At 42.8% G+C, this 119,645-nt stretch overlaps 2 protein-coding genes and 7 non-coding genes across 11 annotated transcripts; 5 read left to right on the forward strand and 4 right to left on the reverse strand.

Moving 5' to 3' along the window:
* Window positions 1-1,039: 1,039 nt before the first annotated feature.
* Window positions 1,040-55,229, forward strand: SNX6 (sorting nexin 6). Of its 2 annotated transcripts, XM_060143728.1 has the most exons (13): window positions 1,052-1,216; window positions 10,807-10,911; window positions 11,761-11,871; window positions 13,643-13,764; window positions 15,722-15,845; window positions 24,583-24,678; window positions 27,070-27,175; window positions 33,969-34,044; window positions 35,580-35,619; window positions 39,670-39,756; window positions 48,165-48,324; window positions 48,434-48,519; window positions 53,535-55,229. In XM_060143728.1, the coding sequence occupies exons 1-13, from the start codon at window positions 1,103-1,105 to the stop codon at window positions 53,586-53,588; spliced, it is 1,281 nt and encodes a 426-aa protein (XP_059999711.1). In that variant the 5' UTR covers window positions 1,052-1,102; the 3' UTR covers window positions 53,589-55,229. The 2 variants fall into 2 exon arrangements, with proteins under 2 accessions (XP_059999720.1, XP_059999711.1); XM_060143737.1 differs by lacking the exon at window positions 39,670-39,756 and having other exon boundaries at window positions 1,040-1,216.
* A 2,757-nt stretch (window positions 55,230-57,986) lies between these two features.
* Window positions 57,987-58,150, reverse strand: LOC132505956 (U1 spliceosomal RNA). Its single transcript, XR_009535644.1, has one exon. It is a non-coding gene; the product is annotated as a U1 spliceosomal RNA (small nuclear RNA).
* A 6,235-nt stretch (window positions 58,151-64,385) lies between these two features.
* On the forward strand, window positions 64,386-64,549 carry LOC132506409 (U1 spliceosomal RNA). Its single transcript, XR_009535825.1, has one exon. It is a non-coding gene; the product is annotated as a U1 spliceosomal RNA (small nuclear RNA).
* Window positions 64,550-69,407: 4,858 nt separating this feature from the next.
* Window positions 69,408-69,497, reverse strand: TRNAY-GUA (transfer RNA tyrosine (anticodon GUA)). Its single transcript is given in 2 exon segments — window positions 69,408-69,443; window positions 69,461-69,497. It is a non-coding gene; the product is annotated as a tRNA-Tyr (tRNA).
* Window positions 69,498-73,752: 4,255 nt separating this feature from the next.
* TRNAY-GUA (transfer RNA tyrosine (anticodon GUA)) lies at window positions 73,753-73,842 on the forward strand. Its single transcript is given in 2 exon segments — window positions 73,753-73,789; window positions 73,807-73,842. It is a non-coding gene; the product is annotated as a tRNA-Tyr (tRNA).
* A 4,858-nt stretch (window positions 73,843-78,700) lies between these two features.
* On the reverse strand, window positions 78,701-78,864 carry LOC132504474 (U1 spliceosomal RNA). Its single transcript, XR_009534903.1, has one exon. It is a non-coding gene; the product is annotated as a U1 spliceosomal RNA (small nuclear RNA).
* A 6,239-nt stretch (window positions 78,865-85,103) lies between these two features.
* Window positions 85,104-85,267, forward strand: LOC132504514 (U1 spliceosomal RNA). Its single transcript, XR_009534924.1, has one exon. It is a non-coding gene; the product is annotated as a U1 spliceosomal RNA (small nuclear RNA).
* Window positions 85,268-91,569: 6,302 nt separating this feature from the next.
* EAPP (E2F associated phosphoprotein) lies at window positions 91,570-110,346 on the forward strand. 2 transcript variants are annotated; one of them, XM_060143750.1, is made up of 6 exons: window positions 91,579-91,773; window positions 94,943-95,124; window positions 96,207-96,302; window positions 97,324-97,441; window positions 104,029-104,142; window positions 109,768-110,346. In XM_060143750.1, the coding sequence occupies exons 1-6, from the start codon at window positions 91,700-91,702 to the stop codon at window positions 110,042-110,044; spliced, it is 861 nt and encodes a 286-aa protein (XP_059999733.1). In that variant the 5' UTR covers window positions 91,579-91,699; the 3' UTR covers window positions 110,045-110,346. The 2 variants fall into 2 exon arrangements, with proteins under 2 accessions (XP_059999743.1, XP_059999733.1); XM_060143760.1 differs by lacking the exons at window positions 97,324-97,441; window positions 109,768-110,346 and having other exon boundaries at window positions 91,570-91,773; window positions 104,029-104,099.
* On the reverse strand, window positions 103,203-103,309 carry LOC132504464 (U6 spliceosomal RNA). Its single transcript, XR_009534895.1, has one exon. It is a non-coding gene; the product is annotated as a U6 spliceosomal RNA (small nuclear RNA).
* Window positions 110,347-119,645: the final 9,299 nt, after the last annotated feature.

Here is a 119,645-nt window from a genome sequence, read left to right on the forward strand (position 1 = left end):
CTGAAACTAATACAACTTTGTAAATTAACTCTACTTCAGTTTTTTTTAATGGTTTTTAAAAAACGGGCCAGACAAGAGATGCTGAGGGTAATTGCTGTGGAAGGGGGTTGGGAGGAGGAATGAGACCAGTTTAAGAGGTAATGGCACATGATAAATTACAGATGTAATAGGATTTGGTTACTAAATGGTGTAAGGAGTGAGGGAGAGGAAGGAAGGACTTGAATGGGACTTAGGTTTCTGGCCTGAACATCTGGAGATACTGATGCCATTAACTGAATGGGAGTACAGGATTGCTTGTTTGTGCGTGTGTGTAATAGAAAAAGTGGGGCGGGGGTAAGGAATGACTTTTGTCTTGTCTCAAGTGCCTGTGGACACCCGTGTGGTGCTCTACAACTGGACAGTTAGAGTATGCCTGGGGACATTTCTTGGTATAAAGAAAAGGAATACTCTTGTAATGTGAACAGCTCATTTACATAGTGCTCAACCATTAGCGCCCCAAACCCTGAGATAGTTATTGCCTCGCTAGCAGTAAAAGCTTGATTACAGCCCCTGACTGATGACGGTGTAAAGGGCCTGGGTTCCCACAACTTCTACGGGCAAAATATTAATTGTGATTAATTATCGTGTGGCACTATACAAAGACTAGATGATTTACTGTGGCTTCTGGAGGGCGCTTGCTTGGTTTTTCGCCGCAGCCCTCAGAGAACGGGAACTGGACAGCTCCCCGGGTGGCCTTCGGCCCTTCTGGGATCAGAGCCGCCCAGCCGCGAGCAGTCTCCAGACACCTGAGCCTGGGCCTTCGGGCCCACTCGGCCAAGGGTGGTTCGACCTTGGGCGGAGGGCACTTCCTTCCTTCTTCCGCGCTCTCGGACCCCGGCCCCGTCGGGGTGGGCGGGGCGGGGCTGCTCCGAGGCCCCGCCGCCGGCCCCGCCCCGCTTGCCGGCCGCCGCCGGCTCCCTCCGGCCCGCGGTGCGGTGCGCGCCTGCGCCAGCCCTCGCCTCGGAGCAGCCATGATGGTGGGTGTCCGCGGTGCCGAGCCCCGGGCGCGCGTTGGGGGCGGCGGGTGCGGGGCGGGTGCGGGGGCCGCGCCGGCCTGACACTAATGTCTCCCCTTGTGTCCCCCCACTCCATCCTTTCCCCGGCGCGGCGGGCCCCGCCGACCTCGCAGGAAGGCCTGGACGACGGCCCCGACTTCCTCTCGGAGGAGGACCGCGGAGTAAGTTCTGCCTCCTTCTGGCTAGCGGGACCCTCCCTCCCCCGCCTTGGTCCAGGGGTGTGGTACGGGAGAGGGTTTCTCCGGTCGCGCGGCACCCCCTCCCCGCCGGCCTCCTTTCGATTTCCTCGCCGCACCGCGCCCCGCCCTCCTGCAGCCCTTCCTCCCTTGGGGCCGTTCGGTTCTGATTTCCCGGGGACCCGCGGCCGCTCTCGGCCCCCGCCGCGGCTCCGACTCTTCTGTGGACCTCCTTCCCCGCCCGGTCCGGGTGCAGGTGGGGAAGTGGAGGTGGAGGCCGGAGCTGGACGCCCGCCGCCACCACGTTGGGGACTATGAAAACCCATTGTCAGACCTTCCTGCCGGCACCTTCAATTTCCCCTTGGGGGGCCCTCTCGAACCCGCCCTTGCCCACTCTTCTTTTCCTCTAAAACATTATAGTACGGGGTTGTTCTAAATTACCCTTTTGCACGGGATTTTACAGTCGCCGAATCTAAACTCTTCTCCAGTATCCTACCAGATTTTGTGAAGTGCTGGTAGTCCACAGTACCTTTACTTTTCCTAATGTCCAAAAAAATACATCTTTTGCAGAGATCCCTTGGTGGTGATTTGAGGCAGTGCATTTCAGTTCAGAAAGGGCCTTCAGGGCTATGATTCCTCCCTCCCACGCTCTACCCCCATTTACCTTGGCCGAAGGGTAGTAATCTGTATAGTGCCTTGTACAAGTGAGCACTTGAAAAACATTGATACATGATGATTGCAGCTCAGCAACGTTCCATGGTTCCTTCACATTTAACAGTTTGCACTTTAGTTTTCCGTTTTGCTTTTACTTATTTATCTTAGACAATGTGAGAGACACGTCTGTTAGTCGATTTTGGGCAGGTGATAAAATATTTTTATAGGATGTTATTCCTGGTTTTTTTAAATAAGAGATAAGGTAGTTAGTATTAACTGATGACCTTTATAAAGTTTTAAAATGGTAAGAAAGATGCAGAAGGTGCTGCATATTTTTATAAACAATGAATTAATTTCTCAGTTTACAGAAAAGCATCATTTAGAATTACTAGTTAGCATGAAAGCATCATGTAGGATTTCTGGTTATTTCTTAAAATTTTAGGTTCTAATGAATTTTAAGACAAAGTGCATGTGTATGAATGTGTATATGTATCTTCTGGGGTAGGGGAATCATAGTAATAGTCATATCTGGGCACTGTGTTAGCACTGTATAAGCATTGTTTCCTTATATCCTCTTATCCTTGTGAAGCTTTTAGTATCCCCCATTTACAGATGAGAAATCTGAACCTCAGAGAAACTAAGTAAGTAGTCTGAAGTCACACAGCCAGTGAGAGAGGTGGACTTTAAACCATGCTGCTGACATCAAAGCCAGCGCACATATTTCTCAAAGTCGTCTTGAAACACTTGCATCAGAATCACCTGGGGTGTTTGAAAAACTAAAGTCAAAAGTTTCTGGGCCCACCTTCTAGTAAATCAGTCTCTTGAGGTAGGGAGGACAGATAAGTACTTTGTTAACAAGCAAGATGATTCCATTGTACACCGAAGTCTGATTATGGCTGCACAAAGTTATCCTGCTATTTCCTCATTTCAGGAACAGAAATTTCAGGCCTGTTTAAATTTCCTTATATTGTGTTTGTCCTGATAGAAATAGAGTGCCATAAATAGATTAGAACTTTTAGGCATTGCACTTTTAGTTTAGATTGCTTGTTCAGCCTTTTAAGAAAGTCTTGATAGAGAAAAAGCATGCAGTACCTATTTGATACAAATTGTAGGGGGGACATCACAGATTTAAAAATAATAGTGCAAGCATTTCATTCAAAGCAGTAAGTAAGCAAAATTAAAGACAGCATTTTTAAATACATTTTTAAGCAGCCTTAAATTTTCATTATGATATTTGGAACAGAAGAGAGTCTTACAGCCTTAAGAATATACTGTTTTGTAAGAAACTTAAAAAACAGACTTTAAGAATATACAATATTGAAAATTATTGGCCACTTTTTGATCTCTTCGGTTACACCTCTGCATAGAAGGGTATTTTTTTCTTTCCCAAAGGAAGGACAGTAACATATTATTTAGTAAACAAATGAGCCCTTTGAACTGGACACATTTTGCTCTGATGTGCTTGTTAAATAGAGCAGTACATGCCAGCATGATGGCGTAATTCTCTTAGCATTTGATTTGAATTCTAAATAATATGTTTATTGTTGTCAGAATTACTTCAGGTGGAGGAAGTGCACCTCTCCTGGACTCCTAGCCTTGCTCCTCCCTCTTATTCCTTATCTTCATTAATGTCATCATTTGTAGTCCTTCATGCAAGAAGCTTCTGAATCATAACCTTCATCCCCATACCAGAACAGTCACTGAGGCCAGATAATTTCACCTCAGAAATGTTGTTAGCCCATCTTTCATTTATATGGCCGCAGTTAAGTTCCCTCTATCTCTTGCCTGGACTGTAGCAGTATCTGTCATTGGTCTGTCTCCAGGCTCTGTACTTTGCAGTCCAGACTGCACATGACTGGTAGTTACCTAACTGAAATGATTAGATCATATGGCACCAATAGTCACAAGGACTTACGGGGACCCAGTTCTTTTTGCAGTAAGGTCCAAACTCCTTATGCTAGCATTGAACACCATTCATAACGCTTTCTGGCTGACTTCATTTCTCAAGATGCCCCTGCCCCATACACACACACACACACACAATAGGCATATTCTAGTCTACTTGTCATTGCCCAACCACCTCTGCACTTTAATGTCTGCTTTATGCATGCTTCTCAGTGTTGTGGAGTGGTTTTTTTTTCCCTCACCTTTTTTTTCACATGAAATTTGACTTACCTTTTAAGACTTGGCCCAGATGTTTGCATTTTCTTTTGTACCTACTCAGCATTTAGCTTGAACATATTCCACATTTATTGATAGTTATTTCCAATAAAAACGTGACATAGATTTCGTTGGCAAAGGATAAGATGATAGTTGGCAGAGGAAGAAGAGAAAGTTCCTGCCCTGGGGCCAGTGTAGTGAGGAGCTTACCGGTGAAGTGCTGTGGGAGTACAAAGGAGAGTGAAGACATAATGGTAACTACACACTGATGAAGCGTTTGCTGCATACTAGGGACTTTCCACACATCAACTCAATTCTCAAATCCCTGTGAAGTAACTGCCACTATTATTCCTACTTTGGAAAGGAAAAGTGAGGTTCAGAGAGATTAAATAACTTGCCCTGGTTCATACAGCCGGTATGAGCTGTATTCAAACTCAGGGAGTCTAGCTATAGGTACTGGGCTGTTAACCACTGTGCTGTTGCCTACAGGAGCTAATCCTTAAATGTTGATTGTGTAGGCTTCCAGGGATGGGGAAGGCTTGCCAGCAGAGAGGATAACATGTAGGTAGGTCATTAGGTTCCACCTGGAGCACTTTTTCTTACTGGAAGCAGGAGTAGATATGGGTAATACAGATAAAGTGCATAATGTGGGAAGTCCTGAGGGATCACCAGCTAGGAAGGACATATGCCCAGATGAAAATAGCATTGTAGATGACTCCGATGTGGAAGGTGGATTGCTTCTTCCTTGCAGAAAGCAGAGAAACCTGTTACCAGGCTTTTGCGGCAGTCCAGATGAGAAATGTTAAAGGTAGAACTAAGGCAGTGGAAGAAGGGATGAAGGAGGGGACATAGCAGAGAGATATTTAGAAGATAGAATGCACAGGGCATAGTGGCTGAATAAATACATGTGCTAGACAGAGGAGAAGGAGATGAGGAATATACGAGAGAATAGCAGAGTTAGAAGGTAGATAATAAGTTTGGTTTTCAGATATGTTGGATTTGAAGTGCCTGTGAAGTGTCTAATCCCTTCCCTGCCAAACTAGAAAGTAAGATCTGAAAGGGTGAAGATTGTGTCCTTTCATTGCTCTATCGCAAGCACATCTGACAGTGGTTGGCACGTTGAAGGCACTCAGTTGTTTAATAAGTAAATACATCCAGGTGGATATGTCTAGTTAGTAACTTGAAATTATGATTGGGAACTTAGAATAAGAGGTGTGAGTTGAAGGTATAAATTTCAGAGTTATTAGTCAAGAATGGCCGAGTTTGCCAACGCTAGATAGTATCCAGCGGGAAACAGCATTCACAGGCCAAGGAGAAGAAATGGACTAACTGATGGGGCTGAGATGAGTGGGGAGAAAATGAAAAGAGTCCCCAGAAGTTGAGAGAGTTTTAAGGACATGGTCAGAATGATCATTGAGGCAAAATACCGAAGAGAGATCAAGAAGACTGCAAAGTATTGGATTTGGAAATTAGGTCCTCACTGTGTGGAGGTGTTGTGAGACCAGGGCTAACTTGACTAGAAGAGCAGTGTACAAGCAGGTTCTAGAGCAAACAGGCAGATTACCTGCTCAGGTAGCCGGAGAGCTCTGCTCTCCATGGGACACCACTCCTTCTGAGAATGCAGAGGAGATGGTGAGTACAGATCTATTTATAGAAAGGCTTATTGATGGGTCTGAGGGAAAACAGCTGCTAATGTTTATTTCTTGGGGATGTGGAAGACAGGGTCACTTGTTGAGCATAGGGTGGAAATGCAATCGAGGGTTGAGATAGTAAAGCTTTGGAGTGGTTGCTCAGGGAATCAGAAGGGGAGCTGAGCAGATCGGCCCTGGACTGTTGAATGGTTTTAAGGGTCTAGTGCAGTTGGGAGAGCAATAATTTGTAGTGGACAAGCACAGACAGTTGTGACTTTAGCCACACTCAGCTCAAAAAAGCAAAGAAAGTTGATGATTGAATTGATCCTACATGTGGGAATTTGCAAGCCAAGTACGGCAAAAGAGCAATGGGAGTTGACAAGACCAGCAAGAAAGGCATTGGAGTGACATCATGCGACTCTAGTAATGTTTTGTTATTCCTAGTATGATGGATGAAAGGGAATCTAGTTTCCGGAAAGTATATGTATAATCAACCGTTGATTTGACTGCTGAGTATATAGAGTATCATAATGGAAATAATTTATTACAGGACTTCCAAAATCATAACTGGTTGTAAATCAACTACTTCAATAAAAATTTTTTAAAAATCATAACTGGACTAGGAGTAAAATAGATTTAAATTTTGGCCTGAGTTAGTGAACTTAACAGAATTTCTGTCTGCCTCATGGGGTTTTTCACTGATTATACTGTAATTCCCTAGAAATAGTTTCTTAGCCCTGTTACGGTTCGCGCCTTTCTTTCAGGGCTGCAGTGAGCCAGAAGAATAGGGCCTGGGGGGCCACTGTAAGGATTAGGCTTTTCTCTAAGTGGGAACCCCTTAGGTTTTGAGCAGAGGAGTGATTTCTAGTTTAGTGGGATGGTTCCAGTGGCCCTATAAGGAGTATAGATTGAAGAGGGAAAGAGGCAGAAGCAAGAGACCAGTTGGGAAGCTGTTGCAATAATCAGTTATTTTCCTTCTTCCTTCCTCCTCCATCCATCCATCCATCTCTGTACATGTACTTTTCTGGCAAAAGATTAACAGTTAAGTTTTTAGGAGTGTCATAAGGTTGATACTTTAACATGTAAACACATCAGTGTAGTAAACTAATAGTGAATGTCCTCTTTACTAAGTAATTATATGTGAAGAATTAATCTATCAGCAGTAGGGCAGTGTCTTTAGATTATTTTTCTAAGGATAGTGTGTTTTGCTTAATCATTTTCTCTGCCTGGGCTTTCTCTTGACCATGACACAGGTGTTTAACCTAGTCAGTCTTTGACAAAAGGAAGTATTGGCCCAGATAAGGATTAAACTGGTGAATATAGTCCAGTTAGAATTTCCTCAAACTGACCTCACTACTTGCAGAGTTAATTAAATGTTGATGAATCACAAGTTGTTTGCTTTGACTCTTCCCCTTAACGAAAACTGTCTAAAATTACTGACTTTTCTGTAAACAAAGAAAAAAATCCACCTGGAAAATCTGTGTACATTTTATGTAATTAACACTAAATTTACAGGAATTCCCTGCTGTCCAGTGGTTAGGAACTCCGTGATTCCACTGCAGGGGACCTGGGTTCCACCCAGGTTGGGGAACTAAGATCCTGCAAGCCGTGCGTCATGACCAAAAGAACAAAAACAAAAAAAACCACACACTAAATTTACAATATGATACTTTATTAAATCTAAGGCACAACTGATTGGAAGACATATTTTCCAGTGCTTTAATATGCTTTAATAAGGCATACAAGAGAGAATTTATCAAAGAGTTAGAAAGTAAGAAGTAGAGGAATAAAAGCAAAGGAGGGAACTTCTGGGGCTGATGGAAATGTTCCATATCTTAATTATGGTGATGATTACAGGGGTGTAACCTACATATTTGTTTAAACCCTTCAAACTATATACTTAAAATCTGCAGTTCATTGTATGTAAACTATACCTAAAAAATAAAGTACAAGACCAAAAGTGGTAAATGTATAATACAGTAATATTATTTATTGATAAGTTACAATTTTAAAAACCCAGGTGTTTTACTATCAGACAAAACAAAGCAAAAAAAGGGAAACAGTGTATTTGGTATAAAAGGATAACGAAATGGAAGACAGAGAAATATTTTAATAATTTAAAATAATCTTTAATTGGAAGAAAAAGTAACAGCCCTTCATATGTGGAAATCCTGAAAGGTGTGTTTCCAAATTGATGGCGCAACGGTTAAAATAAAGAAAATAAACCTGAAAATTAAAATATACTTAGAGATATGAAATCTGGCAGAAATATTTTATATAATCATTGAAAAGAAAATATTAGCAGTTGAGATGAAGTTTTGACAGAATGTAAAGACAAGGACAACCTGGAAAATCTAGGCCAGTGTTCCCAAGTACGGTTTTTAAGGCTCATTCTGAAGATTCTGTTTTGATACGTCTGGGATAGGGCGTGGGATTCTGTATTTTTTAACAAGCATCCAGGTTGAGTCTTATGAGTTGTGTCTGAAAAATTCTAGACTAGGCAGTGAAAACAAGAAATGGAGAATTGCTTAGGTTATTATTCCAAAAACCATATGATAAATTTATGAGTTTCCTGTGGCTGCTATAACGAATTACTGCAAACCTGACGGGTTAACACAACAGAATTTATTCTCTCACAGTTCTGCAGGCCCGAAGTCTGAAATCACTATCACTGAGCTGAGATCAAGGTGTTGGCAGGGCCATGCTCCCTGAGGCTCTAGCGAAGAATTAGTTACTTATCTCTTCCAGCTTTCTCGTGGCTGCCTGCAATCCTTGGCTTGTGGCTTTACCACTCTAATCTCTGCCTCCGTAGTTAAGTTGCCTTCTCTTCTTTTGTCTGTGTCAAATTTCCCTCTGCCTCCTTCTTATAAAGATACATGTAATTGTATTTAGGACCCACCTGGATAATCCAGGATAATCTCCCCATCTTTTTTACCATATAAGGTAACATTCACAGGGATTTGGATATGGATGTCTTTTGGGGAGCTGTAATTCATCCCACCACAATAAACATCTTAAGAGTGGCCTGAATGTGAGTAAAGAGAAATAAGGAAACAGATTTCTTAAATTAGAATTAAGGTAAGGGGTTACAGAACAGGTAGGAAGGACAGTTTGAAGACATAAGACTAAATAAAAGCAAGAAAACCAAAGAACAAAGTACTCTGTAATGTTTCCAATACTTCAGAAGCAATGAAGATAGTTGGAAAATGAAAAAGAATACTCCTTTGTAATTCAAAACAACCTTTAAGTTCATTTCTTTTATCAGACAGTGGGCTACATGTAGCATTGAGTACAATAGCAATTTTTTAAACATTTTAAAATATTTTTATGTAAGTTTATAGTATTAACTTTTAAAAATATGATTACTGATTGAAATTTATTTTAATATAAACTTATTAAAGTTATCAATAAAGTTTTCATTAAAGGCCATGCAATTTAAATAGTGATTAATTTCTTCTGCGACTCTTAAGTTAGATTGTATGTAATGGTATTTATTTTTTAAAAACATGTCTAGTCAATATAGAACCAAAAGAGCAAAAATGAAATAGTATGTTATTGTCATTACTAATAAACAACCCTATTTAATGGAAAACTTCACAAAATTCATCTTTTAATAAATCGCAAGATTCCTTAAAGGCTTATTTTTTTCCTATTTATAAAAGTAATAACATGCATATTGTGGAAAGTTGGGAGAATAAAAGAATATACAAAGAAGCAAATCCACTGCAACTCACATTTTGTTGTATTTCCTATAAGCCTTTTATGTATGCATTTTTTTAACATCTTTATTAGAGTATAATTGCTTTACAATGGTGTGTTAGTTTCTGCTGTATCACAAAGTGAATCAGCTATACATATACATACATCCCCATATCCCCTCCCTCTCGCGTCTCCCTCCCACCCTCCCTATCCCACCCCTCTAGGTGGTCACAAAGCATGAGCTGATCTCCCTGTGCTATGCGGCTGCTTCCCACTAGCTATCTATTTTACATTTGGTAGTGCATATAAGTCCATGCCACTCTCTCACTTTGTCCCAGCTTACCCTTCCCCCTCCCCATGTCCTCAAGTCCAGTCTCTGTGTCTGCGTCTTTATTCCTGTCCTGCCCCTAGGTTCTTCAGAACCATTTTTGCATTTTTTTTAATATAATTGAGATCATAGAATAAACAATTTTGCTTCCAGCATTTTTTCCATTTACATTGTAATTGAAATTTGAAACACTAATGACTAGGTAAGATTCCAAAGTCAGTCCTGGCTTTTACAACTAGAGTATTTGAAGCAAGCTACTTAGTTACACTTTAAATATTTCATATCTTTGCAGCTGGCTGAGACTTTATCTTTTAGTGTGTTTGCTTCTTTTGTAAATCTCCAAATTACCCAAAGATGTTAGAATGTTTATTTGTTTAAAGGGGAAGAAAAATGGATGAAATTTAAGAATTATAAGTAGAATTATGATTAGAATTATATGTGGAGAACTTTTCTCATAAATGGGTAAATAGAAATGGGTGTATAGAGTAAAAATTAATTTAGAAGAATTAAAGAGTACTGTAGAGTAAAATTTAATTCATATCACAGGAGTTAATTATTGAGTATTATATGTTATCATATTTTTAGCATTTTACATATACATAATACATATATGTAATATATTTAATTATCATTAATAGTATTATTGTATATTCCTGAATTAAAATAAGCAATAGAGTTTAAATGATTGGCCAATATTCTTTTTATTATTTTTCTTGTTCTTAAAGGTAGATACCTTTTAGAACACTTGAACTTTTAAAGGACCATCTTCTTGGAAAATAGTTTACTTTTTGGGTGAAACTGTAATAATGTTTAGCACATTGACTCATACAAAGCAAAGTGTAGTTGCATGGTGTAGAATGAAAATTGGTTAAGATAATAACATACCCAAAGCATCTCCCCCCAAATAGATAGATAGATAGATAGATAGATAGATAGATAGATAGATAGGTACAGATATAGATATATAGAGTAAATGAACTTGAGTACTTTTTAGATTTCAGATTCTTTAGTTTCGTTTTTGCATTGTCTTATTGTCTGGGAGAAGAATTAAATTGTATAAAAGCCTACAGAATTTTCATTGAGTTATTATTTTCTTTTTCTAGCTTAAAGCAATAAATGTAGATCTTCAAAGTGATGCTGCTCTGCAGGTGGACATTTCTGATGCTCTTAGTGAGAGAGATAAAGTAAAATTCACTGTTCACACAAAGGTAAATGGGATTTTGTACTTCTGTTATTTCAGTTATTGTGCTAATGTTACATATGTAATAATATATTGACTAGAATTTTGGTTTTGAACATAACCAGTAATTCTATTTTAGTTTATAATTCACTGCTGTTATTTTAACAAAACATTTTAGGGAAGTGTACTTTTTAAAGATTAACATTTGAGAATTAATCATAGAACTTAGACATAGTACAAATTTAATTTTCTCTAGACTTTAATATCTTTTACCATTCTTGTTATTTTCAATTTTGGTACATTCCTTCAGTTAAATTACTGTTGTTGTTGTTTGTTTGTTTGTTTTTGTGGTGCACGGGCCTCTCACTGTTGTGGCCTCTCCCGTTGCGGAGCACAGGCTCCAGACGCGCAGGCTCAGTGGCCATGGTTCACGGGCCTAGCCGCTCCGCGGCATGTGGGATCTTCCCGGACCGGGGCATGAACCCGTGTCCCCTGCATCGGCAGGCGGACTCTCAACCACTGCGCCACCAGGGAAGCCCTAAATTACTGTTTTAACAAGACTATTTTCTTTTTAGATTTCAGTTCTCAGGCACATTTTCAGATTGTGATCTATTTTTCTTTGTTTGAATAGTTGAGTTTGTTATATTTATAGGATAACTTTGTAATGGTAGAAGTACAATATAATAAGAGGCTGTCAGCTTATTTTCTCAAAGATCCCAGGATAATTTTGTCTGGGTGTCTCAGGGTTTTCATAATAGAGTGTAAAAGCACTGAGAATCTTTCATAAAAGACTAATTTTAAAAAATAAGGTATAAAATGTTAAAAGTGTTTTTAGTGTAACTTCGATTTTTATTTGAGAGAATCTCTTTCTTTGCAGAGTTCATTGCCAAATTTTAAACAAAACGAGTTTTCAGTTGTTCGACAACATGAGGAATTTATCTGGCTTCACAATTCCTTCGTTGAAAATGAAGACTATGCAGGTTACATTGTAAGTGTTGAGGTTCCATTTTAATCCCATTTTCTAGGAGCTTTTTAGATACTTTATTATGTGTTGAAATCTTCTTTTGCACTTATAGTGAACTGAGGTAGTTTTTTTTAAATTGCCAGCTACAAAATGTAATTGACTACCACTTTTATCCTGAGTTGTCTTGTTTGGGAGTGTGGGGATATGGATACGTTATTCCCCCTCATTTAAATTCCTACTGTTTATTAGAATAGAAATGGGCTTGTCCTAGGGAGTAGCTAAGGGGGTATTACAAACCATACTGGTCTTGAACCCTTAGGTAGACAGATGCTTAGAGTTGGAGGGCTCCTTAAGAGATTATCGAATATAAATATGCACTGGGTGTTGTGCCTCAGCTGTTGACCACAGTCAGATTTCTGAAGTTTAGTTTCATTTGATTTCCTTGAAATCATCCTGACCTCGCCTGATTCCACCTTTATCCTGGTGGCCCCTCCTTCTCAATCATTTGCTTTTTTTTTCTTTCTACAAATTGAGTTTGGTGGACAACTGGCAGTACTTTTTCTTTTTCTTTTTTTCTTTTTGGTTAATTAACAGTTTATATAAAGGATACAATTCAGGAACAGCCAAATGGAAGAAGAGATGCATAGGATGAGGTATTGGAGTGGGGGGTTGACAGATAACTTTCATGACCTTTCCAGGATGTTGTACCACCTTCCATTTTCCCAGCATGTCGATGTGTTTAGCAGCCTGGAACCTCCTCCTATTTCCGCCTTTTTTCCCCTCATCTTCTTGTGTGATGACATTTTCTTACTACTTTTTTCTCCCATAGACTAAACACTCATCAAAGGTCAAGACTATGTCTTATCTATCTTTATATGCCAGTTGTTCAGTATCATGCTTGGCACATAGTAGATGCTGTGTGCGGGCATCAATGAATGTGTGCTGATCTGTATTTGATGCTTCCTTCCCTATTGCTTTTCTTGGTGTAATCCTTTTCTTCAAGTCATTGTTATTTTAACTTTCCGCTACTTAACCTTTTCTTCCTCTTACTTGCTCTGTTTGCTTTCCATCATTTCCCCTTAATAGTTCTTACTTGTAGGCTCTTCCTCCTACGATAAGGTTTTTCTTATATCCTTCCCTTGAATAATATGTCTCTTCTAGATCTTATATTTTTATTTAAGGTAGTGCTTACTTACCCACTTACTGTGGATGAATAAGATGAGGGTAGTCATTAGTCTGTATCTTGTTCTCTTGTTTTTAAGTCAGTGCTTTCTGCCTCTGGTACACTCTAATCATACCATTTACATACTTTTGAAAAATAGTGTACATATTTGCTACACATTTATTTAGTGTGTACTCAAAGCTTAATGCACATAGACATTTGAGGACTCTAGGTTGCCACATCTAGAATCTGCAGACTAAAGTTCTGGTACTGTTCTAACACCAGAAAATAGTACTCTGCTCTTGTTTCTTCCTTGGTGTAAAGGATCTCAAGGATCTTAATTTCTAGACTTAATCAAATTCTCTAACCTTAATCGGGATATTCCTGGTATCCAGTTCATTCAGGATGACTTTAGCTCTCTCAGACAATAGTCTTTTATGGTGTCAGTAGTACAATTGCTGCAAGAAATTAAAGTCTTTAAAACTAGTGATTTGGGGGACTTCCCTGGCAGCCCAGTGGTTAAGACTCCGTGCTTCCACTGCAGGGGGCATGGGTTTGATCCCTGGTCAGGGAACTAAGATCCCGCATGCTGTGCAGTGCGGTCAAAAAACTAGTGATTTGGTTCCATTACAGATCCCTCCAGCACCACCAAGACCTGATTTTGATGCCTCAAGGGAAAAACTACAGAAACTTGGAGAAGGAGAAGGGTCTATGACAAAGGAAGAATTCACAAAGATGAAACAGGAGCTGGAAGCGTATGTGATTTTTCTTGTTAATTGTGCTTATTTTAGTGCCTTTTTTGTTTTGTTTTTGTTTTTGTTTTTTTTGCTTTCTGATATCCCATCCTTTCAATCATTTCACCACATTGACCCTTTCTGGAAGATACAGGTTTAAGCCATACAACCAGTGTTAATGGTCATGATCAGAGCCTACAGGAAAATTATAGAATAATTGTCTGCACTGTAAAATTCTTTAAATTACATTTTTAAATAAACTCTGAAAATTGAAAACGGGGATCCAAAAGTTTATAAAAAATAGTAGAAAGGGAAATAATGACTTTTTTAAAGCACAGTGTAAATCTTTTCATTTGTTATTTACAAGGCCTTAGTCACTACTCACCTGGTTCTCTTTTTTTGACAAGCGCATACTACCAAGACTTCTGTTTCTCATAGCAGTGTGCACTGAGCAACTCTGAATATATTCTGCTTTCTTTTTCAAAAAGTGTGTGTGTGTGTGTGTGTGTGTGTGTGTGTGTGTGTGTGTGTAATTTTCCCCCTCCTCTTTTCTCTGCCTGTGGCTTCTGGCTGAAGGGAAAAGAATAGGAGCAGAGAGAGAATAGAGAATAGTTTTTAATGTTTTTTATTAAGTGATTACTAGTTTCATATATACTAGACATATTAAATCCTTGAAAAAAATTGAGATAATTTCATTTTTAGCATATTTGCTGAAAATACAGTTTTTCCTCTTTTATTAAACATTCAAAATAATTTTGGATTTGCTGTATATTGTTTTTCTGTATTATGAGAGTTATACAAGGAAATAACTTTCCTTGCATTATCATCATGTTCATCACTCTTTTTCTGGTCATTTCTCCCCTTTGTGCATTTCCTTTTCTCTTCTTGCACTGAATTTCAGTTTTTAAGCATATTTTCACAGTGCTACTAGACTCCTTCAGATGCTAAACTCTTGAAAAGATAAATTAACAAAGTAGGTCTTCTTTGTTAAAGTGTAAGTGACAGATATTTTAAGAATTCTGTCCATACTGAGTGCAAGCAGTAGTCTGATAGCAGACAGATATATAATTCTATAGTTTATAAGGCTGAAAGCTGGAAATTAGCAGAGCACATTAATATTGAAAGAATCAGTGGTTTTCCAGTGGCCCTGATCATGATTCTTTTGTGGTCTGGTTAGGGGTTGGATAACAGAGAACCTTGGGTTTATTCTCCTGCTACCTCCATCCTCTGCATCCTTCTTTTTTGTCTTCACTGAATGACTACCCTCACAGAGATCAAACTTCTCCCAACATTGGTCCTGCTGGTTTGCTGGTATGTAAAACTTATCCTCCTTGCACGTAGTTGAAGCAAGAATATTGGGCCTTTTCCTTGAGTGTTTTTTCGAAACTGACGTGTATTACTATATGATCACTGTGATTCACTGATGATAGTAAAATATTTTAAACACAATTCTTCAATTGTAATGGCAAAAATTAGTCTCTCCATGGTGTGTTTCTTTCTTGTGTGCTTGGGTCATTAGATGAAAATAGTTATTAATGTTGAAAATATGATTACTGATACTGAGGTTTGGTTTCTGATTTTTTTTTTGTATGAAGGTTGTTCAAAAGCAGTAATTATCTAGAAATTGAATTATTAAAGTTGTACAGTATAATTTGTAGTATACTTTCTCTGAAGCTAAAAACAAAAACCCCTATAGTTACCTTTAACATCAACCTGCATAGGAAGAAACGTTCATAAAACCTAAAAATATTAACATTTAAATGTAATAAATACTATTAACTAGCATGAAGTCTTTTCAGAGCTGGGTTTTATATATTGAATATTTCATTAACAGTTCAACTAAAAGCTTTGTTTACATGGATTATATCTTTGTATCTCTGATTTTGCATTTAGAATAATTCAAAGAGTATTTGCTGAAAAAATCGTTGCAGATGTTTTTCTGCAGTATTTTATCTTTAATTTTGTGTATTGTTTCTAGTGAGTATTTGGCAATATTCAAGAAGACCGTTGCAATGCATGAAGTGTTCCTGTGTCGTGTGGCAGCACATCCTATTTTGAGGAAAGATTTAAATTTCCATGTCTTCCTGGAATATAATCAAGATGTGAGTATTGATCAAAGTAGTGATCAAGGTTTATTTTTAAAGCATCATTGGAAAGAGTAGGGAGTTGTTAGAAAAGGCTTAAGGCCTTATAAAAACATTTTATAAAATGTTCTTATTTTTCAAACAGTTTAAAATGACTCTTTTTCATGGGACCTCCCTCATCAATATATTCTCCAATGACATTCATGATTCTGCCCAAGGTCTCAGGGCCAACAGGAATTTTGACTGGTGCACCAGAATCCAGGACTTCTGGCCTCTAACCAAGCCTTCTGTACCATCTATGGCAGTGGTCCTTGCTGTGCTCTCACCCAAATGCTGGGCCACCTCCAAAAACAGCCTGGTCTCCCTGCCTTGCACTTCCAGGGCATTTAGGATGGGTGGCAGTCCCTCATCAAATTGGACATCCACCACTACACCAATGACCAATGACCAATGTGCCCGGTGGTGGCGCCTGCCTTTGGCGAGGGAGATGTTTAAGCGGCATTGTCTCTGGCAGGCTGGAGCGGCTCCCAGTATGAGCCAGGCTTGGGGTAGCGGCGCTGAAGGGCTGAGTCCCTGAAAGACCCCAGAGGCCGGGGTAATGGCCACAGGACCCACAAGACCCAACATGGCAGAGCCCGGGGCGGGGCTGGAATTAAGAGCATTTGACTTTGACACCTCACCTCCCAGTCAAGTGAGAAAAATCCCTGCTGGGTTCCTCATCTCAGAAAAGAGTCTTTTAGATTCAACACAAAATGTGATGCTATTATCGTCTGGAGCAGAATGCCATCCCTAAGTCCCTCACATCTCTAGGTGGAGCTGAGATGCTGGGCAAATTCACGACTCTCACTGATGTGTTAAGGGCTTAGATCTTGATCAGTCATCTTAAGTTATTAGTTGTAGAACAGTGTTTTTATGCTGTTGCATTATATAAATCTGATTTCTTTATTCTGGTGTGTAAATATTATTTGTTGGTATAAATAATTGGTTATATCAGTATGCTGATTTTACTCATCTGTAAATCCTGAGTCTCTAGAAAAATATATATATACATAAAACTTATTTGATGCAAAAAAAATGATTCTTTTTCAGTGATAATGCACTGTTTCAGTAGAACTTGAGTGGATTAATTTTTTAGATGATGGTATATTATGTTATTACTGGAATATTGATTTTCATCCTGAATTGTGAACTTCTTAAGAAATAGGGTTATTGGGCTACCCTGGTTGCACAGTGATTAAGAATCTGCCTGCCAACGCAGGGGACATGGGTTCGAGCCCTGGTCTGGGAAGATCCCACATGCCGCGGAGCAACTAAGCCCGTGAGCCACAACTACTGAGCCTGTGCTCCAAAGCCCACAAGCTACAACTCCTGAAGTCTGCATGCCACAACTACTGAAGCCCACATGCCACAACGACTGAAGCCCATGTGCCTAGAGCCCGTGCTCCTCAACAAGACAAGCCACCGTAATGAGAAGCCCGCACACTGAAACAAAGAGTAGCCCCCGCTCACTGCAACTAGAGGAAGCCCGCACGGAGCCAAAAATAAATAAATAAATATTAAGAAAAAAAAAAGAAAAAGAAAAGAAATAGGGCTTCCCTGGTGGCTCAGTGGTTGAGAATCCTTCTGCCAATGCAGGGGACACGGGTTTGAGCCCTGGTCCGGGAAGATCACACATGCTGTGGAGTAACTAAGCCCATGTGCCACAACTACTGAGCCTGTGCTCTAGAGCCCACAAGCTACAACTACTGAGCCCGCACACCACAACTACTGAAGCCCGCGCACCTACAGCCCATGCTCCACAAGAGAGGCCACCAGCATGAGAAGCCCTCACACCACAATGAAGAGTAGCCCCCACTCGCTACAACTAGAGAAAGCCTGCGCACAGCAATGAAGACCCAACACAGTCAAAAATACATAAATGGGGCTTCCCTGGTGGCGCAGTGTTTGAGAGTCCACCTGCCAATGCAGGGGACCACGGGTTCGTGCCCTGGTCCAGGAAGATCCCATATGCCACAGAGTGGCTGGGCCCGTGAGCCGTGGCCGCTGAGCCTGCGCGTCTGGAGCCTGTGCTCCGCAACGGGAGAGGCCACAACAGTGAGAGGCCCGCGTACCACAGAAAAAAGAAAAAAAGAAATAAATGAAAATTTTTTTTTAATTATTTTTAAAAAACGAAATAGAGGTTACTAAATTTATTAATGTTCTTAAATTTGAGTTTGGAGGCTTCTGAAGCCTTATGGAGAATTCCAGAGAAGTACTTGAGGTAAAGAATTCAATACTACTTTTGGGTTAATCATTGACTCTTGATCTGTTTAACCTGCCTTCTTCAGTGCTGATTGCTCCTACTTTTCCTCCCTCCCTCCCGGCCTGAAAACTCTGTTATAATGCAAAAAGAGATTTGAGGTGGTTGAACTTTGAAAGTTTCTTCATTTGTGGTGCTGGAAAAACTTTTCAGTGGACGGGTGATATAGATCTTGGGATCTATATTTGGATGACAAGATTAACTCATAATTTTAGTAGAAAACAAATGTAAACATAGTGGTTTGTTTGCTTACAAGTCAAGATCAAAGAATTTTGTGTATACAAATTTTCCCTCTTGGTTTGGTTTTAGTATCTGTGACAATAAAACGTCCTAAGTCTAGCAGTAGAGAAAACTTTTAAAAGGGTATGGAAGTGTAACTCAAAATGTAGCACTTTAGCATGGGTGCTCTCACAAGCATAAGTGTAGTATGTGGTACTGGCCCGTGGTCACTTAATAACTAGGAATTGTAAAGAATGCTGGCTATATTGTGAATTATAAGGGTCTAAAAATGATTCATGAATAGGGTTGCTAACAAACACATGATAGAATGCTGTCATCACTTTTTTACCTTTATGAATTTGTTTATGCTGGCCTTTATTATGGCCTGGGCTAAAACCTTAACAATAATTTGGTAGAGCAACATAGGTGTAAAGTGAGGCATGGTGGTACCAGCACAAGGCCACCTTAGTACTCAAGCTCCAAGTACTCTATCCTGTTGCCACAGCCCTTGGTACTATCTGAAATTATATATCTGTATTTATTTACTTATTTAATTTTTTTTTTTTTTTTGGCTGCGTTGGGTCTTCATTGCAGTGTGCATGCTTTTCTCTAGTTGTGGAGAGCAGGAGCTACTCTCCATTGCGGCGCATCGGCCTCTCATTGCAGTGGCTTCTCTTGTTGCGGAGCACGGGCTCTAGGCATGTGGGCTTCAGTAGTTGTGGCTCACAGACTCTAGAGCGCAGGCTCAGTAGTTGTGGCTTGCGGGCTCTAGAGCGCAGGCTCAGTAGTTGAGGTGCACTGGCTTAGTTGCTCCGTGGCATGTGGGATCTTCCTAGACCAGGGCTCAAACCCATGTCACCTGCATCGGCAGGCGACTCTTAACCACTGCACCACCAGGGAAGTCCCTATATCTGTATTTAAAAAATTTGTTTATATATCCATTATCTATCTCCCCCCTACTAAGCTCTCTGGGAGTAAGACTTGAATTTTTCACCATTGTATCCTCACTATTTTAGAATTGTGCCTGACCATTAAGATGTAAAATTAATATTTGTTAAAATAATAAGTGAAAGATTATTAAGTGTTTAGTTCACCTTTATAAATAGCTTTCATAAATCCTAGGATTTCATAATTTTTTTCCCACCAAGGTAGATTTATTTTTTTCCTTACAGTTTTTTTAATATATTTGTTGTTGTTTTTGTTTATTTGTTTGTTTATGGTTGCTCCAGGTCTTAGTTGTGGCACATGGGATCTTTTTAGTTGTGGCATGTGGACTCTTAGTTGCGGCATGCGAACTCTCTAGTTGTGGCATGCATGCGGGATCTAGTTCCTTGACTGGGGTCGAACCCGGGCCCCCTGCATTGGGAGCACGGAGTCTTAACCTCTAGACCACCAGGGAAGTCCCTCTTCCTTACAAATTAGTATGTGCTTAATAGAGATGATGATGATGATGCATTTTAGTAACGCTTTTAATATCAGCAAATGGTTGTTTTGGAGAAAGCCTAGAAAGATGGACTGGAAAGTGTTTTGCAAATATTTTTTAATTAATTAATAACAAGTATGTTAACAGGTTGTAGAAGATCATAGGCCCACAATTAAAAGGTTTTTCTCAACCTTGTCTCTAATGCTGTTTCTCAGATCTTTACTCTGTTCAGTGGTGCTGGAAAAGAAATCTGTCTGTGCTGTTCTACTATCTGAGCTTCAGAGGGTCATGGGACTGATGAGCTGTTGAAATAGAGTGAAAGTGTCTTGGAGTCTGAAAAGGCTGTGGGACATTTGGAAGGCCTAGAAAATCTTGTTCCAGCATTTAGTCTTATGAGAAATGGTCACTGCTATAAGGAATGATTGCCTGTAGTATTGCTTTCCTTATGTAGCTCTGCCCCTTCTGTTTCCAGTACCTATAGCTTTAGTCTGCTTAGCAGTAGATTGAATATCTTACCTATTCAACACCCTAATCTTCATTCGTTTCTTCCTGCCACATCAGTGACCACACCCAGGACCTTGTCTCACCTCTGAGTTCTTTTTTCTTTTCTTTTTTTTTAAATAAATTTATTTGTTTATTTTGGGCTGAATTGGGTCTTCCTTGCTGCGCGCAAGCTTTCTCTAGTTGCCGCGAGCTGGGGCTACTCTTCGTTGCAGTGCGTGGGCTTCTCATTGTGGTGGCTTCTCTTGTTGTGGAGCACGGGCTCTAGGCACATGGGCTTAGCAGTTGTGGCTCGCAGCCTCTAGAGCACAGGCTCAGTAGTTGTGGCACTCGGGCTTATTTGCTCCGCGGCATGTGGGATCTTCCCAGATCAGGGCTCGAACCCATGTCCCCTGCATTGGCAGGTGGATTCTTAACCTCTGCGCCACCAGGGAAGCCCCACCTCTGAGTTCTTAAACCCTAATATTATAGACTCCAAACATAGCCTTCTGTACTCACAGCTCCCTTTTTCCCCGTTCCCCTTATAGTAGTTCTTTGACTCACTGCTGCATCTAGACCCTTGACCTCTCCTGCACTTTGACCCTGTCATTAGCCCTTTTGTCTTTCTCATCTCACCTAGAGTGCCTGCTCTGTTCCTTATAACAAGGTTATGACTTTAGACAGGTCTCTCCCATTTTCCATTAAAGCTGATTTCAGTAATTCTTCTTGATCAGATAGTGGCCTTGCTCACAGAGTGGGGGACACCAGTCAGAAATCAAATCCCTGAGCCACCTGCATCCCCGCAGCCTTCAACCACCTTGGTGGCCACACTCATTGAATAGCTTCTTTTCTTTTTTACTTTCTCCTTTCCAATCTCGATTCCTTTTTTTCCTTTGCTTGCCTGACTGCCCTGACTAGAACCTCCAGTACAGTATTAAATGGAAGTGACAAGAGCAGACATCCTTGATTTGTCCCTGATCTTAGGGAGAAAGCATTCACTGTTTCACTGTCAGGTATGATGTTAACGGTGGGTTTTTTCATAGATGCCATTCGTCAGCTTAAAGAAGTTCTTTTCTATTCCTACTTTTTTGAGTGGTTTTATAATGAAAAAGTACATCTGTTGAGGTGATCATGCAGTTTTTGTCCTTTATTCTATTAATGTGGTAAAATACATCATGATTTTCCATGTTGACTAAGATATCTTTCTAGCTATGCTGGCTCCCATGTACTTGTGGATCTATGGGAATGTCTCTTGATGTGTTTTCATCTTAACTCTAAAGCTACTTCCCAGTCTCTTTCATGGGCTTTATCCTCCATATATCCATTCATTTAAATCTGATTCTTCCATGGTTCCTCACTGAGTTCTCTAGAAGTCTAAAAGTTCCTCTAGACTTCTAATTCTGTAAATTCTAAGTCATATCATCTACTCTGTGGCTCCATCTACTCTAATATGCTCTTAAGTTAGAAATCGATGGGAACTCCCTGGAGGTCCAGTGGTTAGGACTCTACGCTTCCACTGCAGGGGGCACGGATTCAATCCCTGGTTGGGGAACTAAGATCCCGCAAGCTGTGTGGCACAGCGAAAGGGAGGGAGGGAGGAAGGAATCTGTATCACCCCTGAGTCCCCTTGGCATTTTACCCTCAGCTGCACTCTTCTTTACATTCATGCCTCCTTTTGTATTCTCTGTATATCTCAAAGAAGGTGTCACTACCTCCCAAGTCCCTTACACTGTGAAAATTACTCAGGATTCCTACTGCCTATTGAGGAGTCACCAAGTTCTCTCTGTTTTATTTTACTATATTAGGAATGTGTCTGCATCCTTCCATCGCTAGACCTAAAGATTAGTCATGACTTGCATAATCTTTGCCTGGGTTTTCGAAGCAGTCCCTGACTGGTCATTCAACCTCCAGTCTTATCTTTCTCAACCCCTCAGTCTGTATTAAGTTCCTTGGGTGCTCCCCTAGTGCCCCATGGATATCTTTAACACTATACTCCTCACACTATATGTAATTATATGTTTACTTCTCTTCTGTCCTCCTCTGCACCATAAGTTACTTTAAGAATAGGGACCACCTCACCTCTTAATCGTCTTAATATTCCTAACACCCAGCAACAGTGCATGGTTATAGTATACATGCATTATGGTTTGTTAAATGAGTGAATTAGTGAAATAATTAATATCAAAAATTCAGTTAAAAAAAAAAAGAAAAAAAACCTAGAGTGCTTTGGGAGGCCTAAGATAGAGCAGTGAATTCTAACTGGGAATTTGAAAGGGTTACATGAAGAGATGCCTTTTAATTTGAATGTTAAAGTCTGAATAGAATTTTTGGTGGGGGAATTCCCTGGTGGTCCAGTGATTAGGACTCCGAGCTTCCAATGCCAGGGGCCCAGGTTCGATCCTGGTCAGGGAACTAAGACCCCGCAAGCTGTTCAGCATGGCCAAAAATTTTTTTGAAAAAAGAATTTTTGGTGAAAGAGGTATCATTTCAGATGCAGAGGAACCTAAAAGCTCAGAGCTTCTTTTGAGAACAGTTTGGAACATAAAGCTCTCTAGGGGTAGAGTGGTAGGTGGAAAGGTAAGTTGAACCAGATTTTTCAAAGTATTGAGTACCGTGCTAAGGAGATTGGCCTTCATTCTCTGAACATTATGAAACTTTGTAAACTTACTAAGTTTCCAAAGTGTGATGTTGGAAAGTTATCACAAGCAGCAGAATGGATTGGGTGGAAGAGATGAGGGATAACTAGTAGTCCAATGTAGTAGTCTAGGCAAGAGATAATGAGGACTTCTACAGGACAGTGGGAGTGGAAAGGGACACATTTCAGAAATTTGCTGGTAGAATTTGAGCTGTGAGAGAAAGAAAGAAATTGTAGATTACTTCAAGATTTTTTTTTTTTAATTTTTATTTATTTATTTTTATTTTTGGCTGTGTTGGGTCTTCGTTTCTGTGCGAGGGCTTTCTCTAGTTGCGGCGAGCGGGGGCCACTCTTCATTGCGGTGCGCGGGCCTTTCACTGTCGCGGCCTCTCTTGTTGCGGGGCACAGGCTCCAGACACACAGGCTCAGTAGTTGTGGCTCACGGGCCTAGTTGCTCTGCGGCATGTGGGATCTTCCCAGACCAGGGTTCGAACCCGTGTCCCCTGCATTGGCAGGTAGATTCTCAACCACTGCGCCACCAGGGAAGCCCTACTTCAAGATTTTTAATGAAAGGTACGGGGCTTTAGGGAACATACGAGAATCTGAGAGACTGGTTGGATGGGGCGGGGGGCGGTGCATGAATAGGGAACCAGGAAGAGGGAAAACTTGGAGATTAGACTATAATGAGTACTCTTTTAAGATTTTTCTAGGGCTTCCCTGGTGGCTCAGTGGTTGAGAATCCACCTGCCGGTGCAGGGGACACAGGTTCGTGCCCCGGTCTGGGAAGATCCCACATGCTGCGGAGCGGCTAGGCCCATGAGCCATGGCCGCTGAGCCTGCGTGTCCGGAGCCTGTGCTCCGCAATGGGAGAGGCCACAACAGTGAGAGGCCTGCGTACCGCAGAAAAAAAAAAGATTTTTCTAATGTGGGGTTAGCAGAATCTCTGTGTAAGGATATGATGTAGGCAGTTGGAATTAGGATCTAAGGTTCAGGAAAGAGCTTAGGGGTAGTGAGAGAGATTTGTGAGTCACTTACGTAAAGGTGGGCATTGAAGCCATGGCAGTAGATTAAGGAAATTAGATGGGATGTTCCTTCATGGGGTCCCTGGTGCAGCAAGTAGTAAAGTCAAAGAGCTAGCTGCTTCTCACCTTTGCCTTTAGATATACCATTCATGCCAGGCAGAGTCATCTTTTGTGTCCTTTGTATCATGAGTTGCTGACCCCAAAACAGGTGAGGAGATGATATTTGGATGGGTTTGGAGTGAAGAATTTTCAAAACGTATTTTCAGAGCTTTTACAGAATCATATGATGGTATATTGTACTCCAGTAAATTGTGCATGTTCAAAGGAACTCCTTCCTGAGTTAATATTTAGTTGACTTTGTATGATATAGTAGTGTTTGACAAAGTATGATGAGAGGGTTACTTACAACAAAATTATCAAATATACTTATAAAATTTGGGAAAGCTAGGCCTTATTGTAGATCAGCTGAACCTGAATCTTTGGGAGTGAGGCCAGATTCCTCTCTAATGTCCCCAAATTTGAAAATCACTGATATACGTGATGAAATTGCCACTTTATTAAGTTTAAAAACGGGGTCCTTTTGAGATTGCCATTTTGATATCAGAGAATAAAGGAGGCATTAACTTCTCATTTGTAATCTTAAAAGAAATGCTAACTTAAATTAACCTTTCTTTCAGTTGAGTGTGCGAGGGAAAAATAAAAAAGAGAAACTTGAAGATTTCTTTAAAAACATGGTTAAATCAGCAGATGGAGTAATTGTTTCTGGAGTAAAGGTAAGACTATTTAATTAACAGAGGTGTTGGTTTGAGAATTTACTTCTTCTAAGAGGGAGATAGATTGAGATTTCAGATATGCGGACGATTATATTAGAGTAAAAGAGAAGTTTGGATAGTAGACTTCTTAGGCCTGGGAAACTGGGCCCCTCGCCCTGGGTTCCTCAAGAGCTCCCTTCTCTAAGGGGTAGTAGGTCTGCAGGTCCAAGTGGATTTGCCCACCCAGAGCCCATGCCCCTTTCCTCCAAACCAGACCATTCTCCAGGTATCTAGAATTCCGTATTTCCTTGCCCAAATCCCAAGCCTTCTTTCAGGTCCTGCACGGGCTTTTTCCTTGAGTTCATCTGCCAGTGGGTAGACTGGGCTGCTGGTGGCTGTCCTCCACAGGTGGTCAAGGAGTAGAGGGAAGGCACAGGGCAGAAGGTCAGTGTGCAGGGTGGAATGAACGTCCAGCCACGTGCACGTGAGGTCCCTCTGGGTGCCTTACAGAGTCACAGGGTGGGGCACAGAAGGTCTGCCTCCATTTGTACACTTATCCAGTTGGCCTTACAAATGTTAGGGGCAGACCTGGGTTCAGATTTGGAGTTAGAAGAGCTCAGTTGAGGTTTTGGTTTCGTCTCATAGTAGCTACAGGACCTTGGAAAAAGTCACTTTCTTTCTCTGAACCTCAGTTTTCCCGTTTTCAAAATTTGGTCAGTAATGCCACCTAGCTCACAGGATTGTTAGAAAGATTGAATGAGATGATATGTGTGAATATACTTACAAAGTTAATTATTTACCAAGGTAACACCTAAATTTTTCTTAATGATTTCTGAAAATGGTACAAAAATGGATTTTTCTGAAAACTCTAACCATTAAAATATAAGAGAAAAATGTTTATATTACATTATTAAGTAAATACTAATAAGAGATAAATAATGCTTTGTCATCATTGCCTGTTTTTATAAATACATCTATAGTAAAACTTGGGTGTAAAGTACTATTTGATTTATACTTTAATTTTGCAGAGACAGATCATTTGATATTAATTAAATTATTTGATATTATAATTAATGTTGAACTTTTTTTTTTTCTTATTTATTTATTTAGGCTGTGCTGGGTCTTAGTTGCAGCACACAGGATCTTCACTGTGGCATGTGGGATCTTTAGTTGCAGCATGCAGACTTCTTAGTTGCAGCATGCATGTGGGATCTAGATCCCTGACCAGGGATCAAACCCCGGCCCCAAGTCTTACCCACTGTACCACCGGGGAAGTCCCTGAATTGTTGTTTTTTTTTTTTTTTTTTCCCCTCGGTACGCGGGCCTCTCACTGTTGTGGCCTCTCCCGTTGCAGAGCACAGGCTCCAGACGCGCAGGCTCAGCGGCCATGGCTCACGGGCCCAGCCGCTCCGCGGCATGTGGGATCTTCCCGGACCGGGGCACGAACCCATGTCCCCTGCATTGGCAGGCGGACTCTCAACCACTGCGCCACCAGGGAAGCCCACTGAATTGTTTTTTAACATTAAGTATAAACCACTATATTGATTATGATTTTGATAATTTTATTGAAATAATAGCTGACATTTTTTGAACATTTACAGTGTGGTGTTTGGTATCCCACATTTCATTAATCTTTACTACAGCTCTGCAAGTTAGTTTAGCTCCATTTTTACATTTAAGAAAACTGGTACACATGAATTAGCAGATTTTAAATGACATTTTATCAGTACTAACTTCTGCTTCTGTGTACTGTTGATGTCGGTCTCAAATTACATCATTTCAGCTGGTGCTTTTTCAATAAACAATTGCTGTTTTAGAAGGGAGGAAAGTACTGTTAATAGTTTTTACTTTTAAAGTATTTCTAGTTTTGTTCCAGAAAAGATTGAAAACAGTGTTTAATATGAAAATTGCTCCCAGATAGCTAGTTTGGCCAGGTTCCCTAAAGCAGTCAAAGAGGGCCCTAATGACTAAGGGATTCAGGAACAGCATTCAGGAACGGCCCATAGAATGCATAACAGACCAAGAGAAACAGATTTTCACTTGTCTGCCAGGCTTTTTTCCCTTTTTTCTCAAAAGCAAATGATCACTCCCACTGGCAGAAGTATATCTGTTGGAAAACAGGATTGTAGAGGCGGAGCACAAGTAGGAACACATTTGAGTATAACACGTGAGTCTCAACAATAATGGGGAGCTCTAAGCCTTCAGCTGCAAAACTGTAGATTTCTTAGTTGATAGATAGAAACATGTTTTTAAAGTCTGAACTTGTTGATGAAATCAATATAATGTCTGATTATTAGAGGATAGCTCTGCTGTTTTACTGATGATCTTTTATGATTATAAGGATAAAGTGATTTATGTGTTAGACTAAAGCAAGTAAGTGAAAAAAACTCATATTTTCTTTTGATCCCATAGGATGTAGATGATTTCTTTGAGCATGAACGAACATTCCTTTTAGAATATCATAACCGAGTTAAGGATGCATCTGCTAAATCTGATAGAATGACAAGATCCCACAAAAGTAAGGTTTTTCTCTGTGGCTAAAGTTTACATTGTTTAATGGAATATTTATAAAGTTATGTTATTTACAGTTTGTAAAAGTCTTGATATAGGGCAGTGGTTCTCAAACTGTGGTCTCTGAAGCTTTGATCCTAAGGCCCTTTTAAGCAAGTCTGTGAGGTCAAAACTACTTTCATAATAAAACTATGATGCTTTTTGTCTTTTTCACCATGTTGACATTTACACCGATGTTGCAAACGCTGTGGTGGATAAACTGCTGGTGCTTTAGCACAAATCACGGCAGTGGCACCAAACTAATAGTCTTTGTATTCTTTGCCACAGCGCATTTGCAATTTAAAATTTCGTTTAAGAATGTCCTTGATGGTATAGCACAGGGGAACTATTATATTCAGTATTCTATAATAACCTACAGGGGAAAAGAATCTGAAAAAGAATGGATACATGTATATGTGTAACTAATCACTTTGCTGTATACTTGCAACTAACACTATTGTAAATCAACTATACTCCAGTATAAAATAAAAATTAAATTTAAATTAAAAAAAAAGAATGTCCTTGATGAAGCAGTGAAACTTATTACTTGTGGAAAGTCTCCCTTGAGTATACTTTTTTTAATATTCTGAGTGATGAAATGGGAGGTATGCATAAAGCACTTTGCATATGGATGTATGATGGTTCTCTCTAGAAAAGCATTTTAGTGAATGAATTGCAACTGAACTAGCTGCTTTTTTTCATAAAATACCATTTTTACTTGAAAGAACAATTGACAGACTGTGATTATTGAAACTTGAGTATTTGGTAGACATTTTATTAAAAATTAATTAAATGGGCCTGACACTTCATGGAAAACAGCTGACAGTGTTTGTTGACAATGATAAAGGTCAGGCTTTCCAGCAATAATTAGAATTTTGGAAAACTTGTATCAGTCACCATGAGCTTGCTTTTCAATAATTAAAGACTTAATCTGAGGAGATTGATGATAATATTAGTGTGATATTTTTGATATTATATACTGAAGTGTGTCAACATTTGGAAGATCTGTGTGATTCATTGAACTAGTATTTTCTTAATGATCAAAATTATGTATGTAAAAGATCTATTTAAAGTACAAGATAGATTAAAATGGGTTTTTTTAACAGCTTTATATTGAGATATAATTGATATCAATAAGCTGCAATGTTCAAAGTGTACAGTTGGATAAGTTTTGACATATGTATGATATCATCACCACAGTCAACATAATGAACCTATCCATCACCACCAAAAGTTTCCTTGTGGCCCTTTGTAATCGCTCCCTCCTGCGCCTGTCCCCAGGCCACCGCTGATCTGCTTTCTGTCTGTAGATTAGCTTGCATTTTCTAGAGTTGTATATAAATGGAATCATACAGTATGTACTCTTTATGGTCTGGCTTTGAAATTCAACAAAATTATTTTGAGATTCATCCATGTTGTATGTATCAATAGGTCATTCTTTTTATTGCTGAGTAGTATTCCATTGTATGGCTATACCACAGTTGTTTATCCATTCAGCTGTTGGTGGATATTTGGGTTGTTGCTGGCTTTTGGCCATTTGAAATAAAGCTGACATAAACCATCTGTATGTAAGTCTTTGTATGGACATATGCTTTCATTTCTCTTGGGTAATACCTAGAAGTAGAATGGCTGGGTCAAGTGTAAGTGTATAATTAATTTTTTTTTCAAACTGCCAAACTTTTTTCCAAAATGATTGTATCACTTTACATTCCTACCAGCTGTGAACGAGAGTTCAGTTGCTTCACACCCTTGCCAATAAAGATAATCAGTCTTTTAAATTTTATCCATTCTGCTAGGCCAGTGTGGTTTTAATTTGCATTTCCCAATGATTGATGATATTGAACATCTTTTCTTGTATAAGTCCTCCAACTTTATTCTTCTTTATCAAAGTCATTTTGGCCCCTCTGGTTTCTTTACATTTTCATATGGATTTTAGAATCAGTTTGTCACTTTCTACAAAACTGCCTGCTGGGATTTTGATTGGGATTGTATAGAATCTGTAGATTAATTTGGGGAGGATTGACATCTTAACACTATTGGTTCTTCTGATACATGAACATGGTATATATCTCCATTTAATTAGGTCTTCTCTCAGCAATGTTTTATAGTTTCCTTTGTACAGATCTTATACATCTTTAGTTAGATCCCTAATTATTTTTTGATGCTATTGTAAATGTTGTGTTTTTTACATTTCAGTCTCCAGTTGTTTTTTGCCAATATATAGAGATACATTGTATTTTCAGTGTTGAGCTAATAGCTTGCAACCTTACTAGATCAACTCAATTTTTAGCTTTATTAACTATTTTGTAGATTCCTTAGGATTTTCTACATAGACAATCATCTGCTAATAAAAACAGTTACACTTCTTCCCTTCCAATTTGAATGCTGTTTATTTCTTTTCCTTGCCCCATTATGCTACAGCTATACCCTCCAGTACAGTGTTGATGGAAGCGGTGAAGGCAAGCAACTTGGCCTTGTTTCTTATGGGGAAAGCATCAGTCTTAAGCCGTTAATTATGATAATAGGTGTAGATTTTTCCTAGATGCCTTTTAAGTCAGGAATGAATGTTGGATTTTGTCAAATGCTCTTTTTGCAACAATTGAGTTAACCATACGGTTTTTCTTTTTTAGTCTATTAATATGGTTAATGATGTTGATTGATTTTCAGATATTAAACCAACCTTATATTCTTGGGATAAATATCACTTATATCATTAGATTTAATGTAATAGAGTACACAAAGTTCATTGATAGGATTTTAGATTCCCCACAGGAACTAACCCTTAAACTTAAACTGCTTGTTGAGTAGAGTATCCACAATTTTCTGAAAATATTAGTAAAATGCCTCCTCCTTTTCCAACGACACATCTGTTTGAGGCTACATTTTCTCCCGATACTTGAACAAAAACAACGTATCACAGTAGAGTGAATGCAGAGCAGATAAGAGAATGGAGCTATTCTATTATTATTATTCTATTAATCCAGATGCAAAAGAGATTTGCGAAACTCTAACAGTGTCACTGTGCTCACTAATTTTAAAATATATAAATAGTTATTTTCATTTAAACTGTTATGTTAACTTATAATGGTTTATGGGACTTCCCTAGCAGTCCAGTGGTTAGGACTCCGTGCTTCCAATGCAGGGGGCACGGTTTCTATCCCTGGTCGGCGAACTAAGATCCCACATGCCCCACGGCCAAAAAAGAAAACCAAAACGTATTAATGGTTTTAATACTGTTATTTTAAAATAGTAAATATTTAAAATTTTTGTTTTACTTTTTTAAAAATACAGTACATATTGATAGATGTAACCCGCATAAACAAAAGCTCTTTAGGGTCCTCAGTAATTTCTAAGAGTGTAAAGGAGTCCTAAAACCAAAAAGTTTCAGAGCCTCTGATATACAGACAGGTCAGTAGGTACCTAGAAGTACGAACCTCCGTTTTGGGGTATTGTTACATACTCTAATAGAAAGGAGGAAGTAAAGAAATCTCAGGCCTGGTAACTTCTATTCTTGTGTCATTCTTTTGAGAGAGTTAAGAGTTCTTTTTGTATTTTATTTTCCTATATCTTTGTGATTTGCAGATTCATTCTAATGAAGTAGTAGTTCCTAGTTGCCTCTTCAGTAGTTAAGAACTATATAGTCAAAGTGTGGGAAACTTGAATTCCTTCCTAAATTCATTACTGATTTGCTTTAGAGCCTTGGGCAATTCACATAATTAGTCTTGTGTTGGTTTCCTTGTTTATAAAATGGCATTAAGGATAAAATATCTCATACTTTCACTCCTCTGTTAAGAAAGGAGTGGGTCCTTTGTCCCAACCCATCCTCTCCTGGCCCCTCCATCAGGACCCACACCACTCCCTACTCCCCCCACACACCCAGAGTCACACAGTGTACCGTGAGGGCTCCAGTGGCACCCTGTGTGCCTTCCTAGGAAACCCCACACTCCACCCACCCCCACTAGGCCCTGGCCCCAGCCTGTAGGCACACCCCCTTCCCCCAAAAAAGAAAAACTTTGTAAATACGAAATGGTACATACTAGTGTTGATTGTAATAATTAGGAATACCTTTAAGTTTAGATTTGATGATTTAAAAATGGAAGCCTACTATATATACTTTTTAAATTTCTTAGAAAGTTATTTAATTCATAAACATTGGCATATCTATTATGTGCCAACCATCATGTTAGACATTGATGATTTCAAGATGAAGAAAATAACAGTCTTTGCCATTAAGGAATTAATAATTTTGCAGGTGAGATAAACACTAAAAGCAAAAAATTACAATATTGTAATTAATCCTGTCATAGAGGTGTCTATTAGTGCCATGGAAGTATAAAGAACTATAGGAATTATCTGTTAAGAAAACAGAATATTAGTGATTCTTACTGATTCTGTTTATTTGACCAAGTGGAATGGTGTTTTAGGGGAGATGATAGTGATCCTGTTTTACAAAAATACGACTGTTGGGCTTCCCTGGTGGCGCAGTGGTTGAGAGTCCGCCTGCCAATGCAGGGGACACGGGTTCGTGCCCCGGTCTGGGAAGATCCCACATGCTGTGGAGTGACTGGGCCCGTGAGCCATGGCCGCTGAGCCTGCGCGTCCAGAGCCTGTGCTCTGCAACAGGAGAGGCCACAACAGTGAGAGGCCCGCGTACCGCAAAAAAAAAAAAAAAAAAAAAAATACGACTGTTACATATAATTAATTACCTTACATATATAGTGGACCCTTGAACAACACAGGTTTGAGCTATGTGAGTCCATTTATATGCGGATTTTTCTTCAGTAAATATGTAGTATTGTAAAAGTACTACACAGTCCGAGGTTGGTTGAATCTGCAGGTGCAGAACCATGGATACAGGGGCAACTATAAAGTTAAACAGGGATTTTTCACTGCGGGGAGGGTTGGCACCCGTAACCCCTGCATTGTTCAAGGGTCAACTGTAATAAAATTTTACAAAATTATAAAATAAAAACTATTTTTTCATAATTAATGAACTTAGCCTGGATTATGAAAAATTAAGCTTTTCAACTTAATAATTTTATAAGTCACTGTGATTTATAAAATCAGGACAGTTTGTATATTTTTCGTGATCACATAATGCTGTAATAACTAAAGAGGGTAGTGTTCTCAAAGCCTAATGTTAGTTAGAATACAGGAATTTCTTGCTCCAAAAAATAATTTCAGGGTCAGCCTAAGCATAAACTATTAATGTATTCAATATTAAACACAGAAACCATTTTTGATTCCTACCTGTCAATAAACCAACCTTTAAGTGATTTTTGAGTAGTATTATTATTTTTTTAACTTAACCTGTTAGGGTGTAGTGAAGAGTCTTATATATAAGTTACTGTTCATAGTCTGAAGTTTGTACTTGAAGTTTCTTTATAAAAGATATCAGGATAGAAGATTTGAGTAACAATAAGTAAGTAGTCACCAAATTTCAGCCATATCAGTTGAATGTAATTTTGTGCAAAATAAGAAAGTATAATGTAAGCATTACTGTTTTGTTAGGGGATAAACACATAAAAGCCTGGTAAAAATACTACTAGTATAAGTGGGAATACAAAGTAGGCATGTCTAGGATTTCATTAATGATAGCAAACATTTGTATAGTACTGTATACACTATGTGCCAAGTTTATAGTAATGTTTACTAACTCATTTAGTTCTCCAAATAATTATGTGAATTGGGTACCATTATTATCCCTATTTCCAGATGAGGAAACTGAGGCACAGGCAGGTTAAGTGATATGCCCAAGGTCATACAGCTGGTAAATTGGGAAGCTGGGATTGGACAGTTTGGTTACAGGTCCATGCTCTTAACCATTGCACTATGCTATTCCTTTTCTGAAATTATAATCTTTTCTCAACAAGGGCATTGTCCTGTGGGGCAAGCCCTAGGAGGAGTACTGTGCTGACGTTGAGTACTTTGCTTCCTAGCACCCAAGAGTAGTGGTACACCATTCATCTAGCTTCCCAAGCTCCTGCCTCGGGTCTACTGTTTGTAAATCTTACCTGTTACATTTCCTAAATATCTTCCAGTTTTGTTAGTTCCTCTCTGCTCTTAATGTTTCCACTACCTTGATCCTGACCCTCAGCATCTGACACAGCAGTTTCCTGGTTGGTCACTGTGCCTTCTGTGTCTCTCCACTATTAGTGTTTATTCAAGGCAGCAGAATTTTTTAATCTAAAATCCTTATCAGGTTGATTGCACCACTACTAGGATTTTAAAATGTTTAATAACACCCATTCCCACAGTATCAGGTCCAAACTTCATCATGGCTTACAAAACCTTTCTTTCCCCCAAGATGCTTGGAAGAAAAATAAATTGATTTTTCCATCTTCAGCCCTCTCCACTCCCCTCTGTACCCTGCAGTGCCGTAGTCCCAGAAGGCTCTCTGAATATACTTTGCTCTTTTATGTCTCCCTGACCTTTTTCCATGCTCTTCCCTTTATCCAGAATGCACTCTCCTCCTCTTTGCCTAGTAAAGATTTGCTCATCCTGTGAGCTCCAACTCCTATAGTGTCTGTAAATCCTTCCCTGACCTCCTCAGGTGAAATCATCTGTTTCCCCTGCTCGCGATGTAGTTTATACCTACTTCTAATATAAAATTCATCATTTTGTATTATTGTTTTTGTCATTTCTTTCACTAGACTTTGGGCATCTCATATTACATACACATTTTTTTGACAGGTAGGTATTCAGTAACTATTTTTGAATCAATGAATAAATATATTAAATTCTTAAAACTTTTTCCATAGGTGCTGCAGATGATTACAATAGAATTGGTTCTTCATTATATGCTTTAGGAACTCAGGATTCTACAGATATATGCAAGTAAGCATTCTGATTTAAAACATTAAATATAAGTAAAAGAAAATTTTTGTTGGCAGCTCAGGCACACACAATACTTCTGACCCAGCAGGCATTTTGGAATATTTTTGTCAAAACACGTTGATAATATGGAGCTTCTATATAAACTTAGGTCAGTGTCATTTTTCTCTTCCCTTTCCCTCCTTTTTTTTTAAATCTGAGAAATAAAAATCGACCTTAGTATATATAATTTTAACATTTACAGTGTTTCATTTGATGAAAATTTGCCAATTTGTATGTGTGAAAGAGACAGAATTTGTTTAAATGTTCTTAGATTTTTATAATGTTTATTATAAATAAGAAATGCTGTTTTAGAATTAGAATATATATATACACAGATATATATACACACACACGTATATATATATATACACACACATACACACATACATATATATATATTTCGTTGGAGGCCAGATTTCAATGTACCATAAATAATCTTAGTTGCTCCTATAATGTTTAAACCCAGCTCTCTATTGAAAAATAATTCAAACACATTTTAAAAATTTTAAGTGGAAAAACTATTTTCATAGTCCATGCCTTTCTCCAAACCACATCCTTGAACTTTTCTATAGTATATCCTGTCTCAGTAGACATGTCAGATCCAGTTTTTCAGCAAATCCAGTTTTTCAGCAAATCCAGTTTTTCAGCAAAACGCTAATTAACATGCTACCTTCCCAAAGAGTTAGTTCTTAAGTATTTGATAAGAAGGAAAAACGTCAACTTTGCCATGTGTTATCTTTCATAAATCTCTCAAAGCAAGTTCTTTTTAGTAATGTGAAGTTCATAAAATTCATTTTAGCTTTCAATAGTATTTGCCCTAATCCAAATATAATGTCATCGATAATTACATATTTTACAGGATACCATTTAATAGTTTGGCATGGGGATATTTTTTTAGTTGGTGTCAGCGTTTGAGAGATGGGCTTTTTAATTAATAGTGAAAGTGGGGGCTTCACTGGTGGCCTAGTGGTAAGGACCCTGGGCTCTCACTGCAGTGGCCGGGCTCAATCCCTGGTTGCAGAAGATCCTGCAAGCTGCCTGGTGCGGCCAAAAAACAAAGTGAAAGTGAGCTATGAAGTAGAGATTGGCTGTTCATTTGTGTTGTTTTCCAAAACAAAGCAGCTCCATTTGAAAGTATTTAAGACATAACTCTTTGGATGTCATTGCCCTGTACTTCTGTAATAATTTAAAAGTATGGTTTTATTTAATATTATGTGGCATATTACCAAAGGATATCGAGACAGATTTTTTTAAGTTTTTAACATATGGCTTAGACCGCCACCTTGAAATGGGAAGATTTTCTGTAATCGTATGTCAAAAGGAATCTGTTACATGGGTGGACGTACAGAGATTTTTGTTGAACTAAATGAAGTCTTCAGTGAACAAGACAAATATTGTAATGAGGTAAGAATGTTCATTATTAATCTGGTTTGGGGTATATTCTCTGAACATTTGAAATAGAAAATTATTTATGATGAAATATTTTTCCCTTCCAGGTTTTTTCTTAAAGTTTCAGAACTTTTTGATAAAACAAGAGTAAGTACTAATAATTAACCTTTGGGAGTCTAAATCTCTGCAAACGGTAGTGTTTAACTTGTTGGGCTGTGTTTAACTTTATTGAGGAAGATGAGTTATACTTCAAAAGGTTGAAGAGGCAGAGTTAAATTTGGAAATAATGAGAGTTTTTCAGGAAATTTAGTTTTTGTTATGGTCTTTTGGTATATGTGTAAAAGTTCATACTCTTGATCAGAAAACGTGTTCATTAGGAGGCTGGGTTTATTTTTATGAAACATCATTTTTTTCCTGGGGCTTTGTAAGCTAGAAGAAAATCTTAGATTCACTATAACTTTACCAAGATTATTGCTTTTGATCCCCCATGACACCCTGCTTTAAAAAAGAGTTGTATCAACATAAGACAAAAATATAACTGCAGAAAGTTTTCATTCATAGTAGTAATAATTTAATACTGATATAGTCTTGGTTTTCAGGGGTCATGTTAATTTATGATCATTCTATCTATCAGTTCATAGTGAAAATGTTTACTAGATTTGTAATGGTACTTAGCTGAGAGTCGTGGTGGCTAGTCCATTGTAGAAATCAGATTTCATCATGACCTTGGCAGTTGAGTAGTGGAGACAAGTTGAAGAAAAGGAGATACTCTATCACAAAGGAAAAAGTTCTTAAATATGTAAGTAAATGTTATACTGGGGTCCATATAGCTCATTATTCTGCTTTGATATTTGTACCAGTGAGCATTTTCTGGGAAGATATAGTTGTTTTTGTGTGCGTGTTCACACAAATAGGAATGTGATAGAATAGGAATCTATCACAAACAGCCTTATGTGTCAATTCTTTTGGAAGCAGATGTCAAGGTGGGATTAAATGTACAAGAGATTTATTGTGAAAAACAAAGAGGAACGAGCAGGAGTAGACAGGAGGGGAGCGTTCCGATAATAGTGCAGGTCTACACCTGCAAAAGGAGAGGGAGAGGAAGGAGGACTGTGTAGGAGGAGTTTCAGACTATAGCGCAGTCCTAAGAAAGCTTTATCCACGTCTGAGGGGAGTGCCTGAGCCAGAGCTGCCCATTGGAGGAGTTCTACATCAGGCAAGAATGGGCTGGGTGGGAAGGATGGAACATAACTTTCGTATGAACATGGTTCCAGATCCAGAGATACTGCAGTTGGGGCTATCAGTCAACTGTGCTCCTTGCAGCAGACATTTCTCTTGGAGATCTGGGTGGCACATTTCCATAGCCCCAAAATTCTTTATTTCCTTTAGCATTTGCACATTGTTCTGGTTATTATTGCTGTGTAACAAACCATCCTAAAATCAGTAGCTTTAAACAGCAACCATTTTAGTATGCCAGTGAACTCTTTGGTTCAGGAATTCAGAAAGGGCACAGCAGGGATGGCTTGCCTCTGCTCCATGATGTCTGGGGCCTCAACAGGGAAGATATGAAGGCCAGGGCCTGGAATCATCTGAAGGCTCTTTCACTCATATGTCTGGGGGTTGATACTGGCTATCAGCAGGAACTTCTGATAGGGCTGTTGGCTGTGACACCTACATGTGGCTTTCCCATGGACCTGCTTAGGCTTCTTCACAGCATGGTAAAGAGGTTCCAAAAGCGAGTATCCCAAATTATGGGAAGTAGAAGCTGCTAGTTTCGTTAGGCCTGGGCTTGGAAACTGGCGCAGCATCATTCCTGTATTGGGCAAGCAGTCTGAGAGCCCAGATTGAAGGGGAGAAGACACATACCCTACTTCTTAATGGAAGGAGAGAAGCCCTATTTAAAAGCACTGAACATCATCTAGCATGTCAAGAAGTTCTGTAAGTTTGTTTCTCCATAAAGAAGCTTAAAGATTTTTTCAAAACTTTTTATTAAAGTGTATTATACATGTAGAAAAAAACACATAACAGAAGTGTACAGCTCAGTGAAATGTCACAGTTTAACACACTCATGTAATGAACACCCAGATCAAGAAATGGAACATTACCAGCAACTCAGATGCCCCGTTCCCCTTCAGCTGCCTTCTGAGTCACCACCTCGGCTGCAAGGCTAACCACTGTCCTAGCTTCTAACAGCAAAAATTAATTTTATTTTCATATTTTATGTAAATGGATTATGCAGTATATATCCTTATGTCTGGTTTCTTTTACTCAATATTACATACATAAGATTCATTGGTGTTGCATGTCGGTATAGCTCCTTCATTCTTATTGCTGTATAGTTTTCCATTGCAAAAACATACCTAATTTTATTATCTTTTCTACTGGTAGGCATTTGGATAGTTGCTAGTTTGGGGCTCTTTACAAAGAGTACTGCTAAGACCATTCTTATTTATCTTCAGCTGAACATAAGTATTCATTTCTGTTGAAAGTATGTAACTAGGAGAGGAAGTGATGGTTCATAGGATATCCATGTGAAAAGCTTTTGTAGGTACTGCCAAACTGTTTCCCAAAGTGATTGTAACAACTTATATTCCCACCAGAATGAATGTGAGCATCTCACTGCTGTACAAGGTTGTAATATTTGGTATTTTAGCTGTTCTGGTGGATGTGTAGGGTTTTTTTTATTTTAACAACAATTTCAGAGTCGCAGAAAAGTTGCAAGAATAGTACAAAGAATTCCTCTACATGTGTCACCCAGATTTTCTTAATGTTAACATTTTCTACATTACTTAAAGTTCTTTTATTCCCAGAAGTCCATGTTTATTGGTTTTTGCCCTTTGTGCACATTTCTCTCTCTCTTTTTTAAAGATAAGAATCAATTTTAACGTACCAGGACTTCCCTGGTGGTCCAATGGGTAAGACTCCACGCTCCCAATTCAAGGGGCTGGGGTTCAATCCCTGGTCTGGGAACTAGATCCCACATGCCTTAACTAAGAGTTTGCATGCCTCAAGTAAAAATCCTGCACTTGGCAAAAAAGATCCTGCATAATGCAACTAAGACCTGGCACAGCCAAATAAATAAATATTTTTTAAAAAATTTTTAATGTACCAATACGATTATCAGTGATTCTCCATACTGTCATCAATATCTAGTATAGAAATGTTCCCAGTTGTCTCATAAATGGCTTTTTACGGTGGACTTTGTTTGAATCGGGATCCAAACAAGGTTCCCACATTGTATTTGGTTGACATAATACATTCTTCTTTATTGTCTGTCTCTCCAGACTGAATGAAGAGTTCTCATCTTTTTCTTTTTTATTTTTCTTTTTTTTTTAAATCATCCTTGTTTTTATTTATTTACTTTATTTATTTTTGGCTGCGTTGGGTCTTGATTGCGGCACACAGGATCTTTTGTTGCGGTATGTGGGCTCTTCGTAGCGCAGGCCGGCTTCTCTCTAGTTGTAGCGCATGGGCTTCTTGCTCGTTGTGGTGCTGCGGGCTCCAGGGCATGTGGGCTCTTCGTCGCGGTGCACAGGCTTCTCTCTAGTTGTGGCATGTGGGCTTCTTTCTAGTTGTGATGCAGACTTCTCTCTAGTTGTGGCGCATGGGCTCCAGAGCGTGTGGGCTCTATAGTTGTGGCACGTGGGCTTAGTTGCCCCGTGGCATGTGGGATCTTAGTTCCCCGCCCAGGGATTGAACCCTTGTCCCCTGCATTGGAAGGCAGATTCTTAACCACTGGACCACCAAGGAAGTCCCGAGTTCTCATCTTTTTAGTCAGACTTAATGTTTTAAAATTGTTTTCTGGTTGTCCACAGCAGAAGGATTGGTTTGAATTACCTAGTCTACTGCTGTTGCCAGCCTCTATTACTTTATAATCATGTGTACATATCAATTGCCATTGAAATGCATAGAGAGAAAAATACAGGTGAACCTGAAATATGATATTGAAACTCATTACAGCCAAGAACTTGAGTCAAATATAGAATCCTTCCGTAAATTCACTAATCTGTTCATTTTTTTGTCAGTTACAAAAAAAAAACTAACAGACTAACAAAAGAGAAGGAAAGGAAACTTAGTTTAAATAGGAATTGATACTGTAGTTATTTATAACTAATATTTTTACAATAATTAAGAAAGAAAACACTGAGTATAGAATGTAAGTACTGATTAAATACCCAATTTTTTCCCCTTTTTCAGAAAATAGAAGCCCGAGTGTCAGCTGATGAGGACCTCAAACTTTCTGACCTTTTAAAATATTACTTAAGAGAATCTCAAGCTGCTAAGGTAACTATTCTTTTTTTTTTAAATGGACTGCTTTACAAAAGCCATCATCTCCTTAGAGATTGTTAGACTTAAGATTGTTAAAGATGACTTATCTCTTGATTTTAAATTATATTTTTAAGTATAATTTTTTTTTCTCCTTTTATAAATTGTAGGTCAGGGAACCCCACATAAATGTTTCCTCTATAAACTCCTGATAGAATTTGTCTAGAAATTTTTTTAAATTGAATTTGGTATATTTAGTCAGGTGAAATACCTGCAAAGACAAAAGTAAAACCCCCAAATAACAGTTGTACAGCTAAAGGATTCCTAATTTTGTCTATCTAAGTCCTCTATTGAGGGTGAGAGAGCCATAAAACAGAGAAGTATGTTTTATTTTAAGGCATCTCAAGTTTCCTTTTGGAAATCTATGTGCAAAACTAAAACTCTTACTAATCAAAAAAAAGTTTAATAAAAACATCTAAAAAGCACTGAAAAGTTAGTGGCTCAGATACTCCAAATTCCACGTTAATTTATGAATTGAGATGTTGTACAGAAAATTCCCATCTAATCATGGGATTGCTGGGTCATATGGTAGTTCTATTTTTAGTTTTTTAAGGAACCTACATACTGCTCTCCATAGTGGCTGTATCAATTACATTCCCACCAACAGTGCAAAGAGGGTTCCCTTTTCTCCACACCCTCTCCAGCATTTATTGTTTGTAGATTTTTTGATGATAGCCATTCTGACCAGTATGAGGCGATACCTCATTGTGGTTTTGATTTGCTTTTCTCTAATGATTAGTGATGTTGAGCATCCTTTCATGTGTTTGTTGGCAATCTGTATATCTTCTTTGGAGAAGTGTCTGTTTAGGACTTCTGTCCATTTTTGGATTGGGTTTTTTGGGGTTTTTTTGATATTGAGCTGCATGAGCTGCTTGTATATTTTGGAGATTAATCCTTTGTCACTTGCTTCGTTTGCAAATATTTTCTCGCATTCCAGGTGTTGCCTTTTCATCTTGTTGATGGTTTCCTTTGCTGTGCAAAAACTTTTAAGTTTCATTAGATCCCATTTTTGGTTTTATTTCCATTTCTCTAAGAGGTGGGTCAAAAAGGATCTTGCCATGATATATGTCATAGAGTGTTCTGCCTATGTTTTCCTCTAAGAGTTTTATAGTGTCTGGCCTTACATTTAGGTCTTTAATCCATTTTGAGTTTATTTTTGTGTATGGTGTTAGGAAGTGTTCTAATTTCATTGTTTTACCTGTAGCTGTCCAGTTTTCCCAGCACCATTTATTGAAGAGGCTGTCTTTTCACCATTGTAAATGTTCTTGCCTCCTTTGTCAAAGATAAAGTGACCATATGTGAGTGGGTTTATCTCTGGGCTTTCTATCCTGTTCCGTTGATCTATATTTCTGTTTTTGTGCCAGTACCATACTGTCTTGATTACTGTAGCTTTGTGGTATAGTCTGAAGTCAGGGAGCCTGATTCCTCCAGCTCTGTTTTTCTTTCTCAGGATTGCCTTGGCTATTCAGGGTCTTCTGTGTTTCCATACAAATTGTGACATTTTTTGTTCTACTTCTGTGAAAAATGCCATTGGTAGTTTGATAGGGATTGCATTGAATCTGTAAATTGCTTTGGGTAATATAGTCATTTTCATGATGTTGATTCTTCCACTCCAAGAACGTGGTATATCTCTCCATCTGTTTGTATCGTCCTTGATTTCTTTCATCAGTGTCTTATAGTTTTCTGAGTACAAGTCTTTCGCCTCCTTCAGTAGGTTTATTCCTAGGTATTTTATTCTTTTTGTTGCAGTGGTAAATGGGAGTGTTTCCTTAATTTCTCTTTCAGATTTTTCATCATTAGTGTATAGGAATGCAAGAGATTTCTGTGCATTAATTTTGTATCCTGCTACTTTACCAAATTCATTGATTAGTTCTAGTGGTTTTCTGGTAGCATCTTTAGGATTCTCTGTGTATAGTATCATGTCATCTGCAAACAGTAACAGTTTTGCTTCTTCTTTTCCGATTTGGATTCCTTTTATTTCTTTTTCTTCTCTGATTGCCGTGCCTAAAACTTCCAAAACTATGTTGAATAATAGAGGTGAGAGTGGGCTCCCTTGTCTTCTTTTTTTTAAGTGAAATGTGATTTATTTCAGTGTTTTTTGTTATTTTTTTATTTTTGACTGTGTTGGGTCTTCGTTTCTGTGCAAGGGCTTTCTCTAGTTGCGGCAAGCGGGGGGCCACTCTTCATCGCAGTGTGCGGGCCTCTCACTATCGTGGCCTCTCTTGTTGTGGAGCACAGGCTCCAGACGCGCAGGCTCAGTAGTTGTGGCTCACGGGCCTAGTTGCTCCGCGGCATGTGGGATCTTCCCAAACCAGGGCTTGAACCCATGTCCCCTGCATTGGCAGGCAGATTCTGAACCACTGCGTCACCAGGGAAGCCCCAGCTCCCTTGTCTTGTTACTGATCTTAAAGGAAATGGTTTCAGTTTTTCACCATTGAGAATGATGTTGGCTGTGGGTTTGTCACATACGGCCTTTATTATGTTGAGGTAGGTTCCCTCTATGCCCACTTTCTGGAGAGTTTTTATCATAAATGAGTGTTGAATTTTGTCGAAAGCTTTTTCTGCATTTGTTAAGATTATCATATGGTTTTTATCCTTTAATTTGTTAACTATGGTGTATCACATTGATTTGCATATATTGAAGAATCCTTGCATTGCTGGGATAAACCCCACTTGATCATGGTGTATGAACCTTTTAATGTGCTGTTGGATTCTGTTTGCTAGTATTTTGTTGAGGATTTTTGCATCTATGTTCATCACTAACATTGGCCCGTAGGTTTTTTTGTGACATCTTTGGTTTTGGTATCAGGGTGTTTGTGACCTCGTAGAGTGAGTTTGGGAGTGTTCCTTTTTCTGCTGTATTTTGGAAGAGTTTGAGAAGGATAGATGTTAGCTCTTCTCTAAATATTCGATAGAATTCACCTGTGAAGCCATCTGGTCCTGGGCTTTTGTTTGGTGGAAGTTTTTGTGTGTTTTTTTTTTTTTTGGTGGAAGATTTTTAATCAGTTTCAGTTTCAGTGCTTGTGATTGTTCTGTTCATATTTTCTATTTCTTCCTGGTTCAGTCTTGGAAGCTTGTACTTTTCTAAGAATTTGTCCATTTCTTCCAGGTTGTCTATTTTATTGGCATACAGTTGCTTGTAGTAGTCTCTCATGATCCTTTGTATTTCTGCAGTGTCAGTTGTTACTTCTCCTTTTTCATTTCTAACTCTGTTGATTTGAATCTTCCTTTTTTTCTTGATGAATCTGGCTAATGGTTTATCAATTTTGTTTATCTTCTCAAAGAACCAGCTTTTAGTTTTATTGATCTTTGCTATTGTTTCCTTCATTTCTTTTTCATTTATTTCTTATCTAATCTTTATGAATTCTTTCCTTCTGCTAACTTTGAGGTTTTTTTGTTCTTTTCTCTAATAGCTTTAAGTGTAAGTTTAGGTTGTTTATTTGAGATTTTTCTTGTTTCTTGAGGTAGGATTATATTGCTATAAATTTCCCTCTTAGAACTGCTTTTGCTGTATCCCATAGGTTTGGGGTCATCATGTTTTCATTGTCATTTGTTTCTAGGTATTTTTTGATTTCTTCAGTGATTTCTTGGTTATTTAGTAGCGTATTGTTTAGCCTCCATGTGTTTGTATTTTTTACAGTTTTTTTCCTGTAATTGAAATCTAGTCTCATAGTGTTGTGGTCAGAAAAGATACTTGATACAATTTCAATTTTCTTTCATTTGTTTTTCTTTTTCAATTTTCTTAAATTTACTGAGGCTTACCGAGGCTTGATTTTACAGAATAATTTTACTGCCCCAGAAATCCTGTGTTCCATCTATTCACTCACCTTCCTCCTAACCTCTGTTGATTTTTTAATTGCTTTCATAGTTTTGCCTTTTCCAAAATGTCATATAGTTGGGTCTTTTCATATTGGCTTCTTCACTTAGTAATGTGCATTTAAGTTTCCTCTATGTCTTTTCATGGCTTGATAGCTCATTTCTTTTTAGCACTTAATAACATTCTGTTGCCTTGATATATCAAGTTTATTTATCCACTGACCTACTGAAGGACATCTTGGTTGCTTCTAAGTTTTGGCAATTATCAGTACAGCTGCTGTAAACATCAGTGTGCAGGTTTTTGTGTGAACATAAGTTTTCAACTCCTTTGAGTAATAAATAGCAAGGAGCACAATCACTAGATCGTATGATAAGAGTATGTTTAGTTCTAGCTGTCTACCAAAGTGCCTATATCATTGCATTCTCACCAGCAATGAATGAGAGTTCCTGTTGCTTAACATCCTCACCAGCATTTGGTATTGTCAGAATTGTAGATTTTGGCCATTCTAACAAGGTATGTAGAGGTATGTCGTTTTAATTTGCATTTCCGTGATGACATTTGATGTGAAGCATCTTTTCACAAGCTTATTATATGCCACCTCTGTGTCTTCTTTGGTGAGGTGTCTGTCTTGAAAAAAAAGGTCTATGGCCGATTCTTTACTTTGGTGGTTAAGTTTTAAGAGTTCTTTGTGTATTTTGGACAGCAGTCCTTTTTATCAAATATCTTGTAAAAAAATTTTCTTGGTCTGGTGGCTTGTCTTCTTGACACTGTCTTTTGCTGAGCATTTTTCATTTTATTTTATTTTCTTCTTTTATTTATTTACTTATTTTTGGCTGTGTTGGGTCTTTGTTGCTGCACGTAGGCTTTCTCTAGTTGTGGCAAGTGGGGGCTACTCTTTTTTTTTTTTTTTTTTTTTTGCGGTACGCAGGCCCCTCACTGCCGTGGCCTCTCCCGTTGCAGAGCACAGACCCTAGATGCGCAGGCCCAGTGGCCATGGCTCACGGGCCCAGCTGCTCCATAGCATGTGGGATCCTCCCAGACCGGGGCACGAACCCACGTCCCCTGCATCGGCAGGCAGACTCTCAACCACTGCGCCACCAGGGAAGCCCCAGGAGGCTACTCTTTGTTGCAGTGCGCAGGCTTCTCATTGCGGTGGCTTCACTTGTTGCAGAACGTGAGCTCTAAGTGCGCGGGCTTCAGTAGTTGCAGCACGCAGACTCAGTAGTTGCAGCACATGGGCCCTAGAGCGCGCAGGCTTCAGTAGTTGTGGCACATGGGCTCAGTAGTTGTGACACACAGGCTCTAGGGCACGTGGGCTTTCCGTAGTTATGGCACGCAGGCTCAGTAGTTGTGGCTCACGGGCTGTAGAGCGCAGGCTCAGTAGTTGTGGCGCACAGGCTTAGTTGCTCTGTGGCATGTGGGATCTTCCCAGACCAGGGCTCGAACCCATGTTGCCTGCCTTGGCAGGCGGATTCTTAACCACTGTGCCACCAGGGAAGTCCCAGCAATTTTTAATTTTAAAGAAGTCCAACTTACCAATTATTTCTTTCTTGGATCATCCCTTTGGTGTTGTATCTAAAAAGTCATCACCACGTGCAAGGTCATGTGGATTTTCTCCTGTGTTTTGCATTTTACATTTAGGTCTATGATCCATTGAGTTAACTTTCATGAAGGGTGTAAGGGCTGTGTATAAATTCGTTTCTTTGCATGTGGATATCCAGGTTTCCCAGCACCATTTGTTGAAAAGATTATCTTTTCTCCATTGTATTGCTTTTGCTCCTCTGTCAAAAGATCAGTTGTCTGTATTTGTGTGAGTCTAGTGCTGGGCTCTCTATTCTGTTGTATTGATCTATTTGTCTGTTCTTTGACCAGTACCACACTGTCTAGATTACTGTAGCTTTATAGAAAGGTTTAAAGTAGGTAGTGTCAGTCCTCTGACTTTGTTCTTCTCCTTCACTGTTGTGTTACTCTGTGTCTTTTGCATTTCCACACAAACTTTAGAATCAGTTGGTTGATGTCTACAAAATAACTTGCCAGGATTTTGATTGGGATTATGTTGAATCCATAGATCAATTTGGAAAGAACTGATTTTGACAATATTGAGTCTCCCTATCCATGAACATGGAATATCTCTCCATTTATTTAGTTCTTTGATTTCTTTTATACGAGTTTTGTAGTTTTCCTCAGAAGTTGTACATGCTTTGTTAGATTAATATCTAAGTATTTCATTCTCTGGAGTGCTAATTAATGTAAATGGTATTGTATTTTTAATTTCAAATTTCACTTGTTCATTGCTGGTATACAAGAAAGCAATCTACTTTTGTATACTGATGTTCTCTTGTAAAACTTTATTATACTCATTTATTAATTCCAGGAGTTTTTCTATATAAACAGTCTTGTTATCTGGCATCTGTAAACAAAAGACAGTTTTGTTTCTTCCTTTCCAATCTGTATACTTTTTATTTCTTTTTCTTATTGCATTAGCTAGGACCTACAGTACAATATTGAGAAAGAGTGGTGAGATGGGACATCCGTGTGTTGTTCCTGATATTAGTGGGAAAGCTTCTAGTTTTTCACTATTAAGTATGATGTTAGCTGTATGTTTTTTGTAGATGTTCTTTATCAAGTTGAGAGTGTTACTTCTGTTCCTATTTTGCTGACGAAACAGTCAGTTGATTTTTGACAGAGTGCTGGGACAATATAGTGAGGAAAATAATAGACTTTCAATGAAAGGTACTGGGACAACTGAATGGTCACATGAAAAAGAATAAAGTTGGACCTTCCTCACACCATGGATAGAAAATTTACTCAAAATGGATCAAAGGTCTAAATGTAAGAGCTAAAACTATAACATTTTTAGAAGAAAACATAAACATAAATCTTCTTGATTGCCTTAATTAGGCATTGATTTCTTAGCCATAACCAGAAGCATACCAACCAAATAAAAATAATAAATTGGACTTTATTAAAATTTTAAAAACTTTTGTTTAAAGTTTTTTGTATCAAAAACACTATCGAGGGCTTCCCTGGTGACACAGTGGTTGAGAGTCCGCCTGCCAATGCGGGGGACACGGGTTCATGCCCCAGTCTGGGACAATCCCACATGCCGCAGAGCGTCTAGGCCTGTGAGCCATGGCTGCTGAGCCTGCGCGTCCAGAGCCTGTGCTCCACAATGGGAGAGGCCACAACAGTGAGAGGCCTGTGTACCGCAAAAAAAAAAAACACTATTGAGAAAAATATAAAAACCCACAGATCAGGAGAAAATATCGGGTTGACCAGAAAGTTCATTCTGGCTTTTGCATAAGATGTTACAAACAAACTTTCTGACCAACCCAATATTTGGAAATCATGTAAGTCCCTAATAAGCGACTGGTATTCAGAATATATAAAGGACTCTTAGTAAAAAGACAAAGAGTCCAATTAAAAAGTGGGCAAAAAACAAAAAAGATATACAAATGGCCAATAAATATGTAAAAAGATGCTCAACATCTTTAGCCCTCAGGGAAATGCACATTAAAACCACAGTGCTATATCACTTCACACCTACTAGGTGGCTGTAATCAAAAAGACATAACAGTATTGACAAGGATGTGGAGAAATTGGACCCCTCATATAGTTTTGGTGGGAAAATGTAAAATGGTGTGGTCACTTTGGAAATAATCTGGCAATTTCTCAAAAGATTCAACATAGAGTTACAAGGTGACCCAGTAATTCCACTCCTAAGTAATGAGGTATGAAAGAGAAATGAAATGTGAAAACATGTCCGCACAAAAACTTGTACACATATGTTCATAACAGCATTATTATGAAATAGCCAAAAAGTGGAAACAAACCAAATGTCTGTCAGCTAACAAACCAAATGTCTGTCAGCTAACGAATGGCAGGCGGACTCTCAACCACTGCACCACCAGGGAAGCCCCCTGATTCCTTTTTTAATGAAATGTCCAAAATAGGCAAATCTATAGAGACAGAAAGCAGATTAATGGTTGTCCATGGCTGGAGGTGGGGGTTGTGGAAGGAAATGGAGAGTGACTGCTAAAGGACCTGGTTTCTTTTTGGGTGACGAAAATGTTCTAAAATTGAGGCTAGTGATGGTTACACAACTCTCTGAGCATACTACAAACCATTGAATCGTGCACTTATATGAGTGAGTTAGGGACTCCCCTGGTGGCACAGTGATTAAGACTCTGAGCTCCCATTGCAGGGGGCCCAGGTTTGATCCCTGGTCAGGGAACTAGATCCCATATGCATGCCGCAACTAAGAGTTCACATGCCACAACTAAGGAGCTGGTGAGCCGCAACTAAGGAGCCCGCCTGCTGCAACTAAGATCTGGCACAACCAAATAAATATATAAATTTTTAAAATAAATAAATGAGTGAGTTATGTGGTGATTTGAATTATATCTCAATAAAGCTGTTACTAAAAAAATTTAGAAGAATGACATGTGGCATTCACTGTGTGTTAGCTCTGGTGATCGGGGTGGCGGTGGCTGAGGGCAGCTACTAGAAACATGCAGCATATATTATCGTGAAGCATTCTGTTTTATAGGATCTCCTGTATCGAAGATCTAGGTCACTAGTGGATTATGAAAATGCTAATAAAGCACTGGATAAAGCAAGAGCAAAAAATAAAGATGTTCTGCAGGCTGAAACGTCCCAACAGTTATGTTGTCAGAAATTTGAAAAAATATCTGAATCTGCAAAACAAGGTACTCTTTTTTTTTTTTTTTAACAAGGTACTCTTATATTAACCTTTAATCATAAGGTATGGTTTGGACTATTATATAAATAATTAATCCTAATTTGTTTTGTTCACAGAGCTTATAGATTTTAAGACAAGAAGAGTTGCTGCATTCAGAAAAAATTTAGTGGAACTGGCAGAGTTAGAACTGAAGCATGCAAAGGTAGTATCATATTAAAGATTTAATAATTTAAGTGACATAATTTACAAATGAGTCAGTTATGAAACTTTATACTAATTTTAAAAATAGAGAATCTTAGAATTGAGAGGGATTTTAAAGGTTATCTAATTTAAACAAGAAAAATATCTATAATGTCTCTAATGGTCAGCTTTGCAAAACTCTAGTACCTAATATGGAAAAACAGTATCATTTTTTTGACTAGTTGTTAAAAAAAAATCTTAATAAAAACATCACTTAAAATTTTATTTAACATTTGCCATCTTCAAAGGGACTGAAAATTTTAAATGTATTCAAAATTCCCCAAACTATAAATATTAAAGGAATTTTTTAAAACTTTTATGTTATTTCGTGATAAATTTATACCATTTATAAGTATAAAGTTATTAAAGCTTAAAACTACACTGAGATTTTTGGTATACTCTATAATGAGCACGAATTTACTTCTGTGTAACTTTGACATAAGTTTAATTCCTCTTTCACAGTTTACCCTTCAGATATTTACATCCTTCATATTCTCTATGTATCTTCTCTTCTCCATGCCAGACATCCTTTGACTAAATATTTTTCATCCCATACACCTCAACAAGATTTTTATTGTATTATTGCCCTGCTGTCATTACTCTTTTAAAATATTATACCTGAAAATGAAAATACATTTACATACATAGAATTATTGTTCACATTTCTTCTTACAGCATGTTTTATTCTATTTTTTTTAACTAATTTATTTTTTATTAAGTATAGTTGATTTACAATGTGTTGGTTTCGGGTGTACAGCAAAGTGATTCAGTTATACATATATATGTATATATTCTTTTTCAGATTCTTTTCCCATAGAGGTTATTACAGAATATTGAGTATAGTTCCCTGTGCTATATAGTAGGTCCTTGTTGTTTATCTGTTTTATATATAGTAGTGTGTATGTTACTCCCAAATTCCTAATTTATCCCTCCCCTCCAAGCATGTTTTATATGCATAAGGTACAGGTTTTTTTAACTGCCATATTTCACCAGCTTGATTTGGCTATAATCACACTTTTTCTCTCTTTCTAAGTCACTTCTTGAACCTCCGCCCTGTGGTTGTGTGTTTAATTTTTTTAGTAATTATTTTCATTTTTGTGGTAAAAAACATAACATAAAATTTACCATCTTAACGATTTTTAAGTGTACAGTTAAGTAGTATTAAGTATATTCATGTTGTTGTACAATGGCTCTCTAAACTTTTTCATTTATTGAGCACTTATTTTAAAAATGTAATTGCAGGCCACGTTTATGTCTGTTAGATTTAAGCTTGCTCGTCTTAGCCCAGCGCATTGAGATCTTTTGGAAACTTGGGTTTGATCATATAGTATTTGACTATTATACTAGTTTATCCTGTCAAGTGATGGACATTTGTAATTTGTATGAACTCCCTTTTATGTCTTCATCTAAGTTTTGATTTAAAAGGTTGATCAGGATTAAAGGAATCACTATTTGTTAACCTACCTTTTGAAAGTAAGTGGCACCAAAAAAAATCCAGTTCCTTTCTTTCTATACTAATTGATATTAACTTATTAATTAATATTCTTTGGTTATAGTTATTTGGATAGTTAGGAATTCATTTATACTATTATCAACCATTATTTTTCCCATTTTATCTGTAAAGGACATAAGGAGTATCAAGTTACTTATTAAAATCAAGATATATGTTGTCTGATTTGCTGGGCTAATAACCCTGTCAGAAGAAAATGTATGGACCTCCCTGGTGGTCCAGTGGTTAAGACTCTGCATTTCCCCTGCAGGAGGCGTGGGTTCGCTCCCTGGTCGGGGAACTAAGATCCCGCGTGCCATGCATTGTGGCCCAAAAAAAAGAAACTGTTTTTATAAGCCTGGCATGATTTATTCTTATTGAGCCTGTGTTGTTTTCCAGTGTTCACTGTTTTTGTTCTTTTTAAAGAGTTCTTTTGTTCTCTTTTTAAAGAGTTCTTTTGTTCTTTTTAAAGAGTTTATAAACTATCAAGGATTTTGTTATAGATTAAAGAGTTTATAAACTATCAAGGATTTTGTTATAGATTAAGGAGGGGTTGACAAACTACAACCTATTCTGTACAGCCTGTGAGCCAGGAATGGCATTCATATTTTTAAATGATTATAAAAAGATCAAAAGAATAATATATTCAAAAGAATAATATATACGTGATATACGTGATAATTGTATGAAACTCAAATTTAACCTATTAAGGTTTATTGGAATACAGCCAAGCATATTCGCTTAAGCTTATTCACTTACGCTTTGTCTATGATTGCTTTCATGCTACTACAGCAAAGTTGAGTAGTTGAAACAGAGACCAAATGTCTCTCAAAGTCTAAAATGTTTACTGTTTAATAACCCTTTACAAAAAAAGTTTGCTGACCCTGCTTTAGATTGATGTCAGCCTCTGGTTTCCAGATTCTGTACTTTTTCAAATTCTTCCTGAAATGTGTTCTCTGTGTTCAAATTTCTGATAGCTCTTCTAGTCCAGTGGTTCTTAACTGGTGGTGATTTTGCCCCCCAGCAGACATTTGGCAATTTCTGGAGACATTTGTGGTTGTCGCATCTGGGGGTGGGGGGGTCACTGCTGGTGTGTAGTGGGTAGAGGCCAGGAGTGCTGCTCAGCATCCTGCGATACACGGACAGCCCCCACGAGGAGGGATCACACAGCCCAAATGTCGGGAGTGCTGAGGTTGGGCAACTCTACTCTGTTGTCTGAGATTTCTTAATGACTTTGTAAATCTGAACAAAGTCTCATTTTGGTCCCAGGATCCACATAAATTATTCCAAAAAGAGTAGATAATAGTTAAATGTACAACAAGATGGTTTGAAACTACTTTGGATTTTATTTATTGTAACTGGTATATATGTCTTTGCCACATAATTGAAATCTAGTTAACTAGGTAGTTAGGTCACTTTTGTGTCCTTGAAAATAGGCTCAGATTCTTTATTAAGGAAGTAAAAAATGTGTGATATGGGCAGTTAAAAAAAAAAAAGTGATGAGCCAACTGTGAGGGTGTGATGTGAGTCCCTGTGTACCCCACTGTAGTTGCAGAGTTAGGTCCACCTTTGGCAGGGGCAGTTTGGCAGGTGTCAGCCTGCAGAATGTGCATCCTGTGACTCAGCGGTCCCACTTGAGGAATATACCTGTAAGAAGTATATCTAAGGAGGTAATTTCATAACTATAGACAGGCTCAAAGTCATTTGTCACAGTTCTTATACTGGCCAAAAATTGACAGTAACTTGAACACCTAAAAATGTTTAATGTTTATTTTTCACTTAATTTTAGATTTTCAGGAACATTGCAAGGAAAGTACAAAGAATTCCTGGATGCTCTTCACCCAGATTCCCCAAATGTGCATATTATCGCATCTGCTTTGTCCTTTTCCCTCCCTTCCTCCCCGTTTCTCTTTACACACACACACTCACACTCTCGCACACACCCCTGTACACACCTGTTTTTGTCTTAAACCATATGAGTAAACTGCAGATATGATGCTTCTTCTCTCTTTTATACATTTAAGTGTGAATTTCCTAAAATCAAGTAATTAAATACTCAGTACAGTTATAAAATTGAGGAAATTAATATCAACATAATTCTGTTATCTAATCCAGAGGCCTTTATTCACATTTCCCCAGTTGTCCCAATAATGTCCTTAATGGCAAAAGGAAATTCAAGAGAACGTGTTGCATTCAGTGCACGTGTCTTCTTAGACTTCTGTAATTTGGAAAAGCTGCTGAATCTTTGTATTTCATAACATTGGACACTGTTAAAGCACAGGCCTATAGAATGCCCCTCACTTTGGGTTTGTCTAATTAGTGGGTTTAGGTTGTGCACTTCGGACAGGAATTCCACCCAGAAGTGATGTCAGATCTTCTTGGTGCATCACGCAGGAGGAGGCACATGCTGTTGATCAGTTGCCTTACTGGCAATGTACAACTTTGATCATTTGCTTAAAGTGATGTCTTCAGGCTTCACAGTGGCAAAGTTGATATTTTATACTTTGGATTAAGAAGTATTCTGCGGGGAGGTACCCGAGACTGTTAAATGCCCCATCAATTAACCAGCACCGACCAATAAAACTTTGCGCCATGGTGGGAATATTCTGTAATCAGCACAGCTTTGTGCCATGGTGGGAATATTCTGTAATCTGTAATCAGGAAGTCTGGGTTCTGTCCAGTGTGGTTGGCACTAGTCATGTGTGGCTATTGAAGACTTGAAATGTGGGTAATGCAACTGAGGAACTGAGATTTTATTTAATTTTAATTAACAGATTTTCATTATGCAGCTGCACATAGCTGATGGCTACAGTATTGGCATTTTAGTCCCATACTGCTTTTGGCATCCATTCATGATTTTTGCTTGAGTCAGTTTATGATGATGATGATCGCCAAATGGTCATTTTCAAATTCCATCATTCTTTATACATTTTAGTTGACTTTCTACTCTAAGGAGGAGGTTTTCCTTCATTCCTGTTTATATATTAATGTAATCTAAATATACTTAAATTTGCCTTTATATGTCTCTAAATGTGGGTACCAGTTCACATGTTTTACAAATGGACATTTAGGTATGAATTTTATAGAATACTTCTGTATGTAATCTTACTGTTTTTATAAAAAGTGCTATAAATCTAATGCTATATTTTAATGGCTAAAGGAATGTGATAAGAACCTGTCTTACAATCAGAACATACTCAGTGGTTTAATCTGCATACAAAGGGCATATTTTATAACCCTTACTAGAGCATGCCAAATATTAATATTGGTCTAGACGGAAATTTACTGAACAATCTGGTATGTGGAAAATACTGTGCATGGAACAAATTCTGTAATTTTACGTCTTTAAACCTTTATTTGTATATAATAAATGACTTTTCAAAATTCTGGCATCTTAAATGTAAAGTTACTTGATTTCTAATACTGTATATTTTCAGTAAGAGTCTTTCACACTGTTTGAACTTCATTTATTTTCCCTCCCTTTTTAGGGTAACCTACAGTTGCTGCAGAACTGCCTGGCAGTGTTAAATGGAGACACATAAGCCACACTCTGCCTTCCAGTTAAAAAGGGCTGCCTTCCGTCAGATTTTATTTTTTTTCTTAATGATGCTAGACATTTACTGCTCACTGGAAACAAAAGAAACAGCTGAAAAAGTGCATCTACTCTCCCTTTTTCTGAGAAACAATGGCGCGGTGCCGCCCTCGGGTGCTGTGGGCTGCATGATGGGACCTGCGCGCCTGCGCCTGCGCCGCGGACAGTTGATCATCGCGCCCTCCTCCTCTTCAGAAGCCCAAAGTACTGCCTTTTTTAAAGTAGCCTCTAGAACTGTGCTTATTTTATGAATAGTATTCCTTATGGCTGCTAATCTTATTTACTTTTAAGTAATTTCTGAAGTTTAACCCTTTCAAAATACATTGTGTAAACAAGATAAGGATTGCCGTTACCTTTTTTTGAATTTTGTTTTAAAACAACATTGTACACCACCTTAGTTCTTGTATCCTGGTAAAGCATCTTAATGAGACTTATTTTTAATTAATGAACGTTTCTTAGAAGTTTTGGGACAGACTTTACGTAATCTTTATAAGTATGATTTCTGAAGAAAAGCAAATGCATTAGTATGTTTGCCTTAAACTTGTAGACTAAACGAACTATTGTCAAATAAACAGTGATAACAGTAATAGTTTTTAACTCTGGTCACTCTAAAATTTGGAGTAGCTATAGTCTACTCCTATATTATGCTTTTACAATGCAGGTCGTCTTAGTTTTTCTTTTTTCTTATTTCTTTTAAAATGGCATATCGAACCAAGTTCACCACTTCACAAAAGAATGAACTGCTTCTCTTTGTGCTTTTAGCACTTCATATAATATGGAATTGGGCAGAGACAGGTTAGAGACAGCTGTTTGTAAAACAAGAACAGAGTATGGTCTGTTGTGCTTTCCAGGATTCCACCCCTAGTTCAGCTAATTAACCGTGCAACATACACCAGTGTATAGACTGGTATGTAGAGAGAAAGAGGAGTGCTATAGGGAGCAGCACTTGTCAGTGGGGGAAAAGTTGGAATATTTGGAATAAAAGTTGCAGTACAAAATGGATACTGTCATTAGCTACATTACAGATATTTGGCCTTTCTAATGTGAACGAACATTGTTATTTCTAGTTTAAAATTAGATTGCGTGGTTGGATTTTTCCACACTCTCTGTTTCCCATGTGGAAACCACAGGCATCTGAGTTGGTCACCCTTCCACCGCGTTCCTAGTTTGTTTTCCCAAACCGTTTTTAAGAACACCTACCTGGTTCTCAGGACTAGTCGCTATGATTCCAGCCTTTTCTGCTGCATGGCTCTTGCCTCACTGGTGTGCTGGGTCAGTGTTTCTCTCTTAATGACGTTCCTCAGTGCGTTTGAACTGTTGATGTTTGTGTTGCCTGAGAGATTGTTTTGTCCTCCATGTCCCCTTCACTGGTGAGAATATGCCCCTGCGATGCCCACCAGTGGGTGAACGTGGGGTGGAGGGCCGTAGCTTCTGGATTCGGGAACAGTCCCTTCAGTGGCTGCCCTTGTGGCCTCAGACCACAAGGTTCACTCGACCTGTCTGCCTATTTCTCTACCATAAAAGACAATTATTGACCTACCTCACAGGGGTGTTGTGAGGATTAATAAATGTTGGTACAGTGCTTTGGAAATGTGAAGATGCTGTGTAAATGCTAAAAAAATAGCAAAAAGCTACACAAGTTTTCACACATCCGTCAGCTAATGTGTTTCTACCGAGGTGGCCTTTTTCTGGGAAAGAAGTACAGTGGAAAGTACATCCCTTGGCCCTTTGGTTTACTGACGGGGTGGGCGTAGACAGGAAGCAGCAATTGTGGGCTGCACATGAGTGTGGGGAGGTGAGGGGTGCTTACTAAACACATGTATTAATGAGTTGATGACTGTCCGAGGGTCTTCTCACTAACAAAACGTACAGAGAAGGGAAAGAATGTATGTTACTCCGTCGAGGTCATACGGGAGAGATTTACTTTGTAGGTCCAGAACAATTGAAAGGTTTATTCCATAGCTCACTGCTAGTCCCTGATAAAAGTAGCCAGCGCTGGTGAGTTGTGGCATTCATAAAACTTCTTAACCGTCTCCTGCCTGAGGGCCGCAAAGGTGCGACGGGAAGACGCCTAGTGGCAGAGACAAGGCAGCAAGGGGCAGTCTGGGGTTTCCCTCGGATGGTGCTTTATGCTCTGCAACCCCGGCTGTGGGAATGGCCTGGGGAGACAACGTTGGTTGCAACGCTGGTTGCGGTGGGAAGCAAGGGACTGAGGGATTCGGAGTTTATGCGGTGAGAGTGGAGGATGGCAGGAGAGGAAATTTGTGAGAAAAAAGGAAGTGTGTCAAGCCTACCTGTATGTCAGTGAGGCACCAACCGGGTGACAGAAGTGTATACAATATTATTGATGTTCCGTAGTAAAACTATGTTAAGTTGAGGTCAAAATGATGTTTCTCTTCCGCTGGGGAGGCGGGGCGGAGGGGGGGTTCAAAAGGAAAACTGCTGAGAAGCGCATAGCTATTCAATACTGTAAAAATAAGAAGTGAGGGTCTTCCCTGCTGGCGCAGCGGTTAGGCATCCGCCAGCCAATGCAGGGGACACGGGTTCGAGGCCTGGACCGGGAAGCTCGCACCTGCTGCGGAGCAACTAAGCCCGAGCGCCACGACTACGGAGCCCGCGCGCCTAGAGCCGGTGCTGCCCAACAAGAGAAGCCACCGCAGAGAGAAGCCCCCGCTCGCCGCAACTAGAGAAAGCCCGGGTGCAGCAACGAAGACCCGACGCAGCCAAAAATAAATGAATTTATAAAATATAAAATAATAAGTGAAATTCTGTGTTTCGCTGCTGCTGGATAGAAGAGTATCAGTGTCAGTTTCAGCTCACCAGCCCTCGGCTAGCACATATCCGGTGACATTATAGAAAGAGCGGAGCCTGGGTTCGAGCCCTGGTCGGGGAAGATCCCACGTGCCACGGAGCAACTAAGCCCGTGCGCCGTAACGACTGATCCTGCGCTCTGGAGCCCACGGGCCTAGAGCCCATGCTCCGCAACACGAGAAACCACTGCAATGAGGAGCCCCCGCTCCTCACAACTAGAGAAGGCTTGCGCGCAACAACGAAGACCCAACGCAGCGAAAGAAGAATGACAAATATCTATAAACTCAGTTTTACAGATTAGATACGTACAGGAAATTGGTGGTTGCCAAGGGTGGAGACGGTGGGAGGTTGCTAAAATTTGGGGTAGGGCATGTGAAAAGGTACAAATCTCACTCATAAGTCATGAGGACATACTACACAGCATGATAACTAAGATTAAAAAATAAATTAAAAAAAAATAAACCACCAAAACACAGAGGGGAGCACAAACGCAATCCCGCACTGCCATAAATCATGCAGTTCCGTTTCTCACACTTGGGGAAATCACAACGGTCAACATCCGCAGAACGATGAATAAGCTTCGCTCTGGGTGTGACCACTCGTACCTCGAGTCAAAGCGAAAACTTGCTGAGAAAGTCTGGGTTCTGTTCTTAAGCCTGAGATCAGTAACCTTTACACGTATGTGTGTATGCGTATATATATTTGTATGTGTGGGTCTTTGACCATGCCCGTCGGCTAGCGCAACCCTAGTTTCCCGACCGGAAGCTGAAAACAGGCCTACGGCAGTGGTAACCACTGGGTCCTCGGGGAACACCGTGTTTCTTTTATTTTATCCCTTAACACTAGGTGATCCTCAGCATTGTCTCAGTTTCCGATGTACAGCTTCAGATCGCTCTCCATTGGACGTTACTTCAAGATACCGAATTAAATGCTCTACACAGTAAATCCTCCTTACTCAGCTACTTTACATACAGTGTTTCGTATCTGTTAGTAGGCCCGTACTCCCCAGAAACTTTTCCAAACTCTGTTCCCGATGACGGCGAGTGTTTCTATCTTACAGAAAGCAGAATTATTACTGTACTTTCTGGATTTCAGAAGGTGGATAACGACGTGACTTCTTTAGTATAATAACCTGTTTTCGCTCGTATTACTGCAAACAGTAGTACGTACTACCCTACCCTTCCGCGTTCCTTCGCGGCTCGCTTCTTCACTACCATACGCAGGCTCAGATTGCTTCTGAGAAACCACCATAAACGTGAAGGGTATGAACGACAGAAAAGCGTTAGGTGGTTGTAGTTAACAGCCAAGAAACAGATTGTCAAGCTCTACTTTACTACGCGGCTCAGCACACTACAGCCTCTCTGCAACCTTACGGCGAATAATTGCAGTGTAGCGAAAGAAACATCTCACAAAACTCACAGCCGCACGCGAGCACCGCACTACACCCCCGAATGAGAAGTATACGAGTGCACCCAAAGAACCACACTCAGTCGTCCGCAGAACTGAAGCAATTCTACTATTCAACAAACACAAACATCAGGGGAAAGCGCGAACGCAGTCCCCCACTACCACAAATTATGCAGTCGAGTTTCCCACATTTGGGGAAATCGCAGGGGTCAGCACATCCGGAGTGCAATGGATAAGCCTCGCCCTGGGAAAACCACCTTCGTGATCATGGTATCTCCCCTGCCAGGTAAGTATGAGTTGCAAAGCTCGCCTCGTCCCACACCCTCGCGATCGCCCACCTCTTCACGCACGCTCACTTCCCTCACGCCCTCTCCGCGCCCTCCGCCCCTGCATGCCCCTCGCTCCGGGCTCGCCCACCCCGGGAACAACCTCGCGAGTCCTCGGCTGTCCACACGCAGGACGCGGAAGCCCAGCCGGAGTGGGACCAGCAGCCTCTGCGCGCCTCGCTATCTGCATACGCCACGCCCCTCTCCGGAAGTCCCGCGCCTCTCAGCTTTCCCCAAGCCCGCTGAGGACAGCGGGGAGAACGCAGGAGGGATCTGCTCAGAGCCTTCGACTTAAAATGAACATTAGGTTCTTGTTTCAAGTTACATTGAGGGGTTTCACCTTTCGCACCGTCTATGTCTAACCTTTTCCCCATTGGGAAATCGCTATGTTTGGGGGCACTTAGCCCTCAGGCGGCTTTCTAGTCTGTTACTTTCTCTTTGGCTTGTGTGGCCTCGAGGAGCTTCGGGCAGGTTTCCTTGACCTCCAGGTTTCTCTAGATAGGACCCAGGCGGAGTGGGACCAGCAGCCTCTGTGCGCCTCCTCATCTACACACGCCACGCCCCTGCCGGGACCTTTTCGGCGTCCCGTTCTTTCCCGCGGGAGATACGGACCTACTAATTCCCGGCCGAGATGCGCCGGTGTCTCCGGAGGGAGGGCGTGGGCGAGCGGCGACGAGTCGGGACCTGGAGGCGGGACCCGGGAAGACAGGAGGAGCTCGCGGCGCCTGGCGCCCTGCAGTTCAGGAGCAGGTCGGAGCTCGGGTGTGGTCTCACCTTCCTTTCAGTGAAAATGACACGGAACACAATGTCAATCAAATGTTAAATAGTAAGATCAGAGTTTCGTCATCAGTTTAACATGAAATTGTTTGAGTCCTCATCCATGATCTTTCGTTCAGATCATGCAGTAATCGAATCCTGCAACAGCAAAGAAAAACGAACAGAGACTATCAGGGCAAAGCGTTCCTGCAAGGGGTAGATGTGTGGGCCGGGAACGGGTGTTGAATGGTTTCCGAAAATCGAATGCACGGACGGAATTGTCCCGTTTTCGTCCTGAGGGACTAGGCTGCCTCTTTCAGCCGCCCGGATTTGTCTTTTCCTCTTCCATACGTGAAGATTCTTTCTCGAGATCAAGTGGATCCTCCCCAGACGTGAACAAAACGATTCAAGTATTGTGTGTCGACTTCCAGTGGACCTTGTGCTGCATTATACTGCTGTGGTCGGTGCTACGGAGCAAAGCGAGGCTAGACACAGGACTGGAGACTATAGGGTCAGGGAAGGTTTCCTGAGGTCCTAACTGCGAAAAGATCAGAGCAAACGTATTGTAGCACCCTTTTTTCTTTTTCTTTTTTTCTTTTTTGGCTGCGCCGTGGGGCATGAGGGATCTTAAGTTCCCCAACCAGGGATGGAACCCACGCCCAGCTGCAGTGGAAGCGCGGAGGCTTAACCACACCACTGGACCGCCAGGGAAGTCCCAAGCACCCATTTTTGATTACTGGTTGTCTCAGGAAGTTTCCTTTCTTAGTGTGTGTTTCCTAAAAATAGAGCATTTTCTTATCTAAACCCAGGATAATTATAAAAATCAAGAAATTAGCATGGATGCAATATTATTATTTACCCTATCAACATGATTCCATTTCTATCAATTGTCTCAGGAATGTCCTTTATAGCAAAGGAAAATTCAAAATCACATGTTGCATTCTGTATCCTGTCTCTTTAACCAACTTTAATCTGAAATAATCCCCAGGCCCATCGTTTTATTTCATTATGCAGGCATTTTTGAAAATTACAGGCCAGTTATTTTGTAGAGTAGCCTTGGTTTTTAGGTTGTCCTGTATTTCCTCATAATTACATTCAAGTGTGCTTTTTTTTTTTTTTTTTTTTTTTTTTTTTTGCGGTACGCGGGCCTCTCACTGTTGTGGCCTCTCCCGCTGCGGAGCACAGGCTCCGGACGCGCAGGCTCCGGACGCGCAGGCCCAGCAGCCATGGCTCACGGACCCAGCCGCTCCGGGGCATGTGGAATCCTCCCGGACCGGGGCATGAACCCGTGTCCCCTGCATCGGCAGGCGGACTCTCAACCACTGCGCCACCAGGGAAGCCCCTCGAGTGTGCATTTTTGACACGTAGACGACATAAATGGTACTGTATCTGTTTACATGTTGACTTATGTCCCTCCCCCCCCCCCAAAAAAATGCTGAAATCCTAACCCCTGGTACCTATGAATGCGACCTTATTTGGAAATAGAATCTTTGCACATACAATCAAGTTAAGGTGAGGTCAGTAGAGTGGGCCCTAATCCAATATGAATATTGTCCTTATAAGAGGAAAATGCCATGTAAGGACAGAGACACGTAGGGATAACGCCATGTGATGACAAAGCACAGATTGGACTGATGTAGCTGCAAGTTAAGGATCGACTGTCACCACTAGAAGCGAGGAAGAAGCAAGGAAGGATTCTACCCAGACTCTCAGAGGGAGCATGGCCCTGCTGACTCCTTGAGTTTGGACTTGTAGCTTCCAGAACTGTGAGAGAATAAATTTCTGTTGTTTTAAACCACCCAGATTGTGGTACTTTATTATGACAGCCCTATCAAATTAATCCAGTGTCCTCCTCTGGGCATCACACTGCAGGCACGTGAAGTCAGTGTGTTCAGTTATTGGTGGTGTCAACATTGATTACTTGGTTAAGGTGGTGTATCAGTTATCCAGTGCCGTGTAACAAACTACCCTAAGACTTAGTGATTTAAAATAGTGACCACGTGATTTGCTCACCATTCTTCGTGTCAGCAACCGCAGCTGGGCTGAGCCGGGCAGTTCTGCGGCTCTGATGTAGGACCCCTCGTGCAGCTGCAGTCAGCTTGTGGGACACTGGGGCGGGTCAGTCTGAGGGCCCTCAGTTGACATGATTCATCTTCACTCCCCGTAATTTCATCCTCCAGTAGGCTAAGTCAGGCTTCTTCTCATGGTGGTGTCAGGACAGCAAGTGAGAGCGACTCCCAACGAGCAACTGTTTTTCAGTCTTCTGCTTCCATCGCATTTACTAATGTTCCATTAGCCAAAGCAAGTCACGTAGCCAAGCCCAGAGTCAACATGGGAGGGTGCTGCAGAAGAACATGGTACCGGGGCCAGTATTGTAACCCTCTGCCACTGGGGGTGCTCACCAGGTCTGCCCCTTGTAATTATTAAGTAATTTGTGTGGAGATAATTGAGGATATGTAAATATCCGTTACAAAACCTTAACGCAATAGTTTTTAGTATCCACTGTTGACTTGCATTATGGTTGCCAAATGTTGATTTTCTAATTCTGTCATTCATTCTACATTTCTTAGTTGGCATTCTGTTGTAAGGAAGAATTTTCCTTCCTTCCCTATGTAATCAACATGAACTCGTGGTTGTGTTTAGTTGTTCATAATCCATGACTGTTTCCGTTTATTTTGATGTTCGGTTGTTCTCATACTGGGCCTATGAAAGACCCTTCAGGTTGGCTACTGTGTCCTTCTGACACGTCCATATAATTCTTGGAGCATTTTCTGGCACAAGATAGTCCAGGCTCATCTTGTACCTTCCCTGACTCCTGAAAATCATCTGTTTCTCCAAAGAGCCCTGGTTCTTTTTAGTGGAGAATGACATTTAGAAAGCAAGATCAGGACAGTGGGTTTCCCTACACATGTCTATATCTATTAAAAATAATGGGCCCGGGAATAAAGACGCATACATAGACACTGGACTCGAGGACGCGGGGAGGGGGAGGGTAAGCTGGGACGAAGTGAGAGAGTGGCATGGACATATATACACAACCAAATGTAAAATAAATAGCTAGTGGGAAGCAGCCGCATAGCACAGGGAGATCAGCTCGGTGCTTTGTGTCCACCTAGAGGGGTGGGATAGGGAGGGTGGGAGGGAGACGCAAGAGGGAGGAGATATGGGGATATATGTATATGTATAGCTGATTCACTTCGTTATACAGCAGAAACTAACACACCACTGTAAAGCAACTATACTCCAATAAAGATGTTTAAAAAAAAGGGGGGGGGTTTGCCCAGGTACTTCCCTCGTGGCACAGTGGTCAAGAATCCGCCTGCCAATGCAGGGGACACGGGCTCGAGTCCTGGTCCGGGAAGATCCCACATGCCTCGCAGCGACTAAGCTCTTGCGCCACACCTACTGAGCCTGCGCTCTAGAGCCCGCGAGCCACAACTAACTGAGCCCGCGAGCCGCAACTACTGGGCCCGCGTGCCACAACTACTAAAGCCTGCGTGCCACAACTACTGAAGCCCGCGCGCTTAGAGCCAGTGCTCCACAACAAGAGAAGGCACCGCGATGAGAAGCCCGCTCACCTCAATGAAGAGTAGCCCCCGCTCTCGCCACAGCTAGAGAAAGCCGGCGCGCAGCAACGAAGACCCAATGCAGCCAAAACTAAATTGATTAATTTAAAAAAAATAATAATGGGCCTATACTGATATCTTCAATTCCAATTTTCAACTTAACACCACATGGTTCCTCCTCGCCCTCCGCCATTCTGTATTTGTATCTCCTTTCTTCAACAGTGAGAACCTTGACTCCCAGCCTCCATTTACTCATTAGCTCAATCCTACAATACAACAGCATTGGTACAAAACTGTTACAACCACATAGCTATGAAATACCAACCTACTAGTATTTGCAGTTCTTGTCTTTAGAGTTGAAAACGGTTATGGTCAATGTACTGTGTTCAAAAGTCATTTCGGTTGGTTATTTCTACTCCAGTGTGGTTACACTAGTCATCTGAGATACAGTTAGGTTAATTTGTACTTACCTCCAATTTTAGGGTCTTTTCCCCCTGTATTTTTAAAAAAATGTCATTTATCTTTGGCTGCGCTGGGTCTTTGTCCCTGCGCGTGGGCTTTCTCCCGTTGCGGCAAGCGGGGCTACTGTTCGTTGTGATGCGCGGGCTTCTCATTGCGGTGGCTTCTCTTGTTGCGGAGCCCTGGCTCTGAGCGGGCGGGCTTCAGTAGTTGTGGCTCGCGGCCTCTAGAGCGCAGGCTCAGAAGTTGCGGCGCACGGGCGTAGTTGCTCCGCGCGGCCTGTGGGATCTTCCCGGACCTAGGGCTCGAACCCGTGTCCCCTGCATTGGCAGGAGGATTCTTAACCATCGCGCCACCAGGGAAGTCCTCCCTCTGTATTTTTTTTTTAAGCAGCAGTTTTTCTTTCTTTCCTTCTTCCTTCCTTCCTTGATTTTGGCTATGCCGGATCTTAGTTGCGGCACGTGGGATCTTTAGTTGTGGCCTGTGGGATCTTTAGTTGCGGCATGTGAACCCTTAGTTGCGGCACGCATGCAGGGTCTAGTTCCGTGACCAGGAACCGAACCCCGGCCCCCTGCATTGGAAGTGCGGAGTCTTTCCCATTGGACCACGAGGGAAGTCCCTCCCCCTGTGTTTTAAAAACATATCCAAAATGTTAACAGAGATCCCCAAATAATTACATAGAAAGGTACGCTCAGAAAACTGTCACTCTCTCCTTGCACTCACCCATATAGGCAATTTCATCAGTTCCGGTTTAACACTCCTGGGTTTCTTTTTGACAGACGGTGTATAATTTTCTTTTTTTTCACATTTTTCATAGACAAAGGGTAGCATACTACATATATGCGTGCACTTTATTTTTTTCACTTAACATCGTCAATGCGTCCTACCTATCTAGAGAAACCTGGAGGTCTAGGAAACCTGCCCTAAAGCTCCTCGAGGCCACACAAGCCAAAGAGAAAGTAACAGACTAGAAAGCCGCCTGAGGGCTAAGTGCCCCCAAACATAGCGATTTCCCAATGGGGAAAAGGTTAGACATAGACGGTGCGAAAGGTGAAACCCCTCAATGTAACTTGAAACAAGAACCTAATGTTCATTTTAAGTCGAAGGCTCTGAGCAGATCCCTCCTGCGTTCTCCCCGCTGTCCTCAGCGGGCTTGGGGAAAGCTGAGAGGCGCGGGACTTCCGGAGAGGGGCGTGGCGTATGCAGATAGCGAGGCGCGCAGAGGCTGCTGGTCCCACTCCGGCTGGGCTTCCGCGTCCTGCGTGTGGACAGCCGAGGACTCGCGAGGTTGTTCCCGGGGTGGGCGAGCCCGGAGCGAGGGGCATGCAGGGGCGGAGGGCGCGGAGAGGGCGTGAGGGAAGTGAGCGTGCGTGAAGAGGTGGGCGATCGCGAGGGTGTGGGACGAGGCGAGCTTCGCAACTCATACTTACCTGGCAGGGGAGATACCATGATCACGAAGGTGGTTTTCCCAGGGCGAGGCTTATCCATTGCACTCCGGATGTGCTGACCCCTGCGATTTCCCCAAATGTGGGAAACTCGACTGCATAATTTGTGGTAGTGGGGGACTGCGTTCGCGCTTTCCCCTGGTGTTTGACTTGGTGAACAAATAGACGACAGTTTCGGTAGTACTCCTATGGAGCCGTTTTCGGTTGTCGAGTGGCGCTACGTGCTGCCTGTGCTGTGGCATTTTTTTCTATGGCGTTGCTGTGCGCAGCCCGGTGCTCTTCAGATGCTGACTGCTGTGCTGTGGAGTTCCCGGTAGTTCGCCGTGGGCAGTGAACGCACAACGTGTCTTGCTGCGCTAGTCTGAACCGGTTTTTTTCCGTAGATTAAATCACCTGTCCGTTTTTTGTTCCGTGTGGCGCTTACCAGCAACGTCCGCGTTGCCAGATAGCGGAATACAGGAAGCAACGTCTGTGAAGAAAGCGGTGCCTGCAAAAACAGCCGTTTGCCCCAGTATGAGTGAAACCGGAGGCTATCATAGTAGCAAAAATCAGCTGACAACACACACTATGTGTAGGCCGGTATCGTATAGAGTCCCGAACATAATGTAACTTGACTTATGAAATAACAGTAGAACCACAGGCACAGGAAACAAAGCGCTGGAGAAAGCCAAGTCAGGAGTACGGGGTTGATTGAATAGGGAATGCTATATATAAAATAATGGAAGTTACCTGTGAAGAACGTTCAACTTCTATACGGCATCCTGAAATAACGTATAATGAAAAACAACCCTGAAGTTCTGTGAAGTTCTACTACACCTCGAACTGGCACAGTATCGTGAACACTTAGTTTAATAAGTAAAAGTTTTTAAAAAGAAGTATGGAGGCAACTCCCTGCCTGTCCGTGGTTAGGACCCCGTGTTTCCACTACCACGGCCCTCGGTTCAATCCCTGGTCAGGAAACTGAGATTCCCGAAGCTTACGGGTTTAGCGGAAAAAACCCTAGATATGTATTTGCATGTTATATATACAACACCTGCATAAACACACACGCGTACACATATATGTAACTTATTGATCTCAGGCTTCAGAACAAAAAACAGAGTGGAAACTGTTCTCCAGCAGGTTCTGAGTGCAGGTAAGATGAGAAATACGGTGTCCTTCGTACAGAAAAATCAGGGAACACTCCCTGTTCAGCTTCATCAGCAACGTCTCTGAACCCCATTTGCGTGAGTCCTAGGGTGAGAGCTACTAAGGACAGAACCAAAAACCCAAACGGAGCCCCTGAGCCCTGGGAGAGGGCGCACCAGTCCACGCCCTCAGCCTCCAACCTAGCCTCTTTCAGTACCTTATCACTTTAGGAGAATGGGATCATTTTTACAGATAGTAGAAAAAATGCAAGTCAAGTGTGTAAGCACCTTATTTTTCTCACATACCTGCCCCTTCTCTTCATGTACGGCTCCTGCTGATTGAAGCTGTAGGGGAGGCAAAACTTTACTTTTTACCCTTTGAGGCTCTCTGGCAGGGCCTGAGTATTAATGGATGTAAAACAGGAGGGGGGCACTTCCCTGAGGGTGCAGGGATTAAGAATCCGCCTGCCAATGCAGGGGACACGGATTCGAGCCCTGGCCGGGGCAGATCCCCACATGCCGCGGAGCAACTACGCCCGTGCGTCGCAACTACTGAGCCTGCGCTCTAGAGCCCACGAGCCACAACAACTGAGCCCGCGCGCCTAGAGCCCGTGCTCTGCAACAAGAGAAGCCACCGCAATGAGAAGCCCGCACACCGCAACGAAGACTAGCCCCGGGTCGCCGCAACTCGAGAAAGCTCGTGCACAGCGATTAATTTAAAAAAACAAAAAAAATTTTTTTAAACAGGAGGAAAACATGCAGATTTTTACATGTATGTAGATGAAAACCCAAATTAAGTGGGTCTCCGAGGAACCCTGGTTCCTTTTTTTTTTTAAATAAATTTTACTTTTGTCTGCGTTGGGTTTTCGTTGCGGCGCGCGGGCTTCGCATTGCAGTGGCTTCTCTTATTGCGGAGCACGGCGCGCAGGCTTCAGTAGTTGTGGCGCTACGGGCTTAGTTGCTCCGCGGCATATGGGATCTGCCCGGGCCAGGGCTCGAACCCATGTCCCCTGCATTAGCAGGCGGATTCTTAACCACTGCGCCACCAGGGAAGCCCACCCTGGCTCCTTTTATTGGCCCTGGTTCCTTTTGTTGGAGAATGATACTGAGAGACCAAAATCTGGTGTGTCATTGCTGTTAGGCCCCGTACCTATTTTACTCAGTGGATTATATTCCGTTCTTATCATTACCTTGATTTGGCAGTGGGAACCCTTTCCAACTGGCTCTTGTGTGCTTGACATGCCACCGAATCAGTCACTGTACATTCCTTTACTTTTGGGCACAGTTGCATGTTCCAGGCTTGTATTTTCCCCACCTAAGAGCCTCGCCTCCCCTGGGGGCTGATATGCCCCTCCGCCCTCCTGCCCACAATGACTTTGTGTCGCAGTGAGGCTTACTGCGGAGCGATGGAGAAGGACCATCAGGTTTCTCAGGAGAGAGCACATCCGGGGCTCCACAAGGCCCATGGATATCCAGCCTCGGCTCCCCTCCTTCGCCCACCTACCCCGATTCCTTTGGCAGAGGCGGCTGCTTCCTGAAAGAGGTCAAGGTTCTGTGGACTTCCTGGAGAGGCACTGGAGTCCAGAGGGAGGGGCAGAGGGCACAGGTGTCCAGGTTGGACTCCTTACAAACTTTTCTGATCCCACCTGGTGTGTGCCCACCGCCCAAGACCGCTAACCCACCCAGCAGAAGTCCCACAGAGGCACGGCAAGCCACACCAAAGTGGCCTTCCCTCAGCTGGGTGTGTCGCCGCTCTCTGACCGGGCAGCAGGCACCTCTGCCCCTCGGAGGGTGAGGGGCAGTGCCTCAGAGGTCCCCTGCTACTATTCTCTGTGACACCCAGACAAGAAGAGTTGGCCGTGCTGAGACTCACACTCCCCTGTGCCGGTCACCCAAACCCACGCACCCCGCCCACTCCCCCAAAGCCAGGTTCCCAAGGGTTCCACACCTCCACATCCCGTCGGGGGTATATCCAACGAAGGCCTGAGGTTCTCTCTTTGGTCCTCATCCGCTGGTCTCTGCAGATGGTGACATTTGAGGCTGAGGTCTTTCTGTAGCTCCAGAGCAATAGACTCTTCCTGAAGGTCACCTGTCAGACTGCAGTGGCACGGCCTCCCAGGCCCACGGAGACTCCACAGACTCCAGGTCAGCCCCTCTTAGTTAGCAGTGGGACCGTGAGGAGGGCTGAGGCCGCAGCGGGGGCGCAACCGTAGGAGCTTGCCAGGAGAGGAAGACGGGGGGGGGGGGAATGCAGTCTCCGGTTTGAGAGACAGAACCAGAACCGAAAAAGGGCTTGTGGGCTCAGGGGTCAGGGGAGGGCAGGGCTGGGCCCCTGAGGTTTCAGAGAGCCTCGCTCCCATCGGGGTTCTGCTGTGACTCCTCTCGGTGAGTCTACGGCGTTTCCTTTCCACAGGAAGGGAGGGGCAAGGACCACCCGCGGCGTTCTTCTCGGCACCCACACATCCCACCCCAACCAGGCTCTGTCCGCAAGGTGAAGCTGCTCCTTCTTGCTGAAAGCCCGGCCCATTTCCTCCTGGGTGCTCTCTGCTTGGGCCTCAGCGGCTTCCTCTTGGCCCCGCCAATTCAGCCTTAAGGACCCAATAAAGGTAGCCAGCTGGTCAGAAGCCACAGGCCAGTGGTTTGTGCAAGGAGGTGAGGTTGAGAGCCCCTCCATGATGGCAGCTCCCCACCTGCCCACCACCCCACCCTCCACCCTTCTGCTCCCTGCCATCAGCCCCCATTGCCCCTGGCTCTCAGGGCTCTCTGAGCTCTGCCTGTGCTTTTGCTGTCAATCTTCCTTTCTCTCTCTTTCTCCCGCCCCACCCCCTTTCTATCTATCTATCTATCTATCTATCTATCTATCTATCCATCTATCTATCTATCTACCTATCATCTATCATCTATCTATATCCATCAGATGTAGCAGAAGAATGGGTGCGGGCGTTTTCCCACCCTTGTACGGAGTGTGAGCGATCTTTGCTCTTTCGGCGGGAACTCAACCCCTCCAGCGGCTACCAGGAATAGGTGCGAAGGCATATGAAAGCTGAGGTTTCCAGGGGGCCACACCACCCTCCTCCCCCTCAGACTGACAGGACACCTGAAAGGTTCTCATAGGCACTGTCAAGGCCCACTGAGAGCCCTGCTGCGTTTTGCTCCTGCCGGTGTCGGCTTCCGCGCAGGTACACAACTGTCAGTGTCTTGGAGGGTGGCAGAATGTGGCTTGGAAGATCTCGGGGTGGCAGTTCTGCCCCACAAATAGATTAAGACGGTTGGGAAGGTTCTCTGTCTCCCTGGGTCTGTACCTGTAGAGACCATGGGAAAGACAGGGAAGGAGAGAGAGAGAGGTTGGGAGATTGAAAGACTGTGACTGGGAGAGACAGAGACAGTGACCTTCCTTTGGGGGGCAGAGCTGGGGACTGAGCCCGGGAGTGAGAGGGGGTTTCCAGGAAGGGTGCCGTAGTTGTCCCTGACCGTGTGATGGCCTATGTGCTTGTCGGCCTCCAGGGCTTTGGGTGGGCAGCTCCTGCGTGCCCACCTGTTTGGCAGGGATGTGCGCGTGTCGAGCAGAGCGGGGGCGGTGGGTGAATAAAAGTGGAGAGGGCGCGGGCCGCGGTGGGGCCGGCGGGGCTGCGCGCTGAGGCGGGAGCAACCGGGCTGCGGGCGGGCGTGTGGCCTGCGGGCGGGAGGAAGGCGCAGGCGTGTTCCCCGGCCACGGCCCCCACGTGGCTGTGCGGGCGGCCCCCAAAGGCTTTCCCGCCTCTGGCCGGGGAGAGAGGATGCCGCGCGGCCTCAGGGCCGTGGGCGGGGCTTGGTCCCGGGTGGGTGGGTGGGGGGGCGGTGCCCTTCACGAGGGCGCAAAAGCGACGGGCACCTCCTTCGAGCCGGAATCGAACCAGCGACCTAAGGATGTCCACACGTGTCGGCTCTACAGTCCTCCGCTCTACCAGCTGAGCTATCGAAGGGTGCGCGCCGCCAGGCCCGGGCCCTTAACTCTTTCTGGAAATGCCGGAGCACGGCACTGGGACGCCCGAGGTGAGACAGACCCAGGGCTGTTTGGAGATGAGTTCGAACAGGCGAGGGCAAAAATGGGCTGAAACTTTCTTTTGCTGAAAGCAAGGCGAGACCGGACCCGAGCCCCGACCCACCCCTTCAACTGCGGGGCGCCGCGCGCCGCGAGCTCCCGCCTTCCCGGGTTCCCCCTCCAGGTCTCGATTAGTCGCCGCGCGCCCACGCTCCCCCGCCACGAGACACTCGTTCCGGTGTCCCCCACGGGGAAGAACAGGGCGCTGGGAGGGTCGCGCTGGGGGCGTGGCGTATGTAGATGAGGAGGGGCGCAGAGGCTGCTGGTCCCACTCCGCCTGGGCCTCCGCGTCCTGCGTGTGGACACGCAGAGGCTGCCTGTTGTTCCCCGGGTGGGCGAAGCCGGGGCGAGGGGCGTGCAGCGGCGCAGGGCGCGGAGGCGGCGTGAGCGAAGTGACCGTGCGTGCAGAGTGGGGTGAGCTCGTGGTTGTGGGACGAGGAAAAAAAACCTTCAGTTTTGTCTGAAAGAAGATACCGATATTACTCCGAGGTTTTTGCTTTTCATGTAAAGCTGTTGTTGAATTGACAGTGATTCCTGTTTTGTGGTATATCGAAAATTTCAAAGCATAATTTATAGTTGTAATACTTTTTTCTGTGTTTTTTGCGCGCTTTTTATTTCAGCCGGATTACGTTAAACTCGGCGGTTGTGCAGTAAGTCTGTTTTTGTTTTTTGAAAAGTGTTTCACCAAAGAGATAGTTCGGTGGCTTTACGTTGTATGATAAAGACAGGGCTGTAGGTGAGCGTAAGTAGTGTGGTAGAAGAAGCGAGAATGTCGTCTGTGCGGAGCAAGAATCGGCGACGCTGATAAGAGGTCACAGGTGTCCTGGTTGTGAAGCTTCGAAAGATCTGTTGGGTGGGACTCTTAGGAGTGGTCGGTTTTGTCGGATCTATCTGCCAGCTGCTTGACCTGGGTGTTTGAGGGTAGCGAGAGTGTCTAATATACCAACAGCAGGCAGTCTAGGCTTTTTGCGCTGTAACAGGATCACCCTACTTGATGTAGATGGAAGCATAGGGTGACGGGACGGTGCACGCGTATTTATGACTCCCTTCCAGAAATAGGGACTTATGCATTTTTTTGATACGTTTGGGAAACTAGGCAACACTCTGGCTGTTTGGTAAGACCGTTCTTGAATGCTGTATGGAGAAAGTCCCCAGATTGCTTAACATGTGCCCAGGAAGAAACAGGAGACTGTGGTTGTATTTTATGAGGTGGACCTTTCCTCGAGTGATAATGTTGCCGTTTCACCATCCGAAGTCCCTTATGTTCAGACCTCCCCTGACCTCACCGGCACTGGAACAAGTGTGATGTGAGAGTGAATACGAAATGGGAAGGAAAAAAAGAATTTCCCCTTGGTACCAAAAGGGAAAGATATTTCTCCCTCATTCTTAGAAAATTTGCTAATACTGGTTCTCTCCGTTTGAGATATATATGTAAATGTTATTAACAGTTAAATGTATCCTTTGCCAGTTTTACAACCTGAGAATGTCTGGAGGGCCTTGAAACCATCTTTTTGAAATGTGAACATTAAGGAAGGTAGTGCTACATCTCCCTCTACCTCTGGGAGTTTAGCTTAGGTGGCTGGCTCCAGGTCGTAACCACTTGCTTGTCATGGAGATACGAGTTTTACTTCTCTTTGGATAAAGGCACACAGATGGCCACTACAATTACCAGTTGAATTTAGGATGAACTATGTGTAGCAAATGGTGTTGTCAAGTCCTCCTATTGAGGACAAGTTCTTGAGAACATCTATGTAATAAGTTGTATCTGCCTGCTTATATAACAGGGAACATACTTATGGGATGAATTGTGTCCCCCCACCCCAAGTTCATATGTTGAGGCCCTAGCCCCCATCTGAGTGTATTTGGAGACAGGGCCTTTAAGGAGTTAATTAAGTTTAAATGAGGTCATAAAGGTGGGGCTGTAATTCAATATGACTGGTGTCCTTCATTAGAGACGTCAGGGATGGCTGCAAGACAAGGGGAAGACTCCGGAGAAAGCAAAGCTGCCAATATCTTGGTCTTGGATTTACAGCTCCTGGAACTGAGAAACATTTCCATTATTTAAGCCTCACCCCAGTCTGTGGTATTTTGTTATGGCAGCCCAAGCTGAATTATATACTGTCTTTGCAATCTCTTTGGTGGGTTTCTTGTGATGCACATTACAGTCTGGTTTAGTGGCTTTTCAATAAAAATGTTGACTTCTTTTCTTTCTACCTTTGTGAAGAGGATTCGCTGGGTTGGCAGGAGATGTTATTCTCCTCAAGAGTCTGGCAATAAGGACAGGATTGGTCTGGCAGTTGCTGATTGGACTGAATCAGCTAAAAGTCTTGTGGCCACACAACAGTCACTTAAGAGACCCTGAGTTATTTTTAAAAGTCTCCCTTATAGCTCTCTGCTCTTTTCCAATACTAGCTGGAGGAACCACCCTCTTCAATATCAACGTATTGAGTAAGCATGGGTAATATAGGTCCTAAATCCTGTCAGGATCACTATTAGCATTGAGGGTAAAAAAATATAGGAAACCAGATCTGTTGCAGACATGTCTTGCTCTTAAATGGTTAATTTCTCCACCCCTCTCCCCCCCACCCCCGGCCCCTCACCAATGGGTATGCATATGAGAATCTAGTCTTGGGCTTCCCTGGTGGCGCAGTGGTTGAGAGTCCGCCTGCCGATGCAGGGGACGCGGATTCGTGCCCTGGTCCGGGAAGATCCCACATGCCGCGGAGCGGCTGGGCCCGTGAGCCATGGCCGCTGAGCCTGCGCGTCCGGAGCCTGTTGCTCCGCAACGGGAGAGGCCACAACAGTGAGAGGCCCGCGTACCGCAAAAAAAAAAAAAAAAGGCCTCCCAGAACACGTCAGTGAAGAAAAAATCAGGAGGAGGGCCCCAGACTGTAATTTATACAAGAACTTGACACTTAAGTTTTCTAGAATAACCGACATTGGACATGAGCTCAACTGAAAAGATAGTGATTCTTACAGTTACATTATTCCAGTCAATTCCACTATGTACTCTCAGTATACAGACATGGTTTGTAAGTCGAACAATATTGGTGATTATTAGCAGACCTCCATTACTTTAATACCAAAGTAAAGATGTTATGGAACAACCTGAATAAACTTCTTGGCAGCCCAAGAACATAGTTCACCAAATTCTCCCGCAGTGTAGGTCCGGCCCAGGGCTCGGAAGAGCAGATCAGCTTTAGGCTGACAGTCGGCATGGCGAGTCCGGCCTACAATTTTAAACTGTAAAAACGATAAACAAATTAGTATAGTTAAAAAGCTTCTCCCCCTCCAGCCACGAATGACTCAGCATTGATAAAACACAGTAGTACAAGGCCCCAATACATAAAAACATGTACTTGTTTTAAAGACACAGCATAAACCAGAAAAAAGCTTTAACGTTTGTCCTGGCTAACAGGAACGACGCACTCAATTTTCTCACATTTGGAAAAACTGCAGCTGTCAAAACAGCCCGAGAACAACGTAAGAATTTTCATCCCAAAATATTACACACTGCTAACTAAAGAACTCCGGGCCCTGTGTAAACACCTCCGCTACCGGCATTACCCCCGATCCCTCCTCGGCCTGTACCTAAGAGCCTGCTCCACTCTGCACGCACGGTCACTTCGCTCACGCCGCCTCCGCGCCCTGCGCCGCTGCACGCCCCTCGCCCCGGCTTCGCCCACCCGGGGAACAACAGGCAGCCTCTGCGTGTCCACACGCAGGACGCGGAGGCCCAGGCGGAGTGGGACCAGCAGCCTCTGCGCCCCTCCTCATCTACATACGCCACGCCCCCAGCGCGACCCTCCCAGCGCCCTGTTCTTCCCCGTGGGGGACACCGGAACGAGTGTCTCGTGGCGGGGGAGCGTGGGCGCGCGGCGACTAATCGAGACCTGGAGGGGGAACCCGGGAAGGCGGGAGCTCGCGGCGCGCGGCGCCCCGCAGTTGAAGGGGTGGGTCGGGGCTCGGGTCCGGTCTCGCCTTGCTTTCAGCAAAAGAAAGTTTCAGCCCATTTTTGCCCTCGCCTGTTCGAACTCATCTCCAAACAGCCCTGGGTCTGTCTCACCTCGGGCGTCCCAGTGCCGTGCTCCGGCATTTCCAGAAAGAGTTAAGGGCCCGGGCCTGGCGGCGCGCACCCTTCGATAGCTCAGCTGGTAGAGCGGAGGACTGTAGAGCCGACACGTGTGGACATCCTTAGGTCGCTGGTTCGATTCCGGCTCGAAGGAGGTGCCCGTCGCTTTTGCGCCCTCGTGAAGGGCACCGCCCCCCCACCCACCCACCCGGGACCAAGCCCCGCCCACGGCCCTGAGGCCGCGCGGCATCCTCTCTCCCCGGCCAGAGGCGGGAAAGCCTTTGGGGGCCGCCCGCACAGCCACGTGGGGGCCGTGGCCGGGGAACACGCCTGCGCCTTCCTCCCGCCCGCAGGCCACACGCCCGCCCGCAGCCCGGTTGCTCCCGCCTCAGCGCGCAGCCCCGCCGGCCCCACCGCGGCCCGCGCCCTCTCCACTTTTATTCACCCACCGCCCCCGCTCTGCTCGACACGCGCACATCCCTGCCAAACAGGTGGGCACGCAGGAGCTGCCCACCCAAAGCCCTGGAGGCCGACAAGCACATAGGCCATCACACGGTCAGGGACAACTACGGCACCCTTCCTGGAAACCCCCTCTCACTCCCGGGCTCAGTCCCCAGCTCTGCCCCCCAAAGGAAGGTCACTGTCTCTGTCTCTCCCAGTCACAGTCTTTCAATCTCCCAACCTCTCTCTCTCTCCTTCCCTGTCTTTCCCATGGTCTCTACAGGTACAGACCCAGGGAGACAGAGAACCTTCCCAACCGTCTTAATCTATTTGTGGGGCAGAACTGCCACCCCGAGATCTTCCAAGCCACATTCTGCCACCCTCCAAGACACTGACAGTTGTGTACCTGCGCGGAAGCCGACACCGGCAGGAGCAAAACGCAGCAGGGCTCTCAGTGGGCCTTGACAGTGCCTATGAGAACCTTTCAGGTGTCCTGTCAGTCTGAGGGGGAGGAGGGTGGTGTGGCCCCCTGGAAACCTCAGCTTTCATATGCCTTCGCACCTATTCCTGGTAGCCGCTGGAGGGGTTGAGTTCCCGCCGAAAGAGCAAAGATCGCTCACACTCCGTACAAGGGTGGGAAAACGCCCGCACCCATTCTTCTGCTACATCTGATGGATATAGATAGATGATAGATGATAGGTAGATAGATAGATAGATGGATAGATAGATAGATAGATAGATAGATAGATAGATAGAAAGGGGGTGGGGCGGGAGAAAGAGAGAGAAAGGAAGATTGACAGCAAAAGCACAGGCAGAGCTCAGAGAGCCCTGAGAGCCAGGGGCAATGGGGGCTGATGGCAGGGAGCAGAAGGGTGGAGGGTGGGGTGGTGGGCAGGTGGGGAGCTGCCATCATGGAGGGGCTCTCAACCTCACCTCCTTGCACAAACCACTGGCCTGTGGCTTCTGACCAGCTGGCTACCTTTATTGGGTCCTTAAGGCTGAATTGGCGGGGCCAAGAGGAAGCCGCTGAGGCCCAAGCAGAGAGCACCCAGGAGGAAATGGGCCGGGCTTTCAGCAAGAAGGAGCAGCTTCACCTTGCGGACAGAGCCTGGTTGGGGTGGGATGTGTGGGTGCCGAGAAGAACGCCGCGGGTGGTCCTTGCCCCTCCCTTCCTGTGGAAAGGAAACGCCGTAGACTCACCGAGAGGAGTCACAGCAGAACCCCGATGGGAGCGAGGCTCTCTGAAACCTCAGGGGCCCAGCCCTGCCCTCCCCTGACCCCTGAGCCCACAAGCCCTTTTTCGGTTCTGGTTCTGTCTCTCAAACCGGAGACTGCATTCCCCCCCCCCCCGTCTTCCTCTCCTGGCAAGCTCCTACGGTTGCGCCCCCGCTGCGGCCTCAGCCCTCCTCACGGTCCCACTGCTAACTAAGAGGGGCTGACCTGGAGTCTGTGGAGTCTCCGTGGGCCTGGGAGGCCGTGCCACTGCAGTCTGACAGGTGACCTTCAGGAAGAGTCTATTGCTCTGGAGCTACAGAAAGACCTCAGCCTCAAATGTCACCATCTGCAGAGACCAGCGGATGAGGACCAAAGAGAGAACCTCAGGCCTTCGTTGGATATACCCCCGACGGGATGTGGAGGTGTGGAACCCTTGGGAACCTGGCTTTGGGGGAGTGGGCGGGGTGCGTGGGTTTGGGTGACCGGCACAGGGGAGTGTGAGTCTCAGCACGGCCAACTCTTCTTGTCTGGGTGTCACAGAGAATAGTAGCAGGGGACCTCTGAGGCACTGCCCCTCACCGTCCGAGGGGCAGAGGTGCCTGCTGCCCGGTCAGAGAGCGGCGACACACCCAGCTGAGGGAAGGCCACTTTGGTGTGGCTTGCCGTGCCTCTGTGGGACTTCTGCTGGGTGGGTTAGCGGTCTTGGGCGGTGGGCACACACCAGGTGGGATCAGAAAAGTTTGTAAGGAGTCCAACCTGGACACCTGTGCCCTCTGCCCCTCCCTCTGGACTCCAGTGCCTCTCCAGGAAGTCCACAGAACCTTGACCTCTTTCAGGAAGCAGCCGCCTCTGCCAAAGGAATCGGGGTAGGTGGGCGAAGGAGGGGAGCCGAGGCTGGATATCCATGGGCCTTGTGGAGCCCCGGATGTGCTCTCTCCTGAGAAACCTGATGGTCCTTCTCCATCGCTCCGCAGTAAGCCTCACTGCGACACAAAGTCATTGTGGGCAGGAGGGCGGAGGGGCATATCAGCCCCCAGGGGAGGCGAGGCTCTTAGGTGGGGAAAATACAAGCCTGGAACATGCAACTGTGCCCAAAAGTAAAGGAATGTACAGTGACTGATTCGGTGGCATGTCAAGCACACAAGAGCCAGTTGGAAAGGGTTCCCACTGCCAAATCAAGGTAATGATAAGAACGGAATATAATCCACTGAGTAAAATAGGTACGGGGCCTAACAGCAATGACACACCAGATTTTGGTCTCTCAGTATCATTCTCCAACAAAAGGAACCAGGGCCAATAAAAGGAGCCAGGGTGGGCTTCCCTGGTGGCGCAGTGGTTAAGAATCCGCCTGCTAATGCAGGGGACATGGGTTCGAGCCCTGGCCCGGGCAGATCCCATATGCCGCGGAGCAACTAAGCCCGTAGCGCCACAACTACTGAAGCCTGCGCGCCGTGCTCCGCAATAAGAGAAGCCACTGCAATGCGAAGCCCGCGCGCCGCAACGAAAACCCAACGCAGACAAAAGTAAAATTTATTTAAAAAAAAAAAGGAACCAGGGTTCCTCGGAGACCCACTTAATTTGGGTTTTCATCTACATACATGTAAAAATCTGCATGTTTTCCTCCTGTTTAAAAAAATTTTTTTTGTTTTTTTAAATTAATCGCTGTGCACGAGCTTTCTCGAGTTGCGGCGACCCGGGGCTAGTCTTCGTTGCGGTGTGCGGGCCTCTCATTGCGGTGGCTTCTCTTGTTGCAGAGCACGGGCTCTAGGCGCGCGGGCTCAGTTGTTGTGGCTCGTGGGCTCTAGAGCGCAGGCTCAGTAGTTGCGACGCACGGGCGTAGTTGCTCCGCGGCATGTGGGGATCTGCCCCGGCCAGGGCTCGAATCCGTGTCCCCTGCATTGGCAGGCGGATTCTTAATCCCTGCACCCTCAGGGAAGTGCCCCCCTCCTGTTTTACATCCATTAATACTCAGGCCCTGCCAGAGAGCCTCAAAGGGTAAAAAGTAAAGTTTTGCCTCCCCTACAGCTTCAATCAGCAGGAGCCGTACATGAAGAGAAGGGGCAGGTATGTGAGAAAAATAAGGTGCTTACACACTTGACTTGCATTTTTTCTACTATCTGTAAAAATGATCCCATTCTCCTAAAGTGATAAGGTACTGAAAGAGGCTAGGTTGGAGGCTGAGGGCGTGGACTGGTGCGCCCTCTCCCAGGGCTCAGGGGCTCCGTTTGGGTTTTTGGTTCTGTCCTTAGTAGCTCTCACCCTAGGACTCACGCAAATGGGGTTCAGAGACGTTGCTGATGAAGCTGAACAGGGAGTGTTCCCTGATTTTTCTGTACGAAGGACACCGTATTTCTCATCTTACCTGCACTCAGAACCTGCTGGAGAACAGTTTCCACTCTGTTTTTTGTTCTGAAGCCTGAGATCAATAAGTTACATATATGTGTACGCGTGTGTGTTTATGCAGGTGTTGTATATATAACATGCAAATACATATCTAGGGTTTTTTCCGCTAAACCCGTAAGCTTCGGGAATCTCAGTTTCCTGACCAGGGATTGAACCGAGGGCCGTGGTAGTGGAAACACGGGGTCCTAACCACGGACAGGCAGGGAGTTGCCTCCATACTTCTTTTTAAAAACTTTTACTTATTAAACTAAGTGTTCACGATACTGTGCCAGTTCGAGGTGTAGTAGAACTTCACAGAACTTCAGGGTTGTTTTTCATTATACGTTATTTCAGGATGCCGTATAGAAGTTGAACGTTCTTCACAGGTAACTTCCATTATTTTATATATAGCATTCCCTATTCAATCAACCCCGTACTCCTGACTTGGCTTTCTCCAGCGCTTTGTTTCCTGTGCCTGTGGTTCTACTGTTATTTCATAAGTCAAGTTACATTATGTTCGGGACTCTATACGATACCGGCCTACACATAGTGTGTGTTGTCAGCTGATTTTTGCTACTATGATAGCCTCCGGTTTCACTCATACTGGGGCAAACGGCTGTTTTTGCAGGCACCGCTTTCTTCACAGACGTTGCTTCCTGTATTCCGCTATCTGGCAACGCGGACGTTGCTGGTAAGCGCCACACGGAACAAAAAACGGACAGGTGATTTAATCTACGGAAAAAAACCGGTTCAGACTAGCGCAGCAAGACACGTTGTGCGTTCACTGCCCACGGCGAACTACCGGGAACTCCACAGCACAGCAGTCAGCATCTGAAGAGCACCGGGCTGCGCACAGCAACGCCATAGAAAAAAATGCCACAGCACAGGCAGCACGTAGCGCCACTCGACAACCGAAAACGGCTCCATAGGAGTACTACCGAAACTGTCGTCTATTTGTTCACCAAGTCAAACACCAGGGGAAAGCGCGAACGCAGTCCCCCACTACCACAAATTATGCAGTCGAGTTTCCCACATTTGGGGAAATCGCAGGGGTCAGCACATCCGGAGTGCAATGGATAAGCCTCGCCCTGGGAAAACCACCTTCGTGATCATGGTATCTCCCCTGCCAGGTAAGTATGAGTTGCGAAGCTCGCCTCGTCCCACACCCTCGCGATCGCCCACCTCTTCACGCACGCTCACTTCCCTCACGCCCTCTCCGCGCCCTCCGCCCCTGCATGCCCCTCGCTCCGGGCTCGCCCACCCCGGGAACAACCTCGCGAGTCCTCGGCTGTCCACACGCAGGACGCGGAAGCCCAGCCGGAGTGGGACCAGCAGCCTCTGCGCGCCTCGCTATCTGCATACGCCACGCCCCTCTCCGGAAGTCCCGCGCCTCTCAGCTTTCCCCAAGCCCGCTAAGGACAGCGGGGAGAACGCAGGAGGGATCTGCTCAGAGCCTTCGACTTAAAATGAACATTAGGTTCTTGTTTCAAGTTACATTGAGGGGTTTCACTTTTCGCACCGTCTATGTCTAACCTTTTCCCCATTGGGAAATCGCTATGTTTGGGGGCACTTAGCCCTCAGGCGGCTTTCTAGTCTGTTACTTTCTCTTTGGCTTGTGTGGCCTCGAGGAGCTTTAGGGCAGGTTTCCTAGACCTCCAGGTTTCTCTAGATAGGTAGGACGCATTGACGATGTTAAGTGAAAAAAATAAAGTGCACGCATATATGTAGTATGCTACCCTTTGTCTATGAAAAATGTGAAAAAAAAGAAAATTATACACCGTCTGTCAAAAAGAAACCCAGGAGTGTTAAACCGGAACTGATGAAATTGCCTATATGGGTGAGTGCAAGGAGAGAGTGACAGTTTTCTGAGCGTACCTTTCTATGTAATTATTTGGGGATCTCTGTTAACATTTTGGATATGTTTTTAAAACACAGGGGGAGGGACTTCCCTCGTGGTCCAATGGGAAAGACTCCGCACTTCCAATGCAGGGGGCCGGGGTTCGGTTCCTGGTCACGGAACTAGACCCTGCATGCGTGCCGCAACTAAGGGTTCACATGCCGCAACTAAAGATCCCACAGGCCACAACTAAAGATCCCACGTGCCGCAACTAAGATCCGGCATAGCCAAAATCAAGGAAGGAAGGAAGAAGGAAAGAAAGAAAAACTGCTGCTTAAAAAAAAAATACAGAGGGAGGACTTCCCTGGTGGCGCGATGGTTAAGAATCCTCCTGCCAATGCAGGGGACACGGGTTCGAGCCCTAGGTCCGGGAAGATCCCACAGGCCGCGCGGAGCAACTACGCCCGTGCGCCGCAACTTCTGAGCCTGCGCTCTAGAGGCCGCGAGCCACAACTACTGAAGCCCGCCCGCTCAGAGCCAGGGCTCCGCAACAAGAGAAGCCACCGCAATGAGAAGCCCGCGCATCACAACGAACAGTAGCCCCGCTTGCCGCAACGGGAGAAAGCCCACGCGCAGGGACAAAGACCCAGCGCAGCCAAAGATAAATGACATTTTTTTAAAAATACAGGGGGAAAAGACCCTAAAATTGGAGGTAAGTACAAATTAACCTAACTGTATCTCAGATGACTAGTGTAACCACACTGGAGTAGAAATAACCAACCGAAATGACTTTTGAACACAGTACATTGATCATAACCGTTTTCAACTCTAAAGACAAGAACTGCAAATACTAGTAGGTTGGTATTTCATAGCTATGTGGTTGTAACAGTTTTGTACCAATGCTGTTGTATTGTAGGATTGAGCTAATGAGTAAATGGAGGCTGGGAGTCAAGGTTCTCACTGTTGAAGAAAGGAGATACAAATACAGAATGGCGGAGGGCGAGGAGGAACCATGTGGTGTTAAGTTGAAAATTGGAATTGAAGATATCAGTATAGGCCCATTATTATTTTTTTTAAATTAATCAATTTAGTTTTGGCTGCATTGGGTCTTCGTTGCTGCGCGCCGGCTTTCTCTAGCTGTGGCGAGAGCGGGGGCTACTCTTCATTGAGGTGAGCGGGCTTCTCATCGCGGTGCCTTCTCTTGTGGTGGAGCACTGGCTCTAAGCGCGCGGGCTTCAGTAGTTGTGGCACACAGGCTTTAGTAGTTGTGGCACGCGGGCCCAGTAGTTGCGGCTCGCGGGCTCAGTTAGTTGTGGCTCGCGGGCTCTAGAGCGCAGGCTCAGTAGGTGTGGCGCAAGAGCTTAGTCGCTGCGAGGCATGTGGGATCTTCCCGGACCAGGACTCGAGCCCGTGTCCCCTGCATTGGCAGGCGGATTCTTGACCACTGTGCCACGAGGGAAGTACCTGGGCAAACCCCCCCCCTTTTTTTTAAACATCTTTATTGGAGTATAGTTGCTTTACAGTGGTGTGTTAGTTTCTGCTGTATAACGAAGTGAATCAGCTATACATATACATATATCCCCATATCTCCTCCCTCTTGCGTCTCCCTCCCACCCTCCCTATCCCACCCCTCTAGGTGGACACAAAGCACCGAGCTGATCTCCCTGTGCTATGCGGCTGCTTCCCACTAGCTATTTATTTTACATTTGGTTGTGTATATATGTCCATGCCACTCTCTCACTTCGTCCCAGCTTACCCTCCCCCTCCCCGCGTCCTCGAGTCCAGTGTCTATGTATGCGTCTTTATTCCCGGGCCCATTATTTTTAATAGATATAGACATGTGTAGGGAAACCCACTGTCCTGATCTTGCTTTCTAAATGTCATTCTCCACTAAAAAGAACCAGGGCTCTTTGGAGAAACAGATGATTTTCAGGAGTCAGGGAAGGTACAAGATGAGCCTGGACTATCTTGTGCCAGAAAATGCTCCAAGAATTATATGGACGTGTCAGAAGGACACAGTAGCCAACCTGAAGGGTCTTTCATAGGCCCAGTATGAGAACAACCGAACATCAAAATAAACGGAAACAGTCATGGATTATGAACAACTAAACACAACCACGAGTTCATGTTGATTACATAGGGAAGGAAGGAAAATTCTTCCTTACAACAGAATGCCAACTAAGAAATGTAGAATGAATGACAGAATTAGAAAATCAACATTTGGCAACCATAATGCAAGTCAACAGTGGATACTAAAAACTATTGCGTTAAGGTTTTGTAACGGATATTTACATATCCTCAATTATCTCCACACAAATTACTTAATAATTACAAGGGGCAGACCTGGTGAGCACCCCCAGTGGCAGAGGGTTACAATACTGGCCCCGGTACCATGTTCTTCTGCAGCACCCTCCCATGTTGACTCTGGGCTTGGCTACGTGACTTGCTTTGGCTAATGGAACATTAGTAAATGCGATGGAAGCAGAAGACTGAAAAACAGTTGCTCGTTGGGAGTCGCTCTCACTTGCTGTCCTGACACCACCATGAGAAGAAGCCTGACTTAGCCTACTGGAGGATGAAATTACGGGGAGTGAAGATGAATCATGTCAACTGAGGGCCCTCAGACTGACCCGCCCCAGTGTCCCACAAGCTGACTGCAGCTGCACGAGTGGTCCTACATCAGAGCCGCAGAACTGCCCGGCTCAGCCCAGCTGCGGTTGCTGACACGAAGAATGGTGAGCAAATCACGTGGTCACTATTTTAAATCACTAAGTCTTAGGGTAGTTTGTTACACGGCACTGGATAACTGATACACCACCTTAACCAAGTAATCAATGTTGACACCACCAATAACTGAACACACTGACTTCACGTGCCTGCAGTGTGATGCCCAGAGGAGGACACTGGATTAATTTGATAGGGCTGTCATAATAAAGTACCACAATCTGGGTGGTTTAAAACAACAGAAATTTATTCTCTCACAGTTCTGGAAGCTACAAGTCCAAACTCAAGGAGTCAGCAGGGCCATGCTCCCTCTGAGAGTCTGGGTAGAATCCTTCCTTGCTTCTTCCTCGCTTCTAGTGGTGACAGTCGATCCTTAACTTGCAGCTACATCAGTCCAATCTGTGCTTTGTCATCACATGGCGTTATCCCTACGTGTCTCTGTCCTTACATGGCATTTTCCTCTTATAAGGACAATATTCATATTGGATTAGGGCCCACTCTACTGACCTCACCTTAACTTGATTGTATGTGCAAAGATTCTATTTCCAAATAAGGTCGCATTCATAGGTACCAGGGGTTAGGATTTCAGCATTTTTTTGGGGGGGGGAGGGACATAAGTCAACATGTAAACAGATACAGTACCATTTATGTCGTCTACGTGTCAAAAATGCACACTCGAGGGGCTTCCCTGGTGGCGCAGTGGTTGAGAGTCCGCCTGCCGATGCAGGGGACACGGGTTCATGCCCCGGTCCGGGAGGATTCCACATGCCCCGGAGCGGCTGGGTCCGTGAGCCATGGCTGCTGGGCCTGCGCGTCCGGAGCCTGCGCGTCCGGAGCCTGTGCTCCGCAGCGGGAGAGGCCACAACAGTGAGAGGCCCGCGTACCGCAAAAAAAAAAAAAAAAAAAAAAAAAAAAAAAAAAAAGCACACTTGAATGTAATTATGAGGAAATACAGGACAACCTAAAAACCAAGGCTACTCTACAAAATAACTGGCCTGTAATTTTCAAAAATGCCTGCATAATGAAATAAAACGATGGGCCTGGGGATTATTTCAGATTAAAGTTGGTTAAAGAGACAGGATACAGAATGCAACATGTGATTTTGAATTTTCCTTTGCTATAAAGGACATTCCTGAGACAATTGATAGAAATGGAATCATGTTGATAGGGTAAATAATAATATTGCATCCATGCTAATTTCTTGATTTTTATAATTATCCTGGGTTTAGATAAGAAAATGCTCTATTTTTAGGAAACACACACTAAGAAAGGAAACTTCCTGAGACAACCAGTAATCAAAAATGGGTGCTTGGGACTTCCCTGGCGGTCCAGTGGTGTGGTTAAGCCTCCGCGCTTCCACTGCAGCTGGGCGTGGGTTCCATCCCTGGTTGGGGAACTTAAGATCCCTCATGCCCCACGGCGCAGCCAGAAAAGAAAAAAAGAAAAAGAAAAAAGGGTGCTACAATACGTTTGCTCTGATCTTTTCGCAGTTAGGACCTCAGGAAACCTCCCCTGACCCTATAGTCTCCAGTCCTGTGTCTAGCCTCGCTTTGCTCCGTAGCACCGACCACAGCAGTATAATGCAGCACAAGGTCCACTGGAAGTCGACACACAATACTTGAATCGTTTTGTTCACGTCTGGGGAGGATCCACTTGATCTCGAGAAAGAATCTTCACGTATGGAAGAGGAAAAGACAAATCCGGGCGGCTGAAAGAGGCAGCCTAGTCCCTCAGGACGAAAACGGGACAATTCCGTCCGTGCATTCGATTTTCGGAAACCATTCAACACCCGTTCCCGGCCCACACATCTACCCCTTGCAGGAACGCTTTGCCCTGATAGTCTCTGTTCGTTTTTCTTTGCTGTTGCAGGATTCGATTACTGCATGATCTGAACGAAAGATCATGGATGAGGACTCAAACAATTTCATGTTAAACTGATGACGAAACTCTGATCTTACTATTTAACATTTGATTGACATTGTGTTCCGTGTCATTTTCACTGAAAGGAAGGTGAGACCACACCCGAGCTCCGACCTGCTCCTGAACTGCAGGGCGCCAGGCGCCGCGAGCTCCTCCTGCCTTCCCGGGTCCCGCCTCCAGGTCCCGACTCGTCGCCGCTCGCCCACGCCCTCCCTCCGGAGACACCGGCGCATCTCGGCCGGGAATTAGTAGGTCCGTATCTCCCGCGGGAAAGAACGGGACGCCGAAAAGGTCCCGGCAGGGGCGTGGCGTGTGTAGATGAGGAGGCGCACAGAGGCTGCTGGTCCCACTCCGCCTGGGTCCTATCTAGAGAAACCTGGAGGTCAAGGAAACCTGCCCGAAGCTCCTCGAGGCCACACAAGCCAAAGAGAAAGTAACAGACTAGAAAGCCGCCTGAGGGCTAAGTGCCCCCAAACATAGCGATTTCCCAATGGGGAAAAGGTTAGACATAGACGGTGCGAAAGGTGAAACCCCTCAATGTAACTTGAAACAAGAACCTAATGTTCATTTTAAGTCGAAGGCTCTGAGCAGATCCCTCCTGCGTTCTCCCCGCTGTCCTCAGCGGGCTTGGGGAAAGCTGAGAGGCGCGGGACTTCCGGAGAGGGGCGTGGCGTATGCAGATAGCGAGGCGCGCAGAGGCTGCTGGTCCCACTCCGGCTGGGCTTCCGCGTCCTGCGTGTGGACAGCCGAGGACTCGCGAGGTTGTTCCCGGGGTGGGCGAGCCCGGAGCGAGGGGCATGCAGGGGCGGAGGGCGCGGAGAGGGCGTGAGGGAAGTGAGCGTGCGTGAAGAGGTGGGCGATCGCGAGGGTGTGGGACGAGGCGAGCTTCGCAACTCATACTTACCTGGCAGGGGAGATACCATGATCACGAAGGTGGTTTTCCCAGGGCGAGGCTTATCCATTGCACTCCGGATGTGCTGACCCCTGCGATTTCCCCAAATGTGGGAAACTCGACTGCATAATTTGTGGTAGTGGGGGACTGCGTTCGCGCTTTCCCCTGATGTTTGTGTTTGTTGAATAGTAGAATTGCTTCAGTTCTGTGGACGACTGCGTGTGGTTCTTTGGGTGCACTCGCATACTTCTCATTCGGGGGTGTAGTGCGGTGCTCGCGTGCGGCTGTGAGTTTTGTGAGCTGTTTCTTTCGCTACACTGCAATTATTCGCCGTAAGGTTGCAGAGAGGCTGTAGTGTGCTGAGCCGCGTAGTAAAGTAGAGCTTGACAGTCTGTTTCTTGGCTGTTAACTACAACCACCTAACGCTTTTCTGTCGTTCATAACCTTCACGTTTATGGTGGTTTCTCAGAAGCAATCTGAGCCTGCGTATGGTAGTGAAGAAGCGAGCCGCGAAGGAATGCGGAAGGGTAGGGTAGTACGTACTACTGTTTGCAGTAATACGAGCGAAAACAGGTTATTATACTAAAGAAGTCACGTCGTTATCCACCTTCTGAAATCCAGAAAGTACAGTAATAATTCTGCTTTCTGTAAGATAGAAACACTCGCCGTCATCGGGAACAGAGTTTGGAAAAGTTTCTGGGGAGTACGGGCCTACTAACAGATACGAAACACTGTATGTAAAGTAGCTGAGTAAGGAGGATTTACTGTGTAGCGCATTTAATTCGGTATCTTGAAGTAACGTCCAATGGAGAGCGATCTGAAGCTGTACATCGGAAACTGAGACAATGCTGAGGATCACCTAGTGTTAAGGGATAAAATAAAAGAAACACGGTGTTCCCCGAGGACCCAGTGGTTACCACTGCCGTAGGCCTGTTTTCAGCTTCCGGTCGGGAAACTAGGGTTGCGCTAGCCGACGGGCATGGTCAAAGACCCACACATACAAATATATATACGCATACACACATACGTGTAAAGGTTACTGATCTCAGGCTTAAGAACAGAACCCAGACTTTCTCAGCAAGTTTTCGCTTTGACTCGAGGTACGAGTGGTCACACCCAGAGCGAAGCTTATTCATCGTTCTGCGGATGTTGACCGTTGTGATTTCCCCAAGTGTGAGAAACGGAACTGCATGATTTATGGCAGTGCGGGATTGCGTTTGTGCTCCCCTCTGTGTTTTGGTGGTTTATTTTTTTTAATTTATTTTTTAATCTTAGTTATCATGCTGTGTAGTATGTCCTCATGACTTATGAGTGAGATTTGTACCTTTTCACATGCCCTACCCCAAATTTTAGCAACCTCCCACCGTCTCCACCCTTGGCAACCACCAATTTCCTGTACGTATCTAATCTGTAAAACTGAGTTTATAGATATTTGTCATTCTTCTTTCGCTGCGTTGGGTCTTCGTTGTTGCGCGCAAGCCTTCTCTAGTTGTGAGGAGCGGGGGCTCCTCATTGCAGTGGTTTCTCGTGTTGCGGAGCATGGGCTCTAGGCCCGTGGGCTCCAGAGCGCAGGATCAGTCGTTACGGCGCACGGGCTTAGTTGCTCCGTGGCACGTGGGATCTTCCCCGACCAGGGCTCGAACCCAGGCTCCGCTCTTTCTATAATGTCACCGGATATGTGCTAGCCGAGGGCTGGTGAGCTGAAACTGACACTGATACTCTTCTATCCAGCAGCAGCGAAACACAGAATTTCACTTATTATTTTATATTTTATAAATTCATTTATTTTTGGCTGCGTCGGGTCTTCGTTGCTGCACCCGGGCTTTCTCTAGTTGCGGCGAGCGGGGGCTTCTCTCTGCGGTGGCTTCTCTTGTTGGGCAGCACCGGCTCTAGGCGCGCGGGCTCCGTAGTCGTGGCGCTCGGGCTTAGTTGCTCCGCAGCAGGTGCGAGCTTCCCGGTCCAGGCCTCGAACCCGTGTCCCCTGCATTGGCTGGCGGATGCCTAACCGCTGCGCCAGCAGGGAAGACCCTCACTTCTTATTTTTACAGTATTGAATAGCTATGCGCTTCTCAGCAGTTTTCCTTTTGAACCCCCCCTCCCCCCCGCCTCCCCAGCGGAAGAGAAACATCATTTTGACTTCAACTTAACATAGTTTTACTACGGAACATTAATAATATTGTATACACTTCTGTCACCCGGTTGGTGCCTCACTGACATACAGGTAGGCTTGACACACTTCCTTTTTTCTCACAAATTTCCTCTCCTGCCATCCTCCACTCTCACCGCATAAACTCCGAATCCCTCAGTCCCTTGCTTCCCACCGCAACCAGCGTTGCAACCAACGTTGTCTCCCCAGGCCATTCCCACAGCCGGGGGTTGCAGAGCATAAAGCACCATCCGAGGGAAACCCCAGACTGCCCCTTGCTGCCTTGTCTCTGCCACTAGGCGTCTTCCCGTCGCACCTTTGCGGCCCTCAGGCAGGAGACGGTTAAGAAGTTTTATGAATGCCCCAACTCACCAGCGCTGGCTACTTTTATCAGGGACTAGCAGTGAGCTATGGAATAAACCTTTCAATTGTTCTGGACCTACAAAGTAAATCTCTCCCGTATGACCTCGACGGAGTAACATACATTCTTTCCCTTCTCTGTACGTTTTGTTAGTGAGAAGACCCTCGGACAGTCATCAACTCATTAATACATGTGTTTAGTAAGCACCCCTCACCTCCCCACACTCATGTGCAGCCCACAATTGCTGCTTCCTGTCTACGCCCACCCCGTCAGTAAACCAAAGGGCCAAGGGATGTACTTTCCACTGTACTTCTTTCCCAGAAAAAGGCCACCTCGGTAGAAACACATTAGCTGACGGATGTGTGAAAACTTGTGTAGCTTTTTGCTATTTTTTTAGCATTTACACAGCATCTTCACATTTCCAAAGCACTGTACCAACATTTATTAATCCTCACAACACCCCTGTGAGGTAGGTCAATAATTGTCTTTTATGGTAGAGAAATAGGCAGACAGGTCGAGTGAACCTTGTCATTTCCATTGAGAAATTACTATGTTTGGGGGTAGTTAGCCCTCAGGCGGCTTTCTAGTCTGTTACTTTCTCTTCGGCTTGTGTGGCCTCGAAGAGCCAAGGACAGGTTTCCTTGACCTCCAGGTTTCTCTAGATGTACGCCATGTCCTCTGTGGTGGATGTGGGACCTTCTAATTCCCAGCGGAGACACGTCGCCGTTGGTGGTCCAGGTGGCGTGGGTGCACGGCGAAGAATCGGGACCCGGAGGGGTGATGGGGGCGGCTGGAGTTCGGGGCGCCTGGTGCCAGGCATTTGAGGGTGTGAGTCGGGGCTCGGGTCTGGTCTCACCTTCTTGGTTTTGGTTTCGCAGCCGACCGAACTCATCCCCACTAGGCATGGTTATTATGAGGACCTTTCCCTCCTCCCCACCCCCATTAAGCATTTACGTAGTAAGATTTCCCCAATCAACTTAAAAGCGATCGTTTTGTTCGTGGCGTCCTCTTGAGTTAGCGTCTCATCAACTACTTCAACACATGAACTGCTTCAAAACACTCAACAACTAAACCTGGTGAAAACTAAAGGAAAAAAAAGTCAAGATTTTAACACTGAATTAAACAGGGCAAAATATTGCTACAAACTTCTTCCACTTTGTAAATTGTGCAGTGCTGGAGTTAAGTATATAATACCGGCAAACACAAAAGTTTTTTGTTTTATTTTGGCCGTGCCGCGTGGCTTATGGTATCTCAGTTCCCCGACCAGGGACTGAACCCTGGGTCAGGCAGTGAAAGCCTGACTCCACTAGGCCACCAGGGAACTCCCCCACAAAGTATTTTAAAACACTTCAAACATTTAAAACACTTAAAATTTGTTAAAAACAGTTGATTATGTTTAATAGTCAATTCACGAGTTCTGAAATAGTCCATTTAATCCATTGAACTCTCATTTTGTTTTTAGACGGTGAGACAAACACACTTTTTTAAATTTTTTTGTGCTGTGCCAGGCATCTTGCAGGATCTTAGCTCCCCGACCAGAGATTGAACCTGGGCCCCCTGCAGTGGAAGCGCGGAGTCCTGACAACCCTACCACCAGGGAATTCCAAACACAATTTTTAAGACTGTAAACTGAGACCTTTTATATCCCAGCTATTCTGCCCATTGAGAGGTGTATCTACCCCTCTCCTGGAATCTGGACTTAGTGACTAGGCTGACCAACAGCATGAGGCCAAAGTAATGTTCGGGGGATTCTGAGGTTAGGTCAGCAGAAGGCTTGCAGCTTCCTTCTGGGCCTCTGAGAACCCTGTGTGGGAGACTTGAGCTGTGAGTGAGAAAGTTGACAACTCTGGGGCTGCCATGTTGTGAGGAAGCTGCTGGTTTACAAACTGACTCCCCTCCCTCACTAAGGAGAGAGTAAAGAAAGAGGCAGGCAGGTTTAAGAGGCAAGGGAGCTTACTAGGATTGTTTTGGGCGCTGAAAGAGTAGAAGATCTCTATCCCTGCCAGCCAATTCTTTTTTTTTTTTTAAAGGTCTCTTTTTAAAAAAAAATTTATTTTGGTTGTGCTGGGTCTTAGTTGCAGTAGGTGGGCTCCTTAGTTGCGGCTCGCTGGCTCCTTAGTTGCGGCATGCATGTGGGATCTAGTTCCCTGACCACGGATCGAACCTGGGCCCCCTGCATTGGGAGCACAGAGTCTTATGCACTGTGCCACCAGGGAAGTCCCCCAGCCAATTCTTAAAGGTTTATACAGAAGACTTAACTGGGTTGTCAGGTATACTGTCCAGATGGTCTCAACAACACCCTACTCACTCAAGGCTTCATCATTCGGACAGCTCCCACTGTCTGAACAGGGGAGGAACAGGAGGGGAACAGGAGGCAAAGTGTACATTGCAAGGATAGGGGAGCAGGTGAGGAAACTTGATTGCCTGAGTCCAGCTCAAAGATCAACCAGTGGTCACAGCCCACCAATCATCTCCTTCAACAGAAGCCCAAGGCTTTGTGGAGAACGATGCATGGAAAAGAGACATGCTCAGGTTTTAGTCCCAAACTGAGTCCCTAGACATTGGGGATCAGGGTAATGCCTTTCAAAACTGCAGATTTGGATAAAAATAGATGAGTGTTTTTGTTCTAAAGCTCTTAAGTTTTGGGGTGATGTTTTTGTGCAGCGATAGAGAAATGGAAGAGGGAGACAGAAGTAAGCAAACAAATAAGTAACATGAAGTTGAAGGGGGAAAAGTGGATTTAGGGTTAGAGAAGATGGGATGGAGAGAAGAGGGTGGGGTTGAGGGCTTACAGTTTTTGACAAGGGGCTCAGGGAAAGCCTCTCTGTTTCAGTTTGCTACATACTCCTGCTTTTCTTTGCTTGCTCGTCATTAGCATATGTAACCCCCAAGCAGCCACCAAAAATGGCAGGCTCAGCCCCTGAGTTTACTTGTTCTGTTACCAGTTGTAGGATTACAGCCAACTCCTTAGAATCTCTATTTTTTTTAAAAAAATAAATTCATTTATTTATTTGTTTATATTTTTGGCTGCATTGGGTCTTTGTTGCTGCGCGGGTTTTCTCTAGTTGCGGCGAGCGGGGGCTACTCTTCACTGCAGGGCTCGGGCTTCTCATTGCGGTGGCTTATCCTTTTGCTGAGCACGGGCTCTAGGCGCGGGCTTCAGTAGTTGTGACATGTAGGCTCAATCAGTAGTTGTGGGCCACAGGCTTAGTTCTCCGCGGCATGTGGGATCCTCTCGGACCAGGGCTCGAACCCGTGTCCCCTGCATTGGCAGGCGGATTCTTAACCTCTGCACCACTAGGGAGGGAAGTCCCAGAATCTCTAATTCCTAATTTTAAGTTTATGGGAGTAAATAAGTAATGACTCAATTTTTGTGGATCAGAATGAATATGGATATAAGGGCACATCCTTGAGGAGGGCCACAATTCTCAGAAAAGGAAAAATGGGTTCCCCAACAGGTGTCTCCTTCACATCACTGTGACTCATGGGAGAGTATTGTACCTCGAAAAAGAGTTGGGTGGAACAATAGTTGAAAACTAGGGAAGGGAGCTCCCTGGCGGTGCAGTGGTTAGGACTCCGCGCTTTCACTGCTATGGGCCTGGGTTCAATCCCTGGTCAGGGAACTAAGAGTCCACTAGCCAAAGGGCATGGCCAAAACTATATATATATATATATATATATATATGCATACATATATATACACGCATACATATATATATAAAACTTACTGATCTCCCCGCCACCTCCCCCTCCTCCCCGCCGCTCCCCCTCCTCCCCGCCCCTCCCCGCCCGCCCCTCCCCCTCCCCTCCCCTCCCCTCCCCGCCCGCCCCTCCCCCTCCCCTCCCCTCCCCACCTGCCCCTCCCCCTCCCCTCCCCACCTGCCCCTCCCCCTCCCCTCCCCTCCCCTCCCCTTCTCGCGGCCCCGCCCCCGCTTCCTCCTCCAGCCCCTCGCTTGGAAGATCTGCGCAGGCGCGCAGTGAGGGCGCGGACGTGCGGGCGGAAGTGGTGCTGGAGCGCTTTAGGAAAGGGACTTGCGGAGAAAGCAGGTAGTCTGCTGACGCCTGTGGACGGTATCGGAGGGGGCAGGCCGCCATGAACCGCCTCCAAGATGACTATGACCCCTACGCAGTTGAAGAGCCTAGTGACGAGGAACCGGCTTTGAGCAGGTAGGCGCCTACCCCGCCCCGGTCCCCGAGGCTTCGGGCCGAGGCTAGGCCGAGGCCTCCCCCTCTCGCTGCGCTTGCCGGACCCGTGCGGATTCTCTGTCCAGCGGTTCGGGCCCCTGTCGCGCCTCGCTGTCGCCTGTGGGAGGCCGAGGGGGGTCTGGTGAGGTCGCGTAGCCACGGGGGAGGCGGGACCGACACTGGCGCGGGTAAGGGGCACATTCTGGAATTAGGCGTAAGATTCAAAAGCCGTGAAATCGAATCCTGCTTCTGCAGCTACTAGCACTGTGACCGAAGGCAAGTCCTTTATCGTCGGTTTCTCATCTATAAAATGGAGGTATAATAAGTATATCACGAGTATGTTGGGAGGCACATGGGAGTTACTGTGAAGTGACCATCATGAGACTAAACTGCAATAAACAGAAATAAGGGGGTGTTTAACTTCTTGTTTTTGAGCACCTATTGTATGCTTGCTGTGGGCTACAAAGGTCAGTCATAAGATTTTTGTCTTTGACAGGTTTAACGGTAAAGTAGGGGACATAAGATAAATATATCTCGGAAGATATATGTCTCGGAAGTAAACGTGTATCTCAGAAGACCACTGTAGAAGAAGATGACCTGGGATAGTCACAGATGAAGTTCTGTGGGAATTTCCAGAAGGGAGGGATTAATCCTATCTGGAGGAAAATTGCAGTTATGTTGACAAGAGATTTCCAGGAAAATTTAGCCATTTTTTAAGCTGTCAGCAGATCCTGTTCATAAACTTTGAAACATTCTGTACAACTAAGCTTTCAGTGGAACTGTCCTTCTTTCAGTCACAATGTTTCCTTATATTATCCTGAGGAGGGATTATAGGCATGGGAGATCACACTGCTCTGAAGATTTCTGTTGTGGGGAGTGAGGATGGATTCCAAGATTCCCTTATGAAGAATTTCAATTAATGGGTCCAGTTTGTGAAACTCAATTAGTAATTCAGTTTGATTGGATTCAGTGTTTCCTGAACTTGAGCTATTCTGCCATTACCATCCCCATATTCACCCCTCTTATTATTTATTTAATCATTTTCTTTAAGTTAATTTACATTTTTGTAGTTAAATGCCTTTTTTTTGGCCTCACGGTTTGCAGGATCTTAGTTCCCCGTCCAGGGATTGAACCTGGGCCCCCAGCAGTGGAAGCACGGAGTCCTAACTACTGGACCACCAGGGAATTCCCATGTAGTTAAATGTCTTTAAAGAGGCTTTATATTCCTGTGACAGTTGCCACTGGTAAGGTAACGGTAAAAATAAATACTTTGAAAACAAAACAGTGTTATTAGGCAGTATCGCCCGCTCAAGGCTCTGAATCGAATGCTCATTTTAAAAAGGGAGATTGTGTTAGAGAGGGGTTTAAGAGGTGTCTCTCAGGATTTGATTTTACCATACCTAGAAGTGAATCTTTTATAGCGTAGTACTGTTTCATGGAAGCTGGCAGAACACATGAGTCTTCTGAGTTGGAGACACCTGACAGCAGAGCATACAGCATGAGCATCATGTTTGTGTTGGTTGCTCTTACTTCCCAACTCCTGTAGGGGTTACATGGAGAGGCCCAGATGGGTGCTACACATTCACTGGGTTGGTATCATGGCTGAGGACCACTTGAGCTTGGAGAATCCACCTCTTTTACAGCAGGCAGTAAATATGCCACTAGATGCCAGTACCCCTCCTCCCACCTCCCAGTTGTGATAATCAAAAATATGTCTAGCTATGCCAAATGTTCCCTGGGGGGCAAAATTGCCCCCCAGTTGAAGAGTACTGGGGTAGTTCAAGGGTAATAGTGAGAGGTAAGGCTGGAAAGATAGGTTGAAACCAGATTGTGGAAGGTTCTTTTGAATGCTGTACTTAGAGTTTTGGTCATGGATGATTTTCTTTTGGATTTGGGTAGTGATGTGATGAGAGTTCTTTAGGAATAACATTCTGGCAGCAGGGTTAAGGGTGGAAAGAAGCAGAAGAGTTTTGAGACCTGGAGATCCTTAGGCCATGGTGGTACAGGCAGAGTTAAGAGGACCTGAGTGAGGGAGGGAGACACGAGAGGGAAGAGATATGGGAACATATGTATATGTATAACTGATTCACTTTGTTATAAAGCAGAAACTAACACACCATTGTAAAGCAATTATACTCTAATAAAGATGTAAAAAAAAAAAAAAAGAGGACCTGAGTGAATATAGTGGTAATGGAGAAAGGGAGCATGCTGGTCAGGATGAGGAATGTCAGATGGGGAATTTTCTTGGAAGTAGAATCTGGATAAGTCCTCTATCATTAGCAAAATTGATTGGTGTGAATTGTATTTTTCTTATTTACCTTCTGCTTGAGGCTCACAAGCATTGTTGTAGAAGAGAAAAATAGATAAGCAAAACCCAGGAATAGTCTGTAACCGCTCATCAGATCATGAATAATTGAACATTATATGTGTACTATTGATTATAGTAGAAAAGTCTTAGGCATTTCATCTTGATAACATTTCATTCCTTCTGATATCTCGTTTAATTCTGTCATACTGCTATTGATGGGGAAACCCAGGCACAAAAGTCCAAGGAAATTGGCAGAAATTGCTCAGGAGAATTTGGAATATAATTTAGCCCTCTCTCTCTTTTTAGTTCTCCGTAGCACTATGCCTTTTAAACTGTAATATTTACTTACTGTCTGTTACATTTTGTGTGGATGTATTAGCTATCTGTTACATATATTAAGTTTTATTTAAGTATCCAGAGTTTAAAACAAACTCCCAGTTCTGTGAGGTAAGTTTTTCATTGCTGATGGAATTACTTACTCTTGGAAAGTAGTGTGATAATTCTAGAAGTCAGAAAGACGTTTGCATCTAATTTTAGACATTTAACCTAAGGAAATCAACAGAAACAAAATTATATATACGGAGATATTCATTGTAGTGTTTAATAGCGAAGAGAAATAACTGTACAGCATCTGCAAGAGGAAATGTTATGCAGATATTAAAAAATATATTTGGAAATATGCAGAAATGGTTGAACTATCAAGTGAGAAGAGCTGTATGTAATGATAGCTGAATCAAATGCAAGCTTATAAAATTTAAATTTGTTGGGCAGTGAGATGATAGGCATTTGAAGTTATTTTAATTCTTTAATATTTGTATTCTTTATGATTTAAATGTGTTCTAGTTCTGACGATGAGGTGGATGTGCTTTTACATGGAACTCCCGAGCAAAAACGAAAACTTATCAGAGAATGTCTTACTGGAGAAAGTGAATCCTCTAGTGAAGATGAATTTGAAAAAGAAATGGAAGCTGAATTAAATTCCACCATAAAAACAATGGAAGACAAGTTATCCTCTCTAGAAACAGGTAAACTTTTAGTTAGATTTTCATATAGATATTTTTCTAAGTTCCATAATGGCAGGGACCCTTATTTGTGCTCTGTTATGGCCCCAGCACTTTCAGTAGGTGCTCAGTAAATACTTATTGAATGAATGAATAAATGTGCTTGGCAACCTGAGCGTAGTTTTCTTTCATTGCTAGTGAAGACGTTTCCTGTGTTGCTGGAAAGAGACTGTTTAGCATTGTTTACTTGTATGATTTCCTTTTGTAATTTTTACCTCAGGATAAAAGAAAAAGAGACACACTAGCTTATAGAAGTATATTTAAGGTTATATAGCACTGATATAGCAGGTTGAATGATGTGTCACCACAAATTCCTGTCTCATTTTAGTAAGTAATGAAACATACTTCATTTTGATACTTGGTTTCTATGTAAAATATATCTGACTCGAAAACTTGTTTGTGAAGGTAGGACTCCTCAGAATTGGTTTCCATGTTGTTATGCTATACATTAACTGTTAAGAATTGAAAGCATATGTAATAATGATAAAAGCAAAAGCAGATGTTAATTAAGAGGAAGAATTAGGGATGCAGGCATATGATGGCATAAGTATAGGTGATGTCATGGCACTAGGCACAGCTGAGGAGAGAAAGAATGTGTCCTTGACTCATTCTGCCTGACTCTTTGTAGAGCTCTTATCCTCTTTCTTCTAAAGTTCCTTAAAACAAGATGTTTATTCCCTGTTCTCCACAGCATACTGCATGGCTGAAAGGTAGAGAGATATATGCCGGCAATGTGAAAATATGGCTATTTTATTTAATTAGATGTGCTTTTATCATTATTTATATATGCTTTCAGTCTCTTTGTGGGAAAGGAGAGAGAATAATTTTCTCATGATTTGGAACAGTTATTCAAGGAGGGGAAGTTCTCTGTAATTGCATAGGGCACAGAAATCCAGTAAGTCATTGTGATGTGAAAGTATTCTTCCACCCAAATGAAATTGGGAATGAGTTGGTATCACTTTGAAGTGATGGAAGAATATATAGAGTTTTTTTCCTTGCCAATCCAGTATGATTCAGTTTTTAAACTTCCCTTATGGTTTGACTAGGGTCTTCCTCAGGAAATGGGAAAGTTGGAACAGCTCCGACAAAGTACTATGACGATATATATTTTGATTCTGATTCTGAGGATGAAGACAAAGCAGGTAAGTAACATGTTTACCAGGTTTAGCAGTTATATTTTATGAAGGAAGGTTTACCTAGCAATTATTTGATATTAGGTTTTCCCTTTGAGTTTCATCTTTTAAGAAATTGCAGGCAGTTGATGTGAAAACAAAAGCAGGATTGCGCATAAGAACAGATGGGAACACACCTGAGGACAGGGACTGAGGGTGGTGCTGCAGTGGCACGTCTGGGGAGAGGAAGAGTGTGTCCTGACTCAGTACCTCTTTCCTCAGGGCTCTTGGCCCCCTCTTCCTTCAGCTTCTTTAGCACAGAAACATTTGCTTTCACAACTGCAGATAGTTTCTAGATTTTAATCTCTTGCAGAATTTTCCCTAACTTGTTGCTTTTTTTAAATCAATCAATCTCTCTGTTCTTTGGAATTGATTTTGTATAAATTTGAGCAAAGTTGAACACAATGACAAGAGCTAAAACTAACTTAATTATATCAGTAATTATGATGGAATACACAAATAACAAATTTATATGGTAAACAATTTTATATTTTTATATGTTGTTACATTAACATTGACCTGCCCAAGTAGGTCTAGTGTATGTGGATGACCATAGTTTTTTTTTTCCATTCATTTTTGTTCTGATTTCAGTAGCATTTTATGTATGAGAACTTATGGAGAATTTAAGACATCAAAAATAGTTTCTAGGGACTCCCCTGGTGGTCCAGTGGTTGGGACTCTGCACGTCCACTGCCAGGGCCCAGGTTTGATCCCTGGTCAGGGAACTAAGATCCCACAAGCCGTGCAGCATGGCCAAAAAAAAAAAGTTTCTATTCTTGACTTACTTTGAGTGGCCTTTTTGAGACTCTGACGTCTCATTATTTGAACTCAGTTCTGAACTTTATTTGGAGGAATAGTTTAAAATATTTTTTTAGAAAAATATAACTAGAAAAAATATGTACCTTAGGAAACAGGTTTCTTCATTTTGTATAAAAGAGGTGTGGATTTTAGACATGATACTTAGCCATATCGTTAACATTTTCAAAACTAGCACAGATGACCAAGAAAAAGAAGAAGAAACAACACAGAATTCCAACAAATGATGAATTACTATATGATCCTGAAAAAGATGACAGAGATCAGGCCTGGGTTGATGCACAGAGAAGAGGGTAAGAACTTAAATTTAAAATTAGAATCTTTAGGAAAAATGATTAAAAGATGATTTTCGCTATATTCACATTTTGAGTGTATGTGTATATGTTTATACAGACATGCGTTAAGTTTGTGAAAAAACTGCTGAATAGTTTATTTTAAAAATGAAAAGCAAATTTCAGTCAGACCATTGGTTTTTTATTTATTTTAAAAAATATTTATTTACTTATTTATAATTGAAGTATAGGTGATTTACAGTGTTGTGCTAATTTCTGCTGTACAGCATAGTGACTCAGTTATACACATACACACATTCTTTAGGCCACTGGTTTTTTAAAAACTGTTATTGCATTCAGACTGCTATAGCTAGTCAGTCTCTCCCTTTAAGAAACAAAACTGACTTTTTTCAAATCAACAATTTAAAATTACTTGGAGATTAAGAGTTTATGTGGGGAATTCCCTGGCGGTCCAGTGGTTAGGACTCTGTGCTTCCATTGCAGGGGGCACGGGTTCAATTCCTGGTTGGGGAACTAAGATCCTGCATGCCGTGGTACTGCCAAAAAAGAGTTTATGTGGATAAACAGTGGATGTTATGTTTTCTACTTGAATGCTTGAATTGTTGTTTTTAACTATTTACAAATTTGATTTTTTTTTAAATTTTTAAATTTTTTATAGATCTTTATTAGAGTATAATTGCTTTACAATGTTGTGTTAGGTTCTGCTGTATAACAAAGTGAATCAGCTATATGTATACACATATCCCCATATCCCCTCCCTCTTGCATCTCCCTCCCACCCTCCCTATCCCACCCCTCTAGGTGGACACAGAGCACCGAGCTGATCTCCCTGTGCTATGCAGCAGCTTCCCACTAGCTATTTTACATTTGGTAGTGTATATATGTCAATGATACTCTCACTTTGCCCCAGCTTCCTCCCACCATGTCCTCAAGTTCATTCTCTATGTCTGCGTCTTTATTCCTGCCCTGCCACTAGGTTCATCAGTACCTTTTTTTAAAATAATTAATTAATTAATTTATGGCTGCGTTGGTTCTTCATTGCTGCACGCAGGCTTCCTCTAGTTGCGGCGAGCAGGGGCTACTCTTCGTGTGGTGCGCAGGCTTCTGATTGCAGTGGCTTCTCTTGTTGCAGAGTACGGGCTCTAGGTGCATGGGCTTCAGTAGTTGTGGCACGTGGACTCAGTAGTTGTGACTTGCGGGCTCTAGAGCGCAGGCTCAGTAGTTGTGGCGCATGCGCTTAGCTGCTCTGTGGCATGTGGGATCTTCCCGGACCAGGGCTTGAACCCATGTCCCGTGCATTGGCAGGTGGATTCTTAACCACTGTGCCATCAGGGAAGTCCCCATTTTATTTATTTTTTAGATTCCATATATATGCATTAGCATACGGTATACAAATTTGATTTTTTAAAGTTGAGGTAAAATTCACATGACATAATGTTAACCATTTTAAAGAAAACAATTTAGTGGTATTTAGTATATTCACAATGTTGTGCAACCACTACCTATATTTATTTCAAACCATTTTCATCATCCTAAGAGGAAACTCCATACTCATTTTCAAATTTGAGCTGATAAAGGCTGATTTATCATAAAAGTGAAAGCTGGGCAACTTACAACTATTTTTCCCTAACCTAGCTGTGCTTCAGAATCACCTGGTTAGAATGAAATGCAAACCCTTGAGTCCTACTGAGGAGGTTTTGATTCCGCTAGGGTGGGGCCCAGGAATCTGTACTTGTCAAGCCCAGAGGGCTTGTGATGTTATGTGGGTCTTTGTGCACCACCCTTTAGCTTCCACCCTCCCACTTTGTCCTTTTTTCCTCTCCTAGTTTCACCCGTGCACCACTTCCTCCAACTGCCCCTTGCATTTATGTGATGAATATTTTTCACACTCACAGTGTGAAATGAACGTTTTAAGTGCTATGAGTGCTATTGAAATAATTAAGGAGCTTACGGTCTAGCTCCTTATTCTGGTAACAGAATTTGTCATGGAAGTAAGATGGAATGTATTTTCATTCTTACATAATCTTGAGAAGAAATAACATCTTATTGACTTATTCACATTCCTGTGTCAAGCAGTAGTTGCCTTTTAAGACCACAGAAACCAGCTTCAAATAATGAATTCAGTACATTTTAAGCACCACAAGGACAGTGATCATACCTGTCTTGTTCAATGCTGTATGCCAGGCATCTTGCACACTGCTGTATAGGCACTTAGCACCTATTGAATGAATGATTAAGTTATTTTCTTGGGGTTTGGGTTTTGAAATTTGCTAAGCATTGGAGGTATTTAACAACAATTATGAAATATATACCACATGGTCTCAGTATTTTTCCCCACAAACATTTAAAGAGTTTAGGAAGTAATGCCAAATGATTTGCATTTTGCTGTTCAATTTTTAGGTGTTTTCCATAAGCCCCTTTTAAGAATATATACTTTTGGGCTTCCCTGGTGGCGCAGTGGTTGGGAGTCTGCCTGCCGATGCGGGGGACGCCGGTTCATGCCCCGGTCTGGGAAGATCCCACGTGCCGCGGAGCGGCTGGGCCTGTGACCCATGGCCGCTGAGCCTGCGCGTCTGGAGCCTGTGCTCCGCAATGGGAGAGGCCCGTGTACTGCAAAAAAAAAAAAAAAAAAAAAAAAGAATATATATTTTTATACCTTAGTGTTTTCATAAGCAGATTCATGCTTTATTCTTTAAATCATCAAATATCTGTTGAGAATTTACTATATGCCAGACACTGTTCTAGATTCTTGAAATACAGCAGGGAACAAAACAGACCAAAATCCTTAGGCACTTAGAGCTTACAACCCTTGATTTTTTTTTTTAATAACTTTTATTGAAATATAGTTGATTTACAATGTTGTGGGTTTTTCTTGTTTTTTTGGCTGCATTGGGTCTTTCTGGTGTGCAGGGCCTTCTCATTGTGGTGGCTTCTCTTGTTGTGGAGCACGGACTCTAGGACCGGCTTCAGTAGTTGTGGCACGCGGGCTCAGTAGTTGTGGCACATGGGCTCAGTAGTTGTGGCTCACGGGCTTAGTTGCTCCGCGGCATGTGGGATCCTCCCAGACCAGGGCTCGAACCCACGTCCCCTGCATCGGCAGGCGGATTCCCAACCGCTGTGCCACCAGGGAAGCCCCAACCCTTGCTTTTTAAACGTAGCTTTATTGTGGGTTTTTTTTTTTTTAAATTAGTAGGCTATTTTTTAGAATAGTGTTTTTTTTTTTTTTTTTTTTGAGAAAAGCCAGCATAAGGCACTTTCATTGCAATAATGAAACTCATATGTAGTGCTGGGGGTAGCGGTAGGGGTGTGGGAGTAGGCAGCAATTTCTCTCACCATATCACTACACAGGACAGCAAAGGGGTGAGAGGGGGTGAAGGAGCAAACTCTGAGATCAGCACGGGGAGCTGAGCATCAAAAAACAGGAGATGCTGAAGCTGTGATGACCAGCTTCATTTTCTTAAGACAGCACTCAGGGATTTGTTATGATGGCTGGGCTTTCATGGGTGTTGTGTCTACAAACGGCACCTTCAATTTAACTTTCGATTGAAATTCTTAAAATTTAGGAAGTGGAGCTTGGATAGCTATGAGATTACAAAAGTCCTAAATATCCATTAGAAAAACCAGAGGATGGAAAAAGAAAAAAAAAATCCAGGCCATGAATTAGGCTTCAGAGGTCCCTGGCTGGCCCAGGGATAGACACCTGTAGTGTCCAACATCTCAGTGAAAACGATCTGCTTTCAAAAGGCAGAGGGTTAAGGGGAAGGTGGAGGTGGGACAGTGGAGGCAAAGGCTCTCCCCTTCCCACTTTAGTTTTGGGTAGGGCTTTTAATTCAGCTCGAGGACGTCGCTTAACTTGGAGAATAATTCGGCCCTCAAAAGCACCTCAAATCTGCTATGGCTTTGCAGTTGCAACAGCAAGAATGTTTAATATATAATAGATAAAACTTTCATCCAAAAATATATATATATAGATTATTGCCCCCCCCACAACAATTCCTATTCTAAAGTTAACCCATTACTTGTGCTGTTAATACTTGAATAATACGTAACTGGAAACCTAGATCCAAAGGACTGAAACCCAGCGTTCACCCCCAAATGAAAACAAACTAAAATGGGTAACTTGAGGTTTATGGCATATAGTTCAGGTCAACACACATACAAGGAGAAAGGGGAAGAGCAAAGCCGGTGACAACACATTCAGTCTGGGAAGATATTTATACAGAGTGTAGTGGAACATCAGGGAAAGCTCCGTACGGACTCGCTGTGCTCATCTGGAGGCACCAGATCCTTCCATGACACATCCAAGAATGGGGAGCTCAGGGAGGAGGCCATTCCTGACATTCCAGTTTTAGAAGCTCCACGTCAAAGATGAGAGGGAGATAGCTTGGCTCTCTGACCCAAGCTCATCTGGGCAGCCCCTTCTTCCCAGCCTCGGATCACTTCCTGCTTGCCCAGCACAAACTTAAAGGGCTTGTTTCTGTCCCAGGAGGAATCCAGCTTCTTTCCATCTTCAGGCATCCCCGTGTAGCGCACCACGCAGGTCTGGCCGCGCTTTGGGAAGGTGTGCCCCTCTCCGGGGGAGATGATCTCCGCCTGCACTCCCATGGCGGTGGCAGTGGCCGTGGACGCCGGGCGGGCAGGCGGCGCGACAGGCGGCGTGGACTGATAGTGGATCTGGCGGCAGTTCCGCTGCTGTGCCAGAATAGTTTTAGGTGCACAGAAAAATTGAGCCGATGATGCAGAGAATTGCCATGGTACTGCCCACACCCCCCGCAACAACAGCAACGCACGAGTCTCCCTGTTAACGCCATGCGCTAATATGGTATATTCGTCACAGTTAATAATCGATGCATTATTGTTAACTAAAGTTCATACTTGATTCAGATTTCCTTAGGTTTTTTTTCTGTTTTTTAAAAATATCCTGTTTTACCTTTGGGTAGCAGTTGTATTTAAAGCACAGTCATCCCTGTCACATTATTGATCCTGCACCATCCCAGTGAAGCCCAGTGGGCTTCAAATGACCCCCTTTATTTATTTATTTATTTATTTCTCCACCACGTGGCTTGCGGGATCTTAGTTCCCTGACCAGGGATTGAACCCACACCCTTGGCAATGCAAGTGTGGAGTCCTAACCACTGGACCTCCAGGGAATTCCCCCATATTTCCTTAGTTTTTACCTAATACCCATTTCTGTTTCAAGAGCCCATCCGGGATACCATGTTACATTTAGTTGTTATGTCTCCTTAGGCTTTGCTTGGCTGTGACAGTTTCTCAGACTTTCCTTGGTTTTGATGACCTTAACAGTTTTGAGGAGCACTGGTCAGGTATATTGTGGGAGGCTCCTCTATTGGAATTTTTCTTTTTCAGCAGGAAAATTCAAGTTTATTAAAACAGCTATGACAAGTATAACAAAATCTACATCTGCCTGTGCTAGGCCAGTGTAGTTCTGTACAAACAACAAGATAACGCTAGATAACGACAGTTAGCACTTTGAAAGCATAGTATACAGAAGAACATATCTTCATCAAAAAAAAAAAAAAACACTTCATAAAAGTGGGGAAAAAAATTCTCCCTACGCCCCCCAAAGGAGGTCTTCACAGGCTGGCCAGCTCCATCCCAACTCTGAGGTATCAAAGGAGTTCCAAGTGCAAACTGAAGGGATGAACAAGCAACTCCCCCACTCCCACATCGGTTAAACACACAATCCAGCTGATCTTGTGGTAGAGTGCCTTTTCATGGAATGATTCAACAATCATAGATAAAAAAATATGGAATGCTTCGCGAATTTGCGTGTCATCCTTGCACGGGGGCCATGCTAATCTCCTCTGTATCGTTCTAATTTTAGTATATGTGCTGCCGAAGCGAGCACTGGAATTTATCTAATGTTTTTCTCATGATTAGACTGGAATTAGAGGTTCTGGGAGGAAGACCACAGGGGTAAAGTGCCGTTTTCATCACTTTGTATCAAGGGCACATACTATTAGTGTGATTTATGACTGTTAATGTCGATCTTGTTCACTATAGTGAAGTAGTATTTGTCAGGTTTCTCTACTGTAAAGTTACTCTTTCCACCCCTTTCTGTACCATACTCTTTGGAAGGATGTCACATGTTTAGCCTAGACTTAAGGAGTCTGGAGTTATGCTCTTCCTCCTTGAGGGGAGAGTATCTTCATAAATTATTTGTAATTGTTATGTATGGGAGATGTGTCTATTCTCCCCCATCTATTTATTTATTAAGTCATTTATGTCAGCATGGACTCATGGGTATTTATTTATATTTTGGTTATAATTCAATACTACTTTATTTTGATGCTCTAATTGTTTTGGCTTCAGTCATTGGGAACTCTTTCAGTTGGCTCCTGTGCCCCTTTAACATTCCTGTCTCATTGTGGGTTTTTTGTTTTTTCTTTCTGAGCACTTCCTTACTTTCTGGCCCTACAGGATGTTCCAGGTCCATCTTGTATGCCCCATTCCTGGAATCAACCATTTCTCTAAGGGGTACTGGTTTCTTTTATTGGGAGAGTGGCGTTTGAAAGCAAGATCTGGCTTTAATGTGTTTCCCCTCTTCACCTTCTTTTTCTGTTCTAGCTACCATGGTTTTGGAATACAGCGGCCACGTCAACAACAACAGCCTTTTCCAAATAGTGATGCTGTCTTGAATTGCCCTGCCTGCATGACCACACTGTGTCTTGATTGCCAAAGGTAACGGATAAAGGATAACAACACACACACACACACACACACACACACACGAAAAAAAACACTTGGTAGTTCTTGTTTAAATCAGAAATAGACTTTTGAGGTACTTAGGAATTCTGATAAAGTTCTGTCCTTATATATCCCTGGTGCTGCATGACTAATCTTTATACAAATAATTTTTGTTACACGTAGTCTGTTATAAATAGGTTTTCTAATAAAGTACTTGCCAGTGCTGACAAGGGTTCAGTAAAACTGCATATTTGTTGTGGAATGACAAAATCTCTCAAATACACTCTTATTTTTTTTTTCTGTTGTGATAAAATACATGTAACATAAAATATACTATTTTAACTGTCTTAAAAATTTTGCTGTAAAAGAGTACTTCATTTGAATATTCAATTTATTGTCAACTAGACCATTTAAAATTTTTTAAAAATTTAATTTAAAAATTAATTTAGTTTTTAATTTTTTAAAAAATTCAAAATTAATTTTTACTTTATTTATTTATTTATTTGATTGTGCGAGGTCTTAGTTGCAGGAGGCGGGCTCCTTAGTTGTGACTGTCAGGCTCCTTAGTTGCGGCATGTGAACTCTTAGTTGCGGCATGCATGTGGGACCTAGTTCCCTGAGCAGGGATCGAACTTGGGCCCCCTGAATTGGGAGCATGGAGTCTTAGCCATGTTGCCACCAGGGAAGTTCCTATTTTTAATTTTAAATAAAGCTGTTTTCCCAGCTTTATTGAGATGTAATTGACATACAACGTAGTATAAGCTTTAGGTATACAGTGTAATGATTAGATATTCAAATATATTGCAGAATGTTTACCACAATAAGGTTAGTTAACACAGCTGTCACCTCACATAGTTTCCTTTTTTTGTGTGTGTGTGGTGAAAACTTTTAAGATTTACTCTCAGCAGTTTTCAAGTATGCAGTACAGTATTGTTAACTGTAGTCATCATGCTGTACCTTACCTCTGCTGAACTTATTCATTATAAGTACCTTTTGACCGCCTTCATCCATCTGCCCTTCCCCACCAACCACCAGTTACTTTGTTTCTATGAGTTCAGTGTTTTTTTTAGATTCCACATATAAGTGAGATCATACACTATTTGTCTTTCTCTGTCTGACTTTTTTTACTTAGCATAATGCCTTCAAGGTTCATCCATGTTCTTACAAGTGGCAGGATTTTTTTTTATGGCTGAATAATATTCCATTGTATATACATACTATATTTTCTTTATTCATTCATCTGTTGATGGACATGTAGGTTGTTTCCATGTCTTGGCTATTGTAAGTAAGGCTGCAGTAGGTTTCTGGGAGGAAGACCACAGAAATAAAGTGCTATTTTCATCACATTATGTCATGGGCACAAACTATCAACATGATTTATGACTTTTTTTTTTGCGGTATGTGGGCCTCTCACTGCTGTGGCCTCTCCCGTTGCGGAGCACAGGCTCAGCGGCCACGGCTCACGGGCCCAGCCGCTCTACGGCATGTGGGATCCTCCCGGACCGGGGCACGAACCCGTGTCCCCTGCATCGGCAGGCGGACTCTCAACCACTGCGCCACCAGGGAAGCCCGATTTATGACTATTAATGTTGACCTTGATCACCTGGCTGAGGTGGGGGCCCAGATATCTCTTTGAGATAGTGATTTCATTTCCTTTGTATACATACCCAGAAGTGGGATTGCTGGATCATATGATAGTTCTATTTTTAACTTTTTGAGGCTCCTCCATACTGTTTTCCGTAGTGGCTGTACCAATTTACATTCTCACCAGTAGGGCACAAGGGTTCACTTTTGTTATTTCTTGTCTCTGATAATACCTTTTCTAACAGGTATGAGGTGATACCTTATTGTAGTTCGGATAGGTAGTTCCCTGATGATTTGTGATATTGAGTACCTTTTCGTGTGCCTGTTGGCCATTTGTATATCTTTTTTGGAGAAATGTCTATTCAAGTCCTTTGCCCATTTTTTAATCGGATTTTGTTTGTTTTTTGCTACTGAGTTGTATGAGTTCCTTATATATTTTGGATATTAACCCCTTATCAGATATATGATTTGCAAATAATTTTTACCATTCCATAGGTTGCCTTTTTATTTTGTTGATTGTTTCTTTGCTATGAGAAGCTTTTTAGTTTGATGTAGTCCCACGTGTTTATTTTTGCTTTTGTTTCTTGTGCTTTAGGTGTCAGCTCCAAAACATCATTGCATCATTTTTCCCTATGTTTTCTTCTATGAGTTTTATAATTTCAGATCTTACATTTTAGTCTTTAATCTGTTTCAAGTTAATTTTTGTCAGTGGTGTAAGTTAAGGGTCCAGTTTCAGTTTTTTGCGTATGAATATCCAGTTTTCCCAATACCATTTATTGAAGAGACTGTCTTTTCCCCATTGAATATTCTTGACTCCCTTGTCAAATATTAGTTTATGGTGTATGCATGGGTTTATTTCTGGGCTCTTGATTCTGTTCTGCTGATCAGTGACTCTGTTTTTATGCCAATCCCATACTGTTTTGATTACTATAGCTTTGTAGTATAGTTAGAAATCAGGACGTGTGATGCCTCCAGCTTTCTTCTTCTTTCTCAAGATTGCTTTGGCTATTTGGGGTCTTTTGTGGTTCCATAACAAATTTTAGGATTTTTTTTCTATTTCTATGAAAAATGCCATTGGAATTTTGATAGGGATGACATTAAATCTATAAATGGCTTTGGGTACCATGGACATTGTAGCAATATTAATTATTCCAATCTAAGAAAACAGGATATCTTTACACTTATTTGTGTTTTCTTCAATTTCTTTCATCAGTGTTTCATAGTTTTCAGTGTATAGATCTTTCACTTCCTTGGTTAAATTTATTCCTAAGTATTTTATTATTTTTGATGAGATCGAATGAGATTGTTTTCTTAATTTCTCAGTTTCTTAATGAAAATGCAATAGATTTTTGTTTATTGCTTTTGTATCCTGAATCTTTACTGAATTTAACATTTTTTTTGTGAAGTCTTTAGAGTTTTATATATATAAGATTATGTCATCTGCAAACAGACAATTTTACTTCTTCCGTTTCTATTTGGACACCTTTTCTTTCTTTCTTTCTTCCTTTCTCCCTCCCTGCCTCCCTCCCTCCACCCCCCTTCCTTCCTTCCTTCCTTCCTTCCTTTTTTTTTTTTTACCTGATTGCTTTGGCTAAGGTTTCCAGAAATACATTGACTAGGAGTGCTGAGAATGGGCACTCTTATCTTGTTCCCTATTTTAACCATTTTAAGTGTACAATTCAGTGACATGAACTACAGTCACAATTGTACAGCCATCATGACTATCCATTTCCAGAACTTTTTCGTCACGCCAGACAGAAACTCTGTACCCATTAGACAATAATTCCCTATTCTCCACCCCTACTCACCCCAGCCTCTGGTAATCTCTATTCTACTTTCCTGTTTGGATTGTTCATTGCTAGTGTATAGAAACACAACAGATTTCTATGTGTTCATTTTGTACTCTGCAACTTTGCTGCATTAGTTTATTAGCTCTAATAGTTTATTTGTGTAATCTTCAGAGTTTTCTACATATAATATCATGTCATCTGTGAACAAAGTAAATTTTACTTCTTCCTTTCCAATTTGGATGCCTTTTATTTCTTTTTCTTTTTTTTTAAATGAATTTATTTATTTATTTTTGGCTGTGTTAGGTCTTCGTTTCTGTGTGAGGGCTTTCTCTAGTTGCGGTGAGTGGGGGCCACTCTTCATCACGGTGCACGGGCCTCTCACTGTCGCAGCCTTCTCTTGTTGTGGAGCACAGGCTCCAGACGCGCAGGCTCAGTAGCTGTGGTGCGCGGGCTTAGTTGCTCCATGGCATGTGGGATTTTCCCAGACCAGGGCTCGAACCCGTGTCTCCTGCATTGGCAGGCAGATTCTCAACCACTGTGCCACCAGGGAAGCCCTTATTTCTTTTTCTTACGTAATTGCTCTGATTAGAGCTTCCAGTACTTTGTTGAATAGAAGTGGTGAAAGCAGGCATTTTTGTCTTGTTCCTCATCTTACAGGAAAAGTTTTCAGTCTTTCATCATTAAGTATGATGTTAGCTATGAATTTTTCATATGTGGTCTTTATTATATTGAGGAGGTTTCCTTCTATTCTTAGTTTATTGGGTGTTTTTATCACGAAAGAGTGTTGAATTTTTCAGATTTTCTTTATGCATCAATTGAGATGATCATGTGTTTTTTTCCCATATATTCTATTAATCCAAATATACTTTTGCCCTTTTCCTCTTCTTTTCTTTATTTTCTTTTCTCTTTTTCTGGTAGCCTTATAAATGTCTGGCTTAGTCCATGTTCTGAATCAGGTTAACTGAAATTAAATGATGATGTTAGGTGGTGGATTTGTTCTAGTTACTAATGGGAAGCCAGATGTAATTTACTCTTATTAGCTAGCTTGAGGTTTCTGATCATCTGCAACAGTTAATTTTTGTACTCTCCATATGAGCTGTTAAGCTTTTTTTTTTTTTTTGGTGGTAAGCGGGCCTCTCACTGCTGTGGCCTCTCCCGTTGCGGAGCACAGGCTCCGGATGCGCAGGTTCAGCGGCCATGGCTCACGGGCCCAGCTGCTCCGCGGCATGTGGGATCTTCCCGGACCGGGGCACGAACCCGTGTCTCCTGCATCGGCAGGTGGACTCTCAACCACTGCGCCACCAGGGAAGCCCTGTTAAGCTTTTTGTATATAAATTGACACCTAGAATATGAAATAAAAAGTAAAATATCTTTGTACTTAAGTTGCTTCTCTTTTAAATTAAACCATGTTACCATGTTACAGGGTTTCTATACCCAAACAAAGTTGCTTCATGATCTAACAGTAGAAATTGGGCTTGGTAAAAATTGTGTTCCATATTAAGATAGGATTCCAGTACGGTGGAGTATAAATGAAAGTTTTATGGTTTCGTCTTGAGAAACACCAGCCTGGTAGTGGTGGTGGTGGAAGAGGAGATGATCAGCATTCAGAACTAATGAAGGCATAACTTGACTTCACTGTTTCTAACCAGATAGATATTTCTGTTGCATGATGTTTAAGGGGGAAAAAAAGGAAAATAACTTACTAAGTCAAGAAAGAAGTAGGAAAATATTAAGTGTATGAGGAGAAAAAAGAAAACATTATCTATTCTTTAGACTGTTGGAGTAAAGCCAAGAGTGGACATTATAAATCAGATGCTCTTTAAGCTTCTAAAACTGTAGCTTTTACTAAAATAGTGACCAGAATGGCACTACCTAGTAATGAGAGGAGGGCAGAGTCTCAGGTCACAACAGGAAAAAGACACAGTCAAAGATTTTTTAAACATTACCTCTCAGGTTTCCAATAGCTTTTCTTGTCTAAGGTGGAAGAGCAAATCAAAACATTTTTTTCTGAGATAAAAGTTACTTATAGAGCAGTAGAAAAGAGGATATATTCATCAGTATCTGTTAACAATTCTCTTCCTGTTCGTAAAATAAGTCTTAAAAACTCTTTAATTTCCCATTTTGTTCTCATGTTTTTACTTTGGTTGGTATTTCAGTAAGTTTTTGGTATTCTCACATTTTATCTAAATGTGTAACTATTAAAATAGAATGTAAATCCAAATTCTCCATTTCATTTTCCTCTTAGGCATGAATCATACAAAACTCAGTATAGAGCAATGTTTGTAATGAATTGTTCTATCAACAAAGAAGAGATTCTAAGATACAAAACCCCAGAGAACAGGAAGAAAAGGCGAGGCCATAAGAAGATGAGGTCTAACCAAGAAGATGCTGCGGAGCAGGCAGAGACAGATGTGGAAGAAATCTATCACCCAGTCATGTGCTCTGAATGTTCCACCGAAGTGGCAGTCTACGACAAGGATGAAGTCTTTCATTTTTTCAACGTTTTAGCAAGCCATTCCTAAATAGCTAAGTTGGCATTTAGTTGCCCAGTACAGTATACAAGGCAAATATGGACAGTTATATTCCTCCTGCCTACTCATCTCAAGTGACATTCTGAGTGGTTATTTGAGGAAGCAGTGTTTTATCTTTATCTTTTTGGGAAAAAATGGTTATCTACCTTCATCCCTCCCCTTCCTTTTAAAAAAAAAAGTTTCCCCAGCTCTGATGGGACTTGTTATTCATTCTCTTTTTGATAGATATTTGGAAATGGGCTTTTTATTTATTAAAGCTCTTTAGAATTAAAATGTTCTGGAGTTACAGGTAACTTGTTTCAGAGTGTTATTTTTATTTTTTATTTTGGATATACCCTTGGTGTGCTTAATCTAGAAACTGTTTCCTCACTTCTGTCTATATATATATATTTTTTTCTTTTTTTAAATTGCGGTATAGATGCTTTACAATGTTGTGTTAGTTTCTGTTGTACAACAAAGTGAACCAGCTGTATGTATACATATATCCCCTCCCTCTTGGACCTCCCTCCCACCCTTTCTGTCTATATTGTTTTTGCTAAGAAGTATCTTTATTTTCCTTCTAACCCATAGGATGGAGTGAATAGTATTAATAACTTACAATTACATGAAGTTAGTATTGGGGTGCCTTGAGTAATTAACATAGGTCTTTCCTTAAAAGGGTGGTACTTAATCAGTATTCTAAACTTAATGAATTAACACAGTAAAATAGAAATTTGTGGTAAGGAAGAGCAAACTCACCCTCCAGCCTTAGACTTAAAAATTTTGTTGCTGTTGCTTGTGCTCCCATTTATTCCAGAATTTCTCTTGCCAGCAATGAAGGTGTGTTTGTTTTTGCTCTTAATAATAGAAAAATTATTAGTGGCAGCTTGGAGGAAATTGCATTGTAGGCATCTGTACATTTTAGCTTTTTAAAAGAATATGATTGGGGCTTCCCTGGTGGTGCAGTGGTTGAGAGTCTACCTGCTGATGCAGGGGACATGGCTTCGTGCCCTGGTCCGGGAAGATCCCACATGCCGCGGAGCGGCTGGGCCCGTGAGCCACAGCTGCTGAGCCTGCGGTCCCGGAGCCTGTGCTCCGCAACGGGAGAGGCCACAGCAGTGAGAGGCCCACGTACCGCAAAAAAAAAAAAAAAAAAAAAAAAAGAATATGATTGGACTGTTTCCAAAAACAACATTAGGAAACTCACGGTCCTCTTGTTATTTTAATAGAGATGTGATAGAGTGGAAAGAAATCAGGAAATAGGTTTTTTTTTTAACATCTTTATTGGAGTATAATTGCTTTACAATGGTGTGTTAGTTTGTGTTTTACAACAAAATGAATCAGTTATATATATACATATGTTCCCATATCTCTTCCCGCTTGTGTCTCCCTCCCTCCCACCCTCCCTATCCCACCCCTCTAGGTGGTTACAAAGCACCGAGCTGATCTCCCTCTGCTATGCGGCTGCTTCCCACTAGCTATCTGCCTTACGTTTGGTAGTGTATATATGTCCATGCCTCTCTCTCGCTTTGTCACAGCTTACCCTTCCCCCTCCCCATATCCTCAAGTCCATTCTCTAGTAGGTCTGTGTCTTTATTCCTGTTTTACTCCTAGGTTCTTCATGACATTTTTTTTTTCTTAAATTCCAAGGAAATAGGTTTTAATTCAGGCTCAGCAACGCTAATCTTTGGCAGGTCTGTTCCTTTGAGTCCCAGTTTTCCACTTATAAAATGAAAAGGTTGAAGGAGAGCGGTGATTCCCCACAGAGGTCAGGGCTCAACAGAGCTTGACGGGGACCTCTGCGTACTCCCTCAGAGAATGATACACCTCCAGAAGGGAAAACATATCCTTTCCACCTCCTTGTATTTTGCACTTTCTAAAAGCTACACAGAAGGTGAACTGGAACCAGTAATGGTGTGGTGTTGGTAAGAATTAGATGGAGGTAAAAAAATGATAAAGAATTTGCTTTTAGGAAATTTCCAATGTCTTAATAGCATACTTGATAATTTTTATGATATGCTGATATCTGTCCAGTTGGAAGCAATATATATACTTTTAAACATTTCAACATGTTGCCAGATGATAACGTTACAGAATAACACTATTAGTCTGTTTATTTATTTTATTTTTTATTTTATTTTTTTTGCGGTACGCGGGCCTCTCACTGTTGTGGCCTCTCCCGTTGCGGAGCACAGGCTCTGGACGCGCAGGCTCAGCGGCCATGGCTCACGGGCCCAGCCGCTCCGCGGCATGTGGGTTCTTCCCGGACCGGGGCACAAACCCGTGTCCCCTGCATCGGCAGGCGGACTCTCAACTACTGCGCCACCAGGGAAGCCCTAGTCTGTTTATTTTAACCTTGTGTTTGCCTTATTGTAACTTTGCAAGATGTCTTTCTTACTATCATTGCAAACCCTACTTTCTTCCTAGATTGCTCCACCACCCTCATTGTACCCTTATTTCCACTTCAGTAGGAGTATCTCAGTGGTCTTACACGTAAAGATCACCTGGAGCAGATATTAAAAAGGCACATTGTTGGAGGCCCTACTCAGAATGTGACTAAATAATAAACATGAGGCAGGAAATCACAATGTCCAAAGATACAGTTTGTAACAGTAACAACATAAAGGGGAAAGACAGAACTGTATAGAATCAGTTTTGTATACTACTAAAGCTGAGTTCAAGCTAGTTTCTTAGAAATGTAAGATGACAGTTGTAATCCAAAGGGTAACCATGAAGATGTTGCAACAAGAAGAAAATATAAAGTGATCCATGAATAGACTATAATACATTTAAGTATTACAAAATATAAAACTATGTACAATTATTCTTTATGTCCCTTTAACTTAAAAAAAATCCTTGAAATATTACTTAAAGGAGATTGGTGGTCAACACTGTTTTGACTTCAAGCAGAGAGGGCTGCAACAATTTTTCTGCCTCTTTTTTTTTGTCTGTGCCCCTTGGCATGCAGAATCTCAGTTCTTCGATTAGGGATCAAATGCATGTCCCCTGCTGTGGAAGCATGGAGTCTTTTTTTTTTTTTTTTAATTAATTATTTTTGGCTGTGTTGGGTCCTTGTTGCTGCATGCAGGCTTTCTCTAGTTGCAGTGAGCGGGGGTTACTCTTCATTGCAGTGTATGGGCTTCTCATTGCGGTGGCTTCTCTTGTTGCGGAGCATGGGCTCTAGGCACGCGGGCTTCAGTAGGCATGAGGGTTCAGTAGTTGTAGCTCGTGGGCTTAGTAGTTGTGGCTTGCGGGCTCTAGAGCGCAGGCTCAGTAGTTGTGGCACACAGGCTTAGTTGCTCCGCGGCATCTGGGATCTTCCCAGACCAGGGATCGAACCCGTGTCCCCTGCACTGGCAGGTGGATTCTTAACCACTGTGCCACCAGGGAAGTCCCAGAAGCACAGTCTTAACCACTGGACTGCCAGGGAAGTCCCTACCTCAGTTTTAATGCATACCTTTGAGTATTTTTTTCTTTTGTTTTCTTAGGATGCTGTTATTTACAATTTGATTACATTCAGATTATTCAACAATCATAGTGCTTTTCACCATAACCTTCTCACATTTTGTAATTTTAATTGTTTTCCTCTAATCTGTGTGTTAAACAGCTACACATGAACCTTAAAGGACCACTTGTAGCCTTAATCTGCCCCAATTCCTTTCTTAAGTGAAGCATAAATTATTTAATATTTAAATGAGGCTTAAATAAACGTGGGCCTAGCTTGGCTCACTGTATTAGTTTTTATTGCTGTGGAACAGATGACCACAAACCTAGTGGCATAAAGTGACATATATTTGTCATCCCATAGTTTTTGTGAGTCAGGAGTCTGGGCATGGCTTAGCAGTGTCATCTACTGAGGGTCCAAGAAGGTTGTAATCAAGTTGTTGGCTAGGTTGGAGTCTTATCTGGAGACTTGACTGGGGAAGATTCCACTAGCTACTCCACTTCCAAGCTACTGCAAGTTGTTGCAATGTTGTAGGACTGAAGTTGCTGTTTTCTTGCTGGATGTAAGCCAGGGGCTGCTCTCTAGAGGTGGCCTCCTGCCTCTAGATGTGGAAATACAGCATTAGATACACTACTTGTTAAATCTGTCACTTACGTTTTAAAGGGTCCAGGATGTATTTAGGCTTATATGTTCTGCATTTCCATGTATATCATACACGACCTGTTTGTGCTTGCTTCTTTTTTTTTTTTTTTTTTTGACTGCACCTCACAGCATGCAGGATCTTAGTTCCCCAGCCAGGGATGGAACCTGTGCCCCCTGCAGCGGAAGCACAGTTTCTTAACCACTGGACTGCCAGGGAAGTCCCTGTGTTTGCTTCTTTTCTGAGCTCCTCATCCTCCTAGCCCCTGGAAGTTTTGCCCTCACAACCCCCCAGCCCTCCCTTGCAGGAATCACTGCCCCCGCCTCTCTGAACTATGATTAGTGATTTGGAGCTGAAGGAGACAGGCAGTTAGGGAATGGAGGGAGAAAAGGGAGACCCTACCCCGTGTCATCAAATATTAAGATGCACCCATATCCAATGTTGAAAATTTTTCTCAAAAATGTTTTGAATGGATTATTCTTGTTTTTGAAATTATTTGAGTGTGTTGACTCATGATTTGATGTGAGTTTTAAGCAATCATTGTGCATATGTGAGAATTCCTGAGAAATGCAAAAAGCTAAAGTCCTCATTATTTTCAAATGTAGGGAAATTCGTATGTGTTTTAAAATGAAAAATTAATGAAGTTTATATATAAATTTAATGAAGCATCTCTTAATTTTGTAGTTTTGTTTTCTTATTTAGAACTGGTACCTGCCCTTTTCATGCCCATTTTCTTGTACATTTTCTTTTCTGGAAAAGCTTGTGGGCCCTGGGCACTCTGCCTGCAGTGCCAAATGGATAAATTGGATTTGTCTGAGTCTTCCTATGGATCAGTAAGGGGACAAAAAGTTGGCAGTAGTTTATCAACATCCCATATTCAGATAATTAAGCAATTTCAATAATTCTTAATAGCATGACAGATTTTACTATCTCTTAATAGATGTTGGCTTATGAGACCTAGGGAAGCACAGGAAAGTTTCTTTGGCATGAAAGCAACTCTAGGCAGAGTACTTTTTATTTAGATTGATGTATTGCTAGGACTGCCATAACAAAATACCACAGACTCAGTGGCTTAAACAACAGAAATTTATTTTCTGCCAGTTCTGGAGGCTGAGAGTCCAAGATCAAGGTCAGCAGGTTTGGTTTCTTTTGAGTCTTCTTTCCTTGGCTAGCAGAAGGCTGCCTTCTTGCTGTGTCCTCACATGATCTTTCTCTGTGTGTATGCAGGTCTGTCCTCATCTCCTCTTAATAAGGATAGCAGTCATAGTGGATTAGGGCCTACCTATATGACCTCATTTGACCTTAATTACCTCATTACAGATCCTGTCTCCAAGCACAGTCACATTATGATGCACTGGGGGTTAGGATTTCAACATATGAATTATGAGAGGATACAATTAAGCCCATAACAATTGTCATCCTTTATTTTATGCAATAGCAAAGTTGATGATAAAGCACATTTCAATTAAGGTGAATCTTATTTCCTACCATCTTCCAGTGGGAATATACTGCCCTCCCACCCCTCAAAGAAACATATCAATAGGAGAGTAAGACCTTAAGCTAGAAAGTGGAAACAATTTTGAATTCCTCAGTACCCTCCAGATCCTCTCCCCAAATCTTTTTTTTTTCTTCTTCCAGTTTTACCAAGTCTTGTCTTTATGTTGTCTTTCTTTAGTCCTTCCTCAGGTGATGAGCATACCTTCCAGATACAGAGTTGCTCCATTCCATGTGGTAGATTCTATACCTTGGCTCCCTTTTCCCCTGTTGTCTGAGATCTCAATGAACTTTTTTTAAAAATAATTTTATTTATTTATTTTTGGCTGCGTTGTGTTTGTTGCGGTGCGTGGGCTTCTCATTGCAGTGGCTTCTCTTATTGCGTAGCACAGGCTCTAGGCACGTGGGCTTCAGTAGTTGCGGCTCGTGGGCTCAGTAGTTGTGGCTCACGGGCTCTAGAGCGCAGGCTCAGTAGTTGTGGTGCATGGGCTTAGTTGCTCTGTGGCATGTGGGATCTTCCCAGACCAGGGCTCGAACCAATGTCCCCTGCATTGGCAGGCAGATTCTTAATCACTGTGCCACCAGGGAAGCCCCCTCAATGAACTTTAAAAGAAAATTAATTTTGTTGAAGTATAGTTGTTTTACAATGTATTAATTTCTGCTCTATAGCAAAATGATTCAGTTATGCATATATAGATATACATTCTTTTTCACATTCTTTTCCATTATGGTTTATTACGGGATATTGAATATAGTTCCCTGAGCTATGCAGTAGGACCTTGTTGTTTATCCATTCTCTATATAATAGTTGCATCTGCTCACCCCAACCTCCCAATCCATCCCTCCCCCCGCCCCCGGCAAACACAAGGCTGTTCTCTATGTCTGTGAGTCTGTCTCGTAGATAAGTTCTCAATGAACTCTTCTTCATCCACCTCACCCATCCCCCTCTTTTTTTTTTTTTTTGCGGTACGCAGGCCTCTCACTGTTGTGGCCTCTCCCGTTGCGGAGCACAGGCTCCGGACGCGCAGGCTCAGCGGCCATGGCTCACGGGCCCAGCCGCTCCGCGGCATGTGGGATCCTCCCGGACCGGGGCACGAACCCGTGTGCCCTGCATCGGCAGGCAGACTCTCAACCACTGCGCCACCAGGGAAACCCTGCTATATTATTGATTTAATACAAAGTGATTGTTTAAACAGACAGACACATGCACAGATAGGCATTCACATAGCTTTCCTCCACGCCTTAAATAGAAGTGCTGATCTCTCAATTTCACTGTATTTCTGTTTCAGCAGATGTTGTGTTCTATAGGAATATGCTTGGAATTTTAAAACATTGTACCAGTTATCAAGACTTAATACAAACATTCACAAGTATTCTGCTGCTCTTGCCACTACTTCCTGATGCTGCTGGTGGAATCTTTTGACCTCTTGCTTTTAGCTGCGGGGCTGAATATTTGTAATGGTTTCCTTATAGGCTCTAAAGTGAGAGAAACACTTTTTGGTGTGACTTGATTATTTTAGCTGCTACAGCAGCCCCATCTACTGGTATCCTCAAAGTATTACATTTTAATTTAGGTGGGTTCTTTTTTTTTTTTTTTTTTTTTTTTTTTGCGGTACGCGCGGGCCTCTCCCGTTGCGGAGCACAGGCACCGGACGCGCAGGCTCGGCGGCCATGGCTCACTGGCCCAGCCACTCCGCGGCATGTGGGATCTTTTAGGACCGGGGCACGAACCCGCGTCCCCTGCATCGGCAGGCGGACTCCCAACAACTGAGCCACCAGGGAAGCCCTAGGTGGATTCTTTTTTACTGGGGCTTTTCCTTCACTTAAAACAAACTTTCCTTCATTTCTACTTATAGTGAGTTCTTCATTTTCCTCACTCTCACTGAAGTCGGATCACTAATACTGGGTCTAGTGCTTCCTCTCAAAAGAATGTTCCTGTTTTACTCAAGCATTAACCATCATGCAAATCATCTTCCGTAATTTCATCCAAATTCAAATAATCACTAATTGTGCTACAATTAGAGGATTGGGAAAGCTTATTCATTGTTTTTGTTTTAGTACTGCCACATTTTTCAATTCCTTTACCCTGAAACCCCTGCACACCAGTGGAGTCTGTTGATGGTTCCTTCACTGGTAGTACGGATGTAACTTCTAAATCTCTCTGGTAGAGCTTGTTGTTTAAGGATGGAGTTTTCACTTGAAGTGGAGCATCTTCAGATTTAAAATTTTGAACTTAGTTTTTGTTTCTAACTCCAGATTATGTTTGGATTTTTTAAGGTACAGTTAAACAATATCATTATCATGGTCTCTGTTAGAGTGCCCAAACTTTAGTAAGTGTCTGGCCTAGGTTGCTTTTTCTGGTGCTCCTTGCCAGTGAAGTAAGATAAGAAAAATAAATTAGGGAATTCCCTGGCGGTCCAGTGGTTAGGACTCGGCACTTTCACTGCTGGGGCCCCGGGTTCCATCCCTGGTTGGGGAACTAAGATCCCATAAGCCACGAGGCTCGGCCAAAAAAAAAAAAAAGAAGTATAAGGATTGGAAAGGAAAAAAGAAATGTCATTATTCATAGATGATAGAGTTCTCTACCTAAAAAAGCCCAGACAGGTTTTCAGGAATATGGGAATTTAGCAAGATGACTGAATATAAGATTGATATATAAAAAAATAGGTTGTTTTTAAATGGGTGAGTTGTACGGTATGTAGATTATATCTCTCTACATCTGCTATATTTAAAAAAATCTGGTATTTTCCTTTAGATGGGAAGTGGAGCCATCCCTGCTGTCAGTACAAGCCTGGGAACTGCAGATGCTCAGTCGCACTGTCCCCACTCACCAAAACTCACCAACCCTAACTGATTTAAAAAAATACAAGAGCTGTGTTGAGATATAATTCACACAGTATACAATTTTCCCATTTAAAGCCAATTAATTTTTATTATTTATTTATTTATTTGGCTGTGCCTTGTCTTAGTTGCGGCACTCGGATTTTCGTTGTGGTATGCAGGATCTTTAGTTGCAGCATGTGGGCCTCTTAGTTGTGGCATGTGAACTCTTAGTTGCGGACTTCTTAGTTGCAGCGTGCATGTGGGATCTAGTTCCCTGACAAGGGATCGAACCTGGGCCTCCTGCATTGAGGGTGCGGAGTCTTACCCACTGGACCACTAGGGAAGTCCCCCTGACTGCTATCCTTTGAAAAGCCTGCTTACAAGGTTGGCCCTGGCTGGCATCTGGAAACTAAGAATCTGCGGAGGGTTTCAACCACCCTAACTGATAGAAATAACTCGCTGTGCCTAAACTGTTTGTATAAACAATGTGGTTTATGCTAAACACCGGCTTTCCTCCTGGGAGTCTGGAATTTTGGTACTGCTAGACCAAGGGTGCCTACGTGACCAGGCCCAAATAAAAACCTTGGGAGCAGGGTCTCTAATGAGCTTCTCTGGTAGAGAACACGTGTTGTCACAACTGGGGGAATTAAGTGTGTCCTGGTGACTCCACTGGGAGAGGACTCGTGGCGGCTTGTGTCTGGTTTTCTGTGGACTTTGCCCATTTGCCTTTTTCCTTTGCTGATTTTGCTTTGTACCCTTTCACTGTCATAAATCATAGCCATGAATGTGACTACACGCTGAGTCCTGTGAGTCCTCCTAATGAATCATTGAAACTGGGGGTGGTCTTGGGAACCTCTCCCCTGACCAAATTATAGGTTTTTTTTTTTTAATAGACTGAATTTTTTAAAAGCAGTTTTAGGTTCAAATTATAGTTTTTATATGTCGCTGGAGTTGTTTTGCATATTTTAATGTTTTTATAGCTTTATTAAAGTATACACATATACAATAAAATGCATATTAAAATGTACAGTTTTATTACTTTTGACATATGTATATACCCATGAAACCATCACCACAGTCAAGATATTGAGCATATCTATCACCCTGATAGTTATCTCACGCCCCTTGGTAATCCATCTCTTCCTCTGTACCCCCTCACCCCAGATAATCACTGATATATCACTATAATTTGCATTTTCCATAATTTTATA

The sequence above is a fragment of the Lagenorhynchus albirostris genome, chromosome 1, assembly GCF_949774975.1.
Source record: "Lagenorhynchus albirostris chromosome 1, mLagAlb1.1, whole genome shotgun sequence".
NCBI lineage: Eukaryota > Metazoa > Chordata > Mammalia > Artiodactyla > Delphinidae > Lagenorhynchus > Lagenorhynchus albirostris.

Coding starts and splice junctions, on each gene's coding strand:
- SNX6 (XM_060143728.1), top strand. CDS start 1,103: ATGTCTCCCCTTGTGTCCCCCCACTCCATCCTTTCCCCGGCGCGGCGG. Junction 39,757..48,164: donor GAGAATCTCAAGCTGCTAAG/GTAACTATTCTT, acceptor TCTGTTTTATAG/GATCTCCTGTATCGAAGATC. Junction 48,325..48,433: donor ATCTGAATCTGCAAAACAAG/GTACTCTTTTTT, acceptor TTTTGTTCACAG/AGCTTATAGATTTTAAGACA.
- EAPP (XM_060143750.1), top strand. CDS start 91,700: ATGAACCGCCTCCAAGATGACTATGACCCCTACGCAGTTGAAGAGCCT. Junction 96,303..97,323: donor TGAGGATGAAGACAAAGCAG/GTAAGTAACATG, acceptor TTTCAAAACTAG/CACAGATGACCAAGAAAAAG. Junction 97,442..104,028: donor GTTGATGCACAGAGAAGAGG/GTAAGAACTTAA, acceptor TTTCTGTTCTAG/CTACCATGGTTTTGGAATAC.